This window comes from Drosophila virilis, chromosome 5 (assembly GCF_030788295.1).
Source record: "Drosophila virilis strain 15010-1051.87 chromosome 5, Dvir_AGI_RSII-ME, whole genome shotgun sequence".
NCBI lineage: Eukaryota > Metazoa > Arthropoda > Insecta > Diptera > Drosophilidae > Drosophila > Drosophila virilis.
This window is the reverse complement of record NC_091547.1, coordinates 9,067,839-9,191,388: the sequence shown is the minus strand read 5'-3', so window position 1 is coordinate 9,191,388 and position 123,550 is coordinate 9,067,839. Positions and strand designations below refer to the sequence as shown.

General features: G+C 41.4%; 6 protein-coding genes and 1 long non-coding RNA gene across 15 annotated transcripts in view; 5 read left to right on the top strand and 2 right to left on the bottom strand.

Annotated features, from left to right (window-relative positions):
* Window positions 1-3,000: 3,000 nt before the first annotated feature.
* grh (grainy head) lies at window positions 3,001-46,023 on the top strand. Of its 3 annotated transcripts, none has more exons than XM_032436007.2 (15): window positions 3,001-4,588; window positions 19,257-19,671; window positions 26,221-26,418; window positions 26,508-27,074; window positions 27,439-27,662; window positions 27,758-27,920; window positions 31,237-31,348; window positions 31,830-31,924; window positions 35,396-35,452; window positions 37,235-37,333; window positions 41,520-41,699; window positions 41,797-41,921; window positions 42,028-42,223; window positions 43,218-43,282; window positions 43,625-46,023. In XM_032436007.2, the coding sequence occupies exons 1-15, from the start codon at window positions 3,189-3,191 to the stop codon at window positions 43,749-43,751; spliced, it is 4,023 nt and encodes a 1,340-aa protein (XP_032291898.1). In that variant the 5' UTR covers window positions 3,001-3,188; the 3' UTR covers window positions 43,752-46,023. The 3 variants fall into 3 exon arrangements, with proteins under 3 accessions (XP_032291898.1, XP_032291897.1, XP_032291900.1); XM_032436006.2 differs by having other exon boundaries at window positions 19,245-19,671; XM_032436009.2 differs by lacking the exons at window positions 26,221-26,418; window positions 26,508-27,074.
* Window positions 46,024-47,008: 985 nt separating this feature from the next.
* Window positions 47,009-69,673, top strand: Orai (calcium release-activated calcium channel protein orai). Of its 3 annotated transcripts, XM_070209996.1 has the most exons (4): window positions 47,009-47,256; window positions 56,246-56,745; window positions 61,853-61,999; window positions 68,709-69,673. In XM_070209996.1, exons 2-4 carry the CDS (start codon window positions 56,278-56,280, stop codon window positions 69,240-69,242), a joined length of 1,149 nt encoding a protein of 382 aa, XP_070066097.1. In that variant the 5' UTR covers window positions 47,009-47,256; window positions 56,246-56,277; the 3' UTR covers window positions 69,243-69,673. The 3 variants fall into 3 exon arrangements, with proteins under 3 accessions (XP_070066097.1, XP_032292499.1, XP_002050614.2); XM_032436608.2 differs by lacking the exon at window positions 47,009-47,256 and having other exon boundaries at window positions 55,948-56,745; XM_002050578.4 differs by lacking the exons at window positions 47,009-47,256; window positions 56,246-56,745 and adding an exon at window positions 59,657-61,780.
* On the top strand, window positions 50,547-53,280 carry olf186-M (Ki-ras-induced actin-interacting protein-IP3R-interacting domain olf186-M). The gene has a single exon (XM_002050576.4). It carries the CDS (start codon window positions 52,130-52,132, stop codon window positions 52,976-52,978), a length of 849 nt encoding a protein of 282 aa, XP_002050612.1. The 5' UTR covers window positions 50,547-52,129; the 3' UTR covers window positions 52,979-53,280.
* A 39-nt stretch (window positions 69,674-69,712) lies between the features above and the next one.
* On the top strand, window positions 69,713-71,243 carry LOC6624960 (MORN repeat-containing protein 3). The gene is made up of 2 exons (XM_002050579.4): window positions 69,713-70,359; window positions 71,074-71,243. The coding sequence occupies exons 1-2, from the start codon at window positions 69,885-69,887 to the stop codon at window positions 71,241-71,243; spliced, it is 645 nt and encodes a 214-aa protein (XP_002050615.2). The 5' UTR covers window positions 69,713-69,884.
* Window positions 71,237-76,398, bottom strand: thr (three rows). The gene is made up of 5 exons (XM_002050580.4): window positions 75,963-76,398; window positions 74,874-75,896; window positions 73,948-74,811; window positions 72,408-73,442; window positions 71,237-72,349 (listed from the first exon to the last, which is right to left on the bottom strand). Exons 1-5 carry the CDS (start codon window positions 76,281-76,283, stop codon window positions 71,348-71,350), a joined length of 4,245 nt encoding a protein of 1,414 aa, XP_002050616.2. The 5' UTR covers window positions 76,284-76,398; the 3' UTR covers window positions 71,237-71,347.
* Window positions 76,399-84,592: 8,194 nt separating this feature from the next.
* fra (neogenin protein frazzled) overlaps window positions 84,593-123,550 on the top strand; it is a 44,922-nt gene continuing 5,964 nt past the window's right edge. For all 5 annotated transcript variants that reach the window (XM_070210032.1, XM_032436610.2, XM_015174579.3 and 2 more), the window contains exons 1-2: window positions 84,593-85,527; window positions 121,875-123,062. In XM_070210032.1, the coding sequence (XP_070066133.1) occupies window positions 85,419-85,527; window positions 121,875-123,062 (1,297 nt within the window). In that variant the 5' untranslated portion in view covers window positions 84,593-85,418. The remainder of the gene's footprint in view (window positions 85,528-121,874; window positions 123,063-123,550) is intronic.
* Window positions 97,683-98,244, bottom strand: LOC138911373 (uncharacterized). Its single transcript, XR_011416918.1, has 2 exons — window positions 98,095-98,244; window positions 97,683-98,023 (listed from the first exon to the last, which is right to left on the bottom strand). It is a non-coding gene; the product is annotated as an uncharacterized lncRNA (long non-coding RNA).

Genomic DNA, 123,550 nt, shown 5'->3' with positions numbered 1-123,550 from the left:
GTAATCAATATACATTGGATAATATAGAATATATATAGAATATTAAATAGCTGGAATATTATGGATTATATAGGCTGGTCTGACCTCAACTGGAGCACAGAATTCTAATGCTAATTCTAATTCTATTTCTATTTCTAATTCTAATTCTAATTTTAATTGTTAGCATCAGATAGCCCAAAGATGCTTTGAATTTGTTAAGACCTCTTAACACTTGGGTTATCCGCAAATCTGCTCTAAATTGAAATGGGTAAAAGTCTCAGTTTAAATCAAGCAAATCTCACAATTTGCTCAAGACCAAGTGGACAAAACAGTTCAGAATCAGATTTGGCTCAAGTTCTCTTTCTTTTATTATTTACTTTATTTTTTGTTGCTCTTGAAAGTACTTTCTGGCATTCGCCAGCTCATAGCTCGACAGCCCGAGGGGCACTTCGAGTGGGTGGCGGAGGAGGGGGGGGGGGGGGGTGCTAGCAAAAGCTGGCGAGGTATTGTACGCTTTGATGTTGATGTCGTTTTAATTGTTTTCTAATTGCCAAACAAAAAAACGCGCCGCAGATAAATCGCATTTGAGTAACGGTCGCCTGCAGCCTTTGGGTCCACGTGTGCCGGGTTGCCAGCTTGTCAGTATATTGACCGGTTTTGCGCGGTCGCCGATGCAGCCGCACCCCCAGTGCAGCCCACCGAAAAGGTGTGTGTGTGTGTGTGTGTGCCAAAAACTAGTCTATAAGCGCGCCACATGACACTGACCTCACCTACTAACGGAACAAGCCAGCCAGGCCAGCCAGTGAGCCAGCCAGTGAGCCAGAGGAGCAGACGGTTAGACACGATCCGCAGACGCCGGAACGCGTCTCACTCTGACACAGCTCGAACTCGAAGTCGAACTCGAACTCGAGCCGGTTGAACTGACGAAAAACAAGTTTATCCACATCCCCAACAGACACCAAGTCGCATGAACTTTGCTTGGTTTCTGCTTCTTCTTCTTCTTCTTCCTGTTGTTGTTGTTGTTGTTGTCTTTTATCAAACAATAACTGGCAGCGCATGGACGTGCCACCTGAACCTGATGCTGGGGCCAGGCAGGTTGCCAGCTTTTTGTGGCTGAACCAGAAAGTCCGGCAAACGGCAACTTCTGGATTAGGTCAAGGATTGACTTGTTGTTGTTGTTGTTGTTGTTTGGGACTACCGGTACCTGTTCTAAAAAACACCCAGCAACAACAACAACAACAACAACAACAACAAGTTGTTGCCACTCGTTGCTGGCGTTTCGTTTCGCAAACATGTTTGCTTTTGCGTGAAATTCTGAAACTGGCCGCAACCGAAATCGAAATCGAAATTGAAATTCATCCAAAAAAAAATAACTGGACTATTCGCACGCTGCCGCTGCTGCTGCTGCTGCCGCTGCTGATGGATCTGGTGTAGCGGCATTTTCTGGCTTAGCTTCGTTTAATTTCCAGCTGTAAACAAAACAAAACAAAACAAAACACAAATAAGCAGCGGCCCAGCGTCGCGCCGGCAGCGCTGCCAACTTAAGCTCAGCTGCTGCCGCTGCCGCTGCTGCCGCTGCTGCTGCTGCCGCTGCTGCTGCTGCTTCTTTCCACCTGTTGTTGTTGATGTGATGAGTTATGCAGTTACACGTTTGACATTTGCGAAGGAGTCAAACTAGTTCGACGGGCACGTGTGTGCAGCTTTTGTTTGGTCTGTCCCTCTGCCTGTTCCGTCTGTTCCGTCTGTTCCACCCTTTCCCTCCACCCCACACACTCACACACACACACTTGTATTTCGTCTCGTTTCTGTTTCTGTTTCGGTTTCTGTTTATGTTTGTTTGCATGTTTGTTCGCTTGCAAATCGTTCAGCTCAACAACAACAACAACAACAACAACAACAACAACAACAACAACAACAACAACAACAACAACAACAACAACAACAGCTCATCGCATTATCGACTCATCGGGGAAACCGCCGCCATTTGAACCCGTTCCACATTCCACATTCCGTTAACGTTTCGTTGTGTGTTTTATTATTTGGTACCACCCCCCGCGCCCCCGCGCTCCTCGCTCAAGCCTTGCTGTTAATTTTCGAAATCATTTTAATATTTTTCAAAATTAATGTTTGGGCCTTACCATAAATGGGTTCAAAGTTTTCAAATTACATAAAATTAGTGGAATGTGGCAAAGTTAATTATTTATTCTTCAAGAGTATTTAATACTAGTTTAGTTTTCCTTATTTTGGTTCTTGAGCTTGGCAAATTATTAAAGCTTTCGTGCATAGAAACACTTTGATATGCTTCAAGCTACAATTATCAAGTCGTTTTTGAGCTTTCGTGCTAAGCTTTAAAATGTAATAGAATATGAAATAGTACATTAACATGAATTGAATACGAAGAAAAAGTTTTATATATTCTCGAAACTTATCAAGAACTAAAGAGCATAACTTTAAGAACAAAAAAAAGCTTAAAAGCTCGAAAAACCAAGCTTTAAGACCTTGAGTAACAAATAAATATTATTTTATAATAAATATGAAGTTGAGTAGTAAATATTATTATATAATAATAAACATGAAGCAATAAATATTATTCTCTAATAAAGCAATAAATAAATATTATAGCTCAATAGCTTTAAGATTTGGCAAGCGAGTTTGTTAGTTAAAAGCTTTTGCTTTTTTTTTTATTTTCTTTTTACAGTCTCGCTTATTTAAATATTTTTCGCTTAAGCTAAGCAATTAAAAAGCTAACTAACTAAAATATTTATTTGTTTTATGTCTTTATCATTTCAGCTAATTACAACGATAAAGGAGCTAGCTGTTATCCAAGTTCCTTAGTGCCATAAAATGCAATATTGAAGCGACAACGAACCGAGCAACAACAGCAACAACAACAACAACCACATTTACAACAACAACAACAACAACAAGTGCCTTCATTCAAAACGTGATAGTGATATTAATAATGTTTATATACTCGTAACAACAAAGCTTGCCACCAACAACAACAACAACAACAACAACAACAACAACAACACCAACAACAACAACAACAACAACAACTTGCAACAACAACTTCGAATGCCTTCGCCATTTGCCAGCCGCAACAACAACAACAACTCAAGTTCAAAGTTCAAAGTCTTCCGTCTTCGTTAAGTTTTGAGTTACCGCAGGGAAGACTTTTTGGCCACACCGAGCCGTACATTTAGATAATGTCCACATCCACGGCGACAACGAGCGTCATCACGTCGAACGATCTATCGCTGTCCGCCCACGCACACGCCCATACGCACGGTCACGCCCACACGCATACGCATACGCACACCCTGCATTCGCATCCCCATCAGCAACAACAGCAGCAACAACAACAACATCAGCAGCAGCAGCAGCAACAGCAACAGCAACAACAACAACAGCAGCAACAGCATCAACAGCAGCAACAGCATCGCCTCGGCGTGGGCGTAGGCGTAGGGGTGGGCGTGGGCGTGGGCGTGGGTGGCCATCTGAGCGACGCCTCACTGTCGCCCATACAGCAGGGCGCCAACATAGTCGCCAGCAGCAACAGCTCACCCTTGGGCCAGAACGGTGTGCCGCTGCTGACCACGATGCATCGCTCGCCGGACAGCCCCCAGCCGGAGCTGGCAACGATGACGAACGTGAATGTGCTCGATCTGCACACGGACTCCTCCAAGCTGTACGACAAGGAGGCGGTCTTCATCTATGAGACGCCCAAGGTGGTCATGCCGCCGGATGGTAATGGCGCCGGCAATGGAGGCGGCGGCGGCGGACCCGGCTCCAATGGCGGCCACGACGATGGCCAGGTGATAGACGCACGCATTGCGGCACAGATGAGCACACAGCACCTGGCGGCGACACAGCAGCAGCAGCAGCAGCAACAGCAGCAGCAGCAGCAGACGGAGCATCAGCCGCTGGCCAAGATCGAGTTCGATGAGAATCAAATTATACGCGTAGTGGGCCCCAATGGCGAGCAGCAGCAGATCATATCGCGGGAGATCATCAACGGCGAGCATCACATCCTGTCCAGAAACGAGGCCGGCGAGCACATACTCACGCGCATCGTCAGCGATCCCTCCAAGCTGATGCCCAACGATAACGCGGTGGCCACCGCCATGTACAATCAGGCCCAGAAGCTGAACAACGAACACCATGGCGTCTATCAGACCTCCCCGCTGCCGCTGGACGCCTCCGTGCTGCACTACGGCAACGATAATGTGATCAAGACCGAGGCGGAAATCTATGAGGATCACAAGAAACATGCCGGCGGCTCCATTATCTACACCACCTCCGATCCGAACGGCGTCAACGTGAATGTCAAGCAGCTGCCGCATCTGTCGGGCGTGCCCCAGAAACTGGATCCCGAACTGTATCAGCCGGACAAGCACATCGATCTGATCTACAACGATGGCAGCAAGACCGTCATCTATTCCACCAGCGACCAGAAGGGCCTCGAGATCTACTCCGGCGGCGATATCGGCAGCCTGGTATCCGACGGTCAGGTCGTCGTGCAGGCGGGTCTGCCCTATGCGACGGCCACCAGCGGCACGGGTCAGCCCGTTTACATTGTCGCCGATGTCGAGGAGCATTTGCAGGGGTGAGTCTATCAAAATATATATATCATATATTAAAGACAGAATCGGATATAGGTATACCCAAATAGGGTTTCCTTTTATCCATTCTATTTTGTCTAGATTCAAGTTCGTCCTAAAAAGCTTTTCCCAAACAAGCTTTAGATTGATTTTAAGTAGATTTAAGTTATATAATATATATAGTATAATATATATATGGAATTCTAATAGCAAGAATCAGTCTTATCCTTGCTGTTAGAAATCTAGGGAGATTATCTTATGAAGAAATTGTCGCTGCTTCGGTTCAGAATTCAATTCAATGCCAAGACTCTAGATTCGATTCGTTTATCTGGGTTTCCACATGATATATATATTGGCTTAAAGTCTGATTCATCTAAATTTTGACCAGATGAAATGACGTTTTGGTAAAAGAACTTGACAGTGTTGCCACTTTATGGTGTTCAAAATATTACCATAAGAAGTGAATCGATATTTGTCCCTAATTGGATCGATAAATTTAAGACCTTTTATCTACAAGTTCTAAAAGGTTCTATAATGCCTGTATATAAGACAAGATGGAGATAGATAAGTGGAATGCCACCGCCAGTGTTGCCACTTGATGCGATTTTCTACTATTGTCAAATTGATTTGTTTTTGAGCATTCGTAATTATCTCATGATAACTTTCGATTGCGACTCTAAACTTTTTGTACTGACCTGGACTAGTCTAAATAGAGCTATAGGTAGATATATTAGGAATAGGGTTGCCACTTGGTACTCTTTCTGTTAGTGTAAAATTTGTGTGTTTCTGAGATTTTGTAGCTATCTGTTGTTGCTCTTTAATTTTAGTCTACGCAGACTTATACGAAAGGAAATATTAATGATAGGGTTGCCACCCACCATATTTTTATACTTATTATTGTTGAATTTGTTTTTCTCTAAGCTTTCCAAATTATTTCTTGACAACTTTCAATTGCGACTCTCAACTTAACTCACAGCTGGAGAAAGACAGGGGAATTATTAACGATAGAGTTGCCACTTGGCCCGATTTTCTTCACTCGATTTCGATTTTCAGCTTTCGATCAGATATGCAAGCACGATAAATGATCGATTGATTTGGCTTATTAAACACAGCTCGCATGTGCGAGCCCAGCCCACAGATCTTATCATAAATCTTGGCTAATTGTCGCACATGCATGAAGAAGAAGAAGAAGAAGAAGAAGAAGAAGAAGCTGCAACAGCTGCAGCTGCAACAGCTGCAACAACATCTTCATTGGCTGAGAGTTGGCTTGTGTTTTGGTCCTTTTGGCATCAAATGTTTTGTCATTTGCATTTCTCATGCATTTGAATTAACCGCTGTCCGTTTTACTGTTAATTATTGCGATAGCCAACAAACACTAACAAGAGCAACAACAACCAGCAACAACAACAACCAGCAACTAGCTTAGCTGGAACGCCAGCGCATTCCCCCTATTTTAACCAAGGCCCGAACATTTGGCCCGAGCAAGCGCAATCGCTGGCAATCCTCAGACCCCATTCCCAAGGCGAATGACAGCTTCCGTTGTAACTGTTTCTACTATACGTTATTGCAACAACAACAACAACAACAACAACAGCTACAACAACAACAGCTACAACTCTGGCATTTGGCGTGCATCGAATCTGCAAGTAGGCGAGCGGCTAATAATACACAGCCAAAGAGGCAGCCGCAGTCGCAGCCTCCACGCGGATGTGCCACAGCCGCAGCCGCAGCCGCAGCCGCAGCCTGGCAATTCATTTTGGAGCAGCCGACGCCATCATCGTCGTCGTCGTCGTCGTCGTCGTCGAGCTTTTGGTATGCGCAGGTAATAAAAATTTGAATATAAATTAATCTAATAGAGAACCGTTACGGCTCGACTGTGTGGCAAGCGCAGCACCTCCAGCAAGGTGCTGCCTGCTGCCTGCTGCAACACCAACTAAGTCATCGTCAACCGAATCTGCATGCGGCAACAACAACAACAACAACAACAACAACAACAGCAGCAGCAGCAGCAACAGCAGCTTCTTCTAATGCCACGTCGATGGTCATCCTGTTATAGCGGAGGCTGCAACTGCGACTGTGTCTGTGGCTGCCTCAGCTGCATGCATGTTGCATGCACGCCAAGGTCCATAAATAACGACAAAATTGCGTTTCCGCATATGGACGACGCTCTCTGGACTAGCTGCATGGACACACTGTGTGGACTCTGTAGACGCCTCTGACGTTTGGCATGCTGTTTGACCAAGAAGCTGGCCCCAAAGACTTTGATGGTCGTTCTTTCATTGCCTGCCCGCCTGCCTGTCCGACTTCCCGCCTGCATTCTAACGAACGCGCCACATTGGTTGACTGCACCGCCGGCCTCAACCTCGGCCTCCATCTGCCTCCATCTGGCTCCATCTGCCTCCATCTGGCTCCATCTCAATCGGCTTGCGTGTTGGTGTTTGCCTCGCATGTTGTACAGTTGGTTTTTTGCCTTCCTTGATATGTAGACGTGGTATTTGGCTACAGTTTCTGCTAGTTGGGACACTTTTTTTTGCCTAATTTTGATACCCTGTGCTGTCATCTGATCGAGTAGGGTATACCGATTTATAAGAGATTATCTCAGGGACTGGCTGCCAAAATTGTGTATGCGGCTGCATTTTTCACTTACAGGGTATCTTTGAATCGATATGTTAAGTATGTCAATTTACAGGGTATCTAACAGTCGGTATTCACTTCAATACTGTTATTAAATGTGCCTGTTTTAAGCATTTCTCTTGATGCATAGTTAACTACAAGTTCCATTACAAATTTTACAGGGTATCTCAGAGTTCATATTTGACCAAACTAGCTTAAAATAAATGTGTCCATATGCTGTAATTGTCATACACACCAGAAAGGTACTCTTCAACGTATTACAGGGTATCTCTCATTTGAATTTCATTACAAAATACTATTATGAAAGTAAATTTATTTCTTTTATTAAGTATTTAAATAATAGATTAGGTTCTTTGATATAAATTTTGAATGTTAGGTGAAAAACAGGGTATCTAGCAATCGATCGATGCATATTGGACGCTCTCTCAGATCTGTTTGGTCTCAAACACTACATAAACTTGTTACAGGGTATCTGCTGGTCGACATTCGATTTAAATATTGCATTATTGAACACATATATCATGTGCATTCTATGATATATTCGTTTCGGCTTGTACAAGCCATTTTAAAACTTTTTACAGGGTATCCAGCAGTCGCGACTGCTCGCTCAAATCAGTCAACGTTGACCTTTGCTGTTGTCGCTCTTAACATTAACTGCAAATCCTTTCCCCCCCCCTCTACCCCTTCTCCCCCTCGCGGTCATCTGCCTGTCACCGCGTGTCCTACGTCCCTTTTTGCATGGATCGCATAAATAAGCCGCTTACATGCGACTACACTGTGCAACATGTTTTAAGCTCTTCCAACCTCTAGCTCCCCACACTTGGAGCTTTGCAAGCTTGATGAAATGTCAAGGCATTTGTGACGAAAGCTTTGACAATCGAAGCGCCAAGCGGCAGCAACATTTATTACCCACATTATTCGGTTGAGTGCAAAGCAATGCACGATTATCAAGAAACATTGGATAGGTTTATTTATAGCTTAGGCACCATAAAAAAGCAACAACAACAAACTCATTTTACGGCTTATGCATTTTCATTAAAAGCGTATTGTGCAAGAGATATTTGTGCTCATATAAAATATAAGATCCATCATAAAAGTCGATTTGATAATTCAATTAACGATCGAAAACAAAGTTCGCTGCCCACAGGCTGACCACCTGTCGTCTCAGGTGCACTAAATTATGTGCTCTCAATAAAGCTCTCCATTATTTGGTAACTTTACGACTGTTCTCGGCACGAATGTCTTTGATCTGGGAACAGATTAATTACTAGATATTGATCTTTATGCGTAGTTATGGATAAGACTAGAGCGTAAAGTTCGTGTGAAGTAAGCTTTGAGCTTTTACTACGTTCGCCTTTCTACGACTGTTCTCTACCCGAAAGTCCTCAATCTATGCACAATAACAGTAAAGTTTAGGTGAAGTCAGGCTGGGGAACAATTGCAATCGAAACAGCAAAACTTGTCTTAACTTATTTTAACGTAGAGCAGAAGTGTTCTCTTCACAGAAAGCTTTTGTCTATGAAAAAGCGTAGCTAGGAACAGTTAAACTTGAAACTGTGTGAATGATCTAGTGACCTGTTGGGTAGAGCAGGAGTACAGGAGAGCATTTCCAGATTTTGCTGCTTTCGGACTGTTCCCTTTAGAAAAAGCTTGGCCCTGGGAACAGTTTTTGTTTAAAGCAATTTCTTTGCGAAATATTGAACACAAATTAATAAATTTCATTAGACTTTCTTTTTGTTTTCATTATCAAGTGCGTTTTCAGTAATTTATTTAGTGCCTATTTAAATGCGCTCTTTACAAAAAGCTTTGATCTGAGAACAGTTTTATCGTGGAACAGTTTTATTTCGGCAAAATTTATAGAAATGATTGCCTCTCGCTTTGTTGTTGTTGTTGCTTTTCATAAGTTTCCCTTTTAAGTTATCAAACATGTAAATACTAAGTGCCCACTTTTGTTGTGCAGTGTATTTTATTTCTCATGCGGAAACCACACAAATTGTGTTAAAATGAATTGCACTTTATGAAATTTCCATACCATATATAAGGATGCCCTTCAAGATAGCCTTCGTTGTGGGGCGTTCGCGGTCATGCACTTACACTCGGACACACACGCGCTACACACACACCGACACAGACAGACTGTCCGTCGGGCACACCTCATTTATTTAGTTACTTTCACTTTAGTGATCATATTAAATTTCCGAGCTGCAAAACATATTTTTGCCTGCTATTTTGTTTTTTTCCCTCACATTTTTTATTCAATTTTTATTTTTATTTTATTTTAATATGACATTTTAGTCACGATAAAAACGATCTGTGCGCGCGCGTGTGTGTGCGTGTGTGTGTGTGTGTGTGTGTGTGTGTGTGTGTGTGTGTGTGATGGCTGCACAGTGCTGGCCAGCAAATTATCGACACCTTTTTTGCTGCCGCCAGAAATGGCCGAGAGTAAACAGTGACTGTCTTAAATTATTTAACCTGTAAGCGCATTTCTTATTGCATTGTTTTTCTTTGTTATTGGCTTTGCCTTTGCCCCGATTGACAATAATTCAGTGGGTTTATTGTTAACACACACGCACACACAATCAGATACTTAAGCACACACAATCACACACCCATCGGAAATGGAGCATTTTGATTTAACTGCAAGCTGCAAGCATATTGGCTCTTGCACACAAGTTGTTACGCAGAAGAAGAAGAATTGATTGATGTGTGATTGATTTGAAAAGCTTAAAGCTCTAGAGCTTTCGTCGATCAATTTAGAGATCAGAAAGTTCCTTAAGCTTCAGATATATGCCTGCATTATAAAGCTTTCACCAAACCTTCAGACTTTGAATGCAATTCCACTTAAGGAAATGACATTTTCTGCTCTTAAGTCAAAGCTTAAAGCTCTAGGGTTTTTAGCAATAATTGTAGAAGTCAACAGTAGCTTTGGTTCTTAATTCCTTAAGCTCCACTACTAGCAACTTTCTTAAAGCGAACGTATAAAGCTCATTGAACAAGAGCTTTCTTTCTTGCAATTTTTAGATTTGCATGCAGCTTTATGGCAGCTTTCATTCAACTTAATCAAGTTGGGAGGAATATATATAAAGCTTTTAATCAATTTAATCAAGCTTAGAGACAAATCTTAAGCTAAGTTTTTTATGGGAACACATTCTGGTGCATTTTAATAATTTTTTATTGATCTCTTTGGACCTCAAGAGTTGTAAGCTCTGAAAGCTGCTGCGACCCGCAGCTTGTAAGGGCAGCAGAACTTCGGCGTGCAACAATTGACGTTTGTTTTTTGTTGTTGCTGTGTTTTTCTCGTCTCATTTTTATTATTATTAATATTAAAGGTGCAACAGCGTTTGGACATTTTGATACAAAAACAAACCTGTTCACCTGCGCAGTCTACCTGCAGCAGCAGCAGCAACAGCAACAACAACAACAACGATGTCGAGCGAGACAAGAAAGAAACATGTTAACACAATTCAACGTCGTACGCTTTCGACTGTCGTTTGTCGTCAGTTGTTGTTGTTGTTGTTGTTGTTGTTGTTGTTGTTGTTGTCTCTGCTGCTGCTGCTATACTCCACTTCTCCACATCTCGACATCTCCACATGTACATTGTGAATTGGCGCTACAAGTTTATCGAACGCTCAAAGTGGTTTTCAGTTGATATCGAAAAGCCACAAGGTCGACAACAGCATCAAGTTTATACACACACACACACACACACATATATATACATAGAGATATATATTTTATTTTTTATTCTTTTCGCCGAATAACTGAATTCGTATCAGTGCCCGAGCTTAACTCGCAACGTTGCCAACAGAACGCGTCGCGCGCAGAACAAAAAAAAAAAAAAACAAAAATCAAAAGCTCCGCTCGAAAAGGAATAAAACAAAAACTCAACAAAAAAAAAGAGACAATGTGCTGCGATAACAGTTTCAATTACATTACCAAACGGGCGACATGAGCTTAACAGGCAGCCGCCGCAGCAGAAGAAGACGAAGAAGCACGAGCAGCAGCAATAACAGCAGCAGCAGCGGGACGTTTAACAGCTGCGCGCGCGCCATTTGCAATAGTGCAATTGTAACGGGATTTGTAAATGCTGCACATCATGCAGGATGCCAGCAGCAGCTATGCCATATCCTACACAGACTGGATAGCCGAGTCACGGTAGTAGCCGGAGCAGCAGCAGCAGCAGCAGCAGCAGCAGCAGCTGATACGGCGTTCATGTGCGACTGCGACTGCCCCCCGCCCGCCCACTAAGCGGTTAACTCTTGTGCGCGTGTGTGTTTGTGTAACATAACATTGTAATATGCTGTAACGTTTTGTTGTATGAAAAGCTCTTAAGCTAAAAAGCTTTTAATGCGCTCATTCATTTGGTTGTCGCGCAGGCGCATGCGTTCTCTCGCTCCCTCTACCCCTCTCTGTGTCGCTCGCTCTTTCTCTCTCTCTCTCTCGCTCTGCATCATTTTTTTTCAATATGGCCGCTGCGCTATGCGTTCGCTGCGACTGCGCTGCTGCTGCGGCTGCTGTCTCTGCCGTCTCTGTTGTTGTTGTTGTTGTTGTTGCTGTTGTTGTTTCGTTTTTATGTCTTTGCTGTAGCTGTTGATAATATTGTAGTAATTAATGCGATACGAATGAGAAATTTATGGCCCCCACGCCCGAAAAACAAAAAACCAAAAAAAAAAAAAAACCAAAAAAAAGAAACAAAAATTAAATAAACGCTTTCGGCTTTGGCCAAGACATTTATGTGGAGTGTCTTGCGTCTGCGCTCCGCGCTCTCCATTTGCATAAATGATGAGCTGATGTTGCTGATGCTGCGCACTGTTTCCAATTGGAACAGCTGTGTCGGCATTTCCCAATCAGACGCCAAACGTTTCTCACACTCGACAGCGGCCCTGGTCAAATCCAAAAAGGATGCACGCATTGTGGACAAATTAATGGATCTAGGCTCGCCGTTGTTATCCTTCGTTTTGGCTGCTGTAGAAATGCGCAAGCGGCGGGCAGCGGGCAGAGGGCAACGGGTTGAACTGGGCTTTGGGTGTTGCGTCCACAGGCCAAAGGATTTGTTGTTTTATTAATAACAGCGCGAGGGGGGTTGAAAATAAATGTTACCTGGTCGATGCCAGATAATTATGCAAATGCAAATGCCGTCTACTGCCCAGAAGGGGTTGCTATCCGCTCAAGGCGAGTGTCCTATGCGCCGGACACGGTTAAAAGGACGGCAAGCCGATTGAGACAGCGAACCCCCCGGACCCGACCAGTAGAAGAAAGAGGTGCGATGTCCAACGTTGAGAAACAATGACAATAACAACAAATGCCGCAACGCGCATCCATTCGACCGTATCAAATGCTAAGCATATGCCAAGAATGGCCCATGTGAATCAGAGTCGTGTATCCTTGTGTGAATCCTTCATGTCTCGCATTGCTGCTAGCTGAAAGCATTATGCAAATCAGCTCATTGTGCGCCTTTACGGAAAAAAGGACGCTGTCCGAGCTGCCGGCTATTGTCTGCGCGCCAACTCCTTGCACGGGCCTTGCCACAAATATCAATTATGATCTAACGGTCGCGTCTCAGGATGCGACTCGACCAGCCGCAGCAGCAGCTGCATTTACCGGTTTCTTTTTTCTTTGCGCTGGGCACCTTGCCCACATCGCCTGGTCGGGCCTGCCCCTGGGCTGGCACTTCCCAGGCTCGATACCACAGCGGCCAGCCTCCGGTACGGCCCCTTTTGAAGCTTTCAGGTGTTAATGCGCTGCATGTGCTTGCACAGGGTTGCCGCAGCGCGCGCTTAGGGTTGCCCCTACCATACATGTCATACAGCCAAAATCAAGAAATGTGTTTTTTTTTTTTTGCACTACTTGTTGCTTGCCCCACCCGTCGTGAGCTGCTAATGAAGTGTTTGCCTAATCACAGGCTCTGGCAACAAACTTAAATGTCGAACAGAGCAAAAAAAAAAAAGCTATGGGAAATGCGTAATTAGAGTGGACCACTTGCAGGGATCGTTCCTGCTCGGGCGCCGCCTTGGCTCAAGTGTTAATAAAGCCCGAAGAAAGAGTTGACGGCGGCTTTTGTTGCTTTAATTGTTGTTGCTTTTGCTGTTGTTGTTTCTGGAATTTTAACAGCATTCGTCTAATGGCGCTAATAGCGCTAAATGAATCAATTTTTTTGTTGCCCCAACGTCGCGTTCACTGATTGAAACAAAACAAAAAAAAAAAGCTCAAAAGCTGCCGCAAAGAGTTACAGCTCACACACACACACACACGCACACACACGCACACACGCGTGTCTGGCCAAAAAAAAAACCAAATTGGTTATGTAAATAAATGCTAATGGGGTTCGCTCGACTGGCAAACTGCACGCACATGAACGCCGACTGCGCCCCGCTGCCTTTTGTAGCCTTTGTCCTAATACGTGCCCCTCCCCCCACCTCCCCATCATACATGATACCCCACAACCTTCTACAATCCTCGCCAGACGCAGCGCCAGCAGCTACAGCCTGGACGCACAGCAGCAGCAACATCCTCATCAGCCTCATCATCAGCAGCAGCAGCAGCATCATCATCAACAGGAGCAGCAGCATCATGCGCACTACTATGAGCCGGCCAAGCATGATGCACTGCAGCCGCAGTCGCATGCTGAGCTGCAACAGCTGCCGCTGACCGCCGCCGGGCTCATGCAATCGGTGGCCGCCGAGATACAGCTGAGCGAACAGCAGCCCACGCCGCCGCCGCCCACAGCTGCCAGCGAATGCGCCGCCAACCCAGATGCAGCTCAAGCTTATGCTGTCTACAGCTACTACAGAGATGAGCAGCAGCAGCAGCAGCAGCAGGAGCACAGCACCAGACAGCAGCAGCAGCTCGTGTGGAGGTAAGTTGCCGCCGGTTGCTGCTCCCCTGCCCACCCCTCTGTCCCCTTCGTTGTGTGTGTTCCTTTGTCTTCGTGGAAATCTGCGTCGGCACGTAGCCAGCGGCGCTTCCGAAAATCGAGTTATGAAATGTGCTTCTGTGCTGGTTTTTTTTTCATCTTCTTCTTCTTCTTCTGCTCTTCTGTTCGCTTTGAGCGTGCGGCGTTCTTTATGCCCGATATGCCCTAACGCCGCGGGTCCCTTGACTGTGCCAAACGCTTTGAACGTGGCCAGGCTAAAACGCTGCTTAAAGCCGGGTTAACACGTTTATCAGCTGCTTGTGAGTTATTGCTAGCAGGAGCTGTCCAAAAAAGCCAGTTATTCGGCTTTTATTGAGGCACAAGTATCGAAGGTCTTAGTTAGATCATGAAAGGAAGATCTTTGTATAAGCCCTTGCTCTTAATTCTACATTTATTTGTAGCTCTGTTTTATGAAAAGATTATATTGCTTCCCTTTATAAGCTCGAGCTGGCTAACTGGGCCAGTTGTTCAGATAATCGAAGTACAAGAATTGAAGCCTTAGGTGAGAGCATGAAGCTCTGGGCCTTTCTCTATATTCAACAGTCCTTTTCATAGTCAATCAAAATGGTTTTGCTTTATTTACTCGAGCATGAATCGAAGTCTTAGCCTGAAACAGGACATTTTTCTGAATATAAATCTTGTAAGCTTGATGCTAGATCTCGAGGTCTCTCGGGCAGTGCTTTGTATTTTTGTTGTATTTTATTTTATTTAATTTGTATTATTATTTAATTATTTTTTTTTTTTTTTTAGATATATTTGTTTGTAAGCTCTTGTAAGGCAATTTAGATGCTTTCCCCTATTTACATATTTTTCACATTTCTTCATCAATCGCATTCGAATTCGGAATTCCCAGTTTCGCATCCAAAACACGGCCACATATTATTGTCTACTTGTTATCCCCTTGATTTCTTAATATTCCATTATGATTTCATACAAACTAAGCTTGCTTTCTTGAGCTCTTCAAAGTGCTTCACATTCGCCTTGGAATACTTTCCTTTGGTATTCGCTTGTCCTCCATGGTCACATTGTCCACACTTCCCTTAACATTCTTGATTTGCATTTTGCTGAAAAGGCAACGGATTTTCTTTGCTGTCAAATTGTTTTCATGTGCAGCCACTTTTTGCCAGTCCTCCTTGTCTCCTACTGTGCTCCCTAGTCACATTATTCCCTCACTTTCGCTCAGATTGCGTTTCTCATACACATAAGAGACTAATCTCTCAAGATCCAGAATATATATACTTGACTCAATCGGAGCAAAAAGTATATACATTCTTGATCAAGTTTATGCAAATCTATTCGTTCAGTTTGAAGGATCATAAGACTTTGCATAGATCCGGTTTATTGTATAGAATTCCCGATAATGATATTTTAATTTCTTATACGAAAAACTCTTTCGACTTGTCTACTAAGTTATATGGAATCTATTCGAGTAATCGCTCGAAGATTTAGTTGCAGTGTACTTTTAAAGACATCTAGATCAAATGAAATGGAACAACTTAAAAGTACGAATCGTTCGTAAAAGAACTTTTTGTATGGAAATGATATTTGCTACGGCAAACGGAAAACTTTTCATCATAAAAGGGTATTTGAAATGCGTCATGCTGCAGGGCTAGCCGTGCTCTTGTTCTTGTTTTATATAAAGTTCAGGCTAAGCCTGTTGAAATTGTAACGGGCAGGCGAAACGGTGAGCACCGCTAAGGGGGCATGGAAAAGGTCGTTGCGGCAGTTGCGGCAGTTGGCTTAGAAACACAATTAAAAGACAGTTCTTTAAAGCGTTTTCCCTTCGGCTCGCATCTAATAAATGTTTTTCTACGTGATGTACACGAACTGACCCTAAAAAAAGAAAAATAAAAAAAAAAACCAAACACAACGGGCGAAAAGCTGGCACACACACAAAATAAACATATCGCATTACGAAAAAATGTTCTTTTAATAGCGAAAAATGTTCCGCAGAACATAAAAAAAAAAAAAAAACGAAAACCAAGAAGACAACAACTAAGAGGTTCTAGTCGGGAGCTTCCGACTAGGGCATACCCTGAACCCTCTTCTTCCAACATCAAATGCATATATATATTCTATTTTAGAAGCTATCTGTCAAGTCTAGCTCCTATTATTTACCAAAATTTCCAAAAAAAAACAGAATATCGATATCGATATTTTTATCGATTGCTTGGAAGCTGAGTAAGTTATCGATTATCGAAAACAAACTCGATCTGTGCGGGAACTAGGAGCACCTACATCTAAAATTTCATGGCTAGATCGACTCGGCTATTGATGCTGATCAAGAATATATATGATTTATGGGATCGGAAATGCTTTCTTCTGCCTGTTACATGCATTTGGATTTTGCACAAATACAATATACCCTTATACCAATTTTTAATGGGTTCAGGGTATAAAAAAAAAAACAAATTGTGGCCATGTCCAAGCGCGGCCTTAACCTCACGTTAAGTGACATTTGTCCGCGGAATTCGGGTGAAATCGGGCACGACGGGCGCCTTTTTTTCTTTGTTTTTGTTTTTTTTTTTTTTTTTACCGTGTCGACCAGCCAAAGTATCTAGATACAAATGTATCTCGCAATCGTTGAGCTTTGCACAAAACGGCAGCTGCTCGACGTAGAAATTGCGACATTTGTTCTCATTTTTCTCTTGTTGTCGTTTATTTTTTGGTCATTTGTTTTTTTTATTATTGTTTGTTTCTCGAAAAATAAAAAATAAATAAAAGGATTGTGAAAAGTTTAGCGTTAAGTTGGAGCCATTGGCATGTAACACGGGCAATTTGAGGCCTAAAGAGTTCATGGAAATTCTGTAAGCAACAAAAGATATTACAAATCTTTTCATTAAGCTCATTTAAAATAAATTTTGATACGATCTGTGCTTATGTCTGGGCTTCATATTGATATCTAGCTAGATCTAGCTAGCTTCTGGCTGACAGGCTCAATAGTTAGCTAGATCTAGCTGCCTCTAGGCTGACCCGCTATATATCAAGCTAGATTTAGCTGCCTTCTGGCTGTCACGCGATCCGCCCTTCTATAGATATGGCTATACAGATAAATATCAATGGAGATTTATATAAATATGCATTTAATCTTAAAGCTTCACTCGATCCGAGCTTATGAATATGCAGTTAGGTATTGAGAGAAAATGCTTGTATAAATCTATAGATACCCTGTTGAAATAATAATAAACGATTACTGACTTGAACACTTTGTCAAAGTCGATTTACGCTTAAAAAGATCGAAAATTTCAAATTCAAGAAATTTGAGGCTTAAAGCAAGTTACTCTGCTTATCTTGAACTTGAAGCCAGTAGCAAAGCGTATTTTGAACTTAAACCAAGTAAAGCTTACAAAATCTGAAATCAATTAGCGTAGCTTACTTGATTTAAGCTTCAGAGATCTTCAACTTGAATTAAGTGGCTAGACCTACTTGTTTCAAGTTTGAGAAATCTTAAGCCGAAATCAAACAACTTAGCTTACTTGATACAAGGAAGCTTAAATTGAGTAACTAGGCCTATCTTGAACTTAAATCTCTCTTTTTTAAGCTAGCATCAAATAACTGGGCTAACTTGATCTAAGTGTGAGAAATCTTCAAAACAGGCTTACTTGATTCAAGTAAAAAATTTCCGATATAAATTTCTTGCCATGTAACTTAGATAAGGTACTTTAAGTACCTTCCACTCGTTGCAAAATATTGTTTTAATAAACAAATAAAAGGTCGTAAATAAGTTATTTATTAAATAATAAATTAAACAAATTCAAAACAAATATCAAAACAAAGCTGAGACCTAAAGCGGAATAAAATTCATTCAAGATCGAAAATTTCACTTTACAAATGAAAAACAAATAACGACTGCGACTAAGTCCAATTTATTGTTAAAACCAAGCCAGTTTTGGCTTGAAACAAGTTTTTATTAAGCCATCGAGCTGCTGAAATTATGAATCACCCTTTTTTTTTTATTATTTTGTCAAAGCTCATCAATGCGAATTATTTGCTGCAGAGAGATTTTATTGAGAGCAGAATCTGTTGTAAAATCATTTAGTTAGTTTCTTGTTTTAAGTTAAGCTTGAACTTAATACACGTTTGAGTACACTTCATAAAAGTTGCTCATTAAAAAAAAATTGCAATTTTATTAGCTTAAATGTTGAAATTTTTGCTTAAACAATTGACGTCATAATTTCGTGAAGAATCACAACAAGTTCTTTGCGCTGATTTTGAGCATAAATTTTCTTGCCCAATTTTGGGCTGTGACCTTGACAAAAGCTGCGTGTGAGTGTAGAGGAGAGGGGGGGGTGTGTGTGGAGTACGGGAAAAACCCAGCACAATAACAAAAACAAAGCAATAAATAAATAAAGCATTTGTCATTGATTTGAAACATTTTGCGGCCTTTTACCCCGCAAGAGAGAGAGAGCGAGAGAGAGAAAACGGCTTGTGATTATTTTCATTGAATGCAATTTGTTTTTATTGTGCAGATATTTGTTGTTGTTGCTGTTGTTGCTGTTGTTGTTGTTGTCGTAGCTGGCCAAAAGCTGTATTTTTTTTTGTATTCATCGAGCCGCTGGACTCGCACTCGCTCGAGCTGCAGCTGGAATCTGGTTTGCTTTTTCGCAGTTGTTGTCGCTGCTCCTATTTGGCTGTGTGTGTCGTGCGTGTGTGTGTGTGTGTGTGTGTGTGTGTGTGTGTGTTTGAGTCGATTGGCCAGTTGGTAACAGGTCCAGCCACAGCTTGAGCTGCAGCTACAGGTGTAGTTGTTGCTGTTGCTGGCAAATTAGGCGCAGCCAACGGATTAGCTATTGAAAATTTGCAATTGCTGCATATTTTGCGCTCTTGATTGTCAGTTTCTGATTGGGATTTGGTTTTGAATTGGACTCGTTCTGTGTACCGTTAGGCGCTGGCGACAATCTCGTGGGTGTATGTTAATTGTTAAGCAATTAAGTAATTAAGTTAGTTAAGTAATTAAGCACTTAAATTAGGCAAACAATTTATAAACTTTGTACTCATGCAACGCGCTCTCTCTCTCTCACTCTCACTCTCTTTGTCTCTCTATCTCTGTTGCTCTCTAACTTTTGCTATCTCTGTCGCTCTGGCATTTCCTTCCTCTTGTTGTCTTTTTGCAGCAATGCGAGCAGCGCCGGCAAACTGAATGGCCAGACCACACCTATCGATGTCTCTGGCCTATCGCAAAATGAAATTCAAGGCTTTCTGCTTGGTTCACACCCCTCATCTTCGTCCGCCACAACCGGCGTGGTCTCCACAACAACAATCTCAAATCAACAGCAGCAACATCAGCAGCAGCAGCAGCAGCAGCAGCAGCAACAGCAGCAGCATCAACAGCAGCAGCAGCCGCCACATCCCAGCGACATTGTAACCATAACCACCGCGGGCGTGGGGAGCGCGGGCTCAATTGTCTCCGCTGCAGTGCAGCAGCAGCAGCAGCAGCAGCAGCAGCTGCTGAGCATCAAGCGTGAGCCCGAAGATTTGAGCAAGGATCCCAAGAACGGCAGCCTGGGCGCCTCGGCAAATGGTTCGGTCATAACGCAGAAGGTAGGAAAAGTTAATGTCAAAATTAAAAACTACAAAAATAGCAAGTCTTACGTATTTAACGCTTTAATGGACACGCACGCAAAACCAAAAAAAAAAAACCCAAAAAAAAAAGAAAACAGGGTATTAAAACGAAAAACAGCAAAATCCAATTAGAAATTAGTTTCGTATGGGCAGCTGCGCCAGCGCAGGCGTCGCAGCGCATCCTGCGCACGCTCTACTTTGTTTGTCTCAATTAATATGCGAGTTTTTTGCTTATGTTGTTGTTGTTGTTGTTTTTGTTGCGGTTTTTATGTGTCGCCGCTGCTTCTCTAAGACCTGCAATTGGTCTGTCGGCTGTGTGTGTGTGTGCGAGCAATGAGTATTTGTGGCTGCAGCCAATACGAATCAACGTCGTTGCCGTTGTTGTTGTTGCTGTCGTTCGTCGCTCGTCGTCGTTCTATTGACGCAAAAGCAATGAGACAACAACAACAACAACAGCAACTGGAGGCAGGCAGGCAGGCAGCTAGCAACAACAACAACAACAACAACAGCAGCCGTCGCTCAGTTTGCATTCGAGCAACTGTTATACACCCAACTTGTTATACACGATCAACGCTACGTCGCTGCTCACACGTGTGTGCGTGTGTGTGTGTGTGCGTGCCTGTGTGATTTGTATATTGCGCTCGCTCGCACGCACGCATGCTGCGCATAAGAGCAGCTCGCTTGCGCTTAGACTCAGTTGCCTGCCATGCTGCTGGTCGGTTCGAGTTGCATGTTGCATGTTCGATGCCTGCCTGATGTGCTTTTATCAATTGCATGCAAAAACAAAAACAACGGCAGCTAATAAATTTAAGAAAAGAAAAAACGAAAAACCCAAGTCGTAATTAAAGCGCTTTTTCTTGCACAACAACAAGTGCTGGGAAATTGCGCGACTGACAACAACAACAACAACAAGAACAAAGATAACAACATAAGCCAAAGGCGACAAAAGTTAAGTGCGCACTTCCGGCCCACTGTTGCGTTCTTCCTTCGTTCGATCCGCTCGCGAATCAATGAAAACTATTTTTTAATGCCGCGCAGCGCTGCTTGTAACGCCCTGTCCGGCCGCAGCGCATGTCAGAATATGCGACAGCCGCAGAGATTCCAACCATTTTGAACTGATATGCGTGCGCCTGTGTGTGTATGTGTGTGTGTGTGTGTGTGTGTGTGTGTACGCTGGTCCAACTGGCCGACGCAACGCCGCTGACGTCTGTCTGCGCGCGCTTGTGTGTGTGCGCATGTGTGCGTGTTCGTTCAGGTAGCGCCGCCGTCGCAGCCGCCGCCGACGTTGTCATACGTGGAATCGGTCAGTCAGTCGTATCACGCTGTCGGAGTAGGATCGTTTCTGCGATTCGTCTGATTTTTGAGCGGACGCGTATGCTTCTCCTGCGCGTAAAATCTTGTAATGCGAGCGCAGCAAACAAAAACAACAAAAACAACAACAACGTGTTAAAGTGTATTATATATTGTTCAGATTCAGTGATCAGTGTCATTAAACCAAAATCGACACGCCCCCTTACCCCTCTCCCTGCGCAAATAATACTGTAACATATGTAAGTGTGTGTGTGTGTGTGTGTGTGCGCCCGAATTCGATATGCTGCTATTTTGCATATTGTGTTATGATATATATATACGTATATGATATATGATATGTGATATAGTGCCGCTTGATTGGAATGTGGGCGCCCAGTTGCCCAGTTAGCTAATGCAACAAATATATACATATATAAATTAAATTTACAAAAAAAACACCTGCAATCAAAATGCAAACGTGCGCCCAAAACGAAACAAAAGAAACAACAAATAACAAATGCAACACAAATTGAGCAAACGCGCGCAAAAGACAAACAAACAACAACAACAACAGCAACAACAACAACAACAACAGCAACAAGCTGCGTGTGGGCGTGCAGCAGCAGCAGCAGCAGCTGAGCCGCAACGCGTTGCCTTTCAACACCCACGCGCGGCGAACAAGTTTGTGCTCTAAGTCTTTTGTTTGGCGCGCGAGAACACAGCAGCAACAGCAGCAGCAGCAGCAGCAACAACAACGGCACTTAACAGTTTGTTGTTGCTTTTTGACGCTTTTTGCAGATGAGAGTGGGCTTTTAGTGTGCGTGTGTGTGTGCGTGTGTGCGTGTGTGTGTGTGTGTAGCAGCAGCAAAATTCATTGAGCAAAATTTGTGCAGCACTATTTAATTGGCTTGTTTTGTTTGAATTTCTTGTTGTCATTGTTGTTCTGGTTGTTATTGCCCATATGTATCTATATATACATATATGTATATACATTTGTCTGTGCAATTTGCATTGCACTCTAATTTATATTTTATTATTCGCATTGCCTGTTAATTATTCGCAATATTTGTCTTAGACTTCGATTTGCATAACACGCGTCGCCTAGAGTTATAAAGTCGAAAGGTTTATATACAAATCGTATAACAAATCGCTTGACTAATTTATGCCACAGAATTTAAATTAAAAAACCCAAACAAAAACAACAACAACAACACACACTGAACAAATGACATAATGAAAAAAAAAAAATGGGTATATATATGATGGATGAAAAATTGATATTGCAATTTATTGCAACTCTAGACCGGAAAGTGTAATCGTTAGCCAATAACAAAAAACTCAACAACAAAATACAAATGGTGTCAATAAACCGCCTGCTGTTAAACTAATTGTAAAAATTGCTCAGAACGCCCAAGCCTTGTTTAACGAGAGCTATCGATAAATGTTTAACTTAGAGATAAATACTGCAACAAAGTAGCTGTAATTAAGTGTTCGTCTTAACAGTAACCAGATTTAACTAAAATTAACTCAAAGCCCACAAAAAAGACTTTCAATAAAAGCCAGCAGTTTTATCGATAACAGCTTTGGCTCAATGTTTCAAAAACTAAGCAAAGGCAAAAGCTTGAACTTGACAGAAATCGATATATATTTAACGTAGTAGGAAGTCAAGCCAATAAAGTTATTAGAATACCAAAAGTACGGCTAAAGGCGCTATCGATAAATTATCGATAACAGGTTTTTTGCTGGTTAAAGTAGTCGAAAGAGGCTACTGATTAATTATAGCCTATATTTATTGAGTTTAACTTTAAATACAAGAGCTACATCGCACACATATTGCATTTTCATTAATCGATAGACAAGACAAACGTGTTATCGATAGGCTTTTAATTGTATTTCGTTTTAAATTAACCACAAAGAAGTTTATAATTTGGAGACATCCTTTAGGAAATATCTCCTCTATAGATAGATAATAGGGACAGTCATAAATTAAATTGATTTTTTTTTGAAAATGTTATCGATAAATCAGATAGAAAAAAGCAAGCAACTTTCTGAGACGTCAAAGCCTTACTCAACTGAACTTCAACCTTTATATTTAGTTGCTTAGCTTAAACTTGGTAGCTAACTAACTTAATTGAAGCCCAAACGAAACCGACCAAAAGCCCCGCAACGTTACTTGAGAAAAATCCCAAAAATAAATGACAAAAAACAAAACTATTCAAAAACATATCTTATAATAATAATAATAGTAATAATATTATAATTTTAATATTGTTAATAATTTCTGTATGTATTATTGTTTTGCCTTGGTTTATTTCCGAGAATTAACGATATGCATAAAACGGCCAAGCTGAATAGATTCTTGACAAACGAACGAGTAGTAGAAAAAAAAAGTTTCACTTTTTATCAACCCAAAGGCATTAAAATAGTTAATTGGCTTTATTTAAATTCTTTGTGTGTGTGTGCGTGTGTGTGTGTTTTTTTTTCACTCATTTTTTGTTGTTGTTGCTGTTGTTTTTTATTTCTTCCTCATACATAAATATATGCCAGAGAGACGCGTTTAGCATAATTCTAAAACTTAGTTTAATATGGACATCTACGGTATAGATATTTCAGTTGTGTGTGTGTGTGTGTGCGTGTGTGTGTGTGGCATATGCAAAGCGCGCTGTTTTATAATAGCACAAGCTAACGAACAATTCCTAAAGACACGCACCAAAAAAAAAAATGAGAAAAAAAAAAACCGAAAATCGAAAAATACAAAATATCTGTCGGATCGTTGGCTCAGCTTCACTAGCCAAGGCCTTTTCTGACGTTGCACGTTGAAGTTTTTTGTTTTTTTTTTTTGTTTTTTGTTTTTTTCAAAATGCAAATTGATTTTTATGAACAAATTTAATTAGCTCGCAGCTAGAATCCGTGGCAGAGCAGCCCAACGCGCGCCGCACACCTGCCCAAAAGCCAAAAGTCAAAAAATTGTTGAAATATTTTCAAATTAAACATTTTCATGATTTGCGCGCTCAATCGAAGCTGCCAAGTAATTGTGGAAAACAATACTAAACTAAATTGTTGTTGAAATTTTCGATTCTTTGTCGTGGCTCGCTTTGGGCCCGGCCAATTGGCCATGTGGCTGTTGACGTCTTTTGATTTCACTTTCTTTTGGCGGCTGCGTGAAACACTCATCAACCGAAAGAAAGAAAAAATGTTAATTTAGATGCTTGGACGCGCCAGCTAAACAGGGCGTGGCACCTGCCGGCCAGCAGCTAACCCAATGTATCTTGTATCTGTATCTCTTAGCTGTATCTGTATCTGTATCTGTATCTTGGCGTATTACCTCATTTAGCGCGCGCGTCAACAGCGTCGAAAAACGTTTGACATTTTGGTGCGATCAATAAAATACAAATAAATAATAAAAAAAAATAAGCAATGCTAATTAACATATGCACACACACACACATATATATATATATTTATATATATATACGCATACATAAATATGTATAATTATATACCATCTAGCATCTGTGTATAAGTTATATGGACTGTGTTGTTTTTTTTTTCTCGCATTTTAATTGGTTTCTTTCCACTCGACGACAACCGACGACTGTTTCGATTTTTATAGCATTTATCTCTTGCTCTTGCTGTTGTTGTTTTTTGTTTATATTTTATTTTATAAACTGTACTTATTGCTGCCTGTGGCTGTTGTATTTATGAATCAGCTCAGGCAATATACAAAAGTCAAGCTCAAAAAAAAAAAAAAAAAATAAAAGAACTCAACGCACGAGACGCGCTCTTTTGTCAACCATGGTCCGTTTTGACCTTCCGCGTTCACAATCAGTTATCAATCAACCAACATAAACATTGACCACCAGCAGTTGTTGTTGTTGTTGTCTATTTTGTGCGTGTGTGCGATCAATCAATGTAATTCCCCAAACAAATCATATGCTGAACCAATTCGAAGCATTATTATTATATTATTATTATTTGTGCCGGCTTGTAGAATTTGGATTGCGCGCGCTCTACGTCTTGGCTTCGTATAAAGATCTCTGATCTATGCAAGATCAGTTGCCAAAAGATCTCTGCGAGAGTTGAGCTCAACTTCCAAAAGATCTCTGCGAGAATTGAGCTCTCTCTCGCTCTCTCTGATCTTTTAGAGATCAGCCTCAAAAAGGTCTCTGATCTGATCTCTGATCAATTTAGCCTCGATCTATAAAAAAATATCAGCACAACATGGTCTCCAATGAAGGTCTCGTTGTTATCCAAACATTCTTCCTGACAGTTTACTTCTGAAGGTCTCTCTGATCTATTAAAGATCAGTCTCAGCGCTCAGTCTTGACTTCGTTCGAGTTAAGTTCTTGAAAAATTGCGTCTGTGCTCATTTGTTAACTCTAGAAATATGAATATGCATGGATACATGGCTCATCACGATCTTCGTTTGTCTAAATCTTCATTTAATTTAACCCATAAAAGCCTTTGATCTGGCTGAGATCATTTATCAAGAGCATTTAATAAAGGTTTCGGTTTTATTGGAGATCACTTCAAAGAGGCCTGAGATCAATCTAAAAACTGTCGCTGATCTACATAGATAATTTATTAAAGCCATTAATTGGAGATCAGTTCGAAAAGGCCTGAATTCCACCTTCCAAAGTAACTAAAACCGTTCACTGATCACGCCGAGAGCACTCAGGCTTTTTCTAGAGGCTCTGCCCAAAGATCTAAATGAGATCGGACAATCTTTAAAAGAACCATTTGCTAGAAATCAGTGGGAAAATCAATCAATCAATCGATCAATCTATACTCCTTCTTCAAACGTAGCTAAAACTCGCCTCCGATCACGCGAAGATCAGTCAGACTTCCTCTGAAGGCCCTGCCTAAGGAACTATGCGAGATCAGAGTGTCTTTATAAGATCTCTGAGCTACACGAATTAACTTAAGTTGAGATTTAAACGAGATCAGTTACATGAAGCATTTATTAGAGATCAGTTGGGAAAGACTCGCGATCAATCTGAATTCTATCTTCAAATGTAGCTTAGACAGGCATCCGATCACGCAAAGATCCAAGGAGTCGCACACTCTATAATAAGCTATTATAAGCCACAGCTATGCCAATCTAATCGAATCTAACAAATCAGATAAGAGACAAAACCTGAGTTGAGTTCGTAATAGCCTAAAAATAGATCTTAAGTTCCAAAGTTGCAACAGTTGAACGAAACAGAAACCAACACAAATCCAAACGAAAATTCACAGATATTGGGCGTGGATGCAGCTAGAACCGAAGCTGAGGCAACTGCAACTGCAACTGCAACTGCAACTGCATTCGAAATAGGCAATAAAACAGCAGCAACAACAACTGCAACTACCGCAACTGCAACTAGTCCCGCCAGAGCGACAGCGACAGATCTAGAGATGTATGCTACCACGGGCGGCACACAGATTTATCTACAGGTGAGTGAGCGAGCGGAGCAGAGCGTATGAAAGAGATAGAGAGAGAGAGAAAGAGAGAAAGAGAGAGACTGACCTGAACTCCTGCACAGACCTCACACCAGCAGAGCAGCAATGGCGCCAACACACAGCAGAGCACACTGCAAGCGCAAAGTCCCAGTCCCGGGCCATATATCACAACGGACAGCTATGGCATGTATACGGCGAGCAGGCTGCCGCCCGGCCCACCGCCCGCCACCACATTCATAACGGAGCCCTATTATCGTGAATATTTTGCACCTGACGGCCAAGGTGGCTATGTGCCAGCGGGCACAGCGCGCAGTCTCTACGGCGAGGATGTATCCGTTACGGCGGCCACGCAGCCGCAGCCCGTGGGTGGCGTCTATGAGGCGCGCTTCAGCAGCAATGCGCCCACCACCACCACAGTGCTAACCAGCAGCAATGCACACCACCACAGTCAACAGCAGCAGCAGCAGCAGCAACAGCAGCAGCAGCAGCAGCAACAGCAACAGCAGCAGGAACAGTCGGGCAAAAGCGGCGGCACCCCACTATATGCCAAGGCTATAACGGCGGCGGGTCTGACCGTGGACTTGCCCAGTCCCGATTCGGGCATTGGCACGGATGCCATAACGCCGCGGGATCAGAATCACATACAGCAGGTATACACACACACACAAACACAGGCAAAGCTGCCAAGCAGCTAGCTGCATATTCATAGCGAGTAAAATGTAACGAGTAGCGAGTAAATTGTAACGAGTAGCGAGTAGCGCAGTGCGTGTCGTGTCCATTAAAACGTTTAGAACCTAGACTTAAAACTACTTATACAAATAAAACACTAAACTTTTAGCGAGTAACGAGTAGCGAGTGACGAGCAACGAGTAACGAGTAGCGAGTAACGAGTAGCCACATAAAGTGCGTGACGTGTCCATTAAAACCTAAACTTAAGCCTAATTCTATTTACCTAAACGAATCAATATCATTTCGATTTTTTAACCAAGCCAATTTATACCCAATCTTTTGCAGTCCTTCGACTATACGGAACTGTGTCAGCCGGGCACCCTGATCGATGCCAATGGCAGCATACCCGTTTCGGTGAACAGCATACAGCAGCGCACCGTGGTGCATGGCAGTCAGAATAGTCCAACCACATCGCTGGTGGATACCAGCACAAATGGCTCGACACGTTCGCGACCCTGGCACGATTTCGGGCGCCAAAATGATGCTGACAAAATACAAATACCAAAAATGTAAGTCAAACGGCAACGAATTAACCAAATTAACTAACTGTTACTATATTGCTTTCCTGTATTTGATTTTTTTTTTTATATATATATTTGTTTAGCTTCACAAATGTGGGCTTTCGCTATAATCTGGAGAGCCCGATCAGCTCGTCGCAGCGGCGCGAAGACGATCGCATCACCTACATCAATAAGGGTCAGTTCTATGGCATAACGCTGGAGTATGTGCACGATGCGGATAAGCCAATCAAGAATACAACAGTTAAGGTAAGTCCTATTGATTGTGGAGCTGCCTGATCCTGCTACCAGTTCTTGTTGTTGTTGTTGCTGTTGTCAACACCCAGTTCAAACCCTTTTCATCCTGCGATTTGTCAGCTGTGAGTCCTGGCGTTGCCGCGAGCAGAGCTCAGAATGTCAGAATGCCCGGGCGCTAATCAAGTTTGGCAGCACTCGCCACCCTTTGCTCAATTGCACACAGACACACAGGCACGCACACACAAGGACACGCATATCCTGCTTAAGGCTCTGCTCTGATCTCGTCTTCATATGCATATCCCGATGATAAATGATAAATGATACGCCAAGGCGCTGCCTTTATGAGAATTTGAATATGCCGCTCAATGCAAATTGTGAGCCTTTCATCACACAGACACACCAACTCGCACACACAGTCGCTCTCTCGCCCATGTTTATTCAGGACTACATGGTTATTTTTTCCTAGTTGTGCACAATACACATCAACATCATCAATCAGATAAGCTTAAATGACGTCTGCTCCTCGACTCGACTGCTACTGGAAAATGCAAATTGTAAACTGAACCCGTTGAGTTTTAGAAGAATGACAATCAAAGTTACAGTTCAAAATGGGAAGTGCCAACTTGGGTAGTTCAAAGGAAGTGGGAGGGGGGAGAGTAGAAAAAGTTGTGAATGTGGAAGTGCCAACGGTTCGCTAAGTAAACAACAATTGAGTTTTGAGTTCTGCGTCTCGACAATCTAGGCCCTGAAATTGGAACTGTCTTTCAAATGTTATTTGCATACGTAAATAAAAAGCTGCGACAAATTAATGGGAAAAAAAGTTGAAAAAAAACAAGAGTAAAAAACTTCTTTTAAGGCCCAAGGATCTTGAGTTCAAGGAATTATACTAAATAAACAGAAAGGAAATTAATGAATATTTTGAAAAATTACACAAGATTTTTGGGTTAAATAAAAAAAAAGTCACGAGTATTTCCTGAATTTTAGGAACTACAGTTCACAGCATAAATAGAAAGAAAATTAATGAATATTTTGAAAGGTCCAAAGGAATTTCAAAGAAAATAAATATCCTAAAGCTGGCCAAAATTTATATAGAAATCCAAAAAATCTTCAGTCTTAAACAAATAAAAGTCACAACGATCTTTACTTTAAATTAATTAAAAAGGCCTACGAATTATGATTGCCCGAATTTGAAGATTTTGAATTCAATTCAATTAAATGAACATGAATTTAAATATCTGAAGGATCTTAAGCTAAAACGGAAAGATGTGCGAAATTTTTGTGAAGAGCAAAAAGAAATAATTGAAATTGTTCTTGAAACTTTTTAAAGATCTTAAGTATTCCGAGAGATCTTGAAATAAGTTGACAGTTTGCTTAAAAGAAAAACTTCCCAAGAATTCCAAATATGATTCATGATCTTGATAAAACATTTCACAAATAAAACATGAATATCTCATGAGAAAACATGTTAAAAGAAAAAGAAAACGAGTTCTTAGAGATCCTGGAAACATGAATATCTTAATATAAAAGCAAATATTTACTGCAATGCTTTGAAATTCGTAGGATCGTAAGTTGCTGAATCTAAAAGATAAAACTATAAAATAGTTCTGGCAGATTTAGAGCTTTAGAGAACATCTGGCGACTTAAAAGAATATCTATATAAAATACTTCTGTTAGATCTTAAAGAACTCGAGCTCTAGCGACCATCTGGTGACTGTCTTGACTACCCCTACCTTTGAATTTTCCATAGTTCTGGCTACCCCTGCTAATTGTGTTTTATGAAGTGCCGCAGCGTCTCGTATTACCATAAAAGTGCAATAATTTTTGCGCAAGAGTCGCTAGAAAAAAGTGTCAAAATGAATTTACGAGCTTATTTGTTTAACCCTCTCGCCCTTTTTCGGGCTGGCAGCAAACATTCCATAAAAAAAAGACAAAGCACATTTAAGTGTAACTCAAGAAACTACAGAATCGACGAGGAAAAAGTAACCCAAAGAAAAATCAAAGCAACGCATTTGCATAGACGTGTCCATTTCCATATCCATTTCCCAAATGCCTAACGGTGAAAAACTTACCAAAAATCAAAAAAAAAAAAATACTTGGTATAATTTACGAGCTGATTAGCCCATGAATATTTACGATATATAAAACACAGAGGCCGAACAAAAAAAAAAAAATTAAAATGCTGGTAGAAAACTAAAGATTGAAGAAAAAGGCGCACAAAATACACAAAAATATTTATGCCGAGTAATCGGTAGATGCAAAGATCTTCTAGACAGGGCGGTAAACGGGGGGTAGTCGGGGTTAGCGGCAAAGGGGTTGCAATTTGGCAAAGGGGTTTCCTCGGGTTCCTACGTCTATCTGTGCGCTTCCTTTTGCGCTGTCAACGTAATTATTCAAAATGTGAAAAAACACGTAAATGATGCATACAAAATGCAAATATCTCTGGGAACGGACGCGTCTCAGATACGAATACGCTCGGGATACTCAGATACAAATGTGTGTTAGATATTTTTCTGCTAAATCGAGTTAGTCCTTTTTTCATTTTTTTGTTTTCATTATTGTTGCGTTTTCTGTTTCTAATCCTTTTGACTTTGTTGGGTGCGAGCAATAGATCGACATGGGCCAACAAAACATGTGTCACAACGCGTATATGTCAAGCGGGCTGGCCCTAAAGAACGACTGACAGATACCCTGTTCAAAGTTAGAGAGTTTAATGTTCTGGGTGTAATTTTCAGAAAGTGAGGGAGAGAGCTAGAGCAGAGAAAGGAAAAGCTCACATATAATTAGCCGCAAAAGGAGTAACAACAGGCATATACCCTGTAAATAGCTTGAGAGTGAAATGCAAAGAGCATAATTGTCAGAGAGCCTTGATAACACGAGTCTTATTAGTATCATATATGCGGAAAACTTTCTCGAACTCTTTTTTATTGTTTTCCAATAAGTTTACAACAAATCGGATGTCTGTTAAATATATATATTTAACACGTTCACACATCCCAGATGTTGGTTAATATATTTGAATTATTTTATAACTTAAACATAAACAATTAATCGGAGTTATCTAGCATTTGGCTCTTTCTATGCGCACTTGTTTCTCAGTCTTGAAACTTTGCAGGCATTATATATGGGATAGCTATATCATATAGCTGCTATAGGAACGATTAGTTTCTATTGAAAATATCCTATAACTATAACGGATGGCATGAGTCCCAGCCTACAACAGGAACCAATAACAATACGCGAATATATCAAACAACTCTTTTATAATTCTCATCATTTAATAATTCTTTGATTTAATTGTTATTCTTTTTCGGTTTTTTTACATTTGCAGAGTGTGATCATGCTAATGTTTCGCGAGGAGAAGAGTCCCGAGGACGAGATAAAGGCCTGGCAATTCTGGCACAGTCGTCAGCATTCCGTGAAGCAAAGAATCTTGGATGCAGGTGCGTACGAGTTGAAGCGACAAGCGCTACCGGGTTGTGTATAGAATATCCAGATCGTAAATTGTTGCTTTTTATTGAACGGTTGATGGGCAGGGGGGAGGTACAGAAGGGAACATGCAACATGCAGCCCGAGTTATGACATTGATAAACGCGCAATGCGTTCGGGTTTTGTTTGATTGTAGATAATCTTGGCTAGTTCGCTGGCTGCCTGTGCCCCTTTGCATGTCCCCGTCCTCCCCCTCTCTCTAACCACTTCTCCCCGTCTCTCTCTCTCTCTCTCTCAGTGTTGCTGCATCCTGTTGCACGCTTGCCCCATCAAACATAACTCATTAGGCACTTGTCACAGAAAATTTTCCTTAATTGTTAATACAAACGATACGATGCGACTCCCCCCCCCCCCCACGCTCCCCTCTAAACAACACCCTCCTCTCTTTGAAGTGTTTCTCATACATTTTTCTTGATTTTGTTTTTGTTGTTGCAGATACAAAGAACTCGGTTGGTCTTGTTGGCTGCATCGAGGAAGTGTCGCACAATGCCATCGCCGTCTATTGGAATCCGCTCGAGAGCTCTGCCAAGGTAAGTGCCAAGCACCTGTGAACTCTGTGCGCACATCCCCATCCCCATCCCGCCTCCTTAGCGCTAACTGTTGTGGTCTCCATTTTGTATGGGGCCGAGCGCCGCCTCAATTAAAAAAACAACAACAAAAATACATTTTATGAACGAGACGGCAAATAAATGAAACGCTCTCTGTGTGTGTGTGTGTGTGTGTGTGTGTGTGTGTGTGAGTGTGTGTGTAAGAATTAATTTGTGATTTATTTTCAATTGCAGCGTACAACGCAAATTATTCAACGCGCGTCGCACAGTCGCCTCTTGTTGTTGCCATCTCTGTCGCACGTTTGGGCCGCAAAACTCTTGCCGTCTCGCTCTCGCCTTTGTTGTTGTTATTTTGTAAAGAATAATTTATGCATTTATTTATTTATGACACTTAGTTTTTTAATCACCTGCCTCGACCAATTTCAGTCTCGTTTGCGCTCGCTAGCTCTCCCCCTCTCTCTATCCCTCTCTCTCCCTCTCTCTCTCTCTCTCTCTCCCTCTCTCTTTCCCTCCTTCTGTTCGTTTTTTATTGCCAAAGCTTTGGCTTTAAGCCCGAGCTGGCCGCGCGTTTAATTTAGCAATTATCAGCAATTTTAATCGCCACAAATATTTGCAATTCTATTGAGCGAATCAAGCGCCATGCGCCGTCCTCCGATTACGTATACGCCAACACTCCTCCCTCCACCCTCCCCCCTCTCCCCTCTTCACTGCTGCAGCACCCAACCCCCAATCTGCCGAAGCACCGCCAAACAGTTGAACAACATTGTAATTGGAATGCAGATGCATTCAAGCAACTGGGAGTCATAGGCTCCACCCCGAAAATAAACAAATCCAAATGAAACGGCAAGCAGCGAGTTACGTTGTGCCCTGTGCGCGACTAGCAGATACCCTGTAACAAGCTTGCTTTCGGTTGCAAGTGGAATTTTTTATTGAAAAAAAAAACGCCAAATATGAGCTTTATAATGCAGCTTAATTTTCTGCCTAGGCTTGTAAGATCGGTCTAGCAGTTGCGACTAGCAGATACCCTGTAAGAAGCTTGATTTCGGTTGCAAGTGGAATTTTTTAATGAAAAAAAAAACCGCCAAATATGAGCTTTATAATTGAGCTCACTTAAGCGTATAACGTCGGTCTAGCAGTTACGACTAGCAGATACCCTGTAGCAAGCTTATTTAGAATACTGTCCAAGTTATCCTCACCAAGCTCTACAAATTATCTCACTGCCAATGCCTAACAGATCGATCTGTATCTACGACTAGCAGATACCCTGTATCTGTACCCTGTAATATCTTACAACTTTAGCAAAATAGCGAGACTACCTTTAGAGCTGCCTCTTATTAATTTTGTTTGATAATAAAGTTGGCTTCAAAAGCCGAGTTAGAGGTCCTTGTTCTTAGCAAATATGAAGACTATTTTCCCAGCTGTCTGCTGATAATTATATGTCTATGATTCTGTCTGTAATATATTTTCTTTGATTATAAATAATATTGTAAAGATTTTCAAGCATACTTTGAGCGTATAAGCTATATAGGATCATATATACAAAAGCTTGCTAACAGCAGCTGTCATGAAGAGAATCTTTTAAGACCTTGTCTATAAAGATATGTATATATACATATATATTAAGTTCTTCAACAATTGAGTGCACAGGCTATTCAAAGGTCCAACTAGCAAAGTTTTCCAACAGCAGCTGTCAATGGGAGCCTCCTTCAAGGCCTTGTCTATAAAGATGTGTATACACATATATATATATATATTAAGATATTCAATAATCGAAATGATCCAAATAGCAAAGTTTTCCAACAGCAGCTGTCAATCGGAGTCTCTTTGAAGGCCTTGTCTATAAAGATGTGTATATATACTTATATAGGGTTGGGCGCATGCGCGCTCTGCCTGATAATTCCAGCCATTTCATTGCAGCCAAATGCACTGATTTTCCACAAGTTGTCAAGTTCAGTGACTTGCGTCAAATTGGCAAGCGGTTATTAAATTGGCTAACAGGCTGGCTGGCTGACTGTCTGGCTTATGGCCATAAGTGCATTTTGGCTGCATTTCGATATCGCGCTTTTTATTTACAAATTGTTTACGCGCTGAGATGTTAATCCCAAAAACCGCGTCCAGACATTGCGCCGAGAGAGAGTCGCCGTCGCCGTCGCCGATGCAGCCAAAAGGCCGCATAATGTCGATTTCGTTTTATGCCGTTAGGCAGCAGCATCCCCCTCCCCCCTCCCCATTCGTCGCACACTCTTGCGCTATGTATCTGCGCATCTGTATCTGTCTCCGTGTGTGTGTGTGTGTGTGTGTGTATCTGTATCTGTCGCTGTTTGTGCGCGCGCGCGCGTATCTTTTGCTTTTGCCTTTCCCAGCGGCAGCTAAAAAACTTTCGTACGCACCGACACGCAGGTGCTGCAGCTTGTGCAAGACCCCCCACCTCCCCCCCCCCCCATTCACTCCCCGCCAACTCCTGTCCACCGTCCCCTCTCTTTGCAACTGCAACTGCCTGCCGTCTGTGTCGCTTCTCTTATATGGTACGCGCCCGCTAATTATTCACATTAAATACTGCTCCACGTCGTCCAGCATCGACATGCGTCCACGACGACGCCGACTGCGACGCCGGCTGCGACAGCGCTGCGTCGACCGCGTTGCACTTTTACCATTAAGATTGTTTCCTTTGGTATTTTTGCGTTGATGGATTTTCTACTCTTTTTTTTTTTTTTTGTATATATATGTATATATATATATATATTGCTGTTGTTTGTCTTTGGCTCGTCGCATCTGGCTTGGACATGCTTAAAATGCCTTTAAGCACACACACACACACTCGCACACACACACTCGCACACACTCGCACACAGACGCAGCGACTTGAAGTCTGTCGCTGAGCAACTGAATCGAAGTCGAAACTGAAGAGCGCAGAAAAAAAAAATGAATTGGATGCGTTGCACAAGTCAACTTGCCGCAGCCAACCCAACCCCGTCTCCCCACTTCCCACTGCGTCCCCCTACCGCACCTGTGCAGATATGTTGCCACAGTTTGGTTTGGTCCTCTGTGTATTGCCTTGTTATTGTCTCCAGCTACATTGGCATTGCCATGGCCATAACCAACTGTAGTATGCCCGCCTTTTGGTTGTGCGTGTGTGTGCGAGTGTGCGTGTGTGCGTGTGTGTGTGTGTTGGAATTTTTTAAACTGTCGTGGGCATAAAGAGGACATCGACTTAATAGAGAGAAAACAATTGCTTCTAATAACAGTCGCAATCGCAGTCGCAGCCCCCAGACGCACTTTTTTTTTTCCTTCTCAATTTGCACTTTTTGTCATTTTTTGCTGTTGTTGTTTTTATTATCATTTTGTTGTCGCTTTAATTTCTTTTTTATTTCCATTTATTTATTTTTTCATTTCTTTCTGTTCATTTTATATTAATTGCCTCGCTTTTAATTGCATCGCATTTATTTTCCACAGATCAACATTGCGGTTCAGTGCCTCAGCACGGACTTTAGCAGTCAAAAAGGTGTTAAGGTGAGTTTTCTTCGCCAAACATATATATATTAATATATATAAATACAAATATCTATAGATATTTATATAGATACATATATAATTATATAGATTTAAAGATATGCAGCCATATAAAGATATATATGTAAAAAGATACATAGATACATATGTATATAGATACATAGATACATATGTATATAGATACATAGATATATAGATATATAGATGGATGTGGGATTGGGCGCATGACTATCCATATATCCAAGAATATTTTGGATTTTGCAGGAGTCGCATCAGTTGCATTTATATGAGTCAGCTTTTTTCTCCTTCCCTTTCTCTATTTTCTGCAGTCTGCATTTATTATCAAAGTAAGAAGCAGAGCTGCCTAATAGAATGATTAAATACCAAGTACTTGCATTTTAATGCATTTCTCAGAAATGTGCCACAAATTCGTTAAATAAATGATGAATCAATTAATCGCAGCCAACTTAATGAGGTGCTCAGCTAATTTAGCGCTGCCAGACTGTTTGAAAATGTTGTTAACTTTTAATGGAGCTGGCAACACAAGAGACGAATTAATCTTTGAGCAGTTTCTTATTAACAGCTAAATATAATTATAAAAATAGTATAAATAATACTAATTCATAGTTCTATAGTCTTTAGCCCGGCCCTAGCTGGGAACACACAAGCAGCAAAAAGCAGAAGCCTGTTGTAAGCTTCAAGCTCTTTCATTATTTCTTTGTTCATGGCTGGCTTAATAAACACCTGGGCACAGAGCGACAGGGTCTACAGTCTACAAGTTGATGAGGCCCAGGCCCCAAGGCGTGTAGCCTGCTCCCGTTTGCCAGTGTGTTACCTGTGTTACACACTTAATCACATAGTCATAATACCCGTGCCAGGAGGCGCTGCAAGGCCAACATCATAAATGAAAATGAAGAAGAAAATGAAGGGAGGGGACAGATTGCTACAGTTCTCGACTCTAAACATATACGTAGGAAGTTGTTGTTGCTGTTGCTCTTCTTCCTCTTGTCAGTTGAGAGTTGTTCTTGTTGTTGCAGTTGTTGCAGTTGTTGCATCCTTCGTATGTTGTAATGCGTACCATCAAGTTGATATTTCATTGACAGAAACACACGAACTCGGCCTGGTCAAGAGTTTCTTTTTGCTGCTTGCCATTAAAAGCCAAAAGGGAGCAATACGTGACAGCTACAGTCAGCACTGGCTAAAGGCGCAACTAGTATTTTGTGTGATTGAATCATTAGTATATTAAGTATTTATTTCTGGTATTTTAAGAACTGCCGCTGCACGTACAAATCGTATACGCGAGAGCTACAGTCTGTACTGACTAAACGCATCGCTAGTATTTTTCGTTAGTATACTTGGTATTTAATTCTGGTACCTTAGAGACTGCTTAAGTCAAGCCTGGCTAAAGGCGCAGCTAGTTTAAAGTATTTCCTTTTCAGTATTTATGATTTAAATATTATTAATAGTATAATTGGTATTTATTTTTGGTATTTCAATTGATGCTGGCTTTATTCCAATTTAGTAATTCATCTTTAGTATTTATAATTGAATCATTAGTATATTTGGTATATTTCTATTTTAAGGCCATCTAAAATCAGAGGTGACCAAAAGCGCTGTTAATATTTAGAATTTATGATTGATTAGTACATTTGGTATTTATTTTTGGTATCTTAATTTAGCATTTAGTATATTTGGTATTTATTTCTAGAATTTTATTATTGAGCTTTAAGTATTTCGAATTGAAACATTATAACATTTGGTATTTCTTTATGGTATTTTTAGGGCCTGCCGCTGCACGTACAAATCGATACGTTCGAGGATCCGCGGGACGCGACGGTCTTCCATCGCGGCTACTGTCAGATAAAGGTCTTCTGCGATAAGGTAAGTGATTCGCATTTCGCAATGCTGCGCCTGAGACCAGCTACCACATACGAACGGCCAGATACACATAATTACGCACACACACACACACACACACAGGCACACACGCACATGCCGCACACACAGCTGCCACGTGCAACCAACAGGTTGAATGAAGCTAACTAAAAGCGCTGCGACGTGACTCGAGGCAGAGTCCCAGCCAATTGTTGTTGTTGTTGCCACTTGTCGCTTGCAGCTTTTATCGAATTGGGGGCAACTGTTGGCTGGCTGGCTGGCTGGCTGGCTGGCTGGCTGTTGTTGCATATGGCATATGGGTTGTCCCTTCATCAGGCCACAATGTCTGTCCGTGCCTGGGCTCAGGTGGAAAGCGTAACGCGTACAAAAGTAAATGGACTGCCCCCCTTCCCACACTCCTTTCCCCAACTCATCCTTCTGCTGTGGCACTGATTCCCTGGCATCATCCTTTCGCCTGCGTCGTGCCCTTGTTTTGAGCCAATGTTTCGCCTTGGTCTCTTTTTCTCTCGCTCTCTCTCTACCGCTCTTTCCCTCTTGCTCTCTCGCTCTTTCGCTGATTTCATGCTTTGTATGCGAACCCTTCACTTTTTTTTTGCGCTTGATGTGCTTTATTAATAAATCATTTCGTGGATTTCCAATTTAATTTTCTCATATCATTACACTTCTGCTGCTTCGTCCGCTGCTGCTGCTGCTGCTTCTTCTTCTTTGTCTTCTGCTGCTGCTGCAAGTCCAAGCCGGGACCTGCCCGGAGAAGCTACCTTTTATTGTACTCCAATGCAAGCCACATTGTCCCTACGCCCTGCAAGCCATACTTTAACTGCAGGGCCCCTACACACACTCTCACACACACACACACACACACACACACACACACACACACTCTTGAAGTGGGCTTAACCTGAACTTCGAGGCGTGTGTTTATCGGTAAATGTATCAATTAAATTTCGCGTACCAGCTTATTTTATATGTATATATACTATATCCATCTCTTCAGTTACGCATTTCTCTTTGGGTTTCCTTTTTTTTTTTTTTGGTTTTTTTGTTTTTGCTGACTTTTCGGTTTCTGATTTCACTGCATTTGCAACTCGGTTGCAATTGCCGCCTTTTGGCACCTTTAACTCTGTCCCCCTCTCTCCCCCTCTCTCTCTCTCTCTCTCGCTCTGGCTGCAAATGCAATCAATGAAAAATATAGGTTTTGCGCGTTTTTCTTTTGTTTCTGTATTTAAAAACGTTTCAAAACTGCCGCAAACAAATTTATTTCCCAAGATTGCCATCTTCGGAGGCGGCTTTTTATGGTAAAAAGTATTCGCATGCGATTGCAAAGAGTTGAAGGGAAATTCCGTTGAATGTTTCAACAACATTTCATTATTTCAATATCATTTTATTTCTCAATTGAACATTTTATCAATACTCAAAAGATACAATTGAAGTTTTCATTTAAAAAACAAATTAATATTGCAAAGTTTCAAAGGCAAAAACAATTTATTGAATTAATTTTCAAAATATTTCATAATTAACTACAATTTTTCAACTCCGAGAATTTTATCTCTTCTCTAATAAAATATAAATATAAACTAAATATATTTAAAGTCAAATTTCCTTGAACATATTTCAAAGGAAATTTTCGAGGGAAATTAAAATTCCAAAACAAAAGTTAATTAAAATAAAGTGCTTTTGATTTGAAAAGTTTCTAGAAAATCAAATTTACCTCCTTCTTAAAAACGGAAAATAAATAGTTTTTAAAAGGACAAAATTATTAATTTAATTATTTAACCAAGTCAGAAAAAACCTTCTAGTAGAAATATTAAGTTGACAACTTAACTTAACTCAAGTCTTTAACTTAACAGAACTATTTAACTTTTAACTAAATTCTCCAGCAAAAGAGTTAGCTAAAGGAAAGCGTCAATGAGAAAAGTTGTTTAGCCATTTTGCAAAGTTTTTCTTGGACCCATCTTAAAAGAGTTGCTCGATTTAGAGCCAACTACGTACTGTGTGCTAAACATAGCTTTATTCGTCATTTAATGTGCACAAAGTACAATTATATTTTATTGTTTTAGTATTACGAGTCTACCACAAAAGTTATAAAGTTGATGTGTCTGTGTTGCGAGACGAGCCATATACCAAATTGGCTAACTCTAGATCGCATAATCTCCGAGTTGAGCTGGAAAGGCGTATTATGATAGTACTATAATAGAGTTGAGTTCAGAGGAACTGGCGGCACTTGATATATCAAAGAATAACAAAATTTTAGACAAATTTCGAGTCGTCACAGATCATTTTTATATACCACAAATTCTGGTTAAGTTTCATGGAACACCTTTATTTAACTTGTGCTTCGAGCATAGAAAATAAACAAATTTATTTATTATTGATTTAAAGTCTTCTTTGATAAGTCAACTGATTGGTTCACTTTCTAGATACATGCTTTAGGGATTTATTTATGGCGAACACTTTCGATATTTGATTTAGATAAATGTACTTGGGCACAAAGGAAGTTGATCAAACTTATCGAAGTTCGATAGAATAGCATTATCGGAGTTGTTCCTCAAAAATGTGGAATAAATTTAACAGTACTTCCTGTAGATTTCTTATGGGAAATATTCTCGATAATTGCAGTAGATAAACTCAATTTGGCACAGAGAAAGTTGATATTCATTTTACCGATTTTTCATACGAACTCAAATTTATCGATAGACACGTTTTAATCGATATCTGACCGAAATTGCGTTATCGCTTGTGACTATCGCAGTTAAGCAAATATGAAGCGCCCGCTCCCGCTCCCACTCCCCCTTCCCGTACCGCTGCACTCAAGCCACTCGTTTGGCAAGAAGAAGCAGAAGATAATTTCGAAGAAGAAGCAGCAGCAGCAGCAGAAGAAGAAGCTGGCGGCGACGGCGAACATTGACCGCATTGGCGGCGATTCGAGTCGCTGTCTGCGCAGCTTTGGCGATATTTTTGCCAAGATAAAATAAAAGTATGTAATAAAATACAGTTATTTACATGCAGGCACACCAACACACACACCAACCAACACACACACCAACACACACATGCTTAGCTGTTGTGCAACAAATGCTCTAGGCAAAATTTGTAGCTGTGATAAGCGCAGCGCAGCAGCAGAGCAACAGTTGAGCGAGGTGGAGGGAGGGGGATTGGCTTATAGGTAGCCAGCATGTACATATGTATATATGTGTGTATATGTGTGTGTGAGTGTTTGTGTGTGTGTGTGCACAGTCGACATCCTTGCATAACTTGAGCTGAGAGAAGAAAAAATAATATAAAGACCATAAAAAATGGCTACCAGAGCAGCTAAAGATTGTCTACAAGAAGGGGGGGGGGGGGGGGTTAAGAGGGGGAAGGTGTGTGCGGGGGGGGGAGGTATATCACTTCCTGCGCGCCTCAATTGCAGATTTTTAATTACAAATGCAAAGTGCAGAGCGAAGAATCTGTTTACACGCAAACCAGCAATCACAGCCTCTGTGTGTGTGTGTGTGTGTGCGAGTGTGTGTGTGTGTGTGTGTGCTAGCCGCTCACTCACAGGCAATCAAGCAAATCGAGCTGCAGTTGCTGCTGCTGGTCAGGTGGGCAATTGGCCAGGCTTGGAGCTGGGAGTCAACGTGTGCGCCATTTGGTTTGGGGCGCCGCCGCATTATTTATGATGCATGCATATTTATGCAGCATCTGCTAAGTATTTTATAATAATTTAACGGCAATGCAAAAATAATCATGCCTATTTGCGAGTTTGTTGCTGTTGTTGCTGTTGTTGCTTTTGGGCTGTGTGACCCTAACGGTGTTTGGCCGCGTTGGTGGCACGAAAAAAAAACTTGTTTGTGGCAGCAACTGGCAGCTTGTTGCAGTCGAATGTTGCCTGCCACCGGCTGTGGCAGGCTTATGCCACATGCGCGAATTTAATTAATTTCTATAAAAGAGAGGTACAAAAAATAATAAAAATAAAAAAGGCAATAAACGAAATATGTGTGCATCCCATGCATTTTGATTGATTGCTAATTACACACACACACACACACACACACACACACACACACAGGCAGACAGACACACACCTGGCCAACAGCTTGCGTAAGCGCCCAAAACGCCGACCCACCTTTCGCAGCAGCTTAACTCACCTGTGCCTCCCTCTCTCTTCTTTCCACCCTCTCTCTTTAAACAGGGCGCGGAGCGCAAGACGCGCGATGAGGAGCGACGCGCGGCCAAGCGCAAAATGACAGCCACCGGACGCAAGAAGCTGGACGAGCTCTATCATCCGGTCACAGATCGTTCCGAGTTCTATGGCATGCAGGATCTGACCAAGCCGCCTGTGCTCTTCTCGCCTGCCGAGGACATGGAGAAGGTAAGTACAACCTGCCACAAAAAATAATCCCATAAACCTCATTCACCGCCCTCCCTTTCTCTCTCTCGCTCTCTCTCTCTCTCTCTCTTACCAACAGAGCTTCTATGGCCATGAGACTGACTCGCCGGAACTGAAGGGCGCCTCGCCCTTCTTGCTGCACGGCCAGAAGGTGGCCACGCCCACGCTCAAGTTTCACAATCATTTTCCGCCCGACATGCAGACGTGAGTAAAAATCGTCCACCTTTCACAGCAAAAGGACGCGCAGCTATAGCTGCCCATGAGCATGAGACTAATAAGAATATCCTTTCTCCATTTTTTGCATGCACAGTGACAAAAAGGATCATATCCTGGATCAGAGCATGTTAACCAGCACGCCCATGTCCGACTTTGGGCCGCCCATGAAGCGTGGCCGGATGACGCCGCCGACCACGGAGCGCGTCATGCTGTACGTGCGGCAGGAGAACGAGGAGGTCTACACGCCCCTGCACGTGGTGCCGCCGACCACAATTGGCCTGCTGAATGCGGTAAGTCTTGGGGCTGAGCGCAAGCGTCAGCTGACCCAGCATGTGTACCCTATCCACAACGTAATACAACCCAAAACAAAATTCACGAATCAGCCTAAAAAACAAAAAAAACTATATATATATAAAATAAATACCCAAAACTCTAACGTCTGTAATTTTGTTCATTTTGGTCGAATTGGTTAAATCAGAAAAAAAAGAAAAGAATATTTAAAAAAAATTAAAACAAACCCAAAATGTTCAAAGCTGAAGAATGAGGTGCTCTAAAAACAAAAACAAAAAAAAAAAACATAACTGACCAAAGTTAATGCATAAACTCAACTAAAGCATCTATATATATATATATATAAATAAAACCCAACTTCATATCAATCGTTAATCATCTTAAACGAATACAAATTAAATATATAAATATATATATTAAATCAAGGAACGTTTATCGTAGTTGAAACTAATTGCAGCGTCGTAACCAAAGTCACATAAAACCAGCTATAAAAACCTCATCAAACCAAAACACACATCACTAGCCGAAACGTTCAATTGAATAAGTCGAATTCAATATATATATATATATATATGTATATATACATATATATATGTATATGTATGTGTATATCTATCCATAATATAACTACACTAAACCCAACACAAAAACTGGCACAGGCAACAGTTCTTATTTATTTCACTGGGGCAATATCAAATATCGTATATTGGCTGTAAATCAAATTGAAACCAACGAGAAAACTGCAAAGTTTTTTTTTAAAATGAACAAAATCACAAACACACACAAGAGTTAAAAGAGAAATATTTTAGTTTTCCAATTAGTTTTTCCTTGTTTATCCACGCTCTCGCTGTCTCTCTCTCTCTCTCTCTATCTCTCGTTACTCGTTACTCTCGTTACTCGTTACTCGCTAGTCGTTACTCGCTACTCGCTAGTCGTTACTCGTGCAAAACACAACAGACAAAACATCATATTTCTCTCGTTTCTCAATTGCAGATTGAAAACAAATACAAAATCTCAACAACGAGCATAAATAACATTTATCGCACAAATAAGAAGGGGTAAGTAAGGCAGCTGTGTCAAGTGCTATACACACACACACGCACACACACACACACACACACACACACACACACGCAACACACACAACACACACAACACACACACACACACACACGCACCTGCACCTTGGCTATATACATCATTAATATTAAAAATAAAAAAATAAATTTAAATTGAATTTAAAGTCTCACTCAACACTCATCCCGTAGCCTAAAACTAACCAATGCTCAACTGGCCTGGGTGCTTTATAAAGAAAGAGAAAAAAAAACCAATTACTGATCCGAGCCATATGCTATTCTTTATATATATCATTATATGTATGTGTGTCCCATCTCTTGCAGGATTACGGCGAAAATTGATGATGACATGATATCCTTCTATTGCAACGAGGACATTTTCTTGCTGGAAGTGCAACAGATCGAGGACGATCTGTACGATGTGACGCTCACAGAGCTGCCCAATCAGTAGTACTTGCTCTCAAAAACCACCCCCCCCCCCCCCCCTCCCCCCCCCCCCCCCCCCCCCACACACACACACACACAAAATGTGGACACAATTTTGCTAACAAAAGTTGTTTCAATAAGCCATTTATTCAAAATAAATCATAAGCTAGACTAAGCGCTCAATATGAATACATAAATATGAATATACTTATAATGCATCTATATATGTGTGTGTAAAACTGAACAATATACGGAATCGAACAATACAATATTTGTAGTTGTAATTGTTTTTGTGTTAGCTATTTTAGTAACAATGAGATTACATTCAATTCTTTTAACAAATTTCCACTCTCGCTATGTTAATATATCTAAAAGAAAAACGAATACAAACAAAAAAAAAATTATAAAAAAATGCTGTAATTAAGTGAAAATATCATCTTTATGTATTTATAAATATATAAACACACATATATATATCTATATATTACTTATGTTAAGACAACACGAATAGAGTGCAAAATGTCTGTCCAGTAGAACGCCAGACCCTAGGTCCATTCCAGATAAACAAAACTCCAAAATTTCGCTTCGAAATTTTATTTTCAGAATTAACCCTATTTCAATTGTGCTCTATATGAAGCTTGTCTTAAACATTTCTTATTGTTGAAATCGAAATAAATTAATTGTAAAATCAATTCGTAAATAAATAAAAAACAAATCGTTTGTTCTATGCCCCTGGAACTATCTGCCTGCCTAATTAACTAAAACCCCTTTGTTACTTGTGGCTATATAATTATATGATATATATATATATAAATATATATTTTTTGTATGAAAGTTGAATTATATGCTTAAAAATAATTAGGATCTCTGCTAAAAACAAAAACAACAAAAACAAAACAATTAAAAATACGACAGATTTTGTCCATATGTTTGCTTCCAATGCCTAGAACAAAACGAAAAACAAAAACTACAAAAAAAAAAGAAGAAAAAAAATTGTGAAAAAAGAACACACTTTAAAGTAATTAAATTTTACATATATAAGTCGCTCTGCAATAAAACATGTTGATAAAAATCTTAATTAAGTCCAAGTTAAGGCAATCGAAAAAAACAACAAAAACAAAAACAAAAAAAAAACTTAAACTAAACAAAAACGGAACAAAAAAAAAATTGAAAATAAATTGTGTGCATTTGTTGTAAAACAAGAAAAATCTACAAAATAATCAACGCAACGAAGTTGATTCAAAACAAAACAAACTACAAAAGCAGCAACAAAATCGAGTAGTGAGAACAATAATAATATTGATAATAATAATGCTAATGCTAATGCTAATGATAATATATACACATACATACATATATCATATATATCGTAATGAACATAAACGATAATTGAAATCTAATGCAGCATATATTTTGTGCGTTTACAATCTTTGTTTGCCATAATTAACAGCTTACTTAATTTAATTAACAATTGTTTAAACAAAAATTATAATTAACGTGAAGTGTTAACGCAAGAAACTTGAAAGCTTTTTGCTTCAAAACTTTTCTTTTCTTCCGCCCACGAATACTCCGTCACGTCTCGTTCAATGCTCAATATTATATTATAATTTGTTTATTATTTTTAACAGAACACACACACACCTACACACACCTACACACACACACACACACACACACACCTACACACAGACACACACCTGCTCTTTCTTGTCTAAAATGTAAGCAACATTTCTTAATAATTTTCGTCATCTTCGGTGTTGTACATCACAATTTGTTTTTAGTTTTAGTCTAAACTCTAAACGTAATAAATATGATAATAATAATTATGATAATGATAATGATAATATATAAATGAGAATAACGGAAGAAGAGTTTTTACAAATGAATTGAGAATCGAATATCTTGCCGACATGTTATAAATCTATATGTTTAGTTGTAGTTGATAAGTTTTATGCTCTGTCTATATAAAATATATATGTATATATATATATGTTGCATACATATATCGCGATATATATATATATATCTATATATATATATATATATATATATATATGTTTAAAAAGCCAATAATTTATTTTTTGTTACCTGTTGGAAACGATTCCGCGAAAAATAGTAAAAGTTAAAAGTAAAACTGAAACTGAGCGCAAGTGAAACTCATGCGATTTGTGTATGTATGTGAGCTTGAGAAATTTTCAAAACACAACACAAAACAAAACAAAAACAAAATGAACAAATTGTACAATATTATCATAATGAATACACAAAATTTAAATAAAGAACAAAAAGTAAACGTTCTATGTATGTACTTAACAATATATGCACAAATTAGATAATTTAAGAGTCTATACAAATGTTTAGAAACCTTATCTGTCACTTATCTTAAATAATTTTTAGTTTAATCATTTCACAGAGATTTCAACCGGAAATTCAATGTTCAAAAATGGCGCCAGGCTCTGCTGGCAGCGCTGTCGCTGTTATTACAGTGTGCCTAACAGCATGTTAACAGTGTGCGAACAGCATGCATGCATGCATCGTTTGCACTCTCGCCTAGCATAACTATTGCTGCTAGGGGTGTGAGTGTTGCCAGACCTGTAGCATATGCCGGAGAAAGCTGCATTCGCCCACATGCTGCTCACTCGATAAGGCGCTTAACTAGCATGCATCAAATTGTTCGCGAGTGCGCTATCCACTCTGAGACACGTTGCTATGGCAACAACGCTGCCAGCCTGCTGCCTGCCTGCCTGCCTGCCTGCAACTGTTGTTCGAATCTCTCTCTCGCTCTCTTCACATTGCGCCGCATGCAAACTACTTTGAAACGAACGCGTCGTCGTCGTCTGCTTGGCTTTTGACAGTTCAGTATTAGTTTTTCTTTTTGGCGGTGTTGTTGCTGTCGCCTGCTGTCCAGACATTTTACTGTTACAGTTACAGTTACAGTTAATTACAAATTGCACAAAATATTAAACGAAAAAAATAGTCTGTCAACAAATTTGCACACTTACAACAAATTCTAAGCATACAAGGCCTGAATTTTGTGACAGTTAATGCGAGTGCGTCCGCGTGTGTGTAAGGGTACATATGTATGTGTGCTGTGTGTGTGCACACAGTAAAGATAAGATCCCAGATGATCTCTAATGTCAGCGCGGATGACAAAAGCTGATTACGCGCCACAGATAAACCAACTTGAAGAACTTGAACAATAGAAGCCAAGTGAAAAGCCAGCCATTCACCATTTTTTACTACTCAGTTCGCTGCTGCGTGTGCATCGCGCCGGTTGTGATTTACAGTTATAGTGGTCGCTGTCGCTGTCGCTGTTGCGCTCTCCGTTTGCTGTCTCTGTCTGTGTCTTTGCCCTGCATTTGCATGCTCTGGAATTCCGATTGGCTTAGAAAGCGACAACAGTTGCAGTCACCGTTATACAAACATTTTTACCTAACTAACGTCTTCATAACGGTTTCACGCATAACCAAATGCAAGCTAATTGAGTTGTTATCGTATTCTGAAGCATTTTTATTGAGCATCTGCCACAGGTATGAATCTGAGTTAAACTAATTATATAATTTATTAAAAACTGTTGCACTTCCTTGTATAAGATACTTTCATTTCTATACCCTGTAAATTTAACTGACGCTTAAAGGGCATTTTAAGGTTGTGCTTATGTGTGTGTAAACGTCGAATCAATCGAACTAGGAAACTATAAGACTTGAGGCCAGCAAATTAATTATGTAGGCACACATATATCAAATGTGGCATATGACATACGGGGCGGATGAAAGACGAATGATAAATTCACATAAATTAATTCTGAAATTCCACAAATCGAGTTAAATAGAATGTTAGTAGACGTTACAGACGTGTTTAGACGTTAAAAGAGAAGGGAAGAATGAGGTAGATGTGGATATGTGTCTGTTATAAAATACCAGTGTTGTAAAATACCAAAGTGTAAACTTTGAAAAGTAAATGCAGGATATCTGCACGCTGTGCATGCCCCACTTAAATACATTGTACTGCAAATGTTTACAGCTCGAATTCGAAAGCAATTAAATTCAATTGAAAGGGCGCGAGCCAATAGCACATGGTTCGAATAGAAACGGTTCCAGTTCGAAATTCCCGTTACTGATGAACAATTCCGTGCGACAACACGCGAACCACAAACTCCTCGACTCCCTCTGATGATATTTGCTTTTCTTCTTCTTCTTCTCCTTTTTTGTTTTTGTATTTTATCAGAGGCGGATAATAACAGTTATTGCGCTAGGGGCACGGTTGGGATGCAATATATACATACATACATACACATATAAATATATATGTATATATGTACATATATAATAATCTTTCATAACCGTGTGAATAAAAATGCAACAATTTAATTTGTTGTATTTTTTTTTTCTATATTATATTTAGTTTGCAATTAGTTAGAGCATTAATTGTTAATTTCTGAGATTCAAATGACGATGCATGTGCAAATGCAATGTGTTTATCATTTATCAACATTTATAATTACATTCAACCCAGGTTGCTCAGCATCTAATTTTCCATATATACACATACATATGTCGAATATATATAGATATGTATATAGTATATTAATGCATGCTTGGAAGGAAGCAAAGTTCAAATCATGCTGGCGCGAGTCTCGATTGCATTTTGGAATATCCGACGGGCTGGATGACCTTTATCACCTGTTCTCCTTACCCCTCTCTCTCCCTCTCTCTCATTACACTTCCCGCCAGCTGTTGCAGGCCTTATTTTGAATGCGGTTCCCTCTTCACTTCGACCTCCTATCGATTTTTTAAGTGGAATTCTTGCCAGCTAATTATTTAACTTAATTATTATAGTTTTTTATTTTTTTGCTATACTCTTGTAAAAGTAATTATAGTTTTGACATGAAATATGTAACAGTCAGAAGGAGACATCTCCGACTCCATAAACTATATATATTCTCGATCATTATCAAGGAGACATAAATGATCCCTTAAAGTATATATATTATCGATCATGATACTATAACACATAACTGACACCATTATAATTTTCTCGTTCAGTATATAGAAGACATATCTGATCCTTTAATATTTATATATTCTCGATCATTGTCAAGAAGACATGTTCGATCCCATAAACTATATATGCATATTCCAGATCAGTATCAAGGACACATATTTGACAGCATAAAGTATATATATTTTCGATCAGCATGAACTAGTATGAAAACCTATTTTACTTATCAATATACATATTTCAACCAAACCTGACTTCTACTATGTATATGTATTCTATATATATAGCTTGATATCCTGATAAATCCAATCAAGAATTCTTCGTAAACTTAGTTTTTTTTTAATATATTTTTGATATTTTAATACTCTTTTTAACAAATCTGCAATTTTGAGCCCTACTCCTTTCTGTCAAAGTCCTGCCAGGGTATTTCTTAGTCGTTCTTGTTTCTTTTGTAAAAATAGATTCCGCTGATTTATTAAATGCTTGTCGGATTGATTGGGGTTGGATTTGTTTGGGTTGGGGCTGTTGGCAAATGCTGAAATGGATCATATACAAATTTATGGCTTCCGTTTTTTCTTCTTCTTTTTTTTGTTGTTAGTATTTCAGCGAAAGATACCAAAAGCCAAATTTTGTTGATGACTTGTGTAAATTGACTTTTGCTTTTATCTTGGCACACATTTCCAAATGGGTTCGAGTAATCAATATTGCGGCTGAGAGTCTTGCAACAACTTTTTATGAACTGTTAACAAAGCCTTTAAACAATGTTTTCGTTGATGTTGATTACGTTCTTATTGTTCTTGTTGTTGTTGTTGTCATTGGCCAAGAAGATATCAATTATCGCTCAAACGTGTCGCATTCTCTTGCAAAGAAAGTAAAGTTAAAATTTTTGAACTTATGCTTTATATTTATAAATATTTATGGAAATATATTTATTCCATTACAAAAACCACCTAAAGACATGAACATGCGTAAGGGCATTTAGAAGTCGACTTGCTTAACATGTTTATTTTCATTTTGTAGAATTCCTAGCCATTGAGATATTGGCATTGCATTCAAAGCTCGGCCCGCTTACCGTTAAAGCTTGTCACGCGATCAGCTGCCCAAAAGCTTCGATCCGTTAGCTTTTGCGCTGGACTCTCACACCACAGTGAAACATGTTTGTTTGTCATGCATTCGAATGGCGGGTTTTGCCCACAGCTCTTGCCGTTTAATGGCGGGCCCTTTAAAAAGTCTCCGACCACGTTCAGAGATAATGTCTTTCTTTTTTTTTTTAACGGCGATTCGCTCGTTAAATGCCATAAATTAATATTTAGCAGACAAAAGCACGAGCTATCTTTAAAATGCGACACACAAATTTAGATATGGATGGAATATTTTTTTATCTATATTTGAAAAAAACCTAAAGGCGAGCGAAAGGCGTCGCCTAGTCGAGGCGCAATAAGTTGCTTTAAGCCCCCATTCGACGGCGCCTGTGCGCACAAGACAATGCGAGGACGGCTGAGTGTGTAAAAGGGGGGGGGGGGGGGGGAAGTTAACCGCAAAACGTTGTGCTTTTAATCAAAAGTTTTTATAGATTCGCGTCGTGCTCAAGAAAAATTGTTGAATGCCCGCAAAACAATTTCCAATTTGCGCTCTCATCTCGCACGCACACACACACACACACACACACACGCGCGCGCATTGTAGAGTTAGCGCGTGCGCTCGCCTCTCTGTCGCTCTTCCACTCACTCGCTCAATCTCTACAAACTCTCCGCGAGCTTTGGCAGCGGCTTCGCGTGCCCTGCGGTTGCCCGCCTGCCGTTTCGTGATTTCAGTTTCAGTTTTGAAGATCAGTTTGCGCCGTGCGGTTTAGCTTTGCATGCGGCAGAGCGGCAGAGAGCTAAACTCTATAATTAATTTGTGTACTTAATGCATAAATACATAACAATCATAATATAAATTGAATTAACTAAAGCAGTGCAAACTCAACTCTTGCCAGACAATTGACGAAATTTGCCATTTACCTTGTTTTTCGTTTTGTTTTTTTTTTTCTCGTATTCAATTGCACAAATTCCGCCTGAATTCCGTCTTCGCATATCAATGTCAAGTGCTGCCCGTCCGATCGAATCCGGGGTCAGAAGTGCTCAGCGGCTGATTAACGTTCAATACAACTGAGCGACAAAAGAGAGAAGCAAAAAAATATAAAATAAAGCCAAACAACAAAACAAAAAAAAAAAAAAAAAAAAAAAAAAACCAACAAATAAACGACTAAAAAGGTGGAACGGCGCGAAACACGTTTTGTGTGTGTGTGTGTGTGTTTTTTTTTCACAAAATAAATACAACAAAAAAATACAAGCACAGAACAAGCAGCGCATAAATAAAAAATACAAAAAAAAAAAGGAAGGCAAATAATTGAAATTATTGTCGTAATCGTTGTTGATGCAGCAAAACAGACATCGAATTAAACAAATATCAATACAAATAAATAAAATAAATTAAAATACGCCGCACACAAATCGTCTTGGCCAGAGAGGGACTGCAGCTCAGGGCCAGAGAAGAGCAGACGGAACTAGAGGCACAGCCAGGGACAAGCTGAGAAGCAGCTAGAGACAACGCTAGAGAGTGGAGACAAAGCCTGATACAGAAGGAGACAGAGAAGCTGCCAGAGACGGAACCAGCGACAAAGAGTGTCAGAGATAACTAGAGAGAAGCCAGAGAAGAAGCCAGAGAAGAAGCCAGAGAAGAAGCCAGAAAAGGAGCCAGAGAAGAAGCCAGAGACAGAATCATCACCAAAGCGAGAAGCCAGTGCCAGAGGTAGAAGCCAAGAAGCCAGGAACTAGCTAGCTGAGGATAAGCAATCGCCAGAGACAACCAGAGAAGGTGGCCAGAAGGTTCCCTAGTCAGAGAGAGAGAGAGGAGTGGACCAGAGGCAGAGCCAGCGCCAGAGACAAAGCCAAAGAAGTTGCCAGAAGAATTGCCAGAGGCAAAGCCGGCGGCAACGAATGCCAGGCAGAGGAACAGAGACAGAGCCTGCGTGAGATAAGGAACCAAAGCCAGAGAAGTTGCCAGAGACAAAGCTGAGAGAAGCTGCCAGAAGCAGAGTCAGCTCTAGAGGCCATAAGAGAAAACAGACAGTGCCAAAGACAAAGCCAGAGACCTTGGTCGGAGCCAGATACGAGGCCTTTGCCAGGCCTTACTGTTTCGTCATCGAGCACAAACCTGATCTCGATCTCGATCTCGATCTCGATCTTGAGCGCCAGCTCGGAAGCGTGTCGGTTTTTACCCCTTACCAAATATGAGCATAGCCTAGCTAAGCAGCGCGCACGTAATTCAAGCAGCCGTGACTTGAAGTCAACAACAACAACAACAACAAGACACTTGAACACACACCTGTACGCACACCTGTGCACACACCTGTAGAGAATGGAGCGTTCGCACAGCTGCAGCAACTTTGAGGGTCCGCAGTCCGCAGAGGCGTCACCTGCAACTGGCGTCCACAAGCCGCATGCCGGCAGCAGCGACAATCTGCCGAAGAGCATCGCCGCCAGCTCCATGGTGCACTTTCCGCCCAACAAGCCGCTGCGCAAGCGCCGCAAGCTGCAGCGCCAGCAGTCCGTCATTGTGGATGACACGGAATGCGAGTGCGCCTATGCGGCAGATCTGGAGGAGGACGCCGATCCGGATGCAGCCGAGGAGCCGCTCATCATGCCCCGGCTGCCGGGCAAGCACTTTGAGCCGCATGTGCGGCACGTCTCGTGCAGCAGCGGCAGCAGCGGCGGCAGCTCCCAGAATGGACGCTGCCTGCGGCACGAGGAGTCCTTCGATTCGTGCAGCACGGCGCCGGAGCTGAGTCCGCAGGCGGTGCGACAGCATCGCTTCAGCAGCCTGTTGCTGCGGGACAGCTCCGTCTCGATGCAGTCGGACTCGAGCCGGTATTCGAGCGTGGACAGCTTGCTGGAGTCACGCAAACCGGATCCGGAAGCGATACTCATCAATCTGGGCTTCGGGCCCGTCGGCACCGAGGACATGCTGTCGCGCATACCGAAACGCTTCCTTAAGCCCTCCAAGGTGCCGGGCATCGATACGGAGGCCTTTGTCAAGCGTCTGCAATTGGCCAGCTCCCTGGCCGATTCGAGCGCTCTGGGCTATCGCGGCCTGACCTCCAGCTCCGATCAGCCGCCCTCGTCGATTGTCGCCAAGATCATGGAACGCTTCGAGGTCAACAATCAGCGCAAACAGTCCATGGGTCATATTGAGCACACGATACGCTGAACAAAGTTTGAAGCCGGAGTATTCCCATTCCCATCTACCTAGTATATGTATATCTATTGATTAACTGAAATTGTTAGCCCTAACTTAAGTTAATTTGTTAGACAGCCCCGCGAGCGGGTATTTACCCGTTTGGAGGGGCTTTTTATTTTTATTGTCATGTGATGTTTATCTTGTCCATTAGCCTTTAGTTATGCCGCGTACTTAGCTTTGTCTATTGTTGTACCTACCGATTGTGGTTTTATTTTCTAGCATTTTAAGCTCTCGATTAAGCATTAAAACAAAAACAAAATTGCATTTCAAAATGATAATTTGTTTGTTTATTTTGATACATTTACATTCAATATAATCGAAGTGACGAATTATTTCTCTCAGCGCATTTCGTTGCTTCTTCTTTGTGTCGCATTCGTAAATGTTTTGTGCTTGCGTATACGTAACATTTTCTCGTCCGCTCTTACGTTTTACGTAAGTCTTGACAGCGAAAGAGGACGCTTCTTCTTTGTGTCGCATTCGGAAATGTTTTGTTATTTCGTTATTTCGCTTGCCCTTACGTATTCTTCTTTCCCTTCCACTTTGTGGCGCATTCTTAAACGTTTTATACGCACGCAATAGTTTCTGCCTCCACTCTTAAACGTTTCTGAACGCAAAACAGAAATGGGAAGCACGACTTTGTGTGAACATGGATGTTAGCGTTACTTTAAAATATCTGTTCAAATAGTTGGTATATCTGTTTAAATATTTGTCATAGATTTCAAAAGCATGTCAAGAAACTGTCTCTAGTTCAAGAGTAAATAGACTTCTCTAAACTTTTGTTACATTCATTTATTTTTTATTTATTTGCCTTTTCTATCGGCAGCTTTAGTTGTTTATCGTATTCTTCTATTGATTAGGTTTACGTTATTTTTATTTTTTTTATATATTTAGCAACGGACGTCATAAGTCAGACAAAACGTCAACAAAAACTAAATGAAAGCGGCAAACAAATTTATTTGCGATATAAGTACATAGAAAACTGAAGGGGGCAATGTCTGACTAGATGGTACCCTCTACTCTTTTGCGCATTGCCTAGACATTTTTAGGGAACAGAGAGAGAGAGAGAGAGAGAGAGAGAGAGGGAGAAAAATAAAAAACAAAAAAAAAAGAAGTAGAGAGAAAGGAGACACAGGGGAGAGAGATAGAGAGAGGAAAAGACCGAACGACTCTATGCAATTTTTATGTAATCAATGCAGCATGAGAGAGAGAGAGAGATAGAGAGATAGAAGGGAAGAGAATGAACATGTTAAACATCGCCTTTCTATGCGATTTTCATTGGCTCCAATTAAAAAGAGCTTTGCGAATTCACAAGCAAATCAAATAGTTTTAACATTTTTGGGCATTAAATTGAAATATTTCTCAACTGCACGTTACATGCGATTGCCTAACGTGATTATACCCGTGTAACCTATTTTTAAAAGTTACAGGGTATTAAAATAAACAAACACATTTACATACAATTTTTCAAAGACCTCCAACTGTTGGTTGGCATATCTAGTTGTTTTTTTGTTGCTCTTGTTGTAATTTGTTCTTGTTCTTGTTGTTGTTGTTGTTGTTGCTGCATTGTGTTTTTATCGTAAGTGAATTTTCTGAGTAAAAAAGGTTTATTATTAGCCCGTGACATGGCGACTTTTTACGCATAAAACTAATCAGAAACAAAATAATAAAAAAAAGAAATAGTTAAAAAAAAAATCGCAGCTTGAAGTTTTGGCAGCTGGCGCAGCTGGCTTTGAGGGCCAACAGAAAATTGTACTTGAGACGATTTATTGATTTTAATTGGCTTTAATTGTTGGGCCAACACGTGGGCCCCGTTTCTGGTTTTTTTTTTTTGTTTTCATTGTAGCTCCCGATCCTCCTCATCACGTTCGCAGCGAATGCAATTGGCATTAGGCATGCGCCATGTGTAGCTCTGCCCATTTGAACTCTATTTGACTTAGTTTTTGCCTCTGCCTCTGCCTCCTCCTGCTCCCGCCATTTTTTTCATTTCAAAACAAACAAATCGGCATAACGAGCCGCTGATAGGGCCCCGGCGATAAGACATAGCGTATTATTTTTGTAACACCTTGAAAGGCGGCGCAAAATCTATTGAACAAATTTGCGTTTTATAACAAATAAAATAAAGCTGCATAGATATTGGCCCAAAAAGGCACATGACCTGGGCTTGGCAACAAAAGTATCTCTAGCTGAATCTATTTGCCAAATTAATTCACAGAGCACCAAAAGAGAGAGAGAGAGAGAGAGAGAGGGAGAGAAAGAGAGGAAGATATTTGTCTATCTGCATAAAGGCATTTGCATATTTTTCTTTTGGGGCAAGTGGCTTGAGGCCGACGAAGCTGGCAAGTTCAAGGCGCGTGAAGGTGTTGCATAGATAAAGATACAGATACAGATACAGCTACAGCTACGGCTACGGCTAAAGATACAGATACTTATGCATGCGCATATGCAGATACATTGGTTATAGCCAGCGGCTACTTGACAAAAATAAAATAACGCCCACGCCGGAAGCGAGCAAAGCAAAATGTGTGAAAAACGATCAGCAAAGAGCAACAATAAGAATTGCAAATTAAAATGTGTGTCACAGCCAGCGGATTTTCAGTTATTTGCATTGAAAACTTATATATTTAATTAGCGTGGGCGTTTTGATTAATGGGCCCAATGGCAAGCTGTTATTTAGCGCAATTTCTATTGCATTTTCAAAGGCAAACACGCAAATTAAACAACAACTTAAACATAGTTTGTTTAAGCACTCATGCCAAAAAATACAGGGGAAATTCAAATATGGCGCGCCTGTTTGCCAGCGTTGCCAGCTGTAGTTGCCTTCTCAAATGTTAACGCACATAACAGCGCGCTGTTAGCTCAGCTGTGTGAGCTAACAGCTCATGCGAGCTAACAGCGCGCTGTTGTTATCGATAACAACAGCAGCCGTAGCGTCAGTCTGTTTTTGTTGTTCCGCATTTGCACAACATTTTCGCTTAATATGTAGAAAAACGCACACACACACACACACAAAGCAATTTTAAATATATTTAATATGTAATTTTACTTAAACTGTGCAACTGTTTTTAATTTTAATTTGTACTTACACGCACACATCGTACTTAAACGTTTTTATATTTGTTCATTGTCGCGCCTACGTGTCGCCGTCTCTTGTGTGTCGTTTCTTATATTTGGTTTTTGTTTTTTCGTGTTCGTTCTGCTGTTGCTTTGCATTGGAATTCGTGCAAAATGGATGCCCAGCTAAGGAAATTTACCGCTGCATCTCGCACAAGATGTCTGTGTGGACAACCGCAAGCTCTGCAGGCAACGGCCTAGACGCAACCATCCAGACGCCTTCCGCGATCAAATCGCTCAGTTCCGCTCAACGTTCCGCCACCGCCGGCAACCTAAATCTGAGCACCCTTGTCCAGCCCATTGGCAGCGAGATTTCCACGTCAGCCAACGCTCAGCATTTTCAGCACGTTGTCGCCGCAGCGGTAGCCGCTGCCACAACCATCGCCACTGGCCAGCAGCAGCAGCAGCAGCATCAGCTGTTTCAATTGCAGCCCTTTCATAATCATAATTTCTACAATAACAACAACAATAGCAACAACAATAATAATATTGCCAGCAGCTCGGGCAGCAGCAGCAATAACGGCAACAACAACAACAACAGCAACAACAACAACACCAGCTTCAAACGTTCCAGCATTGGCAACTCGACACCGCAGCTGCCCGCTTCCAGTCAAAATCTATCAAAGGTAAGTCTCAACAATAAATTCAATTCATGAACATTAAAACAACAAATCCCAACACCCGCTCACACTCACACTCTATTCGTCTCTGTCGCGCGCTTTCTCTTTATAATTCGCTTCCTCCCTCCCTCTCTCTGTCTCTCTCACTCAAGCCGTGTCAAATCAACGGCAATAAAATCGACGCGCGGTTCACGGACAAATCTCCAGTCTAAACTTTAAACTTGGCCTCCGTTTCAAGTCGAACCAGATCCCACATGCGCTCTCTCTCTCTGTGCGCGCGCGCGCGCGTGTGTGTGTGTCTGAATCAAATTGCGTTAGTGTATGCGTGTGCGTGTATGTACCTGCTAAGAAATATTGAACGAAACTTTTTTTTATACACTTTGATCTCGCTGCTGACGTCATGGAACGGAGTTTGTTTCTTAGTTTCTATGCATAGACTTCAAAGCGGGTATATTAGTTTGGTTAGTGTGAATGCTTTTATGCTAAATTAAGTATAAATATCTATTTAATGTTGATTAGTTTATTTATTTAACTAAATATTGATAACCTTGCGAAGGGTATTATACTCTTCTCGTGAAAGTTGTAGCACATAGAAGGCGACGTCTCCGATCGGATCAGTTTTAAAGCTATTGCCGATATCTCCGGCAGCAAATTTATATTACAACTGTTCCGAGTTCAAGGAACAAGCCTAACATTGGAAACAGAGTATTGCGCAGTCGGGACGGCTCAAATTGCAACTTGTTAGCTTCGGCTTTTTATTGCTCACTCTTCAATTCCAAATTTTTCCTACACCCGCTAGCTTTATCATTTGTTTACATACGATAATAAATTAAAATTAGGCACTCCCCATTTGATTACATATATATGCTCATGTATGTGCGTGTGTGTGTGTGTGTGTGCGTGTGTGTGTGTGCATAACAATAATTAGTTATGCGTGTGTTTTTATATTGATTTGCTTTAAAAGGCAACTGAACGACTCAATTCGCGATTCTCTTTTATAAAGCGATAAGGCATTTAATATTCTAACAAATATTACCCGGCATTGCTGGGTAAGAGTTTTCTTTATTCAGAGGGGTTTTCCATTTCCAGTTCGTAGCATGGATTTATTTCTTATTCGCAGCGTAAGAACCGTTTTTATATGCCGTAAAAAATTCTTTTACTATTATAAAATCGATTTTATTTACAATTTCATGGTCTTATTCAAGCTTTTGCTTTCATTTGCATATTTGCATAATATTTTTTTGAACGAATTGCATAAATTGAAATTGTGATCTACTCGGGGGAATATGCAATATCCATTTCTAGGCTGAGTTTGTGGAACAAGGTTGTCAATCAAAATATTCGCTGGTCACACTTACCACTTGACATTTAACTCTAGAACTCCATAATCTAGAATAGAATTTCAATTCTAATTCCAATTTCAACAATACTCTGAATCCTTGTAAATTAATTCTTTCATAAATACAAAAAGGTTTTCATACTTTAGTTAAAGGATTTTGAAAGAAAGTTCCTAAAATACTAACTGTTAAATGTAACATTTATCGAGTGAATACTGTAGTTTTGATTAAAGCGCATTCGCTGTGCTATTAATCGGGAAATCAAGACACTTTGTTGACACACAGATTTAATATTGTGAGATAACAGGTTCAGACCCGGGCACATCATTATTGTTCCCTATTGTTCTCATGCATTCAGTACTATATAATCTCCCAATGAACCCAGTGTCAGTTTAATGAGTGCAAAAGCGAAAATAACTAAGCACAATACACTGGAGCTTCTGCAGAATCCTGAATACAAACCTGGGCAAACATGTCCTTTGAGAATCAGTTGATCTTTACCAGAGAAGTCGACAAGTCAAGGGACTGCCAGGCGGGAAGTTGGTCTAGATATTCCAAATATTCCAATTTCAATATTCGCTCTAACTGGAATTCGCCGGCAAGTAAATAGCCGAGGGCTTGCTTTGCCGCGGCGAAGCAGGTGCTCTTCGCCGCGATAAATCTCATGTCAATTGGTGTTCCTTTTCCAATCTTCCACCTAAGCTCTGTGTGAAGTTGCCTCGGCGAAATGGATGACTCACTCTTCTTCTTGCCTTGATGATATTCGCCGTAATGAATATCATGTCAATTGGTGCAATTGCAATGAAGTATTCCAATAAAGTCAGGCCTTGGCCCGACTTTGCTCTACAACAGCTGCTGCCTCTGCCTCTGCCACTGCTCTGCTTTATTGAGGGGGTCAAACGGAGCCAATGTCCATGCTTTAATTGAATCAGTGACCAATCAATTGCTCAATCACAGCATAGTTCAGGGTCAAGTCGCGATGCCAAATGCTCATCATTTCGATTTCCCCATTGATGATCAACGGATGCGCGACAGGTAGAAAAAATGCGCTGATTGATTGCCAAAGAGCGAAAGCGCGAGAGAGTGAGAGTGAGAGTGAGTGAGAGAGAGAGAGGGAGAGGGATCGGCGTGCTGCTCTCTCCTGCTGTCTCTATGCTATGCGCTATCTCTATCTTTCCTTTCATTGCTGTCTATGTGTTTTGGTTGTTGTTGTTGCTTTAATTTTTTGTTTTTCGCTTTTCTTTACACACACACACACCCCCTGGTACCCCCTCCCCCCACCGCCCCTGACACGCCCCACTCTTGCTGTCTAGCAATGTTTTAGTTTCCTTCTGTTCGGTTTTTAATTCAAATAGCATTTGTAATTCGATTGTCTATTGTTATATTGTTGTTGTTGTTTTTGTCGTCGCAGGCCGCAGCCGTCGTCGCCGTCGCCGTCGTCGTCGTCGTCGCCGTCGAATTGATTGTCGAATTTGAATATCACGCGCGCCGCCGTCGACAGTTCAGCAACCATCGTCAAAGTCGCCGCATCAACGGCATCGCCGCCGTCGTCGCCGTATCAGTTAGTTGTTAACTAGACGTTGTTGTACCGCGTTCGCACCACCCACCACCCACCAGCACCACCACCACTCACCACCCGGCTCACATGTCTGCCAAGGAACAGACAGCAAAAGAGAGCAAAGAGAGCGAGCGAATAGAAAGAGAACAAGCGAGAGAGACATAGCGAGTGAGAGGCACGCATTAAGACTGAGCGAAGCAACGGCTGGGAAAGGAAGGCAAAACGAAATGCAAAATGCGAAAAGAAATTAATTGAATGTTTCGAACTGAGCCAATTTACTATTCAATTTATTGTCGTGTCGCGCGCTGCTCGCCCTGAACTTGTCCGTCCCCGTGTTCGTGATTAATGAATATTTCAGCGTCAAATACATAAAACGATAAATAGCAAATAAACAATTGAAGAACGAAACTAAAACGGTTAAACGGTAAACCGTTAACGGTAAAACGCCTAAAACGCGTCTCCATTAAAGTATCGCAAGTGCGGCATCGGTTATCGTTTATGGCATCGTTTCGTACGTTTTGAATGTACTCAAATAAAATTACGTACGTGCTAAATTGTGTTTTATTGACACATGCATTTTGCAATTTTATATGCTATAAAATGTTTATAAATAAAAAGTAAATATTTAAATAAGCCACACACACACACACACAAAAGAACAAAATAGAGAAAGGCGGCGAACGCAAGAAAACACACAAAAAAAACAACAGCTAAAATTTGCCAACAAACTGACAATTAAACCAAGTAGAAAAAAAGACACAGGTGCGAGTGTGTATGTGTGTGTGCGTGTAGTTGCTGATCAATTCTCATGTGCGCTGAGCACACGGTGCAAACACCATAATTAATTAATTAAAAGAACAACAAAACGCTATCAGCATCGTCGTCAGCAAGTACTTATAATATATAGACACAGCAGCAGAGCCAACCAGCTGAAACGAGCTGAGCTTTCACATTGACACGAGAGCAGCTCAGCGCGAAAGCGTTACAAAAGGAATCGACACAATTCCAGACTTGGCTCTCTTCGGTTGCTGCGCGCACTCTCTTAAGCGCTGTCAGGCGGCTCAGAGAAGTGTTTGTAGTTTAGCTTTCGATAAAAGCTGTTAAAATTTCAAAAAAAGAAATATTCGTTTTATATACACGTACACGCGCGTGTGTCTGTGAGTGTGTGTGTGTGTGTGATGCGTGCATAGGCCGATAAACACATGCATGCAGAGATAGCGTAACAAAGCGAGAGAGAGAGAGAGCGTGAGTGAGTGAGTGAGAGAGTGCCGCTAGCAACTAACTAAAATAACTGCACATGCGTTCCGACTGTGACGAGGTGCCGCTTAAACCGCCGCGTCGCCAAAAGCTTCAGCTGCCGCTGCAAGAGCAACAACAGGATAAAGAGCGAGGCCGTGAACGTGAACGTAGACGTTCGCGTGATCCCGTGCAGCGTGCAGAGAGCGAACAGCTGCTGCCTCTCCACTTGAAAAGCATGTACTCAAATCTACGCTATGCTCGCACAAATCTCAGCCACAGCAGTCTGCTGCTCAACCACCAGCAGAGCTCGTTCGATGGCAGCGCGCCGACTTCGACTGAGCGCACTGAGAGCAGCGAGACGCTAGACACACCGTTAACCCAGGAAGCAGAGAGAGAGAATGGCACACAGCCGCTGGCATTGCCATTGGCCGCCACTGGTCGCTGCCCAATGCCTGCCGCAACGGCGAACAGACGCTTTGCGCTGGCCAGTGCGCTGCATGCAACGGCCAGGCTGGCGGCCAGTGTGGATGCTTACACGGCGGCTGCAACGGCGACCGCTGCTACCAGCCACCACTGCCATGGCGACTACAGCATGTGCGACTCGTGTCGACCTCTTAGACTGAGCAACCAGCATCAGCAGCAGCAGCAACAGCAACAACATCATCAGCAGCAGCAGCAACAGCAGCAGCAGCAACAACAGGCGCAGCAAACGCAGAGCGCAAACAATCTCAGTCGTTACACCCAATCGGGGCCGAGCAGCTACCTTGATTCGACGCGTTATCTCAACTACAGCAATTTGCATTCGAATTCGCCGCACGCGAGCTCGCGTCGCTTCAACGCGCAGCTATCGTCCCAACCTTCGCCTCCGCCGCCGCTGCCGCATTTTGCTGGGCCAGCCAGTTCCATAGTACAGTCCTCGTCCAGTGCATATCCATATCAATTGCGCACGTATCAAGAGCATAAATTCTCTCGTTTTCAGCCACGGCGAATTGGACGCAGCAGCATGTCGCAGTCCGGCGAAGATCTTCACTCGCCCACCTACCTCTCCTGGCGTAAGCTACAGCTCAGCCGAGCCAAGCTGAAGGCCTCCAGCAAGACGTCCGCCCTGTTATCTGGCTTCGCCATGGTAAGTTAGTTCATTTGTTCTTTATTTGCAGTTCTATTGAACCAGTTCATTTGTTATGCGATTCGTATGCGAAAAACTCGTTTTGCTACCCAATTTGTTTTTAATAAAAATCAAAATTAGTTTCTTTCTACAATTAATGCCATGGTCTTTAATTAAAATAATGGCGCAATTGCCCTTTTGCCTACCCTGTACACAAGAAACTGACTAAATGGGTATGAACAACTACTACACACAAGAATTATTTAAATAGACGAAAAGCATGTCTAAATATTTAAAAGCGGCTAACTTTAGTCAGCAAATCTTGTTTCAATAAATAAATATATAATATGTTATAATGTATTTCTTATAAAAGTAAATGTCAAGGCCTTTAAGGCCGAAAAAACACCCTATAATTATTTAGTAATTCGATTTTCAGAGTAATATTTTATTGAAAATCACAAAAGGATTTCCCTTTTTTTTGTTAATGTAAAGAACATTTTATCGTCTTTTAACATGATTTCCTTTAGCAGCGCTTAGATATTAGCATCTATTTATCTATATAGTATCTGACCTATGACAAGTTTTATAAAGTTGACTTAGAAACTGTTTTTTTTTTTTTTATTAGTAAACAAACAAATACATATACAAATATCTAGACTGACATTAAATGCTCGGTTTTGAATACTGATCAAGAATATTTAATTGGGCTCAAAGAGTGCGCCCTTAACATATTGAATAAATAGGGTATATAAATTAAATATATATATGTCGTGTATCCAATAAATTATTGTGAGTATTATTTTGAATGCTAACGATTAAGTGTTAGTAAGAATCAGAGAATTTGACAGAAGGTACTGCTATTTAACATAACTGTCCTACTTGTATTAGGGTTGCTACTGAAAGCATGGTGTGAGACAAAAAAAGATAGTCTCTGCCGAGCATGGCCCGAGTGTGTTGTATAACGTCCAGTTTGCTATAGTGTTGAATGTTCACTAACAGTACTAAAAGTCAGAGAAGAATATAGAATGACAAGAGCATGAGTAGTATGCTCGAGGACGATGAAAATTATTCATTCTAAAAGTGGAAGTCATAGAGAACAGACGTGCTCGCTCCTAAAAATATAATTATTTTGTGACTATAACGACACTCGGGACTTGCTGTACTGCCAGTATGCCTAATTGCAAAGAAAGTGATTTCTCTGTTCCGACATCAGAAGTGGGATTAGGCGATGCCCCTCCACGAGGCAATTCTGACGATTCGTGGCGTCAGCTTTTGGAATCTCAAAATCGAAATATTCTTGAGATTATTAAAGCAATGCAGATGTCAAATTCAGCATCCTCAACAAAGAAGAGCATCTCGTTGCCAAAGTTCAACCCGGACATTGCAGGCGCAGATGCAAATGCCTGGTGCAAAACTGTGGACATAATACTTGACGATAATCCTATTGAGGGCAGTACACTGGTGATGACCCTCAGCGGCTCCCTAAAAGGAAGCGCCTCGCCCTGGCTTTCTCAAATATGCTATACTGGAATGAACTGGCAAAATTTTAAGGAATTGTTTTTGCAACGTTTCGTGGGAATGGAAACATCGGCGGCAACTTTAATGAACATTTTTAATGGCCGACCGAATGATGGCGAATGCCTCTCCGTATATGCGAGCCGTCTTGTGACCTCACTTTTATCCAAATGGAAGACAGCGAACATGGAGGAAATTGCAGTCTCAGTTGTTTTGGCACATACATCGAAAATCGACAAAAGTCTGCAACGTATGTTATATACGACTAATATTAAAAGTCAAGACGAGATGCAACAGCATCTGAAGGCCTATGCTTATGGAAGGTCAAATGGAGGTCTACAGCCAAATATCCCAATGGAACCAGATCGCAAGAGATCGAAAACATATGGCATTAAATGTCATCATTGTGGAAACCTCGGACACAAAATGGTCGAATGTCGCAAGAGGAAGTATGAAGAAGGCAACGTGTCAAAAAACTCAGCATTACCTAAAGTTCGATCTGCCGTTACCTGCTTCAAATGTGGCGATGCTGGCCACATTGCGTCTTCATGTACGAAAGGAGTTTCTACGAGCGGTGTTGGATCACATGACAAGCGTATAAACATCTGTTGTGTGTCCGAGCCAAAAGGAATCCTGCGTCAATCTGGTGAGCTCGTTCCATTTTGTTTTGACTCTGGAGCGGAATGTACGCTCATCAGAGAGAGTTGTGCCGAGAAATTTTCCGGAAAAAGAATTAATAATTTGATAGTTTTGAGGGGTATTGGAGAAAATCCTGTGTATAGCACTATGCAAATCTTGGCTACTGTTAAAATTGATCAGTACTCCTTAGAAATATTATTTCATGTAATAATGGATAAGTTTTTGAAATACGATGTATTGATAGGCCGTGATATACTCGGATTAGGCTTTGGAGTCTCCATCGAGGCCGACAAATTTGAAATGTACAAAACCAAAACTGTTGATGTACTAATAAAAGTGCCAGATATAAGTTACGTAGAGCATCTGAATAACGATAGAGCATTAAGCAACACTGATAAGAATCGTCTGCTAGAATTATTGCAAAACTATGCTGATAAATTTATTGAGGGTATTCCTCAAACGCGAGTGACTACGGGTGAACTTGAAATCCGCCTGCTTGACCCAAATAAAACTGTACAAAGGCGTCCGTATAGGTTAAGCATAGAAGAAAAAGAAGTCGTGCGAAATAAAGTAAAAGAATTGTTAGACGCAAACGTTATACGTCCTAGTTGCTCTCCATTTGCAAGCCCAATGCTGATGGTAAGAAAGAAAAATGGAACCGATCGACTATGTGTCGATTATCGGGAACTGAATGCTAATACGGTCGCTGACAAATATCCGCTGCCTTTGATTTCTGATCAAATTAATAGACTGAGTGAAGGCGAATATTTCTCCAGTTTAGACATGGCAAGTGGTTTTTACCAAGTTCCAATACACCCAGACTCTATCGAGCGCACTGCTTTTGTCACGCCAGAAGGACAGTATGAATTTTTGGCCATGCCTTTTGGATTAAAAAATGCTTCCTCGATTTTCCAGCGCGCAATCGTGAGAGCATTGGGTGATTTGGCTCAAACGTATGCCATCGTCTATATAGATGACGTGTTAATTCTAGCGAAGACAAAGGAAGAGGCACTTGAAAGGCTACAAACGGTCTTGGAAAACTTGTCTAGAGCTGGATTCTCATTTAATATTACAAAATGCTCGTTCTTGAAAACAAGCATAGAATATTTAGGATACTTGGTTGAAGCGGGTCAAATTCGACCAAATCCACGCAAGATACAAGCGTTGGCCGAATTGCCGTCACCGCAGTCAGTAACGCAGGTGCGACAATTCATAGGCCTAGCCTCGTATTTTAGGCAATTCGTACCAAAATTTTCTGAGCAGATGAAAGCTTTATATAATCTCACCTCCAAGAATAATAAATTTGTCTGGAAGCCGGAATATGAGGAAATTCGTCAAAAAATCGTATCAATTTTGACTAATGACTCCGTTTTGACAATTTTCGATCCACTAAAGCCAATTGAATTACATACAGACGCAAGTTCTATTGGATATGGTGCTATTTTAATGCACAAGATAGAAAATAGACCCAGAGTCATTGAATATTACAGCAAATGTACGACAATGGCTGAAGCAAAATATCATTCATACGAGCTTGAGACCCTCGCAGTTTACAACGCAGTAAGACACTTCCGCCATTATTTACATGGTCAAAAATTTATTGTGCATACAGATTGCAACTCCCTGAAAGCAAGTATCAAAAAAATTAACCTTACCCCAAGGGTACATAGATGGTGGGCATATCTGCAATCATTTGATTTCAGCATTGAATACAGGAAGGGAGAACGCATGTTACATGCTGATTTTTTCTCGCGCAATCCGTTGCCTACTGATTATAAATCCTCAGCGAAAACGGTTGAAATGCACATAAACCTAGCTGAGATAACCGACGATTGGCTTCTAGCCGAACAGCAACGAGATTCTGACATTGCTTCCATAACCTTAAAATTGCGAAACCATAAGATGGGAGAAGCTATCTCAGCGTCGTACGAATTGAGAGCAGGAGTATTATATCGAAGGATTCAAAGAAATGGCAGCACAAAATGTTTGCCTGTAATACCTAGAGCCTTTAGATGGTCAGTCATTAACAATGTTCACGAAGCCATAATGCATTTAGGGTGGAAGAAAACTCTAGACAAAATGTATGCCAACTACTGGTTCGAGAAGATGTCTAAGTATGTGAAAAAGTTTGTAGAAAATTGCATTACCTGTAGAGTGTCAAAACCACCATCTGGTAAGCCACAAATAGAAATGCACCCGATTCCTAAAGATGACATACCCTGGCACACTGTGCATATCGATATAACCGGAAAATTAAGTGGCAAAAACGACTTAAAAGAGTACATCATAGTTCAAGTTGATGCATTCACAAAATTTGTTCACCTTCAACATACGCTGAACCTTAATACGGAAAACTGCATTAAGGCAGTCAAAGAAACTGTTGCACTATTCGGAGTGCCGGCACGCATCATAGCTGATCAGGGTAAATGTTTTGCTAGCACAAGGTTTAGGGAATTTTGTTCTTCGCAGAAGATAGGTTTACACCTGATTGCGACGGGCGCCAGTCGAGCAAACGGCCAAGTAGAGCGTGTCATGAGCACCTTGAAGAGCATGCTCACAGCGGTTGAGAGTAGTCAGCGATCCTGGCAAGACGCTTTAAAAGACATACAGCTGGCAATAAATTGCACGACAAATCGTGTAACGAAATATAGTCCGTTAGAATTGCTAATCGGTAAAGAGGCAAGGCCGTTAGGAATGATAACAATATCAGATGAAAAAACAATTGATAAAGATTTAATAAGAGCACAAGCGAAAGATAACATGGTGAATAACGCTAAATATGATAAGGCTAGGTTTGATAAAAATAAAGCAAAAATTGTAAAATATAAGCTTGGTGATCATGTCCTACTCAAGAGGGAAGAACGAAATCAAACGAAGTTAGATCCCAAGTTTAAGGGACCTTTTGAGATAATCGAAATACTTGATGGAGACAGATATTTATTAAAGTCATTGACGAGTAAGCGCACGTTTAAGTATGCACATGAGTATTTGCGAGCTTTTCCAAGCAACAATGTATCGGAGGAGTTGATAGATTTGAGAGATGATGAGTGTGACAATGTTGAGGACATTGCTCAAGACACTGTGGCACTAAGAGAGAGTGCGGTTGGGCTCATACACGATGGCTAAGACCGCACCATAATACTCACGCCGTGCACAAGTGCTCGATCATGGCGTGCTGAAGCGGGTGATATTATGGCGGGGGTCAGAGGTTGAAAGACCTGTATGGATCCGCTCCATATTATCGTTGCTGGGCAGCAAGAGCCTATAGACGTGTGATGACAGAACAACAACAAAAAAAAAAAAAAAAAAAAAAAAAAATAAAAAAAAAATAAAACCTACAATGACCGATGATACTGCTGTTTGTAAAGCTATTCTTAAAGTAAAGTAATGACTAATAAATTTTACCCAACAATTTTGACTATGGCATGATCTAAGCGAAATGTACACACGAGGACGTGTGAAATGTCAGGAAGGCCGTGTCGTGTATCCAATAAATTATTGTGAGTATTATTTTGAATGCTAACGATTAAGTGTTAGTAAGAATCAGAGAATTTGACAGAAGGTACTGCTATTTAACATAACTGTCCTACTTGTATTAGGGTTGCTACTGAAAGCATGGTGTGAGACAAAAAAAGATAGTCTCTGCCGAGCATGGCCCGAGTGTGTTGTATAACGTCCAGTTTGCTATAGTGTTGAATGTTCACTAACAGTACTAAAAGTCAGAGAAGAATATAGAATGACAAGAGCATGAGTAGTATGCTCGAGGACGATGAAAATTATTCATTCTAAAAGTGGAAGTCATAGAGAACAGACGTGCTCGCTCCTAAAAATATAATTATTTTGTGACTATAACGACACTCGGGACTTGCTGTACTGCCAGTATGCCTAATTGCAAAGAAAGTGATTTCTCTGTTCCGACATATATATATTATGTATATTCACATATACTATGAATAGAGGGTATTTATTGGCTGGGCAGGGCATTTCTTAGTTCATAGTATATATTTTAATCAGCATTATCTGAGTGCTAGACCTGAATATGTCAATCTAGTTTTGTTGTTTCCTTCTAGAAATAACTAAATATGAGATCTAGTCTAAGAAGAAGATGTTCATAGAGATCTATAGTTATTATCCTTGCTAAAACTTTGATACAGCATATAACTTGCAGTTCATATTTACCAAACATTTCCAAGAGATTTTTGAAAAGTAAACCCCAAGAAAGATTTCACAGGGTATTTGATAGTGGCATACCTGAGAGCTGTCAAATAAATACTTGCATACCACAAACAAAATAGAGGGCAGACAGGCGAGGATAATCGCATAAATTGGTCGCATATATTTCTATGTATATATGTATATGAATATTGAATGTGCAATATGTATATATGAAATTTATGTAGATTCGCGACCGAATCTGTTGCCAAATTGTGAACACATGAATTGGCTAATAATATAAATGAAATACATAATAAAGGGGCGGCCATTGGCCAGTCGATCCCCTGTGATCTCTCTCTCTCTGTCTCTCGCCTTACTCATCAGCTCTCCTTTTCACTCTCTCTCTCTCACGCTCTCGCAGGTGGCCATGGTGGAGGTGCAGCTGGACAAGGATACGGGCGTACCGCCCGGCATGCTGGTGGCCTTCGCCATCTGCACCACCCTGCTGGTGGCCGTCCACATGCTCGCCCTGATGATCAGCACCTGCATTCTGCCCAACATCGAGACGGTCTGCAATCTGCACAGCATCGCCTTGGTGCACGAGTCGCCGCACGAGCGTCTCCATTGGTACATCGAGACGGCCTGGGCATTCTCCACGGTGCTGGGCCTAATACTCTTTCTCGTCGAGATCGCGATACTGTGCTGGGTGAAGTTCTACGATCTGAGCACAACGGCCGCCTGGTCAGCTGTCGTTGTACTCATACCCGTGATGATCATCTTTCTGGCCTTTGCCGTGCACTTCTATCGATCGCTGGTGACGCACAAGTACGAGGTGACCGTGTCGGGCATACGGGAGCTGGAACTGCTCAAGGAGCAAATGGAACAGGATCATCTCGAGGTGAACAATGCCCGCAACAATGGCTTCAATTACGGCGCCTCCGGTGACATTGTTTAGCAGCAGGCCAAACCCAACAACAAATGCTTCCCCTCAACAAAAAAAAAAAAAAAAAAAACGGATAACAAAAACAACTTTTGTAAAAGCTAAAAGACATATTAGCCCCCCCGCCGGGGGCCCAGAGGAAAAACTTTAGACTACATCAATTGTTCAGAATTGTGAATTTGTAGCTAATGCAAATTGTGATACGCATAAGGCAATATTATATATTTTATTTTATTTTTTATTTTTTTTTCTACTTTACATACGTTACATACATACATGTAGATATATATATATATATAGTATTTGTACGATCCGCGCATGGGATCCAGTCTACATATATATGAGCCTCCATTGGCAGGCCTATGTCTAAGCGCTAGCTCGCTTCTAATTTATACATAACATATACTTAATTAAAGGTCTTATTTTTCTAGACAACAGAAAAGAAACCCCCAACTAAACAAGTTTTGTATAAGCCCCCCCCCCCCCCCCCCCCTTCCTGCCCTCCCTCGAGCTTAGGTTAAGTTTGCGTGTCAGGCATTGGCCTCCATCGAGCTGGTGGTTTAATCAAATGTGGCATAGGCACAAGACATGTTAGCAGCTTGATTAGAATCGGGCGCCGAACGCACCACCCAACCACCGCGACTGGCACCGCACCAGATGACAAATCGACAATGCTTCCAGCTCCGAGTGCCGGATTCCCAGTCAGTTGCCCGCAACATGTCGACCCGTGCCAGTGGCAGCAACAGCTCCTTTCGAAGCCAGCGCTACACCAACGCCGGCGGCTATTACCAGGGCCGTTGGCTGCACGGCCAGCATCATGGCTATGGCATCAAGGCCACGGGACGCGGTCTCATCTACGAGGGACAGTGGCTTGGCGGCCAGCGACATGGCTACGGCACGCTGCGTCGCCTCGGCCCGAACGGACACGCCCAACGCCTCTATGTGGGCCAATGGTCGGCGAATGTGCGCTGCGGCGAGGGCAAACAGTATTATGAGAATGGCGCCGTCTACTACGGCCAGTGGCTGGACGACGAGCGGCACGGACGCGGCATACAGTGGCAGCCAGATGGCAGCATTTATGTGGGCGAGTGGCTAAAGGATGCCATGCACGGCCGTGGAGTGCTCTGCTCAGGTGAGTTGCTTTAGTGCTTGAAGCGAGAAGCGCACAGAGTAGCCAAATGTTGTGGAGTAGCAAGTAGAAGTGAGGGCAGAAGTTAAGTAGACTTCACTTCCTCAACTTAAATATGGAAAGTGAGAAGCGAAGCAAAGAAAACAGATAAGTTATTAGTCAATACATATATATATATTGATTCACCAAATGATGGTAAATGAAAGAAGCGTTGCCTCCTCTTATGCCCTTTACTCATTGCGATTGTATATAATAATTGTAAAAGGTAGTAGACATCATTGACAACATATAAAATATATTTATATTTTAGCAATAACCGAATCCATCTATCCTCGACCATCTGCATGTCTTTATGCTAGTCAATCCGTTTGTATATGATATGCTGTTTACTACGTGGTGTGAAAAGATCTTAAATCTGCTTAAGATTTAAGTTAATTTTAGATCAACTAATTGACTTTGCGCGCTTCTCACTTTTAAAAGAATGCGAAGCGCAGAGAGAGGCGCATGCTGTCTTCTTACGCTTCTCACTGCCTGCGTTAAGCTTAGCTATGTCAAGCGAACAGCGAGGTGAGAAGACAGTTGCTACTCCAGCTGGGGTTTTTAGCATAGTCATAATAATATATAAGAGTCGCAACAATTAACGGCCAAGCCATAACTCGACGCTAAATATTGCTTCTCACTGCGCTTCTTGCTGAATCTAGATTTTGTTTTTCACAGCCAATGGCAATCGCTATGTGGGTGAGTTCGCGAACGGCTGCAAGTCCGGCAGAGGCATCTACCATCACCAGCAAGAGGAGGGTGAGAGCGTGCCGCAGCACGGCCTTTGGAGCGATAATATGTGCCGCGCCTCGTTGCTGCCCATCAAGAGCTCCAAGCGGAATCGATGAGTGTAACATTTATTGCTGAATAATATATAAAAAAGACAAGTGCTATAAAACTAAAAAAACTGATCAAATAATATCGGCGAGAGCGCGTATGAATCTAAGCGTAATCAGTTCCTGTGGCGACGCCTGCTGCTCACCGAGTCCACCTTGGGCGTGGCTGTCGTCGTCGTCGTCGGCTGCTCTGCCGTATTCTGGCGTCGGGCGCGCGCACGTGTGCCTATTGTCTTGGGCGTCGCCTCCGCGGAAAGCGGATTGGGCGCTGTGGCTGTGCGTCTGAGGGGCGCCACAAGCGTGTCCGGCTGCCGTTGAGCGCGCGTTCGGGTGCTGCGCGTGGACAAAGCGGACGTGGACTTGGCGGGCTGCAGCTGGACAACGGCCTCCGTTTCGTTGTCGCTCAAGTCTATGATGTCGATGAGCTGGCAGGCGTTCAGATCCAGGCGTTTGTTGGACTTGGACTTGGTTGACTTTCGCTCCGGACTGCTGGCATTTTCGCTGGAGCTGCTACTGCTGCTGCTGCTGCTGCTGCTGGTGGTGCTACTGGCTGGACGCACGTCCTCCGTGTAGATGGCAAATTTAGCTGGTTTTTTGCTAGCTGTGGCCAATTTGCGGACCGGCCTTGGCAGCTTCTCCTCCGGCGATATATTAAATGTGAGCGCACGTCGTGAATTCTGCGGCTTGCTCGGCGGCTCCAGCTCCAACTGTGCCGTGCGCAGCTGCAGCAGCAGATTGTAGCGATAGTTGACATCGATGCGCTGCTGCAGCTGCTCGCTGCCGGCCAGCTTCAGTGCCGTTTCGGTCAGCTCAATGGCCTGTTGCTGCCGGCGCCGGGCACGCAAATAGTTTGCCTGATAGATGTGCAGCACGAGCAGCATATGGCCCAAGGCGTTGCCGCGTGCGGCATTCTGCTGCAACCAGGCATTGGCCAGCGCATAGAAATCGTCCAGTTGCTCGTGCTCCCGATTCAGAAAGTAGAGACGCGCATGCAGGCAGCCGGCCATAAAGTAGATGCACTGCAGTTGCACGCTGGAACGAAGCATCGGATGTGACTGCTGCATGTCTAGGGATACATAGCGCTGCAGCTTGGGTCTGGCGCTGGGCAACGGCAGTTCCTGTTGAGGCGTGCAGACATGAGGAGTGAGAGATTTCCGATTGAGGGCAGCTACTTACCCGACGCGGCGACGACATGGTCAACTGTTGCTGCTTTCGGATGGGCTCCACGCAGGCCCCGCTCTGCTCCAGCTGCATGACCAACATTTTGCCCACCAGCTCGGTCATGTGCTTGGACTGCGCATCCATGGGCGCCAAGGTCAGGCTGCCCTTGTTGCTGGTCTGCTCAAGCGCTGCTCGCGACTCAAGCAGCGGCTGCATGCCCAGAAAGTGCTCGATGAGGCGCAGCTTGGAGTGCGCCTTGTCTAGGCACTCCATGCGCAAATTGGTCCACAGCCAGGAGATGAGCAACTCGACGGCGCGCAGCACCAGCCCGCTCTGGAGCAGCAGCTGCAGCAGGCTGTTGGAGAAATTGGGCAGTTCGCTCAGCCGATTCGCCGTGCACTCCGTGGTATCGCGCACCATGTCACCCAGCAGCAGTATAAGCGCGCCATTGTCCATGGACGAGATGCAGGTGAAGCTGCGCACACTCTCCGTCAGCGTGTCCAGCTGCTGCAGCGCCGTGGGCAGACGGGCCAGGCTGCGGCAATGCCGCTGCTGATAGCACATGCGAAAGCGTACCGTTTGGATGGTCAGCTGGATAATGTCGCACTTGCCCGCTCGCTCCTCAAACTCGAGACGCAGTCGTTGAGCGTGCAGCAGCAGCAGCTGGGCGTGCCGTACGCAATCCAGGCGCGCATAGTACAGCGCCAGGTTGCAGAGGCACAGCAACACAGTCGTATGATGGCGCTTCAGCAGATGCGCCGCATGCAGCTGCGGCCAGAGCTCATCCAGCAGCTGCTCCGCATGCGACACCTCCGCCGGCAGGTCGAACAGCGCATGTTGTGTGTAGCGCGGCAGAAAGTGACTCAGCGCTCGCAGATAGTTGAATCTGTCGCCCAGCAGGCGGCAGATGCGCAACAGCAGCAGCCAGGCATTGTCTGCCTGCGGTATGTAGCCCATGGTGGAGAGCGCCATGGCGGCGGCAATGCCATCATCAATTAGCGCCTCCCAGTCGATGAGCGCCTCGTCACTGCTCAAAGGCTCCGCGTCAGCCTGTGCAGAGGGAAGGGAGTAGAGATTGTAGTGAAATTATATGGAAATTCTTGGCTGTTTCACCTATTTTCCACTCGTTTTCGTGGATCAACCAAGGAGTATGGAATAACATATAAAACATTAAGACGCCCAGCTTTAAGCCAGGTGAGTTAAAACCATTTTAAATTTGTCAATGTTTAACGTTTTCCACCCATTTTCCGATTGGTTGTGTGATATTCCCATAACTAAATTCATATTGTATTTTGGCTGGAATATAGATTCTTGATCTATTTATGTCCGTCTGCTTGTCTGCTCGTCAGTTTTTTTTATATGCAGCTCATTTCATGCTTCTCTGTACGTCCGTTTTTTTTTTTCGATGAATATGGTCGATCTCACGAACTCACGCAGGTGAATTTATTTCCCAGAAATAAGTGAATTTGCCGTTTTAAAAACATTCAATTTCACGGATTTTCAAGAACTTATTCTAAATGCTTGGCCAGTCGAGATATTGTTGCTTGGTTCTTACCTGTTCATAGAAGCTCTCAAAAGCGCCAATGGCTGTGGTGGCCAGTTCGAGCAGCGGCATTTCGCTGCTTATGGTGAGGTCGAACAGTTTGTACTTGACGAGCAGGTCCTCGAGCGTCTTCTCAGTCATCTCCTTGATGGGTATTTTGATCTTCTGCGTCTCGGCCGCCTCCAGTAGCTTTGTGACGCTAGCATGGCCCAGGATTAGCTGCTGCAGCCGCGTCAGCTGCTGCTTGCGGCCCAAGCGCTGCAGCCGCACGCGCAGCTCCTCGATCTGCTGGCCGGCCGAGCGCTTGTCCGTGCGCATTTGGCGTCCGAGCAACACCATCTGATAGTCCGTCTGACAGTGCCGCAGCAGGGACTGCAGCAGCTTTGTCGTCTTCTTGTTGGCCAGCACCGCCAACATGTCCAGTTCGTATAGCTTACGCTTCTCCGTTGCGTTCAGCGGGCTGCACAGCGGGCTCTTCTCGCACAGCTCGAGCAAGCACTGCTCCGTATCGTTCTTTGGTGTGTGATAGAAGACGCACAATTGCTGGAATTGCCGAGCCGGGCAGCTCATGCTGACTATGTAGGCGCCGTGGAGAAGAGCGGACAGCTCCGGATTGGAGCTGTGGGCGCTGGCCTTGAATAGGCGACGCACTAGCTGCTGTGCATAGGGCGGACTGAGCAGCGGGCGCAGCTCCTGCAGCGGCTTCAACAGATGCTCCAATAGGTACATTTGTGTGGCTGTCGTCACCTTTTCCGCCATGTTGATCAGATACCAGGCAAAGGTAACCAGCTCGCTGCTGTTGGGCGTCAAGCATTTGGTGACCTTGGCCACATCGATGGCATAGTGTACAATGCTGGCCAAGCACAGCTGTGACGCCTGCGGGTTGTAAATGACCATTAGTTGGCATATATAAATTTCTAGTTATATTTGAGGTTTACCTTGGGCAGCGTCGCCTGGGCCTCCGGCTGCCAGCTGCTGTAGGCCACGGTCGCACAACAGCCCAGCGTAAAGACGCAATGCTTGAGCACGCTCGGGCAGCTGGCATCGTTGCCGCCGCAGCTGGCGGCGAGTGGACTGCCTCTGGCAATCTTCATGACCATGCTGGTGAGGCACTGCAGCAGCTCGAAGTGTGCGGCATATGCCGTGGCGCTGTCCTGCCCACCCAAGCACTGCCAGAAGCGCTCCAAGGAGGGCACCTTGTTGTCAATTTGATGCAGATGCTTCTGCACGCGCACCAGCACAAACAGAAAATCCAGGTACCACTGTTCCTGAACATGCGACACGGCTTTGTGCTCAAAGAATTGCACAAATTTCTTGGCCAAATCGATGTACGAGCGTTTCAAGTCCGCGGACTGTGTGTTCAACAGCTTGAGGTAATTGTAGAGCAATTGCAGCACATCGTTTTGGGCCGTTTGATTTTTGTACAGCTCGCGGCAGCTGTGCAGCAGCTGGAGCGACAGAGGCGTCTGCGCCTGCGCCTCCGACTGCTGCAGCTGCCACACATTGTCGTCCAGCTGCAGCAGGGCCAGCAAAGCGCTCAGATATTCCGAAAACTGGGCGTTCAGCTGATCCGTGGTGCCGCCATTGCAGGCAATTAGCTTGAAGAGCGGCTTCCACAGCCTGTTCATAGCGGTCAGCGGCAAGCTGGCCAGGTTCTTGAGATAACCAATGCTGCGCTTGCCCAGCAATTGATTGAGCTCGCCCATCAGCTCGCTGTAGCCCTCGTTTTGTTCCGCCTTCAGCTGGAGCATGTTCTCCAACAGCTTGCCCAGGGCCTGCAGTGCCTGGCAGAGCTGCGCCTTGGCCTCAGACGCCGCCGATTGCTTGCCCAGCTGGTGGCCAAAAAAATACACATGTCTGATATGTATGTCAATATAATATTTGTATTCAGACTTGTTTTGCATTTGGCAGGATTGAGCGTTGATCAGCTCATAGAATCTTTGGCATTGTTTGATCGTTTGCTGGCGGTTAAATGGAGTAATTAGATGAACTGTCCTAATCCTCTCAAGCAATGCGCATTGACTTACCTCGCGGCAGAGCGCATGATGTATATATTGCAGGCTCATCAAATGATTGACCCAGTAGTCGGGCTGTGGCAGATGGGGCGCCACATGTGGCAGCATGTCGGCCGCAATGTCGCAGTAGATGTCCGCATTCTGATGGAAGTTCTCCTGCAGGGCACAGCACAACTGCCGCAGTATATTCAATTCGTATTTAAGCGCACGCAAAGCGACGCTTGTCGTCCCGCCATTTCTGACGCGTTCGAATTGCACTTGTATTAGCTTTGCCGCGTTCTTCGCCTCAGTCCGCGAGCCGCGCAGCTGCTCCTTCACATCTCCCAGTGACATTTTCACTTATTAAATATGCTTTTCGATGCAGTTTTATTAAATTCGTTGGTCAATATATTTCTCTATGCTGCTTGCTTGTTGGAATTTGTATATGTCGCCGATAAATTTCAGTTCTGTTATCGATAGCAGCCCTGCTGCTGTGCATTTGCTGTCAGTGTTGAGTAATCTGCTACACAACACTGCACGGCAACACTGAACTCTAAGCAAGGCGCGCGCGTCTTTGAACACGAAACAAGCGCTGCATAATAAGTCAACTATGGACACAGCTACAAAAACGTGCAAAATCCACGAGCAAAGGTCACGCCCGCTAAATTGAATCTGGAGATTTAATTTATGGGCCACAACGTGGAAAATGCATGCGAATGGCCAACAAATGTGATTTATGCAGCGCTTTGTTGGCCAAAATGGTAACAGCTATGCGCATATTCACACTTTCGGCCCCGCCAGCAAGTGTAACACATACGCAGATAACATGCGGCTTACCTTATTTGGCAAACATATCGGTGTAATAAATATATTTGACTTTAAGGGGGCACAGTGAGGGGAGTAGCAAAGAGACATGTTCAACTCTGAAATTCTCCAATGTCGGAAGTCACGTTTAAACGTTTTCGCTAAAAGTTTCACACACAGTCCAGGGACTCTTGATGATTGATGAGCCACACACAGATACACACACACACACACACACACACACGCAGATAGACAGACACGTGTGCTTGTGTGTAGAACATGTATATGGTCATTAGTGTGGCATTGTGTTTATCTTCCAGTTACTTTTACACTCACACACACACACACACACACAATTGTTGATAATTTGGGCATGGTTTTAGCTTAATTAAGATGAAGTAAACACAGGAGACAGCACAGTCTACAGACGCTTGGTTAAAGCATCAATTGCAGCTCTCATCTGACAGCTGAGCACTTGACATACATTTATTACCATAAATACCCTTTCCCAAGTGAAAATTCGCCAAAAATGGGGCACAATAAAGGTGCTAAGTGTATTTAACAAGCGACGGAAACCTTTTAAGAACCCATTAAGCGCACATAATCGTAATATGCAGAGCTCAAATGTCTTTGTTGAAGCTTCATTTCTGCCAATATGTGAAATGCTCTTCTGTGCGATTCTCATAATCTAGAGTATTGCTTGACAGAATTTCTTTGTTTCGAAAATTGACGTGGCCCATTCTTTTCTCTCCTGTCTCTTTTTTCTCCTTTGTCTCCCTTCCCCTTCACCTCTCCTCTCTCTCTCTCTCTCTCTCTCTCTCTCTCTCTCTCTCTCTCTCTCTCTCTCTCTCTCTCTCTCTCTCTCTCTCTTTCGTTGTTTAGTACACTGACCCGACCTCTTTCTATTTTCTTTATTCCTCTCAGACTCTCTCACCCGCGCTACCTCTCTGATTAAATTTCTCTCTTCCATCATTTCTTACATTGCGTCGCCTTTCTATGCGATTTTCATGAATCTGATGCTTTTCGATTTTCATAAAGTCTTGTGATGTTCAAAAATATATCTGTTAGGAATAAAGTAAGAAGTCTTTCCGCTATTAAAAACAGAGTATCACCTAGTCCGGCACCCAGCTAATATTATTACTATTAATACTATCAAAAGTTGGTTTATTGAGCTATGATATGCCATATTCTCAACTATTTGGCTTAGAATTTATGGCAAGTCATCTCGATTTAGCAAAGTTTATTTAACTCAGAGCTGAAAAACCAAATATCTGTGTGTTCCCTCGGCCTTCTGTTCGCTTGCTAGCCCAGAGTTCTCCAGGTCCAGTTCTTTGGTTTTACTTGAGTTTATTTGCTTGGATAAATATTTGGACAAGATTTATGGCCTGTGGTCAGGCGCTGTTTGTTTTGATTTACTCACATTTTACAGATATATTTCTCTGATTTTTCTTTTTCTTTTTGTTGAGGCAACTTTAAATATGGAAAATGTGCAACTTCATTGGAAAATAGAAGTCACAGTCGGAGTCGCACTGTCATTCAACTGTCAATATTTGCTCAAATCGAATGCTGTTTACAGAACATGCATAATACATAAAATTCAATGGAAAATACCAAATACCTAAAATTCCGCCGCAGCTCCCCAGGCACATAGACAAAGCTGAAAAATTGGGGCCGTTGCCAAAATCAACAATAACCAAATAAATTCCCAAATGCATTCACATTTTCGCGATGAGTGTGTGTGTGTGTGTGTGTGTGTGTGGGCGTGCTTTGAATTGCATTTTAATTATGTGCAAACAGGCAGATAGACGGATGGACAGGCGGACAGACGGACAGACAGATGGACAAATGGGCGTAACGAGTGAACAATTTTCCTGGCAGTTCATTAAAATGTGGGCTTTGTGCATAAATTTATGCAATATTCAAGCGTGGCCCCTATAATTAAATTAGGCGCTTCGCTAATTTAAAAAGATCTAATTTGTCGTAGAGTCCTGGTACCTGTGCCTGTGCCAGTTCCTGGCAGGCAACAAGGATTTATTGGCATTTGCCAGGGCTCAGCAATTGCCTAACAAGTGCTAAACTCCACTTAATTAATTTCGCAGCCCCAGTGAAAAGCTGTCAGGCAACGAAATACATGCGCACGCCAAAGAAACTGCAAGCGGAAAAGCTGTTAAGTAACTTCGAGCGGAACAAGGGAAAAATGAAAAGCAGGATACATCTGATGCTCTCGCACACACTGAAATCACATTTCCATGGGCGAACGTAACTTGTATAGAATTTAATTAAGCATGCGCCTGACATGCAATACTTATGTACAGAGAATATTGGTAGAAGCTGCCTTAAAGTTGCTTTTCTTGCTGGCAAATCTTGCTCAAATATATCTTAAAAATATCCCTTAAAGACAGATTAAAATTTCCCGGTGAAATCCTAACCGATTCCCGCCAGGTTTGGCCTCCGGTAGTTTATTTCAACATTTCTACTTGATAATCCCTGAGAATTAAATTAAATTAAATATGCCTGTCCTTGTTGCATTTCAAGAAATATTGTTGTACATCAATTGTAAAACTATTTGTGAGTAGTTTCTCATGAAGATCTGGTCTATTTGTCTAGCTCGAATTGAGTCTGTATTTTTGCCCCTCTTATGTTTGACAGCAGCTGTTGGAGGTCTACACTGACTTTTGCGTTGGCTTGACACGAACTTGACCAATGCTGCAGCCCCCTTCACCCCTCTTTCAATTCCACCCCCCCCACAAGCTGTCAACTCTTTTGTGGGGACTGTCAGGCGCCAGTTTTCAGTCGAAATCTCAGTTTGGCTACCCCTCGAAAAATCGACTGCGTCCTCGCGACATGTGCGCAAAATTCACGCTTGAAAAGCATGTGGAAAATGCTGTCGCTTGTGCATTCTTCTTCTACATCATTTTTTTTTTTTGTTTGTGCTTGAGCAGAGCGTGCCGAGGGTGAAGAGGCAAAGCCAACAATAATTTATGTGCTGCATGCCTGAGCGCCAGTTGCAAGTGCGGATGCGATTTGAAGGGAGGGGGGGCGTCGCTTAACGAGTCCATTAAAGCCAACACTGGGTCGGGAGAAGCCCTACTTGCCGCTTGCCACATATGCCCCATGCCTCATGCCACTTGCCGCATGCGACTCATCCCGCGCGGTATCTGGTGGCATTTAATTAAAATAGTTTGACTAACGCTCACTTTGCTGACTAAGTTGTTTTTATGGCCAGTGTTAACGGTGCCTGCCTGCGAATGCATTCATAAAAAACTTTTTTCGAGTGTCAGAATTATGTTGAGCTCAAGCGCTTTTGTTTTCGATACACTTGCCAAAACGGGTATTATGATTCGAGCATGAAGTGTGTAAGGCTGCAAGCCGAAAGATATAAGTAGTTTATCAATGCGACCTGTGATACATGTGGCAGATATAGTTTATCAATGAGACCTGTGATTCAGTCAGTATTCAGATTGCTATCACCATAATTGTGTAGGGACATCTATCACAGAGTATCTACTCTTCGAGCACTTTTACGGACAACTGTTCTCTCTTGCTGTTTGCTTTGATTTGGCTCATTCTTGGCGCGTCATGGGTGGGGTCTTAATGACCTTACATAACCGTCGAAATAACCCCGCCCCGTTGGCCACATTCACAACGCGAACTCGAACTCGGAGTCGAACTCGAGTGCCTGTGAGTCACTTAGTGGCCACTTGGAAGCTGCTGCCACAATATTTGAGCTGATTATGGCCGCAAACAAAATGTCAATGGCCAAAACTTAAACCATTTTGGCCATGCTCAGACCACGCAGCAGCTATTTATATTTATTTATATTTATATTTATATTTATTTACATTTATTTTTATTTAATTAACTGATGCAGTTCAGTTGGGGATCCGCTTCCTGTTGCTTTTGGCCACTTTCGTGCCGCTTTCCAATTGCATTTAAAACCAATTATCAAATCATGTCGCTGCTGGCTGACAAACTCATTTATTTAGCTTACAACGCTCAAAACTGCCAGACATGGGGCATGCACACACATAACACACACACAACACACACAGCACACACACACACAACATGCACACACTAATCAAGTCCAAGTCCAAGTGCAAGTCAAGTCCCAATTTTGCTTTCGTTTTTCAACCACAACTGAGATATTATAAGTATATTTTTTTTCTCTGGGAGTCTGAGAGATCCACACAAGCTGTCAAACTGTCGCCAGGGCCTGAAATTGTCATTATTCAGTGTCAGGAGAAATAGTTGAGGTTGATTTTAGGGGAGGGGAGACGCGTTTCCAACTAATTTTAATGTGTGAAAATTAAGTTTTATTTGGGCATGTCTTTAGTTTTTCCTCTGGGAGATTGGCTCGACCTGAGCTGCCTACCAATTAGCTGGTTTATATGGCCTAAAGCCATGAGAACCTGTCGAGTGTTAATTAAATAACCAATACCCTAGGCGGGCCAAAGCCAATAACTAGGCATTTTAACGGTCTGTATACCCTGTAGCTATATTAAAGTGGTAGAGAATAACAAGAATACCCTTACAAGTTGGAATTATATATTTCTATACTTGACCAACCAACGATTCGGGAGAAGTAACTTAATACCAGGTCGATTCTAGGGCATATATGATGGACTACAATGAACTACTATGGTCGGAAATTGGGAAGATTTGGATATTCTTGGCAGCTCAGTTTAGTTGTCATCTTAAACAACAATAACCTTTCATGCAAGAAGGCAATTATTGATCGTTAGCTCTAATGATTAATATCTATTTGATATAGTGACTCGATCCGGTCTTTATAGAACCTTGCATAGCTGTCTGCAACAAATGGGAAGTTTCATCAGTTAAGTCATCAAGAATGTATATACTTTATGGAGGCTACAAAAGAGGTAACTTGAGCAGTAGAGTCGCCTCTGTCCGCCTCTTTATTCGGATGACAGGGTATCTCTTGCTGCTTACTTGTTTTTATTTCGCGCCAATGCAACTGAAATACAATCGGCATAAATCATGTGGCAAGCGCCACAAAATACACGGCGACATATTAAATTTACAAGCTGATTTTGATTTATGCGCGTAATGCATATAAATATGTATTTATTTTTGTTGTTGTTGTTGTTGTTGCTGTTGTTGTTGCTGTCAAGTCGTCTCGACGCTAACTCAATTTAACTCGCGTCGTAGTTGTTTCTTGCCCCTCTCTTCTTCCCATCTCTCTCTCTCTCTCTCCCTCTCTTTTTGTCCTCTGCTAGCTTTTTGTCTCATTTTCGCTTTGCCCACGCAATTTGCGGTGCGCGTCACCGTCAATTGCAATTAAGGCCCCCAAAAAGCTGTCATACCCTAACATAGAGTATATTAATATACCAAAGGCAGTGTGTGAAGCATCTTTATGAAGAGCATTATAAATGTAAATCTCAAACGAGACCTTTGAGTTGATAGTTATTAATAGAGTTATTAATATAGAGACAATATATTCGACAATATCGATTGAATCATGGATATTGTAAATCAAAATACATTTTTATTTCCTCAATTTTCTTTTTCTAGAATTGTAAATCAATTTCTTATTATTAACTTTTTATTTTATTAATAGTTATATTAATGTTCCCTATACTTAGCATCAGCATTACCATCAGCATTAGCATTAGCATTAGCATTAGCATTAGCATTATCATTATCATTATCATTATCATTATCATTATCATTATCATTATCATTATCATTATCATTATCATTATCATTATCATTATCATTATCATTATCATTATCATTATCATTATCATTATCATTATCATTATCATTATCATTATCATTATCATTATCATTATCATTATCATTATCATTATCATTATCATTATCATTATCATTATCATTATCATTATCATTATCATTATCATTATCATTATCATTATCATTATCATTATCATTATCATTATCATTATCATTATCATTATCATTATCATTATCATTATCATTATCATTATCATTATCATTATCATTATCATTATCATTATCATTATCATTATCATTATCATTATCATTATCATTATCATTATCATTATCATTATCATTATCATTATCATTATCATTATCATTATCATTATCATTATCATTATCATTATCATTATCATTATCATTATAATTATCACTCAGACCCTGTTCCTCCTTGGTCGGTCACTTGCATTGCTTGATATGTCATGTTAAATACCTTTAAGCAGGAACTGGAATCCCTAAAATGAATATCGTCAACTGTTCGCTCTTGCAGAATAAACTTGCACAGTTTTTAGGTGCAGCATAATCCGACTAATATCTTTATAATCCATGGCATCGGGTTCAAATGAGACTCTATAAAAAGTTAAAAACTGAAAGTTCTTATAATTATCCATGACAAGTGCTGTTTGTGCATTCGCGTAGAACTTCTTCGAGTGCTCGGTACTTGTGCGGTTGGTGGGCGTTAAAAAACGGGCTGTAGATACTTTCTATGCCGTTGCCTGTCAGTGCAAATGACAAACAGACTGAAGAGACAGACGAGCTGAGAGACAACGACAGCTCCATTAATTAAAACAAAAATTAGTGGTTTTGTATTGCGCAGGGCGGACGATGAGGATGAGGAGTAGGATTGGCAGAACGTTGGGCAGGAGGCAGCGCCATTCCGGCAAGCCCATTCAAAATGCTGCAATTAGCGGCGAGCGTGTAAATCTTTTAGCTGGCAATTTGATAAGTCCACATAACTTGACCCACTTTCAGCAACGCTGATGAAGTCCGCCACGCCAGCTGCCATCTGCAGCTTCGACACTGACTCGGGTTCTGGCCAACAAAAAAATAAATCCATTTTTTAAGCGCATTTTCCTTTCCCTTTGCCATCTTCTCTGGTCAATTTGTGGCGATTTGTGTAAATGTCTGTGCATTTAATTTTAAATTTATCATTTAACTTGTAAGTTAATCTTTAATTCAAATTCAAGCTTAAGTGCAGCTTAGCTTAACTTTAGATAAAATATGCAACTGTAAATGAGTCTCCTGCGTAGAACTGTTGAGAATTGCTTTGCTCCGAGCATTTTTTTTCCATAACTCTTGACCACAATTTGCCCGCTGAGGCCCTTAACTCGTTCAGAGGGTGGGGCAGGGGTGGCAATCAAACAAGTTGCGACCACAACAGTCAGCGGAAAATTAAAAAAAAATATATATATACACACATATGTAAAGCTTTACACTTTTTATGCATATGAACAAAGTAAGCTAAAAGTCAAAAGGGCATATGTAAATAAATGAATGCACAGTTGACAGTTGGAATTAATTGAATCGGCTAACATATTGCTTGGCCAGCGTCGCGACATTGCCAATTTGTTGTTGTTAAATCAATTTGTATAGCAAACATACAGGGCAACGCAAAATAAATCAATTAACAATTTAAATCAATTCAATTTAAAGCTTAAGCAATGCATAAAACGATTTCATTTGTTGTGTCAATTCAAATTGTACACGATTGGCGCCAGACAGTGTTGCAAAATGCAACTTCAACTGAGAGAGCGAGAGAACGAGCGCGAGTGCAGCAGAGAAGTGGATAAAGCTGCTTGGTACATGGTCAGTTATTCAATTGAATCGTGAACTTGGCTTAAATTTAACCAATTTAATGTTTTAATTTAATTTTAATAATTAATTTAAACTACATACACAAATAGCCACAATTATGCAGTCAGTTAAACGGTTTTTAAATTTGTTCTCATGTGCTGCTGGAGAGTATCGATATGCGTATCGATACCCGCTCTCAGTCGACGCATGAAAATACGAGCGTGCATGTATTGTGCTCTCACTTGCTCTCCACTCATGCTCACACAATTCCAACGCCTGCTATAGCGCTTCTCTCGTCAGTCTCTATTTGATTTTCGTCGCGTGAGGTTGGTTGCGCGCGTCAACTGTGCAAAGTGCATGGAATTGTTGTGTAAAAAACGCGCTTAAATTGAAAGAAATGTTAATGCAATGCACTCAAATTATAAAATATAAATTATAGCATGTGTTTGGCTGTAGCAAGAGCTATTGATTTAATTCACAAATCGAGTGCAGAGCATGAATTGAGAAATAATAAAATTCGCAACGCAAGCCTGCGGCCAGACGACGCAAACGTTAGTTAGAGCGAGACAACAATACTGTCTGCGCAATTTGTTGATGCCGTTTTTGTTGTTGCCTGGCGCCTATTCCCATATGTAGTTGTTGTTGTTCTTGTGCTGGATGTGCGTGTGTTTTGTTTGTGAAAGAACCAAAAAAAAAAAAGTGCACAGCCAAAAAATAAAAACGCATAAATTGAATTTGTTATTGTTGCAGCCGGCAAAACAAACACACAAATTGCAGCAGCGCCAAGTTGAATGAATAAAACGAAAGCGAAAAACGAAAAACGAAACCAAGCCATAAAATTCGGCGAATACACAACAAAAGTAAAGAGTAAAGGGAGCGCATAATAATAATAATAAGAATAATAATAATAAGTGTGTGTAGAAGGAATGCGTAGAATTTGTAGAATGTTTGTGCAAAAGTGACAACGAAAAGGAAACCAAAAGAAAACGAAACCAAAGCCAAAGCCCGTTAAAATGCAGCAGAATAAAAACAAAAACTAAAACGGAACAAAAACCGTTACCATTCAATTTAAAGCAAAAGTCTACACAAAAAAAAAAGGAAAAAATCAAAGAAACGGTTTCAATTAAAATGTCAACAAAAATGGCCAAAACACACGGATTTAACTGGATGTGGCTGTGGATTTGGTTCGGATTCCCTCTGCTGCTGCAGCTGGCAACAGTTTCGCAAGCGAGTCAAGGTAAGCGAATCGATTACGAATACGAATACTTATCTTTAATGTACAGTTAGCCCTAACCTTATCATCAGGCTCAGGTGACAGATTGTCTGGCTGGCCGACGTGCAAACGGGCAGGTTTTTCATTTTTTTGCAAAACTATTATTTGCCAAATTAGTTTATTTTATGTCAATAGATGATAAGCCCCAACTTTAATCATACCAAACCCTTTCGATAATAACGTTTTACATATTAGCCTTTGCCTCATGCCCAACAATTGACGCAATTCGGGAACTTTTTGCAATCACGAATCACACGATTTTTAGCCATATGCTAGTCATACATTATCGAGCTGTTCGCGATAATTAAAGTGATGTAGAGCACTCTATAGATAAGACAAGGACGTTGCAAATTACAGTAGCTGCTCGATAATTGAAACTGATATCAAAGAAAATTACAAGCTATAAGAGCTTTACATAAAATAGGTCGAGCAATAATGCAAAATTGGGTTTAATGGGTTTGAATTGTCGATAAACTAGAATAATTGCCACCAATTCGGAGTATTCGGAGAACAATTTCGGAGTATTTTTAAAAAGAAACTATGAATATAGATTCGACAATTTTTAATTAATGATAATCTAAAATAATTACTGACTGACAATTCGGAGTATTCGGAGAACTATTTCGGAGTATTTTTGAAAACAAACTATCGATATGGATAGGTGCGCATAAAAGAGGGGTATTGAAATACGACCCGCTCTCAAAAGGAGCCATTTGTTGATTACTTAAGGAAAATCAACTTTATTATCTTTTTTTTTGGCCTTCGAGCATTTTTTTTAATGAGTTCCGTTCGAGTCATTCGTGTATTTGAGACGCACATTTGTGTGTGTTGTGTTATCCAAGAATGTGCAAAATGTTTAAATATGTGGCTCATTTTTATTTACAAGCCATCAACTCGAAACGCATCAGTTTCGATAAACGCGTAGGCTACTCGACTTTTGGATACCCTTTTCCAAGCTTTCCAGCTGAAACTTCTAGAAATTCGTGTTCTTGTTGGGCAAACATAGTTGAATCTAATAAAGTCTCACTGAAAAACAAAAGAACTCGACTAGTGGATACCCTGTACACATTTTACCCTATATCAACTTTTTCAACTGAACATCCTTAGAATTCTTAGATAAACGAGTCGAATATGTCTTTCTACAAAGCAAAAATAGTTGAATGTGATATATACGCAAAAGTACTCGACTCGTTGATACCCATTACCATGTTTTCCAACGGAACTTTCTAAGAATTCTTAGATAGATAAGTCGAATATGTCCTTTTACAGGTCTTACATAGTTGGATTTGATGTAGACGCTTTCAAAAACGTTAGAACTTGACTTGTGGATACCCTATACAACATTTTCTTTCTGTATTGCGCTCTTGTAAGCACTCAGCGAAATAAGTAGACTCTCTATTTTACAGTCTCGTACTGGGCATAAATACCTGAATACGACGCTTAAACAAAATGAATTCCCATAAACAACAAGTGTCTTGCTAAGGCACAGGTAGGCAGAAACAGGTCAAATATCCGCATTGTTGTCAGGTGAAACGCATTAACTGATTAATTTTCCACAGGCAAGAGCTCGCGTAATTCAATTTTAGCTCGGTATCTGGAAATATACATCAGCTCCTTAAATCCACACAAAATGCGCAAATAATGCAAACAAATTAAATGCCCGTCTACCAAATTCGGGGATATAAAAATTGCCGTCAACTCCCTTAAACAATGCACGGCTTAAGTTCGTGGGGTGCCTGGCATTTATCACTGCCAGCCCAAAAAATGAACATCCCCGAAAAGTGGGAAAAGTGGAAAAAGTCAGGGTCTTGTCTAAACAAGAAAAACAAAATGATAAGCTGTTCCCGTTGCTGGCGTGTGCTTTATCGGACAACTTTCGGCTAAAATACATATGCAAATTGCGTGTTACGGGATGTCAGTATTTGGGTCAAACTCCAAAGTCCAGGGGTTAAGGTTTGTCCAGAGTTGAAAAACTAGCCAAGCGCCCGACTTAACTGAAAGTGAAATTTATCATAGCTAAAGCCAGACATTGACTTATAATACCATATTTTTTATAAACTAAAGCAGGACAACAGAAAAGGACAGTTTGCACAAAACTAGTCTTCGATGAGCTAGGTTTAGATTAAACAAGTAAGATTAATTTACTGTAATTAATTTAATTGCAGAATAAGTCGAGAAGAGCTCAAAACAAGCTGTTAGGAAATCGTCCAGAAATTGATTCACAATAATGTATAAATAATAATTAAAAGACGTTCAAAATTGGGAGTTCAGTAGAAAATATTAAGCTCAGCTCCAAAAGAGAAGATTAAAGCTGCAAATGAATCAAATGAAATAAAATTGATTGAAGTTAAAAATTAATTGTTATAGGAAACAATTGAATTTATTAAAAAAATATAAATTTAAAACAGTTGATAAAATAAAGTACAGAATTAATCTATTTTAGATTGTGTACTGTAGTCCTCCAGATAGAAGCAAAGTAAATGCAACATTTACTTCCAATTTGTGGCAGTGTATTACAAAATGAAAAGGACATGGAAGGCTGCTCTAAACATAACTTTGGCACGCATTTCTGGCCTGTCTTTTGTAAGTCAGCGCCAATTGTTGGGCACAGGTTGGCTTTAATAATACAAAATACGCTGGCTCAAAGCGTTGATTACACACACACTGGCACACATACAGACGCGCTTAATTAATGGCCAGGCCAGTAATTAAAAAAATCTTAGTACCACACAGCAGCAACAATGATGAGCTGGGTGCAGCCCGCAAGCAAAGCCGAGTAAATTTACGTGCTCCGCTCCTGTTACCATTTGCCATAAAAGGAATCCCTTCTGCTCCTTTTTTCACATTTTACTTTTAATGGTCATAATTCTTTGTTTAGTGCCTGCCCCCGTGAACTGTGACAATTGTTTTCGTGCCCACGCTTTGTGCTGGCATATCCTGTGCGAATCCTGGCCAGCTACAGACCAGACCAGACCCAGCCCGACCCTATCCGACTCGACCGCCAGCATATTTGGCCGCATTACGTGTTATACGATATGAGTGACATGTTATTCTAATTTCACACCCCTTTTTGAAGGGTGCGCTGTCGCCGTCATAAAACATTTCCATATGGTTCGGGGCCTTCGGGCAGTGTCGCAATGTGTACACAATGTACATAAATAAGCAGCCGGAGAAAGAGAGTGAAACTGGGAAGTGGAGAGGCGACGCAGCGCGCCCGGAATGAGGTCATTTCTTTCGTTTCGAGTCTGACGACGTCTCCCAACTAATTACAGCCGTTTGCCAAGTGTCTCGAGGCCCGGAAATTCGCCAGACCAGGCTAACAGTTGGCTCCTGTCGTTCAATTCCTTTACCGTTCTGTCAATTTTCAATCAGTGCAAACAAAATGACATGGCCAGCTCGTGCTGTGTGCACCCTTGAGGTGCAAAAAGGGCTCAGAAGTGAATCGAAGTCTTTGTCGTCGGTTTGTGCCATGTTTTGCTACGGATGCACATTGTCTGCCTGAGCTGTTGCTTGTGTACTCTTCGCTTGGCTCTGGCTTTGACATTGTTCAAGGTTGCACTTTGCAAAATACGTTCCTCATCGACTCAATCCTCAATCATGTTTGCCCATAGATAAAGGAAAACCTGTCGAGAGAAGACAAGAAAACGAATAAGTGAGCTGCCCTGAGACGTCCAATCAGAGTTCGACTTCGCTGTGATGCGAATAATTAAACAATTATAGAAGACATGTACAGGTTTTTTGCTAAACTTTTATTGAATTGGAGTTATATGAATAGCTCTTTATGCATAGCTATTAACAAAAGAAAATGTGAGTTGAGAAGAAACCATTTTCTGGTACATATATGTTCTATATCAATCAAGTAAAAAGATAGCTTAACAAAAAAATTAATTTGCATTTTGTTTTAATCACATCTTATAAGGAGAAAATCCTGCATAAGCTTACCGAACTCTTCGTTCTGTTAACGTAAGCTCCTGTTACCATCAATTCTGTTAGATAACAGACGTGTAACATTTTATCAAAACAAATGCTAACAAATGTTAACATTTTGGGTTAATTTACATAAAATCTCAATGCACAAATGTTAATATTTGCTTATCTTAGAAAGGTGTGTGTGTGTGTGAAAATGTAATTTTTTTTTTTTCACATATGACTAATTAGGTTTGCCTTCAAAGGGGAAATTGTTATGGATTGTCATTAGCGCCCCAGCTGTGCATAAAAATGAAAATTCAAATAAAATGCAATGGCAAAAATGAATTTTAATTTGCGCAGCACATAAATTATTCACACGAAAAGCAATGAAGGCATTTTCGACATGTCATGTCGTTATTTCTTTACCTTTTTCTTTTTAATTTTATTTTGTTTTTTCGAGGCATTTTTATGGTCTGACCACAGCAAGAACAAAATTGGTTGTTGGGAAGTGGCAGCAACATTTCTCAAAAATGAGCGAAAACAACAGCAACCGAGTTTTTGAGAGACTCTCCATCTCTCTCACTCTCTTTCTCACTCTCTCTCTGTCTCTGTCTCTTTCTCTCTGACGCCCTCGCCTGTGCAGCAAATGCAATTTGGGCCGAGCTGTTTTTCGTTTTAACCAATTCCAAAAGACAACATGAATAATTCACAACAAAAACAACAACAAAACATCAGCAGGAGAAATCCCAAAACACAAAATCCGAATCGAGGTTCTTGCTTGATGCGGCTGCCTTCGCCTCTGCCTCTGCCACTGCCACTGCCTCTGCTGCTGCAGTTGCAGTTCAACGCACCCGAATTCCCCGCAGAACAGCAACAAGAACAACACCTACAACAACAAGAACAACAACAACAACAACAACAACAAGCAACTGCCATATCTGGTCAGAGCTGTTCTCGGGTCCTGATCTCAAGGCAAAGCAAGCCCCCGAAAGCAGCCACAGGCTAAATGAATGGCAACAGGAAATCGCATAAAATGCACTTTATTTTCATTTGCAATTACGAATGGCATTGGCAATGCACTCCATACCAAGAAGCAATATTAAACTGGGCGCTATTGCAGGCCGTGTGGGCGTGGTCGTGCAGCCAATTTGCATATAGCGTGGGAGGGCAGCCAATCAGCCGGCGCTGCAGCGGCATCCTGAACTGGAGCTGCAGCTGGAAATTAGAAGCCTTGTAAATTGTGGACACAAGACTGCATTTGCACATTTCTCTAGACGTTGCGGCCATAAAGTGTTAACTTACCAACAATTACAACAACAACAACAACAAGGAAGCAAGACGAAAGGTCAGAAGTGGAGGCGCGAACTGCAGCTCGGCGACGGATCTCGGGCCAGACCACAGACCAGGCTCCAACAAGTACTTGCCTTCAGTGTTTATACTCTATTAAAAAGAGTGAGCGAGTCTGACAAGCGTTTTCTTCATCGGCCAAGTTAGCATAAATTATCATATCAAGACATTAAGACATTTCAAAGTAAGCGTATTTGAACTTCGTTGTTCGTTCTGCGTAGAACTTTGCCATTTTCTGCCACAACTTGTTGTTGCTGCTGTTGTTGTTACTTTCATGTCCATTGCTGTGGCAAATAATATATGTATTTTGGCGAGTGAACATTTTAACGGCACTTTAAGCGTTCTTCGAGTCAGACCGAGTAATAGGTGCCAATCCCGAACAGCTTTAGGTGCAGTTGCCGGCCTTCAAAATGAAGCGCGAAACTCGCTCGTAAAATTGCAACAGCTCCCGAGCTTCGACTGAGGCTATATAAAACGACCAGAGACATTATCGGACTAGACTATGCCAATTCACTTAATCACCTTCTGCAAACGGAAGTCAACGGAGGTTCCATTTTAGCATCAACTACATTTTAAATGCAGCTCATAAAGCCAACATCGAGCAACTCCCAGCTAACAGCTTCCAGCTGGAGATGAGCCACGCCTTCATTGAGTGCATGTTGTGGCCGCAGTTGGTCAAAGAACTCAATTAAAACTTTATAAGATTAAGTTAGTCGAGTACACTCGACTGGCAGTATACCCTGTAAATCAATTAGTAGGCATACGCGTTTTTCTCTTTATTGGGAATATACTCTTGAGCAGTTTTTGTTCGTTTTCAGAATAAGGGAATTGCATTGAAAACCAGATTTGTAGAGAATAAGCAGAAGGAGTTACAAGAGCATAATTTTATTTACTATTTAAGCATTGAATACGCTATAAACCTTGTAGAGTCTTATCGATCTGAATGCTCAGGTCTGAAAAGCTAGATCCTGAAAGCAGGCATAATTGCATCTGCCAGATATTAAAATAATCTTCTGCAGAGTTCAGAACATGTTTTGATGTTATCCTGTCACGAAATCTGCATTTTTATGGGCAATGCTGGGCTGTTAGATACTCTACTTTACTCTCAGTGAGGCTTATTAGATTCTAGATGTGGCTCGTTATCCATATGAAAAATCATTTGGCTTTTCTAAACACAAACCAATTTCTCATTGTCTTCCTCTACGCACACATTTTCAATGAAAGTTGTCTTATATTATTTCTCGAGACTGATTAAGCACATAAATATGCATATACCTTACTGATTCATCTGGCGCAAGTTGATTATACTCCTTTGTTTTTGCTAGAGGGCTTTAATAACAACTTGCTTCATAATTATTTTGAAGGCACGGGCATAGTTTTCGCATTGTTGTTGTTGTTGTTGCTGTTGTGGCTGTGTCGCCGCCGTGGGGCAGCATTAATTGAAAATGCGGCAGCAAATTGAGTTGGCCATTTGGCTGGCATGTCCATGTCCATGTCTCGACAACAGTCTCGACTTGGGCGGCTTATCAGCCGCTTATCGGTCAAGCGGAGCCAACTAAACGTTTCTTGTTGCTGCCTTAAAGTAGATCGATCGTTGAATTCAATCCACTCTCCACCTCCTCACCTCCTCCTCCTCCTCCTTCTGCTGCTCGTATCTGTATCTGCAGCGTTAATCTAGCGGCTGCGATTGCCACACAAAAAGAAAATAGAACATGAAAAACGAGCGACGCTTACAACGGCGACGACAAACAACGGGCAGAGGGGGGGGGGCTTATTGTATATATGATGGGTGGTGGGGGGATGGTCGTTTTGTTGGCAACCAAGTAATTTGTTACAAGCAGCACAAGACAAAAGAAGCAGGCGCGTTGCCTGCTCAGTCGACGATCATCTGAACTGCGACTGCGACTCGAAGCGAATGCGCAGCGGCTGCTATTATTTCAATATTATCTACAAAATGCACGTACTTCATACCACTTACGAGTCGATGCCACTGTTGCAGTCCTCCTTGCCTAGGCACAGTGGTCTGAAGTCTATGGAAAGTGCAGAAAAAACATATTCACGAAATTTGGGCTCAAAAGGTTCAGAAGAAAAGGAAGAGTGACGGTAATGTCAGATAGACAGATAACAAAGAGAGAGAAAGAGAGAAAGAAAGGCAGATAATAAAGAGAGAGGGAGAGAAATAGAGAAAAAAATACAGATAGAGAACAAAGAGAGAGAGAGAATAAAGAAACAAAGGTTGATAGAGAATAAAGAGAGATCTAGGTCTATAGAATTAAGAGAGTGAAAGAGAGATGTATATAATGAGTAAAGTAATAAATATAAACATTTTTTCAATAATGAAAAAACCCTCTTTCCACGTTTACGTTACGATTTTCACATAAATATTTTGATATATGAGTTAATTGTTTCTATAAGAGGTTTTATATGAAATATCAGTAAAACTTAATTCTAACGAACTGTTTACAATTACTTAAAACCAAATAGTTGTATCAGTTTGTGCTGTGTTTATTTTGCGTTAATCAATAAATTCTAAAGATATCTAAAAAAACGGACAATCAATACGCAAGAAAATAATACATATAAATATTAACCGTGCGAGAAACCAAATAATATGGTTGGGTTAGCTTAAAGAGTATTTGCTTTGTATACTTAAAAATGTGTTAGATATTCAAATATGCCAAAATTGTTGTTTGTCAGCTCGTATAGAAGTTAATGTACCACTGTGCACTGTGCTTGGCTGTTTGCACGACAACCCCGCATGGCTCCTAAGCCAGGGGCACACACACACCGCACACACACACACTTACACACACAGTCAGTGATCTTTGTTGGCAGTGTTGTGATCTTATCTCAAACGTTGTCCGTCCGTCCAAGTCGAGGACTGGCGCATTCGCGCAACTTAAGTAGGTACTAAGTGCTGCATATTTCATAGCCATGGCCCGAGCGCAGACCTGGCCCGGTTTGGTCTCTGGGCCCGGTTTGGTCTCTGGGCCCAGATCTGTTGAGCTGTTGAACTCGCGCTGTCAGATGCTTGCTGCTGCTGCTGCTCGCTATGTCTGCCATTTGTTTTGGGTTCTTTGAAAGCGAATGCAATGGCAAAAGTCGATTACAAGCGCAGTTTATGACACGCCCGTCGATATCTGATTAATGGCAATTATCTGGCCAAGAGCTGCAACAGCATCTGTTCGCTCTCTCTCTATCTCTCTGTCTGTTTGCCTGCCTTCCGCAGCTGTGTGGCATCTTCAATTGAGCTGTCATGTTCAGGTTGCTGCCACAATTTGAGTGAGTTTTGCGCTAATTTACGTGTCGCCGCAGACATTTGCATAAAGTGTTTAAAATGCGACCAGTTCGCTGAGTCGAGCGAAACGCTTTAGTTGTTCGCCCATTAGACGCTTCATTTTATGTGCGACGGGCAAACACTTGAAGCTTGATTCTCTTTTGGCCGACACTTAAGTCTGTCCCAAACAGACCAAGACTGGAATGCTGCAGCAGCCGACCACTTGAGCACTCGGCTTGAAAACTGCGTAACTTTGCAGCCAAAGCGCTGACAGCGTTTGTTTTTGTGCCAAGTCAACTTCTCATTCTGTTCTGCTTTGACGGCAATCGAGCGATATTTGGTCTGCCGTTAATAACTGACAAACCGATTTTAAGCTTAAAATGCTCTAATTTCTGAAGCATATATATAACTCTATTTGATGATAGTTTCCATTTGGGCCGAATAATTAAAGTCTGACGACAATGTACTCAATTTTCTATCTCCTCACAGAGCAAAGACACGCAGCAACGTTTACGGATATGATTTAAAGCAGATTACGATAGATTTGTTGATCGAGCAAAAGATTGCGAATATAGGACACAAAGAAATTGGAAATAAAATGCTTTCAAGAGAGGAAATTTGAATGTTATATATTTTTATATATTTCCAACTGGGTGCAGCCAGTAAAACAGTTCGGTATACTACAGCAAGAAGAATTGAAAAATGTAGTTATTTTCAGAGAGTAAATATACTTGTTCGAGATGTATATCTATTTATTTATGGAGTAGTTCCATTCTCTATTTGCTCTAAACCTTTGCGTCTGATATGCAATGCATTAACTGTAATTGTCTTTATTCTGACTTCTTTCCACATTTGCGGCTGTCGCACAGTTATGCAAATCTTGTAATGAGGTGGTAAAATACCAGACTCGACTGCACTTTTCATGTCTCTGGCAATGACACAAATTGCTTTTGTCTTCTGTCTGGCGCTGAGGCTGAGACCCCGACTCGTTGCCAAGCAGCCAAGTGCCCCATTGTTTACCCAATGCCTAATATGTTGCATGGCTCCACGTATCGTTGAATAAGGGGCATCAAATTATGCGAGTGTTGACAATGTAGCTGGTTAAAAGGCTGTAATACTAGGTTGGGCCTAACGCTCAAAAAGGTGTAATTAAGGCCAACCTCATAAGGAGAAACGAGATTAACATCAGTTTATGCAGAGTTCGTTAATAGAACAGTTTTTCGACTGGGATTTAATAATATGTCTCGCCTGAACGATATGAGAAATGTAACAAATGTAACAGCCAAAATGAGTGTTCTTCATAGTGAAAACTTTGGAAGATAAAGAGTGCGAAATAGTTGTTTTCAATAATATATATCGCCAAACTATCTTCCTAGAGAGAAGAAACATTGAATAAAATAAACAAACTAAATTACATAAAATTTGGGTAAAAATGTAGCCGGAGGATAACCGTCAACTGCATTTGAACGGTTAATAAATGGTAGCATATAAAATGCATGCTCGTTAATGTTTGCTTATAATTCTCAACTAGTATATGTTAAACGAAATAGCTGGCTTCAAATATTTAACATTCGATTAACCCGGCTGCCGTCAGTTCATAAGCCGCTTTTATGATCTCTTGGCACACTCATAACTTTCACACGCTGCCAGAAGCAAATGCCGTTAGCTGAATGTTAAACGAAGGCCAAGTAATGCACAGATGCAGTTGTTGTTGTTGTTGTTGTTGTTGCTGTCCTGCTCTGACAAGCATGAAATTGCGCGTCGTTGCTCGCACTTGAATACGAAGCGGCAGCGTCGGAGGGGCAGGAACAACAACTACAAGCGACACCCGCACTTGAACTTTTGCCCAGAGTGTTTGACATGACAGCAGAAAAGAAGAAGACGAAGCTAAAGCTAAAGAATACGCTGCTGCAAGCAGACGAGGACAGAGTGAGGACTTGGCGAATGGGGCAACAGCTCCAAATTGCCAAAGCGGAAGTCACGTCCCAGCCTAGACTCGAAGCGTGGAAGGGAAGAGCGAGAGGGAAGGGAGCAGCTGCCAAAAGGTGATTGATGCACCGTTGGAAAACCCATTTCCACTAGCATTTTGTGCGTCCAGGCTGATATTTCGCATTTAATTAAGGCTTTGCGCCGATCGGCGAAATCTCTAGCTATCGTCCTCGTATCTGCATTTGCAATATGCAAATTTATCTACTCGGTTCTCTTTTTTAGCATTTGTAGCTGCCGCAGTTGCTGTCAACTCATAAATTGCAAACTGCAGTTGCCCTCGGGGCAACAAGTTCAGGGCCAAGGCATGTGTCGCACCTCACAGAAACACACTCGCACACCTCAAATATTTCCTGTTCAAATCGTTGTTTGTTTGGTTATTTATTTATTTTTTTTTGTAAATATTATTGCTGTTCAAATATTTTACTTGACAGCCAAAGCCTCTTTGGAACGCAACGCAATGTGCGACATTCGGCTCGAAAACTAACCTGTAAATATTTGCGGCATTATCATATGACAGAGTCCAAACAAAGGCCTTAATACGTTCGACTAGACATTTGACTAGCATTGCGACTACCATTCGGGAGTTCCCATTCGCTCCGTTTCGGTTCCCTTGGCAAATGCAACATTAATCTTTGTTGATGCTAGAAATAAACATTGAGGCGCACTGAAAAAGCAGACTGGGTTCTCTTGCAATCCCAGTGAAGTCATCTAATTGGCTGTCGAATGGCTTTTGACCCTTAGCTGGTTCAATAAACTGCGCTATTTGTTTTATTGATTGGCTTATCAGCTCTTCGGGCTGTTCTTAGAGGAGTTCGCTATGCGGCCTCTTTTAATACTCTGGAAATAAAGTGCTATGCATTTTCGAAATACTCTTGATCATGGAGTTAGGAACTTTTATTTTGTGTATTTACTCATCTTAATATTTGTGGATCAACCTACCTATTTGAACGTTAAACTAATATTACTGTAGAATTGAACAATACGTTTTTGTCCATGACAATCGATCGATTTCCAGACATTCCTGGGTATAAAGGGTATCTCACAGTTCGTTATTTCTTATTTTATATTTATATTTATTTCTTTTATATTCTAGCTCTATTCATATTTTAATAACAGTTTACAGAGTATCTAATTATTGAGAATTATCAATATTTCAATAACAGATAACAGAGTATCTCTTGAACGATCATTCACATGCAGCTATTTGCTCGGTCTTAAACGTATCAGAGTATAAATACAAAACTTGACAATGTGACTCGATTCCACTTCCATCGACCATTAAATTGTAGATCATATATTGTCAATGATTGCTTTTTCACTTATTTTTTTTTTTATTGTGAGGATGTCGTTTTTGCGAAAGTTTGTCTCGGAGAGTATAGTCTATATCGCCGAGAAGATAAACATTTGGGACACACAACAATCAATCATTTTTATTGTTTTGTTTATTGTTTATTTAATTAAAAGTCTTTCCAAATTTTGCATATATCAAACTTCTCCTGGGAGTTGTTGAATACTCAATCTGGGCGGTAAATTTTAACTTCAACTTAGACATGCGTGTTAAGTTAACTTTCTAATAAACTTATGCTCCGGCTTCAACTTTCAATTTCAATACATATAATTTATTACTTTAATAATTATTAGATACATGTCAGTTTTACTATAGTTGACAGGGTATCTCACAGTCTCATATTATCATTTTTATCAAAAAAATAACTTTTTACTTATATCGGCGTACAAACATAAGAACAGATAACGTGACTCGACTCCATAGCTCCTCGGGCCCTCGTTTATTGATCTGGAGATAACTTTTTGGTTTTGTGCCGTGGGTCAATTTGAGAGTTTTTTATTTTTTCGAAATTTTGTTTTTATTTTTTTGTACGCTGTGCGTGCCGCGTCACAGCCCCAAGAGGAGGGAGTGTGTACGGTTGGTGTCTGAGACTGAGGGGTAATAAATAAAAGTGAGTATACTCATATGCACTCACAATTTATGAGTGGAGCCGAATACAGACTGTGAGCATTATTCCAAACGCTGCCACTGGGCATTAGGCACATCCATAACGCATTATGGCAACGCTTTCTATTTACGAAAGTTGTTATTGCACCGACCGAACACCTTCAAATTGGTCAGGTTAGAGTTCAGCAGCCAACTCTCGGCTACTTATTAGATCGAACCTCAGTCATATTGCGTTTCCATTGACCACTTTTCCACAGCAGTCACGTAGCTGCCGCTGCAATCAATACGGATTTGATTCAGTTGATGAGTTCCCATTATTCATGGTCTACAATTGTTGCAATTTGAATATACGTTTTGAGGTTTTTACTGCTTGAGGTAAGAGTCGGGATTGGTCGACCAGGAAATGCCCTGAGCTGCCATTACAAACATTTTAGCCTTTTATACACTATTTGCTGCTTCTGCCATTTCTCTGCTCTTTAGTAAATGCTTAATTAAAAAAGTTCGGTGCTTATTGTCCGATCTTTTTGAAATTGAATGAATAGGCAGAAGGCTAAGGCTGGATCGACTCGTCTTTCTACTCTTAAATTCTTTCTCTTAAATACATTTGCACAATAATAAAATACCTCTTATAACCATTTAAAACAAAAAATTCAACTAGGCTCAAGTTCGACTTTCCATACCCCACAACGAGCTGTCTCATCATACATTTTGACATCTTTGTTCCAGTTGTTCCTTTTTTAACAAACTGTCTTGAGTTGGCACTTGTTGGTATTTTGTTCAAAGAGACATTTATATATATATGTGTATGCCAATGAAAGTGTCTTCCAAAAGTGCTTCAGACCTGCTTGAAGTGCATTTTCTAAGAATTTAGCTTGTTGCTCGAGTGTTGTTCAAAATGTAAACTTTATTCGTTGTGCATATGATGTTTAGTTGAAGCCTTTTGCTGTTGAATTAGAAACTATGTTCAGAGCACATTTAATATTTCATTTTATATGGACTTTATGCACTGTGAGCTGTTGTTTTTGTGGCTTTGCATTTACATGGATTTGGCAAACAAAATTGGGCGGCTTTGGCTGACCAACTTGCAGCGCTGTTGCACTTGCATTTGTTATAGTTGTTGTTGTTGTGATTTGGCCGCAAACATATTTTGATCAGAGCCTGCAACGAGGCGCCTATCTAATGCGGTCAGTGTGGCGACTCTGTGGGCTGTGCCAGCGGCAACAGCAGCCGCAACATTCGGGCCAAATGCGTGTGGGCAGGCCATAAAAATAATTGACAAAACAAAAAATAACAAACTTAATGCGACTGCAAAAATTAAATACAAAATTGACGCCGGCTCATAAAACATGCCAAAAGAATGCACACAAAGTGAGAGTCAGAGAAGAGAGGGATTAGAAGCGGGCTGCACTGAGTGCCATTTGAACTTAACCCGCAGTTAAACAAGCTGAAGAGGAAGCTGTGCGTGTGTGTGTGTGTGTGTGTGTGTGTAGTTTAGCAGACACATAATTCATACATTCACAAGCAAGTATCGATTTTTTTTCTTGTACTTGTAGCTGCCCCAACTGTGCAGGACTCGAAAGATTCAGCTGTTGGTTCCGTCTCGCAATATTTTTACGATTTGCAACAGACGTTTGGCAGTCGACAGCGCGCCCAAACTGCCGCATCTAAGCGCCTTTCAACAGCTTCACTTTATTATATATATATATATACTTACAGAATCAGATATATATATATATACGCATATACTTGTCTACATAGAAGCTGTGCTGTGTTTGTTGCTGCGGTCGACCCCAACACGACAAATGTTTTGACGCACAGTCCCAGACCCCAGCTGGGGTGTTGGGGCGGCTCTTCGGGTTCGGGTCAGGCCATTAAGTACAGAGCGAGAGAGTGTGCTAGCAGGGGTGGCAGGGGGATTGGGCGGGCACACAGAAGTCATTGAAAATGTTTTCTGTTTGCTGATGATTCAGAAAAGCAGCAGAAAAAAAAGTGAAACGTTTCGCATTGCCTTTAAAAATTCCTTTACGCTCCGAATGCGAGTTTTATGATCATCTGTGGAGCGCTCCTGATGTGGGCTATGGCGCACATAAACATGGGCGCCCTTTTTTTTTTTTTGTTTTTTTTTTTGTTTTGGCTACCTAAAGCAAAAGCAAAAGCCTTTTGTTTTTAATGGGTTTTGAGTGTTTTGAACCTGGGTCATAAATAATAATGCACGACAAAATCAGATGATTTACTTGGCTCTGATGACACTTTGCAGGGCCATAATTTGTTGCCAGCTCAACCGTGCACCGAATCGAATGTGTTATCAGTGCTTCCCCAGCACAAACGCCCCCCCGACCCACAACACCCCACTTCTACATTGTCTACTCCTACAAATGTGGGCGTGACTGCAACAATAAAACATTTTTTGTTCAAACTTTGTGAACAGCGACAGGGCCATTAAATCAAATTGTAGTTTCATGTTTGTGCGTGAATGTTTTATTGAGAGAGGGCGCACATTAGCTGTAAATTATGTAAAAATAAAAAGAATTCAAATTAACAAGCTTTCAATTTTATTTGTTTTTCTATCTATTTTCAGGTAAGCCAATTGTTATTTAATTACAAACTAATATCGATCTGAAATAACGGGGTAAGTGGGGATAGCACAAAATGAAACAGATCTACCTACTTGTTAATATATATTCATATAATTTAATATATGGTGCATACTATGCAATAAGAAAATATTTAAGTAAAAAAAAATCCCAACACAATCTCTTGCCTGAAACTAAACATTCAAATCGTGCTTCTTATAACTTTCTGTCAGAGAACCTTTTCAAATTTGAAACCAAAAATTTGCCTATCCATATTTGGACTCGGAAAGCATTATTAGTATTTTTTTTTATTATTAATTTCCTTATGTAATTGGGTTTATAGTTGTTCTCTTTATATGCCTATCCACACACTTACAAACCCTTCCATTTATAGTTTTAATGCATTAACTTGTATGTTAATTCATTTTTCTTACTTTTCCACCTGTCGAAACTCTGCTCATAAACGATATAAGCAACCCATCTATCAATCATTTTCTATTTTCAATTTTCCACTGATTTCCTCTTTGAGTGCATCATATAAAGCAAATGCAAATGTAAGCTGTGGTGTTTTTAATACGCTGTAAAGTTGACAAAGAGAGTATATGTGGTCTGACAGTCGTTAGCATTCAATTTGTAAATTTCTTTTATAGAATGTAAATACCCTATAAAAGAAACTCAAAGGAATATCAGAATAAATTCCATTTGGAACTGATTTCTATATCTGTACAGGGTATCTGCAAGTCGTTTACTCAGCTTGCTTAGACATAGCTAATGCGGTCGTAAGTAGGCACAGGTTGTTGTTGTTCCAGATATGTTAATAATGCACGCATAAATTAGACGTCAGGTGCAATCAACACATTTTCGAAAGCGCCTCAAAAATATTGACACGAATTTGATAAAAAATATTTGTAAAAAAAATTAAAACCCGTTTGGTATGGCCAGCAGCAATTGCAGCTCTGATTACGCTCATAACTTGAGTGTCTATTTTTTTTTTTTTTTTTTTTTTTTGATTTTTATTGTGCGCCAAATTCAATTAACAGCATTCAACGTGGGCAGGCGCCAGTCAGAGGAGCTGCAGCTAGGAGCTGCTGCGTGGGATGCGGCTGCACCACCAAGTGTCTTGGCATGTTGCGGCTGCAATTGCGTAATCCGACAGGCAGGCACCACGGCCTGAGGCGTGGCCCACATGGCTGCGACAAAACTGATAAAAATGCTGCTGCTGATGACGATGATGGGTTTGGGCAGGGTGATGGAAAAAAACACGCCACACGAAACGAAAGTCTTGGCAAATTGCACATATATTAATTGCATAATTACGAGCTAACAGAGAGTAAAGGCAATTAATTTAATAGGGGACATTGCTTTAGATGCACACGTATCCCATTTAACATTTGACACCTAGTTAAATATTTTGATCAAATCAGAGCTGACAGCCACTTTGCAGTGTGCCATTTAATTAAAGCACAGTTCAAAAAGCATAAACCTTAACTAGATGTTAACTAGATGATAAAAGTCGAAAATCCTAACTAGCTGTTAAATATTAAACGAGCAAAAAGCTGCCAGCTATTCAGACTTGCATTTTAATCGATTTAAATTTAACCATATGTTTAATTTGAACTCTTAACTAACGTTGTTTGCAGTTGGGCAATACTTTGACATGAGGTTAGCTTTGACATGCGGTTTGTTTTAACGAAAAAGCGTAACTAGCTGTTAAATATTTAACACGCAGTGCTGCCAGCTGCCAATACATACTTAAAACTTGCAATTTAAGTGATTGCAATTAAACTACATGTTAAATTAAGACTCTCAGCTAACGTAATTTGCATTTGATAGCAACACTTTGACAAGAGGTTAAATATTTACGATAAAGCTTCAAGCCAATGCAACTGTTCAAGTTGAAATCAAATTTGAATTTCGTTAACAGCTTAAGTGCATTGAATTCCAATTGATTTGCATACTTTAAAATTCAATTAATTTGGAAGATGATTTGAAGCTCGTTCGGGCTCGTTCGAGCGGGGCAAACAAATTGCAAATGCTCGTGCACTTTTGTCTACTCATTTATGTAGAATGTCTGCAGAGGCGATTAAAGTGATTTACCGAGCCAACCAATGAGTCAGGAGTCGAATCGAATAGGTGCATGGCGCGGGCGCCGGACTGTGGCGGGGTGCAGCCACCCACAGAGGATGCGTCGCACTTGTCGTCAATTCACACGCTGGCCACGTAGCCAATGGAGACGTCCGACAAGTTGCCAATATTAAACGCTTCAATGGATTTTATGGAGCATAAACAGGAAATTTGCTAAAGAATGCGCAATTTGCGAGCGACAACAAAGGCGAGACGAGGGCCGGGCCAAGAGCCAAAGAGACAAACAGACAGCGGGCCAGCGGGCCATTCAGGAAGACAGGAAGACAGACAGGATGGGTCAGTTGAATAACGCATTTCCTGCTAACCATTCAGTTACAGTTACAGTTTTCATTTTCATTTCTCAGTCTGGCATTAGAAATGACTCTAAGAAATAGCATGGATAGAAAAAGGGGATAACTATGGGCGGCGCCCGACAATTAAATGCCCTATCAATTGGAAAATTACATATAGGTTTCTTAAGAAATGATAAGAAACGAATAGTCTGGCAGATATAAAAAATCTACCGTGCAAACAAATTCGACTTACAGCTCGATTAAATATGTTTTAGTTTAGGATATAGACGAAAAACTTGGGTTGTTTTTAACATTAGCGAAGGATCTTTTATAAATTACAACAGAATATATAATTGCATAGTATAGAAAATATAGGGCTTAACTACACACTTCTGCACAAATTTAATACGCCCTTTTCCAAATATTACAGGCTTACAGGGTATACTGAGCTGAGTTTAATGAAAAGTAACGACACGATAATGCTCAACAGCTGACTAAAGTTTGACTTCATTCATTGCTTTGCCTGGGTGTGCGTGTGTGTGTGTGTAACAGTGTGTGTGTGTGGTCGTCATGAAACCATAAAACATTAATTTCAATTGAAAGAATTACAATGAAGGAAGCAGTCACGGTATTCGTTAGACAGTTTACGGTATTTAATAGCCCCGAGTTCCCCAACCAACATGCATATGTAGAACCTCACGTAAACCGAATTGAATGGGTCTGGAAATGAAGTAAAGCCGTTTGTCTATGGATAACTGCTATGTAAGTGTGTGAGTATGTGTGCGTGTGTGTGGCTGGAGCTGGGATACTATAATACGTAATTAATTTGTTAGGCACAGTCAGCGAGCAAGTTGGGAAACAATGTTGGGAAAAAGTTAACAGAAGCAGCAGCTGTTGTCCATGTACCAAACGCAACTAACTCAAAAACAAGAAAGAGTCGTCCTTAACTAAAGGATACCCCTTTACCCAAATCGGAAAGAGATAGAATAGTTGTCATATATTCGCATAAAGGTCGAAGGTGAAATGCTCAATATGAATATACTATGCTAGAAGTATACACTAAAAGTATGTACTATACAAAAAATATGTACTATGCTAGAAGTATGTATATGCTTAGAACTAGAAGTTTATACAGCATTAAAAGTAAATGCCAATCTAGAAGTATGTATTATACAAGAAGTATATACCAGACTAGAAGTTAATACAATACTAGAAGTACGTATTATAGTAGAATATACTCTTCTATTTCGATACCGATTCAGACGAACGACTACTGATCGCGAATATATATATACTTTATTAGGTTGGGTGTGCTTCCTATGGCCTATTACATACATTTGCCCAAACCTAATATACCCCGTTCTACCATATTCAATACGTACAAGGTATAACAACAGCAGGCACAAAAACAACAACAAATGTATATTAATTAGCAAAGGACACAAACTTCAGTTTTTGATTACAATTTAACTTTTCACAAATTGCATTTTACATATAGTACATCAACCATGATATGCCACAAGTAATACAATTTGTTGTGCAGCACTTGCTATTGCTATCTTTGTCTATGCACTGCAGCTATCTCTTTCTAATGCTGCTGCATCATGTGTCAAAATCTGTCAGCAGCACTTAACCTTAGGCATAACTCAGTGTTCGGTGGTGAGAAAGTTGACATCAATTTCAATTTTCAAAATATTTTAGCTATTTTTGGCTTTCAGACTTCTTCACAAATGTTGCTCTCGCTCTTATTATTGTCATTGTTCTTGTTGTTGTTGTTGTTGTTGTTGTAACTTCCGCTTGGGCGCTTTAATTTGTTTTAATGCTGTTAAATTATAATTCCCATTTATAGATACAAGACGTACATATACATATATATAACGCCCCCGTGGGGTTCTGTCTGTGATAATATTTTGAGTGCTTCTCAAGTATCTCGCCCTTTCTCTCTATCATCTATCATCTACATATAACTACGATGGTTTTCTGCTTCTGTCTCTGTGTGTGTTTCTTACAATTGCCCTTGGCTACTTGCTACAGTTTGACATAGTTACCAATCGAGTTATAGACAACTTTTAAGACTTGCCACACAATGTTGCATATGCGTGGCTTGCGGAAATTGAAACGCTTTAAGGTCATAAATTTGAGCCGTCTTTCGGGCTACGATTTGAGCAATGGCTGCTTAGGAGCTGCTCCCTCCCCAAGGACCAATGACTGAATATGGCAAACAGCTGTGCGAGGGCGGGCCCAACTGGAGAGAGCTGCTAGGGATTGAAACATCTGTCTGGCTGATCCGATGCATCATTGTTGTTTCGGGGGTGTTTTTGTTGTCTGTGCTCCGTTTTGTATTCCATGTCGTATGCCATTACGAAAAGAAACAATTTGGAACACAAACAGGCAGCACACAACGTCTACAGTAGACAATGCCTAAAAGTAATTTTGAAAATGAAATTTGCAGGTGTACAATATCTTGGGATTAACTGCAGCATACCTTTTTCAAAGCGATACTTGAAAGTAATCCCTTTTGAAAAATTTATAAAAAACGAGGAAAATCGATTTGCTGCTTAAAAGTTATGATGGATAGAATGTCTGAAGATTTATAAGAATTCGAATATTCTATTACCAGCCTAATAACATTTTTCTAGACTCTCTTGCAAGCTCTTTAGTGCTTCCCATTTCCCAAACAATTTGTGGAATTAAACATAAAATTATAGGAAATATAAATAAAACAGCTGTATTCATCTTTCAAAAAAATATAATTAAAATTCTTGAAATATCTGTCTTTTATTGGGCTACAAAATCTCTTAGCTCCCTTAAAGGAATCTATACAAAAATTTGTGTCACAAGCGTCATTAAAAGAAAAATATAAAAAATATATCAAAAATGTTGGTATTTCTTCTGAGATATTAATAAGATTTAAGTTCGAAGCACATTTTCAATCAAAAAGAGTTAGCCCTTTATATATAATTCTCACCGAATCGACAGAGCCCTGATAGTTCAAAGTCTAGCAAACGTATTTATTATTACTTAGTATACATCGCGTTGAAGTGCCAGACAAATCGAAATGCTTTCAAAAACGATTATTTGTAATAAAGCCACAATTGCCAATAAAGATGAAGAGTATGAACGCAATTCCATTGAAAATTGAGCAAATGCCACATTGAAGTGTACGCAAGTAGCTATACAATAAAAATAAACAACAACAACAACAACAGCAAAAGCAGGGACTGTGGCAAGCTCTAGCAATGCGCGGTGTGGCATGAACTTCCTGTGGGCACGGCACAACCGATGCGAGAGGGAGGGGGGGCGGAGTAGGGAGGCGCTATGGTAGGCAGGTCTGAAGAGCATATGCTTTCGATAAATCATAAATTTATATTCTGGCGCGCTCTTTGACACAGGCAAAAGGCCGCATATCAAACGCGACTGCCATGCACCGAACCCCCCCGCCCCCAGCGAAAAGTGAACATCAAACGAATGCACAGATCGGCGGCGGGTGGTGGAGGACCAAGAGGGGAAAAGCGCAGTCGCAGCCAACTGTGAAATGCATAGATCAATTTGAAACTTTAACAACTGGCTATTAGTTTGAAAAATATGATTTTTTAAGGCGCATCGTAAACCCGCCTTTCCCTTCTCTCACGCTGCTTGCAGCAAAAAAGAAATATATCCATATTTTTACTGCCTGGGATTTAGAAACGCACCAAGCCCAAAACAAAGAGGGTGATGCCTTACCGCTCCTACCCCCTGTTCATAGATTGGACCATGCAACGCACGACGGGCACACGACGGGCCCAGCAGCAGGCCACCTGACCCAGAATATCCAGGGGTTGCTGCAAGGGGCGCCAGATTGGGCTGCTAAAATCTCATCAGATCATTCACAAATTCAATAAAATCAATGGAATTGAGTTCAGTTCCCACATTCAACAAAACCAACCCCAAACCCGAAACTAGCCAGCCATATAAACCCACCCCATGGACCATAACATGACCTAAGTCAGCCAGCCCAACGTGCCCAGAATAACGTGTATATAGCATTCAGCTTTAGCCCACTGTACATTTACCTGCCCCAGTAGCTCTGGCATTGTTGCCACAAAGGTTAGAATACTTGAACCTGACATAAATAAAAGAATTTTACAGAAAAAAGTGCTTAAAGGAAACAGCCTAAATTAGATAGAAACGGTTGAATTTAGAATCATTTATACCATTAAAAAATACATATTTTGATGTAGTTTCTAGAATATTATTTTTAAAAGAACATATTGGCAGAAACTAGATTTTGTCTAGAAGCATTGAACCCACAACAAATAATAAAATCTTAAAAAAAAAAAATTATGTGGAGACTGAAAAATGTCTGAGAACTTGAAATTTCAAAATTGTAAATCTGGAAAAGTTTGATTATACAAAATTGGAAAAAGAGGCAGTATATTAGTCTAAACTAAATGAAAAATGCTATAAAAATTTGTAGCTTACATTATTTTAGATGGAAAAAACTGTGAAATCAATAAATAACACATTTGACCCTGGCTTTGAATTTGCGGTAAAGCCAATTTTCCACACTGAAAGGGATCAATTTATAATTTATAATCAGCCGAAATTAATGGAACAGCTCAGAAATATAAATAATTGGCGGCAAGTTGAAAGCTCTGAGAGCATCATCGAACAGATATTCGAACTCTGGCCCCGTCCTCGGGCTGTCAGCAACTTGTGGCATTATCTGCTGGGGCAGTGCGTGCGGAACTAATGTAGAATGCGAGTAAATAGGCAACTTCCAGCTGAAAACAACAACTTTTTCTTTGCTGCGTTTGCAAAATATAAAAAGGGGGGGAAACTGAATAATAATAACAAGTGGAAGAAGAAGTCGTCGACTGCGTTGATAAGAATTTAATTCCTCATGCCCCCCAGGCGAAATGCAATCAAAAACAAAACAGACAGCGAACCATACGAAAGTCGAGCGTTAAATTGCTTTTCCGCCTGGATGGTGGCCGACGGGGATAAGTAGAAGGGTAGGGGTAGCGAAAAACTTTAGCTGGTCGCCATCTGTAAAACATTTTCTAAAACCATTTTTACAGACTCTCTCCCAAGAAGCAAGTGCATGACACTAAAACACTGAGCAACAAAAGTTGTTGAACGAGCACAAAATATTCGAAATATTTATATCTAATCTCAAAAGGATGCCGAGCATAACACAAAAGTTGCTGCTGACTTTTCCCGAGCTTAGTTTTGTTAGCCAGTGTAGAAGCTAGCCCCCAACTTACGTGTAGATGGCAACATTTACAATTTCATAATGCAAAAGTTGCGCTGTGCAACAAGCGGCGGCGTCGCAGGATGCCAAAGGACAATGCACAGGCAGCGGAAAAGCGGGAAAGCAGCAGCTGCCGCAGCATGTGGCGAAAGTCATTTACGGCGGGCAGTGCAAAAAAAAAAAATGGAAGTTGCAGAAAAAGACGTTAAGCAAACATTGAACTCTGGTCTCAGCAGGTGGACGGGGGCATGTGTCAAATTAAAGTAAAATGAAATCAAGCTGGCAGCTAGAAAGTCCTTAAGTGCCACGCCCCCGCGACATCAGGCGAATTGCACATTTGCCTGTCATTCGGCCTGAATGATGAGCTAGTTAGTCTAAGCGGCTAACTAGCTAAAACGCGTTGCATGCCGCACAACACAAAGCGTTGACAGCCTAGCTAAGCTTATGTTTAGCCAACTAAATGCCACACACAGGCAACGCACACACACACACACACACACACAGCACACGAGCCCATTTAACCCCATCCTAATGCTATCGTACAATATGCCACACGGCGCGCCTCATTGACGCCGACACTGACCAGCTGCCACTTGGCCGCCGCCGTTCGACGTCGTGATTATACCCTAAGCCCCCCCAAGGGAAGCCAGTGGGTAGTATGAGGCACAACATAAAGGTTGTTACATGCCGAAAGGCTGACATATGGCAGGGTATAATAATCGGTTCTTAAATGCTTGAACTCAATTAAAGTCGGGGCATTTTTCACGTACAAAGTAATGAAAGTTTTCAACAGATACTTGCCATCATCTACTATTTGGATGTTCTTATATCAGGAGATATTCCTCGAATCAAAATAAAACGTACATATATGGGACTAGTTAGGAAGCTTGGATTATATTGAACTTTCCCATAGGTCAAGGAACACTGATCCCAGCTATTTCTCTGCTGAGTGGGTATATCTGAAGCTGAGATACTAAATAGTATACAAGCTGTAGGGTATTTCACACGCGACTTACCGAACAACATTCCTTCCTAATTGTTAATTAATACATCACGCACACACACACACACACACACGCGCACATTTAACAAACTCTTGTAAGCGGCTTAAGTGCCTCTGGACAGAAAACTCCACAAGGTTTTTCCTATGTACGTAATTATGTTAAGCTTTTCCAAATGTCCGACCCTTTGGTCAGTCGCAGACAATCTCTGAAAGAATTCCATGGATATTGCCACAAAACCAAAATTGATTTATAACTTTTTTTTGTGGCCGCTCGAGCCGGACAGCTTTCGACACATTTCGATAATGTTATCAAAGGCAACAATCATATGGCAGCAGTTACAACGCCCCAATTCGCCTCGTCTGCCGTTGTAACATAAATGTGCAGCATATCTTATCGTGTTTTTTTTTTTGTTGTAATCGATAACTTGCTTCGATTTCCATGTAACTGATTTATGTGGGGCGCACATCTGGGGGAAAATACTTAGCAGCAACTCGCATGTTAACAAATTTTATCTGACATCTTTACAAAATGTCTAAAACTCTTTTGTCTTTTGTTTTTCCTCGTTGCAGGTAAGATGCGTGCTAGGCGACGGCTTCTCTGATGCTGATAAGTCAGCCGGAAAATGAAAATGAATGAGTAAATCGGTCAACTTGGCAACTCTCTTTAATTGAAAACTGAGAAGGAACCGCAATTGAATTAAGTGCATGTCGCAAAGTTTGTACACTTCATTCATTTAACTAATTTAACTTTCAACCAAATGGTTACCACAATTTAAGCACTCCCAAGAGTTGATTTCTCATGGTTAAAATGAGTTTTTTGTGAATGTCTACAAATGACATGATCTAAAACTTTACAATATTTTATTTAGAACTCCCTATGAAAATCTAGAATCGCTTTCTAAGGTGCCTAGCTCCTATGTTGTTCAGTTCTGGCTCCACTTCTAGTTCGCCTCTCTATGCCAGAGTCACCAACTCAAATATTATTTGAAAGTTTATTAAGATTTATTAGCTTATTTATAAGAAATGTCCGACTCAGATGCCCTTAAACCTACAATTAGGCTTTCTTTATGTACACTGCTCTTCTTTGCGCTTCTCATGAATTCATTTTGATACGATTTTGTGATATATATTAAACTAAGGGCAAAGATTTAAATAATATGGAACTTCGTAGTAGTGGATATACCAAATTCCTTGTCATAACTGTGAGATGATGAGCCGTATCTAAGCTAGTTGCCAGGTCGGCTTTGCCCCACAATTGCAGTTTTGTACGGAGAGGGTATTAAAAGCGCTTGTGTAATCTAGAAGTGCTTTCAGGCTGAGAAGCCGCTTTTGTCTCTATGCATAATGGAACTGAGAATATTTTTGCAGGCGATTTTCTATTTAATCTGCACTCAGCATCAGCAGCAACAACCTCATCATAGCCATCATTATCGCCATCATCATGATGATGATGAAGGCCTTTCATACGCACGTATGAACAATTTCTCGTTTTCCATAGCATTTCTTTAGAAGGCAGACGCGTCATAAACTGCAGGCTTAACACCAGTCAATGGGTTTTTCCTTAGGCTAGAGCAAAACAAAAGCGCAGGCAACAAGAAAACCCAATAAGTTCTGTCCATTGATACAAATTGGCAGTCGAAACGTGAAGTTGCAGAAGAGAGAAGCGACTGATGATGACAATGCCGAGATGATTAACGATATGGGAAAGAACTCTCTGAGTAACTTATGCTACAATCTGGCCCGAGCAGAAGCTAACAACAGGATGAATAATACATTCAGACCTGGACCTGGACTGCTCTGAATGCCTTTTGAGGATGCAACGTGTTGCTGCAACTTTTCAATGCGCAAGTGGGCGTGGCTCGCTGCGCCTGCCTGACTGTTGGCTGATAAAACTTTAATCATCATCCGCTGGCTGAGAATCCTGTGCATTCTAAGCGAAGTTTATGTTTTAAATTGGCAAACAGAACAAAAGTTGCCAAAAGTCTTTGCTAACTTGGCCAACTGCTGGATTGTTAGCTGATTGCGTTTCGGGCGTTTATTGCTTGCACTTTTGGCTGGCTCCTATAACCCAGCCAGCAGCTATTTGAGTGGCTCAAATCCAGACGACAATTCTGGCTCAGTCATCTCAAAGGCTTTTGTCGGCGCATTACCAGCTTCTCTTCTCCCTCTCTCTCTCTCTCTTTCTCCCTCTCTGTGTGCCCTTGCCATGTGCTTCTTTGTCATCATCTTTGCGCATTTCTTGGGAATTGCAACATGGCTCGTTCCATTCAATTTGTATGCAGGCCCAGTTGCCACATGATAACAGCCTCGGTCTTAACCACCTTTATTTATGTGGCCGACAGTGGACTGAGTGGCGCTTTCAGAGAGTTCTAGCCGAGAACAATACAGACACATATAATATATATGTGTCTGTGTCTGCATGCTTTATGGTTAGTTCCATGTATCTGCATGTCTTTATGGTTTCTCCAATTCTCTATGTATTATGTTCCTACTGCTGTTTCCTTTCTCACACTCAACTATCCGCATTCTCATATCTTTTGGCGATAAACTTGTCGCTGCGCATAATAAAATTTGTTACCTCTCAAATTATGCGCCATACATAGATGACTATCGTTGAACAACTTTAGCTGGGAATACTACTCAAACAACTCCTGTGGCTACGCCTCCCCCTCTTTTGTTTGTTGGGCCTGCGTAATTTGAGCTTACTTTGTATTGTCATTGTCAGAGTCCGCAGTCGAGGACAATGGCTTCCTACTCCTTGTGCTTCGTCTCCTCCTTCAGCGTTCACTTCATTTACGCCATTTGCTTCAATTTCATGGGCTAGCTCAATACGCACAAAAACATTTTATAAAGCTGTCTTTCGGCCGGGCATTTATTCCCGTGCAGATAGTCTTTGCCAGAAAAACTCAACCAAACAATTAGTTAGTTTGCTGTATGCAGCGGAACTCGACGGGAAAACACTTATTACGAACTTATTTTTTCTAAAAAAAATATTTTGTACGATTTCTTCCATGCCTTTCTATGCGATTTTCATGAATTCATATATTACACCTATTTATGAGAAATATTCAACCTATCTGCCCTTAAATCTGAAAATATTATTTAATGTGATTTGCTCTTCTATGCGCTTCTCATGTAATCATTTTATACCTGATAAAATTAACTGATGTGCCTCCATGTAAAAAAAATTAAAGTAAACTGGGACTACAATGCATAAACTCTTGCCTGCCCTTTTATAACTTCTGGTTGTAGAAACTATTTTCGCATTTATTTATGCGCAGTCAGGATCCAAAACAAGCGTCGGCGTTCACTGAACCAAACACTCCAAAGGATGATAGAGGAGGGAAGGCTGGCAGCGAGTCGGCAAGCTCATAAATTAGCTGCAAACCGCAATTGCTCAATGACAAAACGAATAGACAGGCAGCGTAATGGAAGGGGCGAGGTGGGAGGCGAATCAGTTAAGTCGCGGGCGGGGCATTTGAGGTGGCACGGGTGGCACATAAATCCTGGCCCAGAGCCATTAGGTGTTTGATGGCTGCTTGTAATTAGCATAATTGAAATGTAATAAAAGGAGTGGAAGCTGATTGAGAGAGATTGCTGGCTGGAAGGGGTCGAAGGTTATCAAATCAATTGAAGGTTGACTTTAAAGCTGGCAAATGCCAAATGCCAACTGCCAACTGCAGGCAAAGGCAACCGCAACAGCATGGCATGTGCAGGGGCGCAGGCGAGTGGGGCACAGGAGTCAGTGCGCCCGACAAAGCGGATTTGCCCTTTGGTCAGATGGCTGTACCCTGTTCATGTCCATTGATGTTTTCACTTGATGCGACAATCAAAGCGGCGGCCAGCGGCAAGTGGAGGAGCAGCTCCCTCGAGTGCTGGGCTCTGGTGTCTGGGCCATCTAATGGTAGGCAGACGTTTATAATTATATTTGTGCAGCATTTCGTGTCGCCAGGCCGAGCGCAGACAGAGGGCAGCGGGGCGCAAGTGGCCAAAGGGGTGGGCGGGGCTGGGCATATTGGTCTGGTCGTTGTGGATGTTGTGGCATCATGCGGCTTCGCTTATCCTGTCGCCTTTTCAGTTTAAATCTCTACACGCAGCCGAGCTTTCTGTTCCCTCCCGTTTGTTAGCTGTTTTTGTCGCCCGGGGCATCAGCCGTTTTTCCGTTTTACTGTTTCGTTTTTTTTTCCCCCTCCGACTTTGGCCATTTTGTGGCTACAACAAGGCGCCGCATTAAAGTGAAAAGCGTTCGCTTCAAGTGCTTATCAAAGCGGCCAAGGTGACATCCAGAGCATAAAAATGAGCAGCAAACCGGAAATGAGTTTGCAACTTTAAATTGTGTAAATTGATCAAGTTTATATGCCTTAATATTCAGCTGTAATACTATATGTTCTCACAATAGTTAAAAGTCATTAAATTAACAAATACTCCAGCTTTCTGTCTACGCATATTGAAACTCCTTTATTTCTCTTTATGCTCTATCCTTGTTTAAAACATTATTCCTTACACTCACAGCATATCTTTCTTGGCTTTAATTTTTTTTTTCCTTTTGTTGCCATATTCTTAAACGTTTTTGGTCCTTTTTAATGAACGCTATCGTTCGCACATCGTTTTAATCAAAGGGCTTCAATTTATTTCCATAAAAGTTAACGCTTAACTTCACCAGGACAGTTTACTTGAGTTAAATAAAGTCGCAGACCTATGCACACACACGACACCCTCCTCTCGTATTAATTAAATAAGCTGAAGAATTGCAATTGGCTTCGTCTGTGCACTTGGCAATGCACAATTTGAATTGCAGCTGCCTTTGGCTGCATTTCACACGCCGCTGCCCATTTGGAGTCAACGAATCGAATTCACACGCACAACGCTGCAATTTGGTCTTGGAAGGAAAGGGGTGTGTAGTGTGTGTGAAGGAGGGGGTAAGGGGTTGTAGGGAAACTGACGGCAGACATTTCCGCCAGCAAGTTTTTGTGGCGCTTTTCCTTATGTTTTCGCTCAGCGTTAGCTCATTTCATTTTGCCAACCAAATGGAATATCAACAAGCCCAACGAAAATCGATGCAGTCGCCCGGGGCCAAAGCTGTGTCGAAGCTGTGGCCTGCAACTGTGGCAACAATTGTGGCCATATCCGCGTTTGGGCCGACGGCTTTGGGTCGCGCTGCGGCGCGAGCGTGCGATGCACATTTTCCGATAGCCCGGCCAGCTAAAGGAGTCGATTTGGCGACTTGGCTAAATGCAAATGCAATTGAGTCCAGGCACACTATGTAGATTTTGGCCAAAAGACGCTTTAAGCATTTGTTGGCCCGCATTTTTTGGCTAGCTGAGGCTGGCTGGCTGGCTGGCTTATTGGCACATTTGAACCCTTAGTGGCGGCTGCTGCTGCGCATAAATTTTTAGCTGGCGATAAGCGTAGCCTGTTACCAGCTGGACTCTGCCCATATACCCTATATACCATATACTCTAACCCCCTTCTGGCCTGTTGGCTGCCCAATTTAACCTTAAAAGGTGCTACCATTAGCCCGCTCTAATGGCCTTTTCTCCCAGCTTGAGATATTTGCCAGGCGATAGGCGCATTTGCGAGCTGCTTCTTTAAATATTTGCCATTGTTGTTGTCACTGTTATGTGTGTTGTTGTTGTTGTTGTTGTTGCACATACATACAATTTTGGCTAATTGCGCGCCGTCGTCGTTGCGTGTTTGAAGCCAAATGCTTTGCATTTTGGCAATTTGGTAGTTTTCTCTTTTGGCCATATGCAAATTTGATTAGTTTTTTTGTTTTTGTTGCAGCCCTGCGTGGGCGTGGCCATGGCCATGCCCAAGTAATAAGCTTAGAGCTGAAAATGCCTTGGCAATTAGCCAATTGATTTAAGCCCAAAAACTCGTACATTGTACATTGTTTTTCCAGTTGCAGTAGCTGCCCATTTTCTTGTTTGGGCCATCAATTTTCAACGTTTTTTTTTTTTTTTGTTTTTTCGGCTGAAAAACAGAAAAAGTTGACAGCATTTTTCTTACGAACTGCTAATTTTTTATCGTTTACTTTTGCTGCTGTCGCTCGCCGCTTGACATCAACATTTGCATATTGTGTTTGCCGAAGTGTATGTTGTTTGTTGTTTTTTGTCTCATGTCTGTTGTCTGTTCGCTGTTGGCTGTGGATCTGGTTGTGGACATGGACAAGTTCAGCGGATGGAGCTGTTGCTGTCCAAGTTTGCGACGCGTCTGCTTAGCAGCAGCTGCTGCTGCTGCAGTTGTTGTTGTTGTTCATTTTTATCGCTTGCAAATGAAAAATCGTAAAATATGCAAATTCATTGGAAAATCATAAATATTCATGCTGTTGCAGCAGCAGCAGCAGTTGCCAGGAGTCGGACGAGCAGGAGTACGTTGCTCTGCTATTGGCCTCCGAGTGGCCCAGACTGACCAGTTGACTGATGTCTAAGCTGTCGCATAGAGTGTGCTGGGAGGGGGTTAAAGGGGGTGCCATGGCGTTTGTATACGTGTTTGCATATCGATAGCAAACTTTTAATATACTATTTGTTTGATAATTTCGCCCCTCCATTGCCTCTCCTCCCACTACGTTTCCCTGCTGCTCTTTTCGAAAATATACTTTTCCAACAGTTAAAGAAATTGAATTTTTAACATTTCCGTTTCGCGGTTAAATTCTTAAACGTTAAACCTTCATTTGTTGAGGGAACGGGCTTGCATGTCATTAAAATTAAAATTATTAAAATGAGTTTCGCCTTCCATTGCTGCTTCACTCTTCTAAAATCGTCATCTAACTGTTGCAGAAAGCCGACTTCTTATCGTTTTCCTTTTTGTGCAGCATTCTTAAACGTTAGGAATTGCTTTGAAATCGTACAATAGAATATTATTTGAGCATAGAATCAATTGATGTACTCAAATATTAAGTTCTAAGCCTATTTGCTTTAGAAACACATGAAATTTCCGGCTGGACTTTATACGTAAGTTGTGTATGAAATCGGCAACTTATTGATAGTTGAGCCTACAAGATTCTTACTACATTTTTGGATTCCTACTGATAAAATTCAGCATATTCTATAGAGTCTACATATATATGCATTTCAGATATATTCCTAGTTATATATAACTTTGCCTTATAGCTGGAAAACTTAGGCAATATATAACAATAACTATATCTACCAGCTGCTCCTTAATTAATCAAATCAAATCAATACCAATAGAAACATATTTTTAAGAAACCCTTTAAGCTGCCCTCGCGCTGCTCTTGGCTCGCGACTGTTGCATTTCTTGTGTGTGTTTGGCTTGCATTTCCATTTGTTAGGCTCGCCGAATCAAAATTTTTTAATCTTATGTTAATTTTTGTTGTGCGTGACTCGCACATTTTGTGTGTGTTTTTTGTTGTTTTTTTGTTTAAGTCGGTTGAGTTGCGACGTTTCGAACAATTAAAGTCAATTAAGTCGAACGCATATTTAATCAAATATTTTACTTTACAACTTTTTTTCTCTTTGCCTTTTGAGTTTTCAATTTCTTTGGCTGCAATTTAAAGTGAACTTTTTTCCAGGGAAATGAGCTCACAAATCTGTCTAAATTATAATTGTTTAATTTGATTCAATGAGCACTCGCAATTAAAACAACTTCAAAGGGGAAGGCAGCTGCGGGCAAGGGGGAACTTGGCCAATTGTGGATCTGGTTGCTGTCGTGGACGACAACTCAATTATGCAACAACAGGCATTATAATATTATCATATTTTTCATGTAGAAATATATACATTTTTTCTCCGTTTATTTCCTTAATTAAAATAAATATTTTCTCAGCCCAAATTGCGGCAATTCGAGGGGTTGAATTAAAAGTCTGCATTGTGTGATATATGAGAGGCCATATACGAAAAGTTGCTGACTCTAGCTTGTTGCAGGCACTGAGTGGGAATTAGGGAATTAGGGGCCACAAAATGTACAAAAATAAAGTATTTAAAGCATTTTGTTAAAGACTTTACATACGAAAGTAACTTGGGGATTTGCATGGTAAACATTTCTATTTGCTCGAAAAGAGAATGAAATGCCGAGAGCTTAGGTTTGGGCATCGAGGGCTTCGGGCTTTCATTGTAGTACATTTACATATTTTACAGCCTACTCCGTTTCGACAAATGCACACAAAATCTTTTCAAGCGCAAAAATTCTGGTTTGTAAATCGCGCCGGGCGAGACTGTGGGAGTATGTAGCCGGGGTAGCCGCATAATAAAAGTAATGCAACGTCCTTTTTTTGTTTTACTGTTTCCGCTGAAACAAAGGCCAACAACAGTTTGGTAAAATGCATAAATTGTATGCACAATTCAATTGGCATGTTCCGAGCTGTAGTTTCTGCGAAAATTCAACTGAGTTATGGCAGTGAAGAGATATTTATGCGATAAAAGTAAATCAAAGATATTTGAGGGCAGAAAACATAACTTTCAATATTAAAAATCAGCATATGAAGCTCAGTTAAAATTGAGTTTAAATTTGGAGTTTTTGGAAACAGCATGTGCAAAAAACAAACGAAGAAATTCGTTTTTTTTTTTTTGGCCACAAAAATTGTTCTAGAGAATTGTTCCGAGCTCTAATTTCAACAAAGAATTGACAAAGTAAGTTTTTTTAACTATTCGTTTCTAAATGTATGCAAAGTTAACGTAATGTTACTATAATAGATCAAGAACTCATTCTGAAAATGTCGAATCCTTAAAAACAAAACTTCTAAATACAGTTCGAACTTTTGACAAGAGCAAGAAAATATTAGCTGAACTAAAATTGCACACTGAGATCCAGAAGTGTGTTCCAAAATGCAATTTCTGCAGCAGTACAAAAGAATGAAGCTGAGTTTAGGAGTTTTTGTAAAGCGGAACAGCAAAATATCGAAAATTGTCAACTTAAAGCATTACATTTAAATGGATTGTAAAGGAAGTTCTATACGTAACTCCTGTTTAGTTAACCGCCGCACAGGAAGCCAGACAGACAGACAGGCAGACGGACAGAGGACGGCTCAACAGTTGCCACATGATGGGGCATGAGGCATGGTGTTGCATTAGCCAACAGCCAACAGCCAAAAGCAACAGCAACTTTTGCCTCATTTAATTGCCAACGACACAAGCGGCAGCCGACAAAGTTTTCCATATGCCACGGCGCCGCTGCGGTTTACCAAGCAGTAGAGAGGGGCAAATGTGATGTGAGGGGGGGAAGGAGAGGAGGGTAACTAAGTGAAAGGCCCTGTTAATGGCCACGATACGAAATTTACAAAATTTGATTATGATGCCGAGCTATCTGGCCGTCTGAGAGGAACTTTCAGTTGGTTGCAACTTCATTTGTGGCAACAGCCAGACGCCAGGGCAATGCGTATAAAATGAGAAATGGAATAGCTCTCAAGTGCAAGCCCCCCTCTCCTTTTCATTCCCCATCCCCTCTCACGCTCTCTGCAACTCTTATTGGTTTTGAAAATTTATCCAATTAGCATTTCATTAAAATGACTTTTGATTTTTGTTGCTTTTCGCTTGACATGTGAAATAAATATGATAATTAATTTTCATCGAATGCAAGTGGGCCTGGGCCTCTTATTATTATTTTTAGTTTTATTATGATTTCTGCTCCCTCTTTTATGTTATGCCTGGCGACAGTTCCAGACTTAGATAAGAGCTCCACCAAAATCGAACGCAATTGACACAATTTCGGTAGCTGCTGCACAGATAACCTCAATTTGCCTTTCGAAATGTATCTGTATCTGTATCTGCTTGTATATGTATCTGTATCTATGGCAGCGTCTGTGTAGCTGAGAAATGTGAAATGCATGCCACAAACTGTAAGCGAAAGACAATAAAAATCAATTCGAGCAATAAAAACGATTTTAATTGAACGCGCGCGCCCGCTGTGCGCCGTTTTACGAATTTTGATTGTGGCAATGTCGCTATTTGATTTAGAGCTCCATTATGCTTTTATAGATTGGCATATTTCTGAAATTATTCAAAAATGCAGCTGCCACAACATGCACACATAAGTATACATGGATATAAATGCGGGCGTGGCCCATCGGGACGCATAATTGAGACGTGCCACAAAGTGCAGGTAGCCCATAAAATGAACTCTGAAATTCATATGAAATCCAATACCAGAAATATAAGACTTCACGCCGCAAATGTCAATCAAAATGCAGCTGCAGACCAAGACAACTCCAGAGAAATAAAAAATAAGAGAGACTTCTCTGTAGAGAGAGAGAGAGAGAGAGAGAGAGGGGGGGGGGGGGGGGGGAAAGTGGCCTATAAGGGTTAGACAGCATTTATATTTGTTCTCTGTGAAGCCCAACTGCGTTCAGTGTGTTTAGTTTGATGGAGCAGCGCCTAAAAGTCCGCTCTAAAAGCTATTTGAAATGTGTAGCTTAGAGTGATCGACTGCGAGTATACCCTATAAAGATGTGTCAGTCAAAGGTTTCATACGATTTTTTAATTATTAATCGAATATATATATGCGATAAGAGTTAATCGATATATAGTTTAACTTATCGATTGCAAAAATATCATTAACATTTGCTTATAGCTGTAATTTAATTAAATTAAATTAAATAATGAAATTAAATGTAATCCAATTCAGTTTCATTTTCAACAATCGATTTAGATAGAAATGAATACCAAATAGTCTCGTATTAAATATATATTTTGGTGATCAAGAACTAAATTAAAAGTCCAATTTGCCATATATAATTTCGCTAAATCTATGATTCAAAGAACTAAACTTAATGTATCATGCCCTTTCAATGAATTTGAATGACACGAGGGTATAAAGAGCAGAGGGTCTGGTGTCTGCGTTAGACTGCGAATAGAATTACATGGGTCGAGTGAAATGGTGACAGCCAATGAGTCGCGGCCCTCACGTAAAACCGCAAAATGCCAGCTCCAGCTCGGAGCTTCTCCGGGCGAACGAAGCAATAACCATAAAAGCCACACGTCGGGACTTTAAATGCATGACTTCCTAGCTGAATATGAGCCAGACACAGATGGAATAGAAATTCAAATTCGTATTGAAAGGAAATCGAAGCGAAGAGAGTTGGAAAAAAAAAAGAAGCAAAAAATGCGACATCTTCTCGGATTGCCATTAGCTGCAGCAAAAAGAAACAGTTAAGTAGTGGGTTCTATTTGTGCACTGGCAGGAAATAAATTTGGTACCCTAATGAAGTTAAGGAGCTGGCAATTGTACCCCCTCCCTCCCACCGCCCCCTGCTAGCTGCACGCCTCGTAAACTTGGTAAACTTCAGTGCGGAACCTGAAGCGAGGCGGAAGCAAAACAAAGCCAACAAATTGCCAGCATACTTTGCGCAGGCCAACTCCAAAGGCTGAGACTCAAATGCAAGAGCCGTGCTCGAGTTCACGTGCGGTCAACATACCTTGGCTTGCCTTGTCGAAGGGAGTTTCCACGGCGGGTGGCAGCAAATGAACCCATTTGCCAGTAAGTGCACCTGCAGCACCAGCTACTCCTTCACCACCCCCATCCAAACCCTGCTTTAAGTATATGAATGTGCGTTGTGCTACTCTCATTTGCACAGCTGGATAAATTTTGCAAATTATGAAAGCTGCCGCATTGCCCTCAATCTCCGACTCCTTGATGCCTAATTAATGCTACTTAAATATAGCATCTGGAAGTCGTCGCTGCCGGAGCTGACAGCAGAACAACCAAAAATGGCTAGAAAAAAGGCTAAATACGCAATTCAAATAAACTGCTAAAGTAACTCTGGTTAAGAAATGAAAATGCAACAAAATCCCCTAAAGTTTGTTCTGATATACTATTGTACTATTAAAATGCTTCAAAAGTGTTTCACAAAAAGGCTAACGAAAATTTATATTCCGGCTAACTATGGAACTTATTCGAACTACTTCGAAAGTAATACGAAAACTAGTTCAGAAAAAGTCTAAAATTACAATTTGTACAGCTTTTAATTGAAAGATTATTGAAAAAGCGTAAAAACATCTTCAAAAGAGAATCATCTGCAACTTTCAACTCTTGAAAAGTAGCTCAAAATATTTCTAGTTCAGATTCACATCTAGACTTATAATAAAAGATAGAATACTAAAATGTAGAATAAAGCTCTTTGATATAAAGTTAAAAATACTTCATATACTCCATTTAGTTGTATTTTTTAGACCTTTAAGCCTTTGAAAACATAATGCAGAGTTAAAATAGCCCTAACACTTTGTAGACAACTTGAGACCAGAGCATTACCCCGGCCCCAGAAGCAAAAGTGTCAGCACTGAGGCGGGCATTAAGTCCGCCTCGGCTTCAGCTTAGTCCAGGGTTCTTCGATTCCTGCGTTTGTTGCCATTAAAGTATGTTAGATATTCATTGGCAGCAGCCTCTCAGAGCGAGAGTGGCTGGGGCCAAAGTGGAAATGCAAATATTTGTCTGGCCCAAGGGCGAGCCTAAAAAGCGAAGGCGGGCGCTTGCCGGAGCTTTTGTAGCGTCAATTATTCAGGCTGACAGATTGCAGCTGCCTTCCGCCGTCAAGTGGGCGCGCGTGCTCCGACCGGGTCACGTGGGGGTGACTTGTGCTTGTGAATACAACAACAGAAGCAACAACAACTTATTCACTTATTCTCTCTCTCTCTCTCTCTCTCTCTCTTGTTGCAGCACTCACGTTCACACTGGAGCCGCAGGACTCCGTCGTGCCCGAGGGCCACTCCGTGCTGCTGCAGTGCGCCGGCAAGGCCGCTGGCAAGGGCAAGGCCACGCCCACGCCGACAAGCATACGCTGGCGCGGACCCGACGGCCAGGATCTGGGTGTTGTGGGCGACACCTTTCGCACACAACTGAAGAACGGTTCGCTATACATCAGCTCCGTGGAGGAGAATCGCGGCCTGACCGGCGCCTACCAGTGCCTGCTCAGCGCCGAGGGCATCGGCAGCGTGCTCAGCCGTCCGGCTCTGGTGGCCATTGCCCGCCAGCCGGAACTGAACCAGGACTTCATCGAGACGTACCTGCTGCCCGGCCAGACGGCCTACTTCCGCTGCATGGTGGGCGAGCACGTGTGGCAGCCGGGCGTAAGGCATACGGTGCAATGGTACAAGGACGACATGCCGCTGCCGCTGGATAAGCTGCGCATGGTGGTGCTGCCGAACGGTGCACTGGAAATCGATGAGGTAAACGCCAACGATCGCGGTGCCTACCAGTGCAACGTGACCTCGGGCAGCGTCCATCGGCTGAGCAGCAAGACGAATCTGAACATCAAGAAGCCTGTGGATGCTGGCGCCGAGCAGGCTGTGGCGCCCTCGTTCCTGGTTGGACCCTCGCCGAAAACGGTCAGCGAGGGCGACACCGTCACCCTGGACTGTGTGGCCAATGGTGTGCCCAAGCCGCAGATCAAGTGGCTACGCAATGGCGAGGAACTCGATTTCAATCATCTCGATTCGCGATTCTCGATCACAGGCACCGGCTCGTTGCAGATCTCCGGCGCCGAGGACATCGATTCGGGCAACTATCAGTGCCGGGCCAGCAACAGCGTTGACTCGCTCGATGCCCAGGCGACCGTGCAGGTCCAGGTGCCGCCCAAGTTCATCCAGGCGCCGCGCGACAAGACCGCCTCCGAGAAGGAGGTGCTCAATCTGGAGTGCGCTATACACGGCAAGCCCAAACCGAGCATACGCTGGCTAAAGAACGGCGAGGTCATCACGCCCAACGAGTACCTGCAGTTCGTCAACGGGCACAATCTGCGCATCCGTGGACTGCTCTACTCCGATGCGGGCATGTTTCAGTGCGTCGGCACCAATCCCGCTGGCAGCGTTCAGGCCTCGGCGCGTCTGCGTGTCGTGCCCCCCGGAGGTAGGTCCTCGTACATATATATCCCATCCGTATAGAAGTAGTTGTAGACCTAGCTTGGATGTCCAGTATTTCGTGCTCACGGCTTACGCAATTGGCGCCTGTTTCAGGCCTCGAAACTGTACATATTATAAAAAAACACTCAACGAAATTAACGCCACGCCCTAACCTCAAATTCCCTCAGCTATTGTAAACTAATTTCCTGTACTTATTGTGTATATATACTAAATAATATCTGTGTGTATGTATGTGTTTCGTATTGTTTATAAATATTAGTTGCTTTCGTTGAGCTTAATTCGCTTTCTGCCCGACAAATGGAAAAAGTTTATGGAATACAAATGGACTATCCATATTAACTGGATGGTGTCTAGGTTGTATCTACTTAATGCTTAAACTTGTGATAGAAATCACGTGGAATCCTAGATAGTCCTATCGTCGTACCATTTGCTGTCGATTCAGACAACCTTCTGTATATTGCTTGAATTTGTTGG

Bases quoted from the DNA above. Each gene is read 5' to 3' on its own strand.
- grh (XM_032436006.2), top strand. From the start codon at position 3,189: ATGTCCACATCCACGGCGACAACGAGCGTCATCACGTCGAACGATCTA. The intron at 4,589-19,244 runs GTGAGTCTATCA...GTCTTTTTGCAG, and splicing joins GTCGAGGAGCATTTGCAGGG to CAATGCGAGCAGCGCCGGCA. The intron at 37,334-41,519 runs GTAAGTGATTCG...CTCTTTAAACAG, and splicing joins TAAAGGTCTTCTGCGATAAG to GGCGCGGAGCGCAAGACGCG.
- olf186-M (XM_002050576.4), top strand. From the start codon at position 52,130: ATGGAGCGTTCGCACAGCTGCAGCAACTTTGAGGGTCCGCAGTCCGCA.
- Orai (XM_002050578.4), top strand. From the start codon at position 60,932: ATGCGTTCCGACTGTGACGAGGTGCCGCTTAAACCGCCGCGTCGCCAA. The intron at 61,781-61,852 runs GTACAGTCCTCG...TCTCGTTTTCAG, and splicing joins CTGGGCCAGCCAGTTCCATA to CCACGGCGAATTGGACGCAG. The intron at 62,000-68,708 runs GTAAGTTAGTTC...ACGCTCTCGCAG, and splicing joins TGTTATCTGGCTTCGCCATG to GTGGCCATGGTGGAGGTGCA.
- LOC6624960 (XM_002050579.4), top strand. From the start codon at position 69,885: ATGACAAATCGACAATGCTTCCAGCTCCGAGTGCCGGATTCCCAGTCA. The intron at 70,360-71,073 runs GTGAGTTGCTTT...TGTTTTTCACAG, and splicing joins CCGTGGAGTGCTCTGCTCAG to CCAATGGCAATCGCTATGTG.
- thr (XM_002050580.4), bottom strand. From the start codon at position 76,283: ATGTCACTGGGAGATGTGAAGGAGCAGCTGCGCGGCTCGCGGACTGAG. The intron at 75,897-75,962 runs GTAAGTCAATGC...TTTAACCGCCAG, and splicing joins ATCATGCGCTCTGCCGCGAG to CAAACGATCAAACAATGCCA. The intron at 72,350-72,407 runs GTAAGTAGCTGC...ACGCCTCAACAG, and splicing joins CCATGTCGTCGCCGCGTCGG to GAACTGCCGTTGCCCAGCGC.